General features: G+C 40.1%; 10 protein-coding genes and 1 long non-coding RNA gene across 14 annotated transcripts; 7 read left to right on the top strand and 4 right to left on the bottom strand.

Annotated features, from left to right (window-relative positions):
* The first annotated feature begins 487 nt into the window (after positions 1-487).
* Positions 488-2,068, top strand: LOC124223710 (uncharacterized). 3 transcript variants are annotated; one of them, XM_046635944.2, is made up of 4 exons: positions 488-817; positions 1,106-1,289; positions 1,387-1,549; positions 1,655-2,068. In XM_046635944.2, exons 1-4 carry the CDS (start codon positions 663-665, stop codon positions 1,825-1,827), a joined length of 675 nt encoding a protein of 224 aa, XP_046491900.1. In that variant the 5' UTR covers positions 488-662; the 3' UTR covers positions 1,828-2,068. The 3 variants fall into 3 exon arrangements, with proteins under 3 accessions (XP_046491900.1, XP_046491904.1, XP_046491910.1); XM_046635948.2 differs by having other exon boundaries at positions 488-812; XM_046635954.2 differs by having other exon boundaries at positions 491-812; positions 1,176-1,289.
* Positions 2,069-2,472: 404 nt separating this feature from the next.
* Positions 2,473-8,590, top strand: LOC124223769 (arrestin domain-containing protein 3-like). Its single transcript, XM_046636015.2, has 7 exons — positions 2,473-3,413; positions 3,899-4,021; positions 4,131-4,357; positions 4,591-4,770; positions 4,876-5,073; positions 5,247-5,361; positions 5,524-8,590. The coding sequence occupies exons 1-7, from the start codon at positions 3,302-3,304 to the stop codon at positions 5,682-5,684; spliced, it is 1,116 nt and encodes a 371-aa protein (XP_046491971.1). The 5' UTR covers positions 2,473-3,301; the 3' UTR covers positions 5,685-8,590.
* LOC124223752 (uncharacterized) lies at positions 6,741-8,573 on the bottom strand. The gene is made up of 3 exons (XM_046635991.2): positions 8,393-8,573; positions 7,564-7,731; positions 6,741-7,364 (listed from the first exon to the last, which is right to left on the bottom strand). The coding sequence occupies exons 1-3, from the start codon at positions 8,571-8,573 to the stop codon at positions 7,171-7,173; spliced, it is 543 nt and encodes a 180-aa protein (XP_046491947.1). The 3' UTR covers positions 6,741-7,170.
* Positions 8,591-10,876: 2,286 nt separating the features above from the next.
* LOC124223702 (enoyl-CoA hydratase domain-containing protein 3, mitochondrial) lies at positions 10,877-14,302 on the bottom strand. The gene is made up of 5 exons (XM_046635938.2): positions 14,144-14,302; positions 13,633-13,896; positions 12,086-12,276; positions 11,750-11,913; positions 10,877-11,294 (listed from the first exon to the last, which is right to left on the bottom strand). Exons 1-5 carry the CDS (start codon positions 14,204-14,206, stop codon positions 11,062-11,064), a joined length of 915 nt encoding a protein of 304 aa, XP_046491894.1. The 5' UTR covers positions 14,207-14,302; the 3' UTR covers positions 10,877-11,061.
* A 267-nt stretch (positions 14,303-14,569) lies between these two features.
* On the top strand, positions 14,570-26,019 carry LOC124224824 (uncharacterized). Its single transcript, XM_046637028.2, has 8 exons — positions 14,570-15,057; positions 17,053-17,333; positions 18,328-18,725; positions 18,919-18,996; positions 19,326-22,298; positions 22,349-22,429; positions 22,744-23,691; positions 23,939-26,019. Exons 1-8 carry the CDS (start codon positions 14,901-14,903, stop codon positions 24,141-24,143), a joined length of 5,121 nt encoding a protein of 1,706 aa, XP_046492984.1. The 5' UTR covers positions 14,570-14,900; the 3' UTR covers positions 24,144-26,019.
* Positions 26,020-27,694: 1,675 nt separating this feature from the next.
* Positions 27,695-30,327, top strand: LOC138190830 (tetra-peptide repeat homeobox protein 1-like). The gene is made up of 4 exons (XM_069135353.1): positions 27,695-28,794; positions 29,286-29,424; positions 29,665-29,795; positions 30,036-30,327. The coding sequence occupies exon 1, from the start codon at positions 27,726-27,728 to the stop codon at positions 28,635-28,637; it is 912 nt and encodes a 303-aa protein (XP_068991454.1). The 5' UTR covers positions 27,695-27,725; the 3' UTR covers positions 28,638-28,794; positions 29,286-29,424; positions 29,665-29,795; positions 30,036-30,327.
* An 11,576-nt stretch (positions 30,328-41,903) lies between these two features.
* On the top strand, positions 41,904-47,844 carry LOC124224825 (succinate dehydrogenase [ubiquinone] flavoprotein subunit, mitochondrial). Its single transcript, XM_046637029.2, has 10 exons — positions 41,904-42,204; positions 42,273-42,559; positions 42,624-42,762; positions 42,929-43,097; positions 44,441-44,636; positions 44,909-45,106; positions 45,544-45,738; positions 45,878-46,021; positions 46,603-46,713; positions 46,783-47,844. The coding sequence occupies exons 1-10, from the start codon at positions 41,904-41,906 to the stop codon at positions 46,867-46,869; spliced, it is 1,827 nt and encodes a 608-aa protein (XP_046492985.2). The 3' UTR covers positions 46,870-47,844.
* Positions 47,845-47,965: 121 nt separating this feature from the next.
* On the top strand, positions 47,966-56,245 carry SdhA (succinate dehydrogenase, subunit A (flavoprotein)). The gene is made up of 9 exons (XM_046635932.2): positions 47,966-48,163; positions 50,843-51,269; positions 53,061-53,459; positions 53,556-53,724; positions 53,814-53,980; positions 54,053-54,279; positions 54,473-54,617; positions 54,742-55,046; positions 55,157-56,245. The coding sequence occupies exons 1-9, from the start codon at positions 48,104-48,106 to the stop codon at positions 55,241-55,243; spliced, it is 1,986 nt and encodes a 661-aa protein (XP_046491888.1). The 5' UTR covers positions 47,966-48,103; the 3' UTR covers positions 55,244-56,245.
* On the bottom strand, positions 51,090-52,722 carry LOC124223763 (uncharacterized). Its single transcript, XM_069135072.1, has 4 exons — positions 52,562-52,722; positions 52,159-52,276; positions 51,823-52,074; positions 51,090-51,639 (listed from the first exon to the last, which is right to left on the bottom strand). Exons 1-4 carry the CDS (start codon positions 52,720-52,722, stop codon positions 51,493-51,495), a joined length of 678 nt encoding a protein of 225 aa, XP_068991173.1. The 3' UTR covers positions 51,090-51,492.
* Pino (Pinocchio) lies at positions 55,968-116,368 on the bottom strand. 2 transcript variants are annotated; one of them, XM_046635972.2, is made up of 6 exons: positions 115,890-116,368; positions 110,442-110,640; positions 61,887-61,950; positions 59,705-59,836; positions 58,427-58,556; positions 55,968-58,044 (listed from the first exon to the last, which is right to left on the bottom strand). In XM_046635972.2, the coding sequence occupies exons 2-6, from the start codon at positions 110,563-110,565 to the stop codon at positions 57,934-57,936; spliced, it is 561 nt and encodes a 186-aa protein (XP_046491928.1). In that variant the 5' UTR covers positions 110,566-110,640; positions 115,890-116,368; the 3' UTR covers positions 55,968-57,933. The 2 variants fall into 2 exon arrangements, with proteins under 2 accessions (XP_046491928.1, XP_046491936.1); XM_046635980.2 differs by lacking the exons at positions 110,442-110,640; positions 115,890-116,368 and adding an exon at positions 68,237-68,515.
* On the top strand, positions 74,478-85,740 carry LOC124223781 (uncharacterized). The gene is made up of 2 exons (XR_006884357.2): positions 74,478-75,011; positions 85,584-85,740. It is a non-coding gene; the product is annotated as an uncharacterized lncRNA (long non-coding RNA).
* Positions 116,369-130,852: the final 14,484 nt, after the last annotated feature.

The following is a 130,852-nucleotide window of genomic DNA, read 5'->3' on the forward strand; positions in this document are numbered from 1 at the left end:
ACCATATGCGTTCGGACTCCTTCACTCTAGTCTCCATGCTTGAAGCTTTCAACTAGGTCAGGAATAGCTTGAAATTGCTGTCGGATAGACTTTCGACTAATCGAAACGATAATATGGCGAGAAAATAGATTGCAAAAACAGATTTCAATTAACGCAATAAATAACAATCGAATCATTTGTTTCCAATGCTTTGTTTAATAATTACGAATCTTGAATTTCTCATCCGGTTTCTAGATACGAAATCGTTAATAATTTTCTCGGATTATTCTCTGGAATTTCTCCATACATGTGGAGAATAGCAACGTTGTTTAAACAGTCCTGTAACATTATCGACCATGACATGAAATCTGATGTGACTGATATGCTCTGTAATATCTACCATTCTGATAATGGTAAGGACAGGCTAGTTACCGACATGCATGCTGTCGCTATCAAAAGCTAGTTCCAAAATTTGATTCTATTACGATGAGGGAGCGCTAACATTCTGAGGCACATGTTTTGTAGAGACTACCACGGCAAAAATTCAGCGTGACGCCCCTTTTTAGGTGTAAAGTCGCGTTCAAGTCTTATTATTCCTCACGTCACCTAGAGATAACCAACAAATAGAAGAAGAAGTATCTGATTCTCAATTGCATATCGTTTCTAAAAGTATCCACGAATCAATGGCATCAGCACAATTTAAAGAGACCGAATCTACACGTGATGTGACTGATGTCGATACGGACGGGACTGCAGAAAGTGAAATTGAAAAAAAAGATGATCACATTCGAATTTCTGGAGTGCAAGAAATTTTCAAACCGAGGCCATCAAATGTATGGTAAATTATACAGATTTAAAATCCTAACGACTTTAGTGGCAGTCATCTAAAATTAATTAAGTCTGTACTTCAATAGTTAAATACGTTAGGTTTAATGAATTCTTGTAGCTGCATAGACTTATAGAGATAGATTGCGCGGTCTGTGCATCGAGCTGAAGCCGTAATTAGAAAGAGCGAGCAATAGCTGGAGCCAAACCTGTCACTCTAATCGGTGACCTGGCTGAGGAAACGTATGGACTCGTACAAGTATACCTTCCTGCTTGCCTTATTTGTTTCCCCATCTGGCAGCTGCTTCCCACTCTTTCGATCGTGCAACAGGGAGGTCCAGCTCCAAGCACATAACGTGTTTATTTTACAGCTAGAAGATTTATTCCACAATGAAAATTTGACCTACGATACTACTGAGGCTAATTTGAACCTAGGAGACATTTCTGAAGATGAAGAAATTTGGGTATTCGATATTCCCAAAACGGTGAGAAGTAACCTGCAGCTATATTAAAGGTATCAATATTTTGCCTTTCATTCTTAAATCGTTATTCATATTACGTTTCACTGCTTCGCATCAACAGATCAATCCCAAGAACTTTAAAGGACAATCGATAAAGCTTGGGAAAAAAAACAATTTTCAAGTTGGGAACGAATTGTATGAAACATGTTCAAGTGCAAGTGACAGCAAGCAGCATTTGTCTTTAGTCTTTAATACTGGTAGACGAAAGCGACCTTACAAAACAAGTAATTAATTTTGTCATCACTGATTCGTTTTTTAATATTCTCTGTTGCAAAAAATAGCTAGCTATTCTAATGGATTCTTGATATGTCTTTATATTATTCTTGCAGTTAATGTGAAACCTGCAGGCTGTGTACAAGTTCGCCAGAAACTTTCCAGCATAGTGGATATAGATTTGGTATCTCCAAAAAAGGCAAGCGTACCCTTTCCAAAGAATCTTAAACTTAGGCACCCTCTATTTGGCCATGATTATCGCGACAAAGTTATATCTGTTGAGAAATAAATTTGGCTGACTGGTAATTGAATGGTTTGTACCTGAAACTTAGGTTACATGGAATTCTTCAGCAAGTGAAATTATTTGTACATATTTGGCGAGATAAAACTCGCATAAATATTGTGAGCACGAAGTGGTACATGCGTAAATAACAATAAAGTTCTGTAGATTGAATAAATAAATAAACTATTGGTGTATTTAATTTCAATAAAGTGGTGAAAATTATACTAGGAGCATCCTTACTGTATAATCGATTTTTTGTCACTTTTCATTGTACCAATACTTTATCATTTTCACCCAAAAGTCATTTGTGTTTAATCTATCATCTAAACTAATACGATGTATTAAAAATATGGCAATGCAACATGATAAATTGTAATATCTATACGTTTAACCTTCACAGGACTTTGACATTTTTTCGACTTTTTAGTTTGAAAGTCCTAGAACTTTGCTGTCTTTTTCATCGGGTTGAATGGTGAAAAAGATGAAACTACTTTCGAGCCGATCTATCGGCTTCCGGTCCTGCAGGGGTTAAGTATGTGCTTCATAACACTGCCAATTGTAATTCAAGCTATTTGAATCTCCCGCCATTTTCATGTCTCCTATAGGGGTGGTTCCCTGTCACGAATATACAGTATTGATAAGAAGAGACGTGAAAAGGTGGAAGGTTTTCTGGAAACGCGTAAATCCCGTGTTGAACAGAAGATCCAACAGTGTAGCAAATTTCAACAATTATTTTACAGTGACAGTCTATTGAATGAATGGTATTTTATTTACATTGTTCCGTTCAAGAGTGAAATAAATATTTGGATTAGAGTGGTCCACTGATTGGCTAGAGGGTGAATACAAATAATCATATACCGGGATGCTGGATGTTATAATATCGCACAGATAACTTTTTATTTTCTTATGCCAAGAAATTGAGATAGGCTGAAGAGAATATCACATGAATTGTGGACGAATATGTCAAAACTAATGAGACTAAACCTAATTTTTAAATATTTTTCGTTAAGATTGTTTTCAAACGCGGAGGTGCAATAAACCACGAATCATTATTGTCCACACCCTTCGCTATAAGCTACGCGCAGTAAGGATATTTGACGAGAAAAAACTACCACAAATCGATTTATTTATCTCTCTAAGAACCTTATAGTATTGACAGTCGTCATGTAAGTGTGACAAAACTGTTCCAAGACTTTATGCAGACGTTAATCAGAAGCCAGGAACTTCCGACGAACGAATAAATATATCAAAATAAACAAGTGGTAAAGGGTTTGCGCGTTAATTAGTATAATTAACAATAACAGTCTCTGAAGAATTTATTACGTATATTTGTTTCATTGTTTTTTCCCTGGATGCAGGTTTTTTCTGAAATATTTTTAAGAATTATATTATCTATGTACACATGTACACTTAATATCGATCGTGAGGACAATAATATTGGTAAAGTGCGGGAAAATATTGTACGGCAGTTTTAGTTACAATGGACCACATAAGTGAGTTCGATATTAGACTTGAAAAAGAGGCGTATTATGCTGGAGAAACGATACACGGCCACGTCATTTTACATACAACCGAAAATTTCAAATTGAGATGTGAGTATCGTACCTGCATGTGTTTGCACTGTTTGTGAATAGCGTTTATTTCGCGCGTTCATCCGTCGTCGGCATAAGTAAACGAATCATTGTAAGTAAATTGAAATGTTTCAATTAATTCCAAATTAACAAGATTCCGGATTAAAGTGGATTTATTTCGAAGAAAATCAAATCAAAAATTTTGCGCCATTTAGGGTTGATTACCTTGGGTCTAAAAATGTTAAAATCTGGAATCAGTTTATTTTGCATAAGTTCCACGCGAATTCCATTTTTCCACAATAATGATTTTTAAAGGGTTATAATGGCGAAAGGTGAAAACGAAACGTGCAATCTGAATTATTACTATTTGTGTATTATGACTTCATAAAATTTTGATACTGTCTTACTCTTACATAGAATATTATGCATTTTATTTTTGTTGGAATAATTCATAGTAGAAAGTCATATCGTGCTTTAATCATTAATATTCAACATGATAATTACAGCTATTAGGGTATCATTGCGGGGTCAGGCACACGCAGAATGGAAAGTACTCGTTAGCGGGGATCGGCGAAGCGTTAAAGATGATCAATATTTTGTTGACGAGAGGCTGGTCATATGGGGCCAAGGTATTTCATCAACTCAATGTACATACTATCTAACGATCTTGAATATCGTGGTCAATGAAAATATTGCAGTTGCTTCAATTGAACACTTGAAAGATCTGTAAATTTACAGATTCATCGGAAGGTCCTGTGCCAATATTACCTCGTGGGAAACATCAGTTTCCATTTAGATTCAATTTACCTGAAAGTGCCCTGCCCTGCAGTTTTGAATCTCGTACTGGCTGCATTAGATACTACATAAAAGCAACAGTTGATAGACCTTACGCCAGTCCGCCACAGGGTTTTAAATACTTCACCTTGATCGGGCCTCACATAGACTGTATGGATGAACAATATCTGGTACTTACTGATCTTCGTTCGTTCATCGTTACATTAATAATATGAAATATTTGTTGGGATTGTACAGTTTGTCTTGAGTTTGTATCTCCAAAAACTGACTCCATAACATATCACAAAGAACTGACAGGTGTTTCAAAAAGCCGCATGCAACATTTTTACTCTAGTTTATTTGTAATGAGCACGCTTGAATTTTTTAATCAGTGAAAATAATCTTCATATATTTATTCATTTAGAAACCAATGGTTGGAAATGAAATATATGCTTCCTGCTGTTTCTGCTGCACGCGTTATCCAGTAGAATTAAGTGCCCAGTTAGAAAGAAGCGCTTATGTTTGTGGAGAGAGCATCAAGTTACGCGCCGCAATGGACAACAGAGGATTAGAAAAAGCTTGGCTGAAAGTTAAATTGACACAGGTGAAGTTACATTTATTTTCCTATAATCAATATATGTTACAGCTGTTTTATTATTATAATTCTTGAAATAGCTTACTAACTTGATAATCAAATGACACTCTATAGTACGTGGAATTTTTCATCGATCGTGGTGTTCTTGGAGCGAGTAGGGAGCAACAGAAAATGGTTTTAGAGTACAAGGGCGACCCAGTGCAACCTGGTTCAGCTATGAAATGGGACTCTGCCAAAACGATGGTTTTACCAGTATGTCCCCCAACGTTACTAGGTGTCTGCCGGCTCATTCAAATCTATTACGTTTTGAAGGTACGGTACACTATTCCTTCTGGTATTAGAATGACAAGTCTTTTTTATCTCAAAATTCAAATCTACAAATTATAGTTAAATAAATAACTGTATTGTCAAACTACTTGTAAGTAGAACTTTATTATTTTTACTCTGAACTACGATTAATTTCAAGTTCAATTAAACTGTTATAGGTCAGTGTGGAATTTGAAAAGGCAGGGGAAGATCTTCAGATGCATTTTCCTATAACTGTTGCAACTGTTCCATTCCGGATACCAAACAGCGTTCATCAACCACAAATAAAATATGGTACGTACCATCGAAATTTAACAATGTTACTGACAGTATGTGGAGATAATTTACACAGTGGGAAGATATCAAAAGAGATTACCAAGCCAGAGCCATGTGCCTTCAAATTAATATACTTGTACGTGTATAAAATAAACCTAAACATGGCTGGTATTATTGTAGAAGTTGCAGCTGAGCACGTAGAAGGAGGTTGTTACATAGGACCAGAATTTTTACTTGGCCAGGTCTACGACGGATCGGATGTAACGCAACCTTCAGCCCTTGTTTTGTACAGACCCGTGTACGTATGCACCACAAACGACTGTAGAGGTCACGAACATTAATAAGAGGAAACTTTTCATATATTGAAAATTTCAGGGTAATATTATGTAAATGTCGCGCAATTAAGAACTTCAAATTTTGTATTAAATCCAAAGTTCTGGACTGACTGATTTCTTATGTTTCTAGTATTGCTTTTAATAGTACTAAACTGACGAAACGACGTTTAATGTTGAAATTAAAAATACGGTAGTAAAAAATTACAAGAACAACAACAACAACAATAAAATTAATAATAATAATAATAATAATAATAATAATAATAATAATAATAATAATATCGAAAATAATAATAGTAATTACACGAACAACAATAATAGTACTAATAGTAATAAACATAATAATAATAATCGAAGGTAAATGTTACAGATTTAAATAGGAATTTGAGCTAAAACGTCTCCTGTGATTAAATAAAAAAAAAAAAATCGGATCGTTAACAAATAAGTACGATAAATATAAATCACAGAATGTTGAAAAAAATTAGCGGTACTCCGTATCTGAAACTTGTGTTTTGTAATTGACGCACACATATCTATATATGTGTGTAAAAATTTGGAAGCACAAGTTTTAATTAGATATTACGAAGAAACTTACCAATACTTGAGAGATAAGTACGAGATTTTTCTATACTTTGTGTTGCGATTGCATTTTTTTTTTTTTGTATTGTAAAGAGAAAGATAATCCATTGACCTCATATTCAAATGTTCGGCTGAGATTAGCACCGCTTTTCAAGGAAATGCAATTCCCGAAGACGAAATTGGCCATTTTGAAGTCCTCGTTATACTTCGTTTGCCGGAGCAGAGCCATCGCTTATATGATCGAAAGGTACTTATGTAAAACTTAACTAGTGTTCATGCAATCGATCTGTTCACGTCAGACTTAAAAATCACAGTTTCTTACATGCGATTGCTATATTGTTCAGCTGGTGGATAAGCGTGGACGTACTTTCCAGCCAGACATTCGTAAACGAATATATTTTGTTGTAGAAGGATTATTAATGTTGAATCGTCAAAGAAATGTATAAGGCATACATCAATGTCTGTATCTTGTAAAAACGTATCTATATAGAAAATATGTGTATTTTTTGGTGTAATTGTATACAATTCGTTATGGTATCGGAGTGAGACTCCGGTACTGATCACTTTGGTATAATCACAATATCGTTTGAACGGAGATGTACGAACGGTTATTATACATGAAATTCTACTTAAAGAGCTCCTCCCCGTTACATATATTTGAATAATCTGCGTACTTCTATTGCACAGGCTCAGTTCTACGTAGTAATTTGTTCATCAAATAATAATTGTAGTATCGCTGAGATTCAATTATTTCCTACAAATCCGATTATGTTATCGCGTATGATTCGTTGGAATATTTGAATTGAAAATAATTACGACACTTTTATATGCGATACTTCGAACGAGCCTGTGCAAAGTGAATTCGCGGATAACTGGGAGTTACCGAATAAAATGAAGCCCTAGGGCACTACAACTAGCAGCCATTCATACGGGGTGTGACGGGATTCTGGGGAGCTAAAGGGCCTAAGGGTGCTCGCCAGCCCGTCGAAGAGAGTCCATCCTTAGAATCGGTATTTTTTTTGAAATTGTGCACCGAATAGCGATTGTACAAGCCCCATATGCTGTTCATCAATTTGCTATTGTACTTGAGCGGTGTTAACTCGGTGCCTGAAAAAAAATATATAAATAGTTGCCAATGTCTGTGAAACACGAGAGATAGTTCAAAATACGAAGTGGTGCAGGAAGATTAAATAGCGAAGCGTATAAAGTTCTCTCATACACTTAGGCAACTCAAATTAATGTACGGATTTTTCTACACGAGGCGAGTGACGATAATTTCTGTAACAATCGTGTAGTTTATACTCACTTTGATTGATCGGCTTGGCATTAGTGTACGAGTGATAGTTCCCCTTATTCTCGTTTCCACCTTCCGTAGCGTTCATCTCTGAAATCAACCAGATTCTTTCCTTGTTTTCGCGGATTTTTCGCGCCGCAAATACTCCCTGTGGTACAGCAGACATAATTCTCTTGCACTCTGTAAAAAATTGTATGATCAACTCATGAGATAAGGTCAACGAAATGACAGCCGAAAATGCTTGTCCGCACATTCTCGTAATTCACTTTTTCTTCCTTTTCTTTTCTTTCTCGTATATTGTAGCAAAAGTTTAGAGATCACTGATCAGTGGGAAATTTGAATCGTTCGGATACGGTTAGCTGTGCGACGGGCATATAATACCTCTACACAAAGCAAAACAAATCATCGAAAGTTTATTTGCACGGAGACAAGACATGTGAAGCTTGGACTGAATCAGTCGGCAGTATACTGTCTGCAATGTTTTATCAGAATGACCTGGACCCCACTGGAAGGTCGGAAGGCAACCGTTATTCTTCCCCGCAAGCTCTTTCGCCCATTATATGATGTGGTCAACAACGTAATCTCCAAATTCATAATTCACAATCGCTAAATAAGGCGGGCTATTATCGTCGTGATAAATACTTGAACTTACTGTCGACTCGTATATTTCTCACATCACATTAAATATCTCGGCGTAATATTTTATTTCTCGTTATATACTTAGTTATAATTCTATGCACACATCAGCTATAACGTGCAAGAGACAATAAATGAACACAAATCCATAGATACGGTATTTTTATACATCATATAATATAATATAATACAATATTATACTGACCAGTACAGTTTTCGAAAAGCAGTTCAGCGACTTGATCTTTTGGAGTCGTGATTTTCACGCTGACCGATTTTCGACCCACAGGAATGAGTTCAGTCTTCCTTTTCTTATCTCCTTGAAAACTCAGTTTAATCGCTTTCAAATTCATACAGAATGACTGCAGAGGTTTCGTAGACAATATCATTAACTAGCCGAGATGTACATATATTGAAAAATTGATGAAAACGTGTAGCTATAGTGTCGTAATTCCACAATCACTGTATTGTACATGTATGAAAAGTTTTAGAGCTTAACGCATGAGAATCGGTACGTTCGAATAGCGCAGATATCAAACTGGCTCGGGGTAACTCGACGCTAGCTGTTTTATAAGTTTGCGAAGACCCGGGCATAGGAGGGATTAATCTGTGACGTTAACGTATCAACAGTCCGTGTTGCTATCATCTTGTGGATGAGGGACACTTAAGTCTTTGAAAATTGCGTACCCGTAATATGATTAACGCGGCGAGTGAAATGCACATTGTCAACATCTCGGACGTTTGTTGCGCGATGTTAAAACTGTACGTTTTTATTTCATTCTTTTTTTTTTTTTTGGTCTAAAGAAAAAGAAAAACAAAAAGGTTCCCAGTGCGTCACTTCGATTTATGCGAAACTCTTACGCGGAACGACGTATTTAGTTTTTATTACACCGTTCCGAGCGTCATAGTTACATGTGCGTTATTATCATTGCAAATTTTCATTCGGACTCACTATCAATTCGAACGCATCCCTGGACCACTTGTGGCGAGTTCACGGAAAGTCAAGTGATAAATGTATTTTATCTTCGACGAGATAATGTACGTGTCTACAATTTCGTGAACTCACAATATTATATTATTATATGTTGTTGGGATAATTCTTTGCACCGTAAAATAATTCCCTTCGGTTTCGTGAGTGTAATTCGAGTAATTTGTATTCAAGTGCTATAATTATTTAAGTGTATACGTAAGAATAATCTAGTACGATGCAATTGCTATCTACCATGAATTGCCACTTTAAGAAATATACACATATTTCATTTTTATCTTTGATTCTGCCTGTTATAACTGCAATTTACAACGCTCACTCTTTGGAACGGTGCCAATCCTTGTGATCATTTGTAATAAACTGATAATAGGTGAATGCAGTCCTTGAGGTGAATTAATGTTTCATCTGTCGTGTCATTTTCGGGTAAATCTCCGGAATAACAAATTCAAGGAATAAATATGTTGATATGATACACGATACGTATGCTACAAAAAACGTTGATACTACAGTGTTTATCATATGTTCGTGGAACCTCTTTGGAGCAGAATATATCTACGTGAATGTTGCGTACATACCTATTGAGTAAAAATAATTGACACGTCTTTGTAATTTGCAATCGTCAGAACTGACGTGTAAGATCTGGAATTAGCCGCATTCATAAACAAGAGACTAGTTCAACGCGTTACTATATCAGTCAGTAATTATTATATTGATATCACCGCGTGATCATCATCTGTGAATGTGCAGATTGCATAATATCGGGGTCACCAAAACCTCATTATCTATCGAGTCAAGGGTTGCTCGAAGAAAAGTAGAATCTTTGACGAATAGTGGAATACTGTGAAAAAAAAGTCCGTTCATTTTTTCAACAAAATTTCTTCGAAAGCTTTTCCCGATGTACAGTATGATAAATTTATGTATATTCGTGAAGTGCGGAATCTGCGCGACTCATTGTCAGATTGCCCTGAATAGGCAAGTTCACGCTTTTTATCAGTAAACAACATAACGCGTGTGTCCAGTCTGCTCATTTACGTTCGAATCATTTACCCCACTGCGAGGTTTTAATTAATATCTGCAAATTCGCGTTACTGACGATAACTTCGCCGATATCGCCCGAGTATCGGTGGGATGGTGACACAACAGTTATTACGAATCTAATTCTCGTAAACATATTTCTTTAGGGTAGTCGGAATATCGGGAATGTCACGTACGTCATAATAATGGAGTCCAAAATGGATTACGTGACTAACTGCATGTAATTCTAGCGTAATTCCTTCTGGAAAGTCTCACTAGATTCACAAATAATTTGACGTACACTCATTTCGATCAAGTCTACAAACTTTATTCCTCTGAGATTAACTGTCGGTTTTCCGTGAAACTTCTTGCTCCGTCTCGGTTATTAATCGCTATGGCATTATCGTGACCTCCGGAAGTGAGTGTCTTAGACTCAATTAGCTCTGACAAGCATCACTGTAACTATTTCCGCTTTCACAGATCTGAATCTAAACTATTTCCAGATGACTGTCGCGGACGCTTCCGCAGCGATAAATATTTCCCTCTTGGATAATTGGCCGACGCTCTGATTACCTGCTTTAAACTTATGGTTTAGAAATGTCGACAGATATTATTATCGTCACTCGCTACGTATATGGAGCAATAAACTTGTATGATGTTAAAAACAGCGTCGGTTTTTCGTAGACCCAATTGATTGTACGATAAACCGATTGAATTTAAAAGTGGTAAAAAATAAATAGATACAGCGATTTGTTAACGTTTGTATACATATATGTATATATGTTTATTAATTCAACAAAGTTTAACAATAATAAAGTTCAAGTACAAAACCATTTCATCACAGAAGTCAACAGTTGTAAATGTTTTTTTTTCTTTCAATGATTCGTTTCGTAGTCATGTGTCCAAACTGGTTTCCGTTTTTCCCGGAAACCTTGGACACCCTCTTGTCCGTCCTTTAGCCTCAGATTCCCAACCATCATTTCACTCGCCATAGAACTAGCCGTCAAAGTGTCGACCTCCAGTTGCTCGTAAAGAAATCTTTTCCCTAGACGTACCACCGAGCGACTTTTCGCGTTGATAGCGCTGGTAATCGTTGTGATTTCTTCATCTATAAATTGAAAATGTTATGAAATGCAGAAAAACCTTTTATTAGCATATATTTGGTTACGTTACAGTAGCAGCCGTCACTTTCTTGCCAATTAGTAACATAAGAACTAGATAGATCACGCTAGATATTTAAGAAGACTAGATTCTATGACATAGTTATACTCAAGTAAAAGTCATCCCCCCCCCCCCCCCCCCCGTTACCGTTACAGCTTATTGTTAGACACCGCCTCCGTTCTCGATCACCTTTTATAATTATAACTCATCTAGCTTTTTTCTCCCTTATTGCGACCGAATCGCAAACGTGAAAAATTTCCACCACTCACGATCGTTAATTCTGAAAGTTCCAAAGTGGACATTGATGCATGGCACACGTGTGTGCTATGAAACATTTTATCGACTAAAATAAAGTGGGCTACTACTCTGCTGCGTCTGATCTGACTGGATTCAATTAATTACCGAGTTTACTGGCATCGGTTACTACTTTGCTAACTAGGCCAGCTCTGAGTGCTTCCTGAGCGGAAATTGGTATCCCGGTGAAAAGCATGTGGGCCGCAACTTTCCTCGGAACATTTCGGGCCAAGAATACTCCGGGTGTGGAGCAAAATATTCCAAAGTTCGCCCTAAAATAATGGACGTTGGATCATTGATATTAAAGTAATTTTCTTTGGCGCGATTATTTATGATTATTTCGTTTGTTTTAAACTTGTGGAAATTTAATAGCATTTCCATGCACTTTTTTTTTATGTGTAGTATTCCAGAGACAATTAATTTTCACATGTAATTCCACTCTACCCAGGTGTAGAGAAGCTGCTATTTTCCGTGCATACTGCCATGTCACATGCAGCGACCAATTGACAGCCGGCTGCGGCGGCTAATCCATCTACTGCTGCTATCACGGGTACCGGACTTTGCATCAGTGCTTTCATAAGATTCCCGGCTGTAGCAAAGACCTCCTTGTGGTGTTGCACACCATCGTTTGTTGTCTAATGACGAAGGAATCTTAGGTGAGCCCGGTAGACATATTGACACCAGAGAAAAGATCGAAATTTTTGTTAAGTTATTTTCCATACTTGTGTAATGTTTATTTGAAGGAAATAAATGTTTATACGTTTAAGAGAAATGTTTATTCCAATTGTAAACATTTGTTTTCATTTAGATAAACTAATCTGTTCCTCAGAACCAAACACACCTACCATTCATTTATTTCCGAAGATAAACGATTACTCATTTTTTATTCATTGTTTATGTGTGATAGTTTTCATAAATGCATTTTTTCTCTGTACCAATTAATTCCTGGATTCATTACGAATAAGATATATTTTTTCGACGAAAATGCAATACGCAAGTTGTTATAAACTTTCGAGCGACAAGTAATGTCGAATACATTTATTACCGCGGTGTGGTAGGTATTATACGTTACATGTACATGTTATTTCGATAACTGATGGTCAGTGATCTAAGGTGAAAAAGAAAGACACTATATGTAGGTAACTATTTATGAAAGCGCGTGGAGATTCATGTCGTGCTTGAATTTCAACGCAGCATTACACGATACATTTTTTAATGCTGTAATTCGTATTTTTGTTTACACCAAAAAAAATGTATGTGTAATGTATAACGAAAACAGCGTAATGAACAGACAGACGTCACGGCAGATAATAATGTTACGCGTACCTACCCGCATTGAAAATTTGTTCCACTGAACCAGATCGCTTACTGAACCCGGATAAAAAACATTATTCAGCCATCTAAATAAATTCTTTCTTCACATTAAGTAAACAGTTCTTATGTGGAAACGGTCAATAAGAAACAAATAACATATTGATTAAAAACAAAAGAATTAATTAAATGTTACATTCAGAATGAACGCCTTAGGATTTATTGCGATGATTTACTTGATTCAAATGAAGTTCTTTATTTTACGTTAATAAATTCGAAACAATTAGTATGATATTGGGGATATCCGAATAACAACTCTATACCTTTGAGAGTTAAAGTTACTTCAAATTGACGTCGATTACGTGGATCACCGTGTATAGTATTATACATTCGTTAACCTATATCAAGTCAAGCGATGGATATTCCTTGACACGCTGCAAGGTGGTATAACTAATTATGTATTATAATTTATACAGTTTTGAGTGCGTGGGCACCGTTCTTCCACTGCGGTGGCTAAAAGTCGCAAGACCTCGATATGTCATATCGAATAATAGAACGAAACGTATCGTCGCTATTATTGTAATTATATCGTGGTCCACGTTCCAAGAAAAACGTATCAAAAGATGCAACAACGTGCTATTGCATGCAATCTGATTATTGCATGGCTGTTATATACCCACCAATTCCTTGAGATTATGACCGGCTGAGAAAACTTTGCCGGGAGTAGCGCGTATGACGATAGATCTAAGAGACAGACTGTCCTGTTCTTTGGTCACATCGTCGATGAGAATTTTCATGGTATGCAGCGAGAGTGAATTTCTAGATTGTGAGTGACAGAGTGTAATCGTTCGTACGCCGTCATCGCTTTGCGTAGTTTCCACGTATCTCTCTGGACCGAGAAGTCTGTTGTTTGTGGAAAATGTCCTTGTAATAGATCGTCCCACCTGAAACGCATGGAAGAGATGAAGGTGTGTTATACATATACGTATACGTGCGTTTGAACGTGGAACGCACGTTCAAAACAATCCCGCTCGACGTTCGGCCGGCGTCGGATAAGTTCGGAAAAAATGGCGGGCGCGCAGAGCCGATTCTCGGAAGTGGAATAAGCCGATGTTTGTTTACCTACTGCCAATTGCGCAGATAATAAAATAAAAATTGAGTACGCGGCGTAACGTTTAATACTTTTCATACCCTCGATCCGAATTCCACCTGCTGTCTCAGCTGCCCTAACATTTCAGCAAACTGTCTGAACATCTTCACTCTATTGACAATCCGAAACAACCGACGGTTAATAACTGAATTGATCGAAGCTGGTATGCTGCTATCTTGTTCTCGCTTATACGCATGACGAAGCGAGCGCCTCGAGTCCGTCTGTCGGTGTTAACGTTGTCATGGAAACATTTATTTTCCGTAACAACTAACATGGCAGACGCTGAGGGTGAGTTTTTAGCTGTCAAATAGTCAATTGTGTGTTAGCTAAATTTTGTCGTCAGGTGATCGCGTCCGAAATAAATTCGAAAGTGCCGATGTATATTTCCGTGAGAAAAAAACCGGCGCACCGTCTACCGCGTCTCCTATTCCACATGTACGTTCTAGTTGCCGGTAGCATTTTCTAATTATATATGCAGATGTTCCTGCACCGGCTCGAATGCGCTCCCGACTCCTCGCGTATACGAAATAAAAACTCGCCTCCGGCTCTCTTCCCGTTGACGAAAATAACCTTCTTTATGAATTAACGCTAGAGCCTCGACTCTTTACGCCGAAGTTAAACCGTACACAACAGGGAAGAGGAGTGTAGGAGTGGGCACTCTTCGCTTTATACCTTACACCTATCCGCGCTGCACAGTCTCTTCAGATCTCAAGAGTGAGTCGCGCCTCTTTCTAAAACGCGGTCCACAGTACAGTATATATTAGTTTTGTACAAGTTATTATCGCATCATTATACTCCATGCTCTGTTGCGTGTCCAAACAGTCCGCTGCCACGGTGGACTCGTTATCGGAATCGTTGCGGGAGGAGGGTATAAGGCCGAGAGGTCAGAGGCCCGGTTCTGAGATCCGTCGTTTGCAGGTTGATTCTTTAGCCGCGAAATTATCACGGGAAGAAGGTACGGCATACGCCAAAATAAAGACATAAGGCATTGGAGATTGGAATAATTAGGGGAAAAATCGGCAACGTCCACGATGTTCGTCAAGAATATTCTCCTAAGGATGTCCGCGCATATTCCTTTAATGGAAAGTTGCTCCCGTGTAGGCGATACGGATGCGGGGGCGAGAACGCGTCCGATGAATCGAGCCGTAAACTCGCGCCGCGCACTCTGAAAATTGCTGCAGGTGTCAGCCGACTCTCGACAGTTTCTAGTAGCGAACGTGCCGTGCGCGATATCCGTAAACCGATCCTAAACTATTGTAGAAAAATACACCGTCTCAGCAAGTGTCCGTTACCGTTTTATACTGTCTGTCTCGAGGTTTTTGTACGCTGGTGTATTTTTATTTCTCAATTTATAATTAACCGGGTCTTACGATGTCGTAAACAGTTAGGATAATAGTTGATCCACTACTTTTTTGCCCAGATTTTTTTAATTGCACGTTATGAGTGAGTTTCTTATGTCATTATTATCGCAATTTTTGACCTCGTTCGTTCGTGATAAGTACTCTAATCGGTTATAACGCTGTCTGCAACAGTCGCGGTGTTATTTCATATATCTTGGATGTTTAATCGATGATGATTCATACGTGCCACCCTCTAATTTCTTCACAAATTCCCAGTCGGGAGTTTATAGGCAGACACGTGTATGCACGCGAGAAAGCTTTAAGAGATTCAGCCAACTTCGTAACCAATTCTTACATGGCAAATTCGGAATCGATGTGGTTTTAATTTCGTTTCTCTGAAGACATGTTATAACAAGCGAATTCAGCACAACATAATTAGTTATTCAGAACATAATTGAGCTACTCTAAATAAGATTCATGCCCGTAATTAATATTACACAAATTCAAAAGTATTTGTACTACATTTCCTACGTTTAATGATTAATCAAATAAGATTCTCTAAAAATCTGCTTCAAGGAGTTGCTTGTACAGATATGCCTAAGCCTATTACTGTGCTGTTATGCATGTAAATAATTAGCTGTCGCTAATAACGTTAACTACTGCCTTATACTTACTTCTAGCTGTATCGTTTGGGTAAAGTCAATAAGCTGTATAGTAGAAAATTTTGGGTGTACAATTCCGCCGGTGTTATTTCTCGCAGTTACGCGATGAAAAAGTTTACAAACAGGCGTTATTTTTTCCAAAATCAGAACAAATGTCACCCTCACAGTCCACTCGAGAGATTTATTTAGCAAAATCTCGTCAGTTATTTTTGTTCAAGTGTCAAGTCTGCTTTCATGCCCATTGCGAGAGATAATCTACCTTACATTAGTCACACTCAACTTGCATTTCAGTATTCTCTCGGACCCCATTTATGGTGCAGTGGTTGTACAGCCGTCAAATTCGTCATCCTTGGTCATGCTAAGTGTGTCTTGTACATAAGTCAAGCTAAAACATCACCGCATTAACACCGTTTATTGATCGGTGAATACTTTAAATATTATCGCAAGAGTTTATTAAGCCAGAAAAGCCCAACTTCCGGTACTTTGCGGGTATAGAGGGGTTGGAAACTTTTTCACAGCCTAGATCTAAGCCAATGATAAAATTGCGGTTAAAAGTTTCACTTGCGGTGAGGTAGAATGAAAAAAATACTCAACAGTTTTATGTACTAACCCTAAATACTTGGCAGTCGAGCGGACACGCTTCTGAGGCAAATGAACATTTATTGATCGGTAAAGAAGGCGAAAATTTTAGAAATTCTAATTAACTTTGAACAGTGTTTCGCGAGAGCGAGGAAACACCCAACTTCCGGAACTTTAGTGGCTTGTAGCTTCTGTGTACACAGTTTGGCCTGATTTGTTCCACGTGTAGTCAGTGTAGCCGTGTGCAGTACTAAAACCCTATGCATTAAAACAGTGATAACTTTAGCGTAAGACGCATCTGTGTGATAAACAAAGACGTAAGAAAGTATAATAAAGGAGGAAAAAATAAAAATTGGTAAATGGCCACAGATGCGCCGCCGGTCCTTCTACCATGCTCAATCTGCTCGCGGACGTTCAAGCCGCAATCATTGGAAAAGCACACAAAGATCTGCGAGCGAGCAGCCGCCAAAAAAAGAAAACCCTTCGACTCCGCCAAACAGCGTATCCAGGGCACCGATCTAGCCGAGTTTCTGCCTAAGCAGGGAAAGCGGCGGCCCATCCACGAGGACAAATCTTCCAAGCCCAAGACCACCTGGAAACAGACGCACGATGAATTTCTGCGTGCCATACGAGCTGCCCGTGGCGAAGCCGTAAGCTCAACTTATATTACATTATAAATATATCTGTAAGTTATTCTTAGTAGTGTTATATGGTGGGTTTCTCTAGTCGCTGAAAATATATTTTGATTTCCGGAATAGAAAGTCTCCTATAAAGTTACAATCGAGACACGAAGCAGTTCAAAGGGATTCGTTATTTAAAACCGAAGCGATATCGGTGTGTTTGGTTTATTTTCACGAGATTATCGCCTGAGTTGAATTTCCCCACCGTGATCTCATTCGCTTCTTTCGAAATCGTTGGACATCTTAATCACTATAGTATATTTCTAGATCAGGTAACGTTTTTTAAGATTTCATACGTATGTTTCCGGGTTTATAATAGATTCTGACCAAATGTAGAGGCACGAACTTTTCGAATTTTATGATTCTATCATACGCAGGAACATCGTCGTGGGCTCGGCTGTAATATATTATTACTATGTTTTTGCGAATTACAGTAATTGACGCCTTCTCGCACCAAAATCTCAAACTCGTTCCACCCACGTTGACAAACTTCGAGAAAGACTATATTGTGCGTCTTTTTAATCTACCCACTGCAATATTTGTATCTGTATACCTATGTATGCATAATAGAGAAAAAAAATGGTCCCAGTAACGAGTACCGTCGTGTTATGAGTCATTTATGTCTTCGACCTCGACATGAAGACCCTTTCGATGCAATCCCCATATACTTATTACTGCATAGATGAGCAAGATATTGCACAACCTGCTTATCACCTGATAACCTTCACTTATTCATTATCCTTCCGTATGTGCGCAGTCCTGCGCTGGCCTCGATCGCGATTTCGTGATCGATTCACCCACGCAAGGTTTTGTGTTTATGTATAGTAGAGAATCATATTCATCAGCCTTTTACGCCCACTTAAGACCTACCCACGCGATGAAACGTAACAACACCGGGTGTATCAAATTGTGTAAATGCCGTTAGCCTTTACAGAACTTTAAAGGGATAAATTTGTTTGCAAAGGATGACGTATCGGCACCGCGGCAGGTGGCCGCTGTCGCCCCTACGACGGCTCCAACTCGTGCCAACGAGAAGGGTACATGTCCCACGTGCAATCGGCAATTCGGCATCAAAGCCTACGACCGGCACGTGGCTTGGTGCAAAGAACGTGCAACTCGTCTTCCGGTAAGCCCAGCGACAAACATTGCGAAGGAGCGTCTAGAAGCTCGGATAAACTACCGAGCACCGACACTGAGAAACCGCCGGTTGACCAACCGAGAGAAGTATTCCCCTGGTTCGACAGTGAACATATCTACGGCAAGCAAAATGTCACCACCTGGATCAAAGCCTAAGGAAAGCGCATCTGTACCCAGCTGCGCTAAAGCTAGCGACAGTCTTGTGAAATCGAAGCCAGCAGCCGCGTGAGTATTCTTAATCCGTTCCTCAACTAGATCCTTCGTTCCATTTGTCGCATACCTAGCCTAAAGATCTCCCACAGACTCAACTGTCAGTAGCTAGACCACTGGCTTTGCAACTTATTTACAGCCGGCCCTCGTGTAGTCTGTATCGTTCCTTGTTGTTTGACATGACCATTTTAATGAGTTCCTTTTGCAGCAGACGTTTGGGGCATACCAAAGAAATACCGAATATACCTGGGCCGATGAAATCACGCTTGGTGGATCGGACTAACAGGTGAGAGGGAGTATTAGAACTGTGGTAGGACGAACTAGATTCAAGTGAATAGTATAACATTAGTAGTACTTGAAGTAGAAGGGTGCATGAGGAGAAGGGAAAGGGCTGAGGTATTAAAACCGAGAAAATATTTAACTCGAAGACTGGTAACTTATCAACTGATTTTGCAATTGTTAGAAGTAGAAAATTGTTTTTTATTTTTCTTCACGACCAAATTGATTTGTTCACACGACTTCAACTCCTTTGGTAATATTTAAAGTATCTTACTAAAGCATGTAGGAGCTAACTGCCTTCTCCTGATGACCTTGACCCTGTTTCCTCCTCCTCAGGCCGGCCGAAGAATACGAGTCCGGACCCATGTCTACTCGAACCTCTTCCTCAAATCCTCGACGTCCCCTATTGCCTAACGCCTCCCCAAAACCTGTCAAAACCACCATTAAGAATACGTCGCCACCCCCAAAGTCAGCGCGTCGGTCAGAAATCAGGTCCAGTCTGTCACCGCATCTTTGTAAGATACACGAGTCCACTAGCAGCGAGCCTGTGAAATTAAAAATAAATTTGCTTTCGGTAAGAGGTTACAATAACCCAAAAGTAAATGACATCGATGTAAATCAGGACGTTATCGGCATGTCAGTCCAACCGTGCAACATTCATAGAGAACATAGCATGACCAGTTGGAAACGGATCAGCGAGGAGAAAACAGATTCACAGATCATGACAGGCAATACGGATACTTCAAAAATGAAAAATATTAGTGTTGAAGAGCAGGATAGTGAGAAGTGCAGGGGTGGGGTATCAGAGATCGTTTGTAGTGAAAAATGTGGTGAAGATGATGAGTTTGAGAAAGCTGCTGAACGCCATCGCCAAAGTTCGTTGATAGTGTCCCCAAAAGTCATGGAATGCATTCGGCCATCCGAAGTCGCGAATACCGCTGATACCTCAAAACTGTCCTGGGTTAAGAATATAGAAGAACTTGATAAGACTTATTTGATTAAGGAGTCACGTGATTCAGATCCCGATTCACTATGCTTATTAATCCCGCCGAGGAAATGGAAACCAATAAAAAATAGCCCCCGGGTGGAATTTTACGTAAAAGATGGAATGATGACGACTGTCTCAGAGTCCACAATCAACTTCTATGAAGACCATGGTAACTTGGACTGCTCTGCAAGTCCCATGAATTTCAATGGACACGTTAACTTCACTAGCACACCTGTTCTAGATAATCTTGATGTTGATCATGCTGATGATATGACTGATACAGTACAGAATCTAGAAGCTGGGAAGGACATTATTGCTCAAGAAGATGTTGTATTGTCAACAGAGCCAGGAATTGCATGGCTAGCTGATACCACGCTGCAGCAAGAGGCGTCAATGGCATTAGAACTAGAATTAATCCATTCTACAGCGAATGATCCTGCACTTCAGGAAACAACGGTGATTATTACGCCAATTGAAACACCCGTGCAGCCTTCACCGGAGACATTTTGCAAGATAACTGTTCAGAACGACTCGCCGAAAGTTAAATCAACCAGGATGAGTCGTAGGAAAAAGAAAAAGAAAAATGCCGTTGTAAAACTCACTCCCCGTTTAAAACCTCTCGATCAAACAGCTCTGGTCACAGAACAGCCTTTGAGTTATACTGATTTTAATAAGATTTATGAATTACCATCGAACCCGCAAATTGATGCAAAGCAAACTTGTGCTCACGTTGTTAGTCCGATTCCGAGAAGCTCTATTAAAACCAAGTCTCCTTTAAAACATCGGAAGCAGCGGGCTTTGACGGATTGCAGTGAGTCGCAGTCACAAGAAATCGAGGTCTGCCAAAGAGGTAATAAAAGTGCACCTCGTAATCCAACGCAAGTGGATTCAGAATTTGATTCGTCGTTCGAATTAAAGGCTTCTCCATTTCCATCTCCAAGAAGTTCTGTGAACTTGATGGCGAGTCCTCCAAGTAAAAATTGCAACTATAGAAAATGTTCGTTAAAACCATCAAAGAATCGTCTACAAGCTTCAGTGGAAGAGGTTGGAACCGTTATTCAGGAACAAGAGGGTGAAAATTCAAGAAAGGATTGGTTTAGCGATCACTGTACAGCTAGATTAGGTAGACGTGGTCAAAAACTAGAAGCAACGAAAAAACAGTTAAAGCATTTGGATCTTCAGAAAAAAGAAAATCGCTCCTTTAAATCGTTGGATGGTTTTCACGACGGGTCAGCTCCTGATCCAAGCGCTATCGACGACGAAATTTCCAGGGTCACGACGCCCCAACTATCATCAACACGATCTATTGACACAGTGTCTTCGTCATCGCATCAATACAGTGGCGTGAACCCTTTGAGCGGGTCTCTAAAGCCAGAGTGTGGTGATAGACGAAGATGCGGGACTTACGTAATAGAGAAAAGATCAGTTCATGGTACTTCCCAGAATTACAACCCCGCGTCGGACGAGTCCCTCGAGGATAAGCCAATAGAGAAGCGACGTAAAACGGACCCAATGCAACAAGATTTGCATGAGACGGATGTTGGAAAAGGTGATCCAGTGATTGGTCATGAACCTGGGGATGGTTACAGTCTGAATGCAACGCTCACCGATTCAAGAAATTTCTTGGAGACAACGCTCGAAGATGACGTCTCGGTAGACGTCGATGTGCGGAAAATATATGACAAATATATAAACAACAACTTTGACTATGACAGCGAAAATACTGTCGGCGGAAGTTACTCAAACGAAGTTGATTTTGGTAAGGAACAAATTGTGATGGGCGATAAGGATGATCGAGGCTTTCAAAAGATTACGAAAGTTGCTTCGGATTCGAATGTGATTCAGGTTAAGACTCCGCGGTCTCCGGAGAGAGTAATTTCAAAATCAAGTTGCCAAGAGGCTTTTGATACGCAACGACGGATTCGTAGGAACATGAATATCTTAAGAGGGAGTACTGACAGTCTGGTGTCAATGGTGGATATAGCATCGAGGAGCATTCAGTTGATTTCTTCTTCAGGCTGCTATGACAGAGAAATTTGCAGAATACAGCCGATCAGGAGTGCCATTAACACGGAAAGATTGCCAAAGTTTTTACCGGAGATCAACCAGGCAGAAGATGTCGCCGTAGCTTCAGAGAGCGTGGAAAAGAAAAAAAAATCATCGGACTCAACGTATTGGGAAAAAGCATCTAGAGTGTCCCAACACAGACTTATAAATCTCTACCCTCCGAAAGAAAAGTTTCGATTTATCAAGAAAAATCCCAAAAGCCAATTCCTTCCACCTATCCAACCTGGAAGTCCTCTCTCCATCGAACGTCCAAGGTAGGACTAACCGTCAAACGTCACATACTAACCCTCCTTAATATTCGTAGGAGTGAACTGTCGTTTCGAGTCGTCCGCCGTAGTTATTCAAGAAGTCCACCAAACTTTAATCTCATGCTTAGACGTAGAATGTAAGTCTATGTGGTTTCAATGGCACGTACATGCAGTAACTAGTTAAAAAACTTTAGCTGCGCAGTGCACAAAACACATTGACACGTTAGTGAAAACTCGTACTGATTAGACATTGATTAAACTTCTAACTAGAATATTAATGCATGCAAAAATTTCAGCTATACACGTGCATGCGATGTAGGCTATATATTTGGATACGTAAGCATTGTGGTCCTCAATTCTTAATTGATGACTCGCTGCACCGATTGGTCAGTAGTGACCATGTCTCACCATCACAGTAGCGATCGGAGTATAAGGCGATGGCTGTTTTCAGCGGAGCCAACCAGGACTACGACCCGTTCGTGACTGCTGAAAGGCAAATCAACGAGTTGTTCGCGGATACTAATGATCAGTTCCTGACGGAGGGTCTGCCGCTGGAGGGCAATCGCTCTCCACCCAGTGATACAAAAGTCACGCAATTCCCGCTTTCGCATTCCTCAGCTTTTGTCAAATATCCCTCTTCACCGCGGGCTAATAAACGCGCTTCCGTTATCGCGCCACCGTCAGAATTTGACGATTTTATATCTGACTTCTCTAGCGACTCGACCGAGACGAATTCCACGTCTCAGGATTTTTTTATAAACAATTTGCAGATGCAAACGCGGGACGCAAACGACTTCGACAAACTGACAGAAGACTGTACCAGACGCGTGGTTATCGACAAGTCAAAGGTCGCGTTAGACGCAGATGTTAACGAGAACTCTTGTCGTGGCAAGACGTTTGTTAGCTCGATAGAAAGGTCACGTAAAATTCTTGAAAAGGTTTCGCCGAAAGTTGTTCGGCCTGCCATGAACAGGTCGCATTCAGTTCGCTCTACAAGGGCTACATCGGCACCTAGAGCACCGGAGCGCAAGAGTTCACTTAAGAAATCGATATCACATACGAATGATTACTCGGGTGTTTCGAACGCGTCGAATAACAATGGCTACGGGGCTTTGTCCGGGAGTAATTTGAGCCTTAGTTCAATGCTGTCCTCGGAGGCAGACATAAAAAGATCAAATTCGGTGTTCGACGAACTCTTGAGCTCCTTCGAAGACGACGGCTCTTCCTTTCCGTCCCTGAAATCCTTCCTAAAGAGTGATTCCGTCTCTACCTCAATGTCCAGCCAGGTTCCGGATAGCAGGCTGCGCAACGGGATGATCAGCGACGAGGAATTATCATCGCCGGATAGCTACAAACGCCAGAACCACAGCAAGCTGAGTGCCGACTCTGCCTACAGCAGGTTATTTTTTTCTTTACGCTACACAATCGTGTATTTCGACCTCGGACACTTTTGCAACTTGGAATATAATGCCTTCAAATATTTGCACCGGGTTTATCATTACATTTTATTATTATAGATGTTTTTTGTCACCGCTCGTGATAATTTAGACATTTTTTTCAAAGCTATATTCTTATACGTTGTAACAATAGGAGTTGTTATGAGAAGATTGCGCATGCCTAAATCACCATAAACTTTGTCCTTGTAGTCTAAATCGCAAATGTTCCAACCATGGACGCAGCACGAACGATGTAGGATCCAGAATCGAGCAGGAACCATTGCTAAAGCACGGGGATGCTGAAGTTACACCGGGAAAATTGAAGATGTCTAAGTTTTGCCACGAGTGCGGATCTAGATTTCCCGAACCAGCGAAATTCTGTTGTGAATGTGGTGTCAAGAGGCTTGTTCTCTGAGCAAGCGGTCAGAGTTTTGAACTTGAAAATACAACCCATCTTCTCTTCCTGAGAAACCTGCTGGATATCTCCAACGGTTTCTCACCTGGCCTTGTCACCCTCTTGGTGCCGAAGCTACACACATACATAGAGCATGCATGGTAAACTAGAAGGTATACCGATCACGCATGGAATATATGTAATAATAAATCCGTTCTCTTCAACACACAATCGGGCGTGCCTCCCCACAGTTTTTCTCAAATAATTTTTATCACGGGTCAAGAGAGTAAAAAATACTAATTTCCAAGCCTGCGTCAATCGCTTGTGATAAAACGAGATAACCATTCACTACACGTGTTACTTATACGTAACGGTTGTTAGTGTATCTAAATTTTGCTAGTCGGCCTTAAAACATTTGACATTTTGCTATAATAATCATTATGCCAGATGGGCAATTGAGGATATGGACCACATCCAATTCGAGGCATGTGCGATTAGAAATTTTTATATCTTTTCGCACGTAATATAGTAATTTAAAAGTTCCGATTTGTATTTTTATACTTAACTACTTACTGTCAGTCGTTATTCTGAAATCATGTGGAAATGTGTTGAGCAAATTCTGTTGTTCGAGTAAATAATACGTCGTAACTTAGATATTTCCTTAAAAATTAAGGAAAGAATGCATCGATCACATAACATCATGTGTATTACTGTTGGTTTTCAGTTGGCGTTTATTTGATTGGAAAACGATATTCCAATTTATGATAACGCAAATTCTAACTCACACCTCCGTGTGTGGATTTTATTGATATTGAGTTTTCCCCCTTGCAATAACATTATTGAGCGATTGAGACAATCATTTATGCACCGCACGTCATGTAAGTCGAACGGTATCACTAGTTTGTTGAAATGTCACCATTTTTGGTTTTTGTTAAAAATGTATGTCGCTAAGTTTATCATATTTTATGTGAACATTTTTTTTAAATAATTTATTTAGCGCGTGAAGGGTGACTGTTGTGTAATACTTATTTATGCAAATTAGTCGTGTTATTTTCGATTAATTTTTTTGTTGATTTTAATCGTTTAATTATATAGTTTACATATTAATCACCCATATACTCACACTTTATTGTTGAAATGATTTCATAAACCAGCTAGATTTATCGTAATCATAATAATAATTTTTCTGTACTTATAGGTAAAATAAATTATTATTCCATGCGAATACGAGTCACATCGTTATGATTGAATATCCAGATGGCAGTTTCAAGTTTTAATCATAATTTTCAAAATATAAATATTGCTAGCCATTGATTATTCAGAGATTATTCATGTATAAAACAAATAAAATAACTACTTTCTCTGTCATTCGAGCAATATGTGCTTGACTGCGACATAACATTATTATAAAATAGGTTTAGAGCTTCAAACTGAAATTGTTGAATCATGAAAGAGAACGAACAAGCTGCTTCAATTTCTGTTTACGTTGTTCTCGAACTACCAAGGTTCAAAGAGTATGCCCGATGTTTCAAGAATAATATTTATCATGAAACATCCTCTATAATTTACTAAAAATATTGAAATATTTATACTATTTATAAATTGCATGATTATCATTCCTATAGTTCATAACAAGACTGACTTTGCACATATGTAACCAAATTTATTACTAGTATGTACTGTAACTGAGAATGGGCAGCAAATCGTCGCGCCTGAGGTACGAGTTATGCAGATAGAAAAATCCTTGAACTTAAATCAAGTTACTGAATTTCGATTTAGACACTAGGATATATATCTGTGTAGTTGTACAAATACTAAAACACTGATACAACTGTAACGAATTACACCTAACCCGTGAGTTGTATTTTTTCAAGTGCAATAAAGTAATATGCTTATACATTATTCGAGCTTTCGATTATTCGTTGCGAAGCATATCTACGAGTGTGATATTATAATGACGATCTGGTAATTTATATCTTGTTATTGATAAAGTATCATCTTAAAATTATTTCATTTGTACTACCAGTCATCCGTGTGTTTCGTTTCTGTAACAAGCGCAACTGTGATTGCTGTGAGGACATTGCGATCAATGATTCAAAAGATACGACGGAAAATGAAGGAATCGTGATGTATTCGACGATGTATTCCAAGATTCTCTATACACAGTTTTGGTTTAGTTCCTAAGGGGCCGATTGATAACGAAGGCTTTTCAAAATAACTTCTGGGACATGAATTTTGAGCAGCGGAAGACCACATGAAAATTAGACTAACCCCTTTGCAATCTTGTCGCTGAATATTGGCGATATCAGGAGCATCTTGAGTTGACTATATTCAACAGCAACGGGTCAAAGATTACGGCCGAAAAACGAGAAATTTTCTTCGTACCTTCTCAGCTGTTGCTCCAACGAGGTTTTGAATGTCTTTTCTGGTTTCCTTGGGGTGCAATTAGTCTAGAAAGGGTCATTTAAATCAATTCCGAGACGAAAAATTTTTGGCGTCAAAATCATCGAAAAAGCCAGTACTTAACCTGTGTGGACTTACCGACTTGTCGGTGATACAAGAAATTAATAATGAGGATAAATTTCTTCGAAAATTCGTGGCAAAACAGTCATTTCATTAAAGTATAGGTACCCGAGAGAAGAATGTATACATAGATCATAAATAATAATAGATCAGATGTAATGATGATGCAGAGACCAAAAAGTATATATGTATATGCGGTCCATGTACGATATTAACATATATGACCCATTTACGTGATGCATACTATAAATTTTATAATTTTCCAACAGACAAACTAGATTATCTATAATAATCGGCTATGATATGAAAGTAGAAGAATTATTCATTTGGAAATGGGATTCGATTCGACAGGCGCTCGATGTATTCCATAACATTAATATTCATAATAATTCCAACAACTTTTCATTTGCTCTCTCGATCTTGAATTTTCGTAGGCATAGAATCGAAACAATATTTTAGCTAGTCGCAAGCAAAGTATCTACGTTGAGTAGAGAAGCAGAATTGTTTCTCGAAAAGAGTTCGTATGGCAAAAATTTCAGAGTAACTGTAATACATCACGGATGCGCTAATTTTGATAGAGATGAAATGAATACTCAGTATATGAGACAGTATTTAACGCAGTGTCCTGATTTAAAGACCTAAAAAGGTGATTGTCGGCGATTTTTTTTTCTTTGATAGGGAGAGATAGAACGAAGCTTCTTAAAACTTCGAGTGTATTTTAACACACATTTGAAAGGTACGAGCAGCGTTATTAGCTAACCCGTTAACTGAAGAATATATCATTAGTCAACAGCTGACCATCAAAGGGCCTAGTCGCTTGAATGTGGAATCGGCAGGAAAGATAAAGTGCGTATTTCTTGTCTGAAATGAGAGAACTAAAATCATTATACATCATATCATATCATCATACATCATACATCATACATAGTAGTGAAGTTGGAAACCAAAGTTTGAATGTCGGATGTTCAGAAAGTGACGTCACCCAAAATTTTTTTTGTCTTGACGTCATCGATCTATATATACGAAAATCAGCTAGCCGAATTCCTCAGTCTGGAAACAACCGCGCAGTAGAGCGGACGTATGAAAATCGCGCTCCGTAGATTTCGAGTACCGGGTTCTGTACCTCTTAGACCCTGCGCTCCGGGTCCGCTTCTTGGTGGAACTCGAATTCCAGGACAAGCGCTCCGTAGTTTCTATGCTCGAGGTCCACTACCGGGTGAAACTCGACTTCCAGGACAAGCGCTCCATAGTTCCTGCGCTCCAGGTCCGCTACCTGGTGAAACTCGACTTCCAGGACAAGCGCTCCATATTTCCTGCGCTCCAGGTCCGCTACCTGGTGAAACTCGACTTCCAGGACGAGCGCTCCGTGGTTCTTGCGCTCCAGGTCCGCTACCTGGTGAAACTCGACTTCCAGGACGAGCGCTCCGTGGTTCTTGCGCTCCAGGTTCGCTACCTGGTGAAACTCGACTTCTAGGACAAGCACTACGTGGTTCCTGCGCTCCAGGTCCGCTACCTGGTGGAACTCGACTTCTAGGACAAGCACTCCGTGGTTCCTGCGCTCCAGGTCCGCTACCTGGTGGAACTCGATTTCTAGGACAAGCGCTCCATAGTTCCTCCGCTCCAGGTCCACTACCTGGTGAAACTGGACTTCCAGGACGAGCGCTCCGCGGTTCTTGCGCTCCAGGTCCACTACCTGGGGAAACTCGACTTCTAGGACAAGCGCTCCATAGTTCCTGCGCTCCAGGTCCACTACCTGGTGAAATTCGACTTCTAGGACAAGCACTCCGTGGTTCCTGCGCTCCAGGTCCGCTACTTGGTGGAACTCGACTTCTAGGACAAGCACTCCGTGGTTCCTGCGCTCCAGGTCCACTACCTGGTGGAACTCGATTTCTAGGACAAGCGCTCCATAGTTCCTGCGCTCCAGGTCCGCTACCTGGTGGAACTCGACTTCTAGGACAAGCGCTCCGTAGTTCTGGCTGGCCAGGTCCGTGACCTGATGACTTTTGACCTTCCGGACTAATTTTCAAGTTTACAAGTTTGATTATTGAAAACGTCATGTTTTGTACTATCAAACCAATATGCATGCTTCAGATAACATTTTACATTAGAAAAAAAAAATCGAACGACCAGGATCAACAAATTGCAATTGGTGAGTGGTTGGCATTGTATACATATGAATACATGTCAATAATGTCGTTCAATTAGAGCTAATATTGCTGTGCGTAGTGTTTCGAATCTATCACCACTTAGCTGATTGTTCTGTGGTATTTTTTGACGGAATTTCTTGTCATAAAATCACAATACGTTATACTTACATGCATGTCTAAACGTGATTTGTAACATTATATAGGAAAAATCTTACGGGCAGATTCGATTTGCGTCACATGCACAAAGACAGTGTTCATTCTGTATACTGTGAAGCAAATACCAGAATTTTTTAAACCTGACATGTTAACAATGAATTATTTCAATTCTTTTTTCGCGCAAGCCCAAATTTAGTCGGTATCAATGCGGTAATAAAATTTCTATAATTTTTTAGAATTTTCTCATGATCTTCTTGATGAAATGTGTCGATAGAAAAATTATATTAATACTTACACAATATTTTTGATGTGTTCTAATACTGAAAATATTTATTAGTATTCGAGGTATAACCCGAGGTGGTTAGGAGTGGTCGTTGGAGGTGGTTGGCGGTGGTTGGAGATGGTCGTGGGTGGACAAGGAGGACGAGAAAGACGAGGAGAACAAGGTGGACGAGGAGGACAAAGATTTGTGATCGGTGAGTATAACACTTTTATAATATTTAATGGCAATTGTAATTATATTTCATCGAAAATTTTTAAAACTTGTCATATTTACAATAATTTATTTCAATTAATTTTTCGCGCGAGCACAAATTCAATAGCTATAAATGCGCTAATGAAATTTATTATATTATCAATTAATTAATTAATTAAATTAATCCTTACACAATAGTTTTGATGTTTTCTTATACTGAAATTATTTATTACTACTCCAGGTATAACCCGAGGTGGTTAGGAGTGGTCGTTGGAGGTGGTTGGCGGTGGTTGGAGATGGTCGTGGGTGGACAAGGAGGACGAGAAAGACGAGGAGAACAAGGTGGACGAGGAGGACAAGGATTTGTGATCGGTGAGTATAACACTTTTATAATATTTAATGGCAATTGTAATTATATTTCATCGAAAATTTTTAAAACTTGTCATATTTACCATAATTTATTTCAATTGATTTTTCGCGCGAGCACAAATTCAACAGCTATAAATGCGCTAATGAAATTTATTATATTATCAATTAATTAATTAATTACATTAATCCTCACACAATAGTTTTGATGTTTTCTTATACTGAAATTATTTATTACTACTCCAGGTATAACCCGAGGTGGTTAGCAGTGGTCGTTGGACGTGGTTGGCGGTGGTTGGAGGTGATCAAGCTGGATGAGATGGATGAGGTGGACGAGGAGAACAGAGGTGGTCGGAGGTAGTAGGGGGTGTTAGGGTGTGGTAAGGGGTGGTAGGCAGGAGTAGTAGAAGTTGGATTAGGAGTAGGAGTAAGATTTGGAGTAGGAGTAGGAGTAGGAGAAAGAGTAGGAATAGGAGTAGAAGTAGTAGGAGGACTAGTAGTACCTACCCTACCCTATCCTACACCCTACCCTACCCTACCCTACCCTACCCTACCCTACCCTACACCCTACCCTACCCTACCCTACCCTACCCCACCCCACCCTACCCGTTTTTTTTTTTTTTTTAGCGGCGAAGGGGAAATCTTCAAAAAGACATCCGGTTGTTCTAGTGGATGTCATCGGATAGTGCCGGATTCTTACCGGCTAAAACCCCTCCGCCGCTCGTCACCCAAAGTGACTTCTACTCCTGATCCTACTTCTTCTCCTACTCCTACTTCTACTTCAATCTCACTCCTACTCCTGACCTTACTCCTACTCCTACTCCTGATCCTACTCCTACTCCGACTCTTACTTCTACTCCAATCTTACTCCTACTCCAGACCCTATTCCTACTCCTACTCCTACTTCTACTTCAATCCTACTACTACTTCTACTCCAATCTTACTCCAACTTCTGATCCCACTCCTATTCCTACTCCTAATTCTGAATATTAATGTTATAGAATATATAGACTGCGTGTCGAATTGAATCCCATATCGAAACGAACAATTCTTTTATTGTAATATTATAGCCGATTGTTGTAGATAATCTAGTATGTTTCCTAGAAAATTATAAGATTTAAAGTATGCATTACGTATTAATCATATATGAATCATATATATGAATGTGGTAGATGGACCGCATATACATGTATACTTTTTGGTCTCTGTATCATTATTACATCTGATCTATTTTTATTCAACATCTATGTATATATTCTTCTCTTGGGTACCTATACTTCAAATAAATCACTGTTTTGCTATGACTTTTGAAAGTGATTTATTGACATTATTAATTTCTTGTATCGCCGACAAGTTGGTGAGTACACACAGGCCAAGTACTGGCTTATGCTTACCATTGCAAAGACTTACTCAGAACTCAGTTACTCAGAGGATGAATGCAGTCAGCATCATCTGAAGATCGGAAACTCTCTGAGGTTCTGCAATAAGTTCTCAACTCTACCGTTGGAACATCTCACGGGGCAATTTTCGGTTGTCACATCAAAGCCTATTAGGGCGACTGTCTTCATATTCTTCAACCAATGGTAAAGCTAACCCCTTGGAATTTTTGGCGAAAAATTTTGCGATTTTCAAAAGTGCTGAAATCAAATCTTTGGCGCACTATATCGACGTGATTTTGCGAGAGAAATCGATTGGGCGCAGTCCGAATACGCTGCGATCAACGCATAGAAAGTAACGGCCAAGAAACGAGAACCTGTGTTTTCGACATTTTTCAGCAGGTGCTTTTTCGCTCGCCGTTTCTCTCCTGTTGGTCCTACGCTCTTTTCGCTGCGATTTCTGAGTTCCTGAGAGTCCAATTGGTCAGATAAGGGTCATTTAAATCGAATCTGAGACCAAAAGTTTTTTGCTCAAAAAAAAAGTAAGGCTTACCTCTTTGTATTTTTGGCGAAAATTTTCGCGATTTTCAAAAGTGCTGGAATCAAATCTTTGGCTCACTATATCGACGTAATTTTGCGAGAGAAATCGATTGGGCGCAATTCCAATACGCTGCGATCAACGCATCAAAAGTTACAGCCAAAAAACGAGAACCTGTGTTTTCGACATTTTTCAGCAGGTGCTTTTTCGCTCGCCGTTTCTCTCCTGTTGGTCCTACGCTCTTTTTGCTGCGATTTCTGAGTTCCTGAGGGTCCAATTGGTCAGATAAGGGTCATTCAAATCGAATCTGAGACCAAAAGTTTTTTGCTCAAAAAAAAAGTAAGGCTTACCTCTTTGTATTTTTGGCGAAAATTTTCGCGATTTTCAAGAGTGCTCGAATCAAATCTTTGGCGCACTATATCGACGTAATTTTGCGAGAGAAATCGATTGGGCGCAATTCCAATACGCTGCGATCAACGCATCAAAAGTTACAGCCAAAAAACGAGAGCCTGTGTTTTCGACATTTTTCAGCAGGTGCTTTTTCGCTCGCCGTTTCTCTCCTGTTGGTCCTACGCTCTTTTCGCTGCGATTTCTGAGTTCCTGAGGGTCCAATTGGTCAGATAAGGGTCATTTAAATCGAATCTGAGACCAAAAGTTTTTTGCTCAAAAAAAAAGTAAGGCTAACCCCTTTGTATTTTTGGCGAAAATTTTCGCGATTTTCAAAAGTGCTCGAATCAAATCTTTGGCGCACTATGTCGACGTAATTTTGCGAGAGAAATCGATTATGCGCAATTCCAATACGCTGCGATCAACGCATCAAAAGTTACAGCCAAAAAACGAGAACCTGTGTTTTCGACATTTTTCAGCAGGTGCTTTTTCGCTCGCCGTTTCTGTCCTGTTGGTCCTACGCTCTTTTCGCTGCGATTTCTGAGTTCCTGAGGGTCCAATTGGTCAGATAAGGGTCATTCAAATCGAATCTGAGACCAAAAGTTTTTTGCTCAAAAAAAAAGTAAGGCTAACCCCTTTGTATTTTTGGCGAAAATTTTCGCGATTTTCAAAAGTGCTGAAATCAAATCTTTGGCGCACTATATCGACGTAATTTTGCGAGAGAAATCGATTGGGCGCAATTCCAATACGCTGCGATCAACGCATAAAAAGTTACGGCCAAGAAACGAGAACCTGTGTTTTCGACATTTTTCAGCAGGTGCTTTTTCGCTCGCCGTTTCTCTCCTGTTGGTCCTACGCTCTTTTCGCTGCGATTTCTGAGTTCCTGAGGGTCCAATTGGTCAGATAAGGGTCATTCAAATCGAATCTGAGACCAAAAGTTTTTTGCTCAAAAAAAAAGTAAGGCTAACCCCTTTGTATTTTTGGCGAAAATTTTCGCGATTTTCAAAAGTGCTGGAATCAAATCTTTGGCGCACTATATCGACGTAATTTTGCGAGAGAAATCGATTGGGCGCAATTCCAATACGCTGCGATCAACGCATCAAAAGTTACAGCCAAAAAACGAGAACCTGTGTTTTCGACATTTTTCAGCAGGTGCTTTTTCGCTCGCCGTTTCTGTCCTGTTGGTCCTACGCTCTTTTCGCTGCGATTTCTGAGTTCCTGAGGGTCCAATTGGTCAGATAAGGGGCATTCAAATCGAATCTGAGACCAAAAGTTTTTTGCTCAAAAAAAAAGTAAGGCTAACCCCTTTGTATTTTTGGCGAAAATTTTCGCGATTTTCAAAAGTGCTGGAATCAAATCTTTGGCGCACTATATCGACGTAATTTTGCGAGAGAAATCGATTGGGCGCAATTCCAATACGCTGCGATCAACGCATCAAAAGTTACAGCCAAAAAACGAGAACCTGTGTTTTCGACATTTTTCAGCAGGTGCTTTTTCGCTCGCCGTTTCTCTCCTGTTGGTCCTACGCTCTTTTCGCTGCGATTTCTGAGTTCCTGAGGGTCCAATTGGTCAGATAAGGGTCATTCAAATCGAATCTGAGACCAAAAGTTTTTTGCTCAAAAAAAAAGTAAGGCTAACCCCTTTGTATTTTTGGCGAAAATTTTCGCGATTTTCAAAAGTGCTGGAATCAAATCTTTGGCGCACTATATCGACGTAATTTTGCGAGAGAAATCGATTGGGCGCAATTCCAATACGCTGCGATCAACGCATCAAAAGTTACAGCCAAAAAACGAGAACCTGTGTTTTCGACATTTTTCAGCAGGTGCTTTTTCGCTCGCCGTTTCTGTCCTGTTGGTCCTACGCTCTTTTCGCTGCGATTTCTGAGTTCCTGAGGGTCCAATTGGTCAGATAAGGGGCATTCAAATCGAATCTGAGACCAAAAGTTTTTTGCTCAAAAAAAAAGTAAGGCTAACCCCTTTGTATTTTTGGCGAAAATTTTCGCGATTTTCAAAAGTGCTGGAATCAAATCTTTGGCGCACTATATCGACGTAATTTTGCGAGAGAAATCGATTGGGCGCAATTCCAATACGCTGCGATCAACGCATCAAAAGTTACAGCCAAAAAACGAGAACCTGTGTTTTCGACATTTTTCAGCAGGTGCTTTTTCGCTCGCCGTTTCTGTCCTGTTGGTCCTACGCTCTTTTCGCTGCGATTTCTGAGTTCCTGAGGGTCCAATTGGTCAGATAAGGGTCATTCTAATCGAATCTGAGACCAAAAGTTTTTTGCTCAAAAAAAAAGTAAGGCTAACCCCATTGTATTTTTGGCGAAAATTTTCGCGATTTTCAAAAGTGCTGGAATCAAATCTTTGGCGCACTATATCGACGTAATATTGCGAGAGAAATCGATTGGGCGCAATTCCAATACGCTGCGATCAACGCATCAAAAGTTACAGCCAAAAAACGAGAACCTGTGTTTTCGACATTTTTCAGCAGGTGCTTTTTCGCTCGCCGTTTCTCTCCTGTTGGTCCTACGCTCTTTTCGCTGCGATTTCTGAGTTCCTGAGGGTCCAATTGGTCAGATAAGGGTCATTCAAATCGAATCTGAGACCAAAAGTTTTTTGCTAAAAAAAAAAGTAAGGCTAACCCCTTTGTATTTTTGGCGAAAATTTTCGCGATTTTCAAAAGTGCTGGAATCAAATCTTTGGCGCACTATATCGACGTAATATTGCGAGAGAAATCGATTGGGCGGAATTACAATACGCTGCGATCAACGCATCAAAAGTTACAGCCAAAAAACGAGAACCTGTGTTTTCGACATTTTTCAGCAGGTGCTTTTTCGCTCGCCGTTTCTCTCCTGTTGGTCCTACGCTCTTTTCGCTGCGATTTCTGAGTTCCTGAGGGTCCAATTGGTCAGATAAGGGTCATTCAAATCGAATCTGAGACCAAAAGTTTTTTGCTAAAAAAAAAAGTAAGGCTAACCCCTTTGTATTTTTGGCGAAAATTTTCGCGATTTTCAAAAGTGCTGGAATCAAATCTTTGGCGCACTATATCGACGTAATATTGCGAGAGAAATCGATTGGGCGGAATTACAATACGCTGCGATCAACGCATCAAAAGTTACAGCCAAAAAACGAGAACCTGTGTTTTCGACATTTTTCAGCAGGTGCTTTTTCGCTCGCCGTTTCTGTCCTGTTGGCCCTACGCTCTTTTCGCTGCGATTTCTGAGTTCCTGAGGGTCCAATTGGTCAGATAAGGGTCATTTAAATCGAATCTGAGACCAAAAGTTTTTTGCTCAAAAAAAAAGTAAGGCTAACCCCTTTGTATTTTTGGCGAAAATTTTCGCGATTTTCAAAAGTGCTCGAATGAAATCTTTGGCGCACTATGTCGACGTAATTTTGCGAGAGAAATCGATTGGGCGCATCTCCAATACGCTGCGATCAACGCATCAAAAGTTACAGCCAAAAAATGAGAACCTGTATTTTCGACATTTTTCAGCAGGTGCTTTTTCGCTCGCCGTTTCTGTCCTGTTGGTCCTACGCTCTTTTCGCTGCGATTTCTGAGTTCCTGAGGGTCCAATTGGTCAGATAAGGGTCATTCAAATCGAATCTGAGACCAAAAGTTTTTTGCTCAAAAAAAAAGTAAGGCTAACCCCTTTGTATTTTTGGCGAAAATTTTCGCGATTTTCAAAAGCGCTGGAATCAAATCTTTGGCGCACTATATCGACGTAATTTTGCGAGAGAAATCGATTGGGCGCAATTCCAATACGCTGCGATCAACGCATCAAAAGTTACAGCCAAAAAACGAGAGCCTGTGTTTTCGACATTTTTCAGCAGGTGCTTTTTCGCTCGCCGTTTCTCTCCTGTTGGTCCTACGCTCTTTTTGCTGCGATTTCTGAGTTCCTGAGGGTCCAATTGGTCAGATAAGGGTCATTTAAATCGAATCTGAGACCAAAAGTTTTTTGCTCAAAAAAAAAGTAAGGCTTACCTCTTTGTATTTTTGGCGAAAATTTTCGCGATTTTCAAAAGTGCTCGAATCAAATCTTTGGCGCACTATATCGACGTAATTTTGCGAGAGAAATCGATTGGGCGGAATTACAATACGCTGCGATCAACGCATCAAAAGTTACAGCCAAAAAACGAGAACCTGTGTTTTCGACATTTTTCAGCAGGTGCTTTTTCGCTCGCCGTTTCTCTCCTGTTGGTCCTACGCTCTTTTCGCTGCGATTTCTGAGTTCCTGAGGGTCCAATTGGTCAGATAAGGGTCATTCAAATCGAATCTGAGACCAAAAGTTTTTTGCTAAAAAAAAAAGTAAGGCTAACCCCTTTGTATTTTTGGCGAAAATTTTCGCGATTTTCAAAAGTGCTGGAATCAAATCTTTGGCGCACTATATCGACGTAATATTGCGAGAGAAATCGATTGGGCGGAATTACAATACGCTGCGATCAACGCATCAAAAGTTACAGCCAAAAAACGAGAACCTGTGTTTTCGACATTTTTCAGCAGGTGCTTTTTCGCTCGCCGTTTCTGTCCTGTTGGCCCTACGCTCTTTTCGCTGCGATTTCTGAGTTCCTGAGGGTCCAATTGGTCAGATAAGGGTCATTTAACTCGAATCTGAGACCAAAAGTTTTTTGCTCAAAAAAAAAGTAAGGCTAACCCCTTTGTATTTTTGGCGAAAATTTTCGCGATTTTCAAAAGTGCTCGAATGAAATCTTTGGCGCACTATGTCGACGTAATTTTGCGAGAGAAATCGATTGGGCGCATCTCCAATACGCTGCGATCAACGCATCAAAAGTTACAGCCAAAAAATGAGAACCTGTATTTTCGACATTTTTCAGCAGGTGCTTTTTCGCTCGCCGTTTCTGTCCTGTTGGTCCTACGCTCTTTTCGCTGCGATTTCTGAGTTCCTGAGGGTCCAATTGGTCAGATAAGGGTCATTCAAATCGAATCTGAGACCAAAAGTTTTTTGCTCAAAAAAAAAGTAAGGCTAACCCCTTTGTATTTTTGGCGAAAATTTTCGCGATTTTCAAAAGCGCTGGAATCAAATCTTTGGCGCACTATATCGACGTAATTTTGCGAGAGAAATCGATTGGGCGCAATTCCAATACGCTGCGATCAACGCATCAAAAGTTACAGCCAAAAAACGAGAACCTGTGTTTTCGACATTTTTCAGCAGGTGCTTTTTCGCTCGCCGTTTCTCTCCTGTTGGTCCTACGCTCTTTTCGCTGCGATTTCTGAGTTCCTGAGGGTCCAATTGGTCAGATAAGGGTCATTTAAATCGAATCTGAGACCAAAAGTTTTTTGCTCAAAAAAAAAGTAAGGCTTACCTCTTTGTATTTTTGGCGAAAATTTTCGCGATTTTCAAAAGTGCTCGAATCAAATCTTTGGCGCACTATATCGACGTAATTTTGCGAGAGAAATCGATTGGGCGGAATTACAATACGCTGCGATCAACGCATCAAAAGTTACAGCCAAAAAACGAGAACCTGTGTTTTCGACATTTTTCAGCAGGTGCTTTTTCGCTCGCCGTTTCTGTCCTGTTGGCCCTACGCTCTTTTCGCTGCGATTTCTGAGTTCCTGACGGTCCAATTGGTCAGATAAGGGTCATTTAAATCGAATCTGAGACCAAAAGTTTTTTGCTCAAAAAAAAAGTAAGGCTAACCCCTTTGTATTTTTGGCGAAAATTTTCGCGATTTTCAAAAGTGCTCGAATGAAATCTTTGGCGCACTATGTCGACGTAATTTTGCGAGAGAAATCGATTGGGCGCATCTCCAATACGCTGCGATCAACGCATCAAAAGTTACAGCCAAAAAATGAGAACCTGTATTTTCGACATTTTTCAGCAGGTGCTTTTTCGCTCGCCGTTTCTGTCCTGTTGGTCCTACGCTCTTTTTGCTGCGATTTCTGAGTTCCTGAGGGTCCAATTGGTCAGATAAGGGTCATTCAAATCGAATCTGAGACCAAAAGTTTTTTGCTCAAAAAAAAAGTAAGGCTAACCCCTTTGTATTTTTGGCGAAAATTTTCGCGATTTTCAAAAGCGCTGGAATCAAATCTTTGGCGCACTATATCGACGTAATTTTGCGAGAGAAATCGATTGGGCGCAATTCCAATACGCTGCGATCAACGCATCAAAAGTTACAGCCAAAAAACGAGAGCCTGTGTTTTCGACATTTTTCAGCAGGTGCTTTTTCGCTCGCCGTTTCTCTCCTGTTGGTCCTACGCTCTTTTTGCTGCGATTTCTGAGTTCCTGAGGGTCCAATTGGTCAGATAAGGGTCATTTAAATCGAATCTGAGACCAAAAGTTTTTTGCTCAAAAAAAAAGTAAGGCTTACCTCTTTGTATTTTTGGCGAAAATTTTCGCGATTTTCAAAAGTGCTCGAATCAAATCTTTGGCGCACTATATCGACGTAATTTTGCGAGAGAAATCGATTGGGCGGAATTACAATACGCTGCGATCAACGCATCAAAAGTTACAGCCAAAAAACGAGAACCTGTGTTTTCGACATTTTTCAGCAGGTGCTTTTTCGCTCGCCGTTTCTCTCCTGTTGGTCCTACGCTCTTTTCGCTGCGATTTCTGAGTTCCTGAGGGTCCAATTGGTCAGATAAGGGTCATTCAAATCGAATCTGAGACCAAAAGTTTTTTGCTAAAAAAAAAAGTAAGGCTAACCCCTTTGTATTTTTGGCGAAAATTTTCGCGATTTTCAAAAGTGCTGGAATCAAATCTTTGGCGCACTATATCGACGTAATATTGCGAGAGAAATCGATTGGGCGGAATTACAATACGCTGCGATCAACGCATCAAAAGTTACAGCCAAAAAACGAGAACCTGTGTTTTCGACATTTTTCAGCAGGTGCTTTTTCGCTCGCCGTTTCTGTCCTGTTGGCCCTACGCTCTTTTCGCTGCGATTTCTGAGTTCCTGAGGGTCCAATTGGTCAGATAAGGGTCATTTAACTCGAATCTGAGACCAAAAGTTTTTTGCTCAAAAAAAAAGTAAGGCTAACCCCTTTGTATTTTTGGCGAAAATTTTCGCGATTTTCAAAAGTGCTCGAATGAAATCTTTGGCGCACTATGTCGACGTAATTTTGCGAGAGAAATCGATTGGGCGCATCTCCAATACGCTGCGATCAACGCATCAAAAGTTACAGCCAAAAAATGAGAACCTGTATTTTCGACATTTTTCAGCAGGTGCTTTTTCGCTCGCCGTTTCTGTCCTGTTGGTCCTACGCTCTTTTCGCTGCGATTTCTGAGTTCCTGAGGGTCCAATTGGTCAGATAAGGGTCATTCAAATCGAATCTGAGACCAAAAGTTTTTTGCTCAAAAAAAAAGTAAGGCTAACCCCTTTGTATTTTTGGCGAAAATTTTCGCGATTTTCAAAAGCGCTGGAATCAAATCTTTGGCGCACTATATCGACGTAATTTTGCGAGAGAAATCGATTGGGCGCAATTCCAATACGCTGCGATCAACGCATCAAAAGTTACAGCCAAAAAACGAGAACCTGTGTTTTCGACATTTTTCAGCAGGTGCTTTTTCGCTCGCCGTTTCTCTCCTGTTGGTCCTACGCTCTTTTCGCTGCGATTTCTGAGTTCCTGAGGGTCCAATTGGTCAGATAAGGGTCATTTAAATCGAATCTGAGACCAAAAGTTTTTTGCTCAAAAAAAAAGTAAGGCTTACCTCTTTGTATTTTTGGCGAAAATTTTCGCGATTTTCAAAAGTGCTCGAATCAAATCTTTGGCGCACTATATCGACGTAATTTTGCGAGAGAAATCGATTGGGCGGAATTACAATACGCTGCGATCAACGCATCAAAAGTTACAGCCAAAAAACGAGAACCTGTGTTTTCGACATTTTTCAGCAGGTGCTTTTTCGCTCGCCGTTTCTGTCCTGTTGGCCCTACGCTCTTTTCGCTGCGATTTCTGAGTTCCTGACGGTCCAATTGGTCAGATAAGGGTCATTTAAATCGAATCTGAGACCAAAAGTTTTTTGCTCAAAAAAAAAGTAAGGCTAACCCCTTTGTATTTTTGGCGAAAATTTTCGCGATTTTCAAAAGTGCTCGAATGAAATCTTTGGCGCACTATGTCGACGTAATTTTGCGAGAGAAATCGATTGGGCGCATCTCCAATACGCTGCGATCAACGCATCAAAAGTTACAGCCAAAAAATGAGAACCTGTATTTTCGACATTTTTCAGCAGGTGCTTTTTCGCTCGCCGTTTCTGTCCTGTTGGTCCTACGCTCTTTTTGCTGCGATTTCTGAGTTCCTGAGGGTCCAATTGGTCAGATAAGGGTCATTCAAATCGAATCTGAGACCAAAAGTTTTTTGCTCAAAAAAAAAGTAAGGCTAACCCCTTTGTATTTTTGGCGAAAATTTTCGCGATTTTCAAAAGCGCTGGAATCAAATCTTTGGCGCACTATATCGACGTAATTTTGCGAGAGAAATCGATTGGGCGCAATTCCAATACGCTGCGATCAACGCATCAAAAGTTACAGCCAAAAAACGAGAACCTGTGTTTTCGACATTTTTCAGCAGGTGCTTTTTCGCTCGCCGTTTCTCTCCTGTTGGTCCTACGCTCTTTTCGCTGCGATTTCTGAGTTCTTGAGGGTCCAATTGGTCAGATAAGGGTCATTCAAATCGAATCTGAGACCAAAAGTTTTTTGCTCAAAAAAAAAGTAAGGCTAACCCCTTTGTATTTTTGGCGAAAATTTTCGCGATTTTCAAAAGTGCTGGAATCAAATCTTTGGCGCACTATATCGACGTAATTTTGCGAGAGAAATCGATTGGGCGCAATTCCAATACGCTGCGATCAACGCATCAAAAGTTACAGCCAAAAAACGAGACCCTGTGTTTTCGACATTTTTCAGCAGGTGCTTTTTCGCTCGCCATTTCTCTCCTGTTGATCCTACGCTCTCTTTGCTGTGTTCCCTGAGTTTCTGAGGGTCCAATCGATCGGGTAAGGGTCATTCAAATCGAATTTGAGACCAAAAATTTTCGGCTCCAAAAATGAAGAAAAAGTAAGGTTAACCCCTCTTTATTTTTGACGAAAATTTTCGCGATTTTGAAAAGTGCTGGGGGAAATTCTTTTATGCACTATTCCGACGTAATTTTGCGAGAGAAATCGGCTGAGCGCAGTCCCAAATTGCTGCTAAGTATTAGTCTTTTTATCCAAAGTGTCACAGATAGGCTCTCCAATAGTTCACCGTTTCCCCGATCAGTCGTTCGGGGTCAAAATTGATCTTAGATATGACGACAAGTAATAGTCTAGAAAGTCTATTTCTTCACTTTTTTTCTGTCACCCTACAACTTTCATTACTACCATATGGAAAGACGTAATTCCTGCCGTGATCACCATATCCGCGACTTACTTGATGCTTGTTTATCTTTCCCTCGATTGACAATGTTGATGAGAAATTTCACATTTTCAATTCCCAAGGCTCTATCCAGTTGAGTTTAGATTATTTCTATAAAGTAAATAACAGTGTTGTATCGGAATGAACCGATTGATAGCTCAGAGTTTAAAGCGTCTGAGTAGTTCCTGGGTATGTTTAGCTTACTATTGATCTATCTGTCACTGATTCACTAATCTTGCTTGGTTATAGGTATCGATATCAACCTTTCGCAATGCCCGTTGGTTGCATGTCAATATCAGCGCCGGGGAGAGAGGCAAGTGTGAAAAATCCGAAAAAGACAGTGTAAGTGGAAATATTTCTTTGTATATATCAGTATTGCTTGTAAGTTACCCAAGGAGTATTTCACCAAGTTCGCCACCTTGACCATCGTTCGGAACTTGACGTAAGTTCAAATGTTTCAATAGAGTTACCCGATGATCGACCATTGCTACGACTGTGTGGTTGTCGGGGCTGGTGGCACCGGTCTTCGTACTGCTTTCGGTCTTGGCTCAAAAGGTTATCGCGTAGCAGTTATTACTAAACTCTTTCCTACACGATCACATACCGTGGCTGCCCAGGGTGGCATAAACGCAGCTATCGGCAATCACGAGCCAGACAACTGGCTCTGGCACATGTATGACACTGTCAAAGGCTCCGACTGGCTTGGGGACCAAGATGCGATCCACTTCCTGTCCCGAGAGGCACCCAAGGCTGTCTTTGAACTCGAAAACTATGGTAACTGCGAAAAAATATGTCCGATTGATTCATGGTCTAATGATATGTCGGATCTTACTCTGCCGCAGGATGTGCGTTTAGTCGTACGAAGGAAGGAAAGATTTACCAACGAGCATTCGGTGGTCAGTCATTGAAGTTCGGTAAAGGTGGTCAAGCTCACCGTACTTGCGCTGTGGCAGATCGTACCGGTCACGCCGTCCTCCATACTCTCTATGGTCAGAGCCTCCGCTTCGACGTGCATTACTTCGTTGAATATTTTGCTCTCGACTTACTGATGCACGGTGACTGCTGCTTGGGAGTCTTGGCCTATGAGCTGGAGACGGGTCAGATGCATCGGTTCAGAGGCCACCAAACTGTGGGTTGCCAACTCAGTTCCACATACCTTATGTTAGGTATCGTTTAACCCAGTATTGCTGTAGATCATCGCTACGGGGGGTACTGAAAGATGTTACTTCTCATGTACGGCGGCACACTCTTGCACCGGTGACGGAATGGCAATGGTTTCACGAGCTGGGATACCTCTTCAAGACATGGAATTCGTGCAGTTCCATCCAACCGGTTAGTTGCACTTTAAAATGGGTACGTGTATGTCATTGAGTGACGCAGCAATGTGATTAAAACCGTAAATGGTTAAGAGGTGAATTGACCCTGTACGAATGAGTTAGGGAAAAGAGTCGGTATGCGCGTTACGTAAAAGTTGTTTTTATGACGTTGATTACTTCAGGAATCTATGGAAGTGGAGTCCTTGTCACCGAGGGTGTAAGGGGTGAAGGTGGATACTTGATAAACTCATCAGGAAAGCGTTTTATGGCTGAGTACGCGCCTGTCGCCAAGGACCTGGCATCGAGGGATGTCGTTTCCAGAGCGATGACACTCGAAATACTTGACGGAAGGTACAGCAATTCCTTAGCGATAACAATATTGCCCCAAGTGGATACTTGTTTGGTACATTAAACATTGTTTATCCATTACTAATAGATGATATGCTTTGAAAACGAATACAACGGGGAGTGGGACGTAAATTCATTATCTTAATCAGTGTCTGTAAAATTAAAGATAGACGTATTATCAACACATACTCAACGAAGCGTATGAAAATTGTTTTGAATAGCTTTACATTATAAAGTATCACGTCTCATGACTTCGGTCATTAGACGTTGATTCCGTTGAGTCATTTGATAGTAAAATAACTTCCAACTAGTACGCCGGTCACGTGTCAGGAGTGATACGACACGTGCTTCCGTTTGAAAATGCCTCTACTTTGTGGTCGTCCTAAGTATTGAAACCCTGCCTTGGATCCTGTGGCGGTAGTATATTTAAAACTCAAATGAATATTCGAGTGTTGCTTATTGCGAAAAGTACTTCAATTTTCGAGTTTTATATTAAGAAACGAGTAACAATCATACAGCTCATAACAAACTTTGAAGTCGATGTACTTGTGAATGGTGCATATTTCGGATTTCAATTTGAAACGGTTCTTTAATCTGATCGTAAAATATTTTCGGTCCGTCTATCGGGTCTTCAGTTAGTTTAATACACGACCATTTTTGAATCGCTTTCTCTCGCCTAGTAAAAGTTGAGAATCCAACTGGGCCTTTACTGATATTTATTACCTCGTTAGATAAAGTTCCTTTATGAAGGAAACTTCATAAAATATGTTAAATATTGCTTGTTTGAGGTTTCATAAAATACGTCCTCCTCGTTCAGGGAAGAACTTTGTAACTTGAAGATTTCAAAAACTGTTGAATTACTAGCTATCATAGGCCTGAAATTTCACGACCTGAAGTGTATTCTAGGAAATTGCGTATCGTTTAATCATAACAAACTAAGCTTGTGTGATGAATGCATACACATGTAAGTCTCACAAAACTAGTACCGTGTGTGAATGGTACACAACGAAGGTATAGCCAATAATACTTGTATGAAAAAGATTTGGCGATCCCAAAATGTAAATAGTTAATAGTCATACTAATTCTATGTACATTACAAAATCATATTTACCTTTCGATCATATATTCAAATAGGTAGTCTTTGTCGGGTCACGTCACATCTCCGAGAACCGGACCGGTCCGATCATTACGTAGGACATATAACGAGTATTTTATACTTCACGAGTCGAAGTTTTGCCGGTGTTTACTCTATTATGTCTTAACTATTCGAGCTCCATGACTCATTATATTCCGTTATGCACCGTTCGTTTATTGACCGGTTTTGAGTTGTTCTAATTGCAACGCAGAGGTGTGGGGCCCCAGAAAGATCACCTTTACCTGCAGCTCTCGCATCTACCTCGAGAAGTAATCGAAAAACAGCTACCGGGCATTTCCCATCTGTCCTGGGTTTTCGCTGGCGTTGATGTAACGAAGGAACCAATACCGGTTATACCTACAGTGCATTATAACATGGGAGGGATCCCGGGTAACTACAGGGCCCAGGTATCGATCCAATGGGCTCAAATGAGAGAGAAAGAAAGAGAGAGTTGAGACAAAAGACTCAAGAATCTATAAAGCATGGGAACGGAAACGTGCTTTTAGTATTTTTGACTCACTGCATTTCTAACATCAGATACCTCAACACAGATAACTTAATAAAGCCCTTTTTACGCGGTCGTCTTTTGTTTCAAGTCTTGCACTCCGATTTCCTACCTACACTAGTATAGATATACTGGAAGGATTATCATGGCAATTGAACAAATTATTCTGTTGAGGTTCTCACGCGAGAAAACGAGCATGACAGAGTATTGGACCGTTTGTGGGCCGCTGGTGAAACCGCATGCGTATCCGTTCACGGTGCTAATCGTCTCGGAGCCAACAGCCTCATCGAAACGTTGGTCTTTGGAAAAGCCATCGCGGATAATATAGACTGCATGATGCGCCCGGGTGAACGTCATATGGATCTTGCTCCCGTGAGTAACCGATGATCAAGATCCTCGACGTACAATAGTTGATGTTATTATTGAGAATAATGGTACTTGTCGCCGTCGCACAAGACGTTTAGTCCCTAAGATTTCCGATGTACCCGAATTGCCTTTTTCACAAGTAATCATTGTCATGCCATTAACCCATGCACTTGTGACTCTTTGCAATTACAGAATTCGAAATAGCATACAGGAAGACCATTGTCAGGCATAATGCGCGTAAGATGAATTCGGATTATATTCAATTCTATGGTTCATTCCAGAACATCCATTGTTATTCGAAACCGTATTTACCATATTCTCTTTGCTTGTCAGTCAATTGTGAAGGTCTGCAGTATTGCATTGAATTGTTGAGGAGTGTTATGTTTGTTGGTATTATATTGTAATGTTTCGCCTCTCAATCAGCCAGCAAAACATTATTTTAGGATATTGGACAGCAGTCCATTTGTCGCTTCGACGCGACCCGTTACAGCCAGGGCAACATCACCGTGGCAACTTTGCGGGAAGAAATGCAACGCACTATGCATAAATACGCCTCCGTATTCCGTACTTGCGATATCCTTCAGCGTGGCTGTCGAGAAATGACTCGATTGTATACGTGTGATCTGCCGAACCTTTGCGTGAGTCATGTTCAGTTTATTTTTCGTTTAATACCTGCGCCAATAATCAGCACATAGGTATAAGTTAATTACACAGTATCTAAGACTCAAAACAAATGATCAATTAACGGTTGTTTTTATTTTGTGGATTGCGTGACAGGTGCAAGATACCTCCTTGATATGGAATACCGAACTGGTAGAAGCCTTGGAGTTGCAAAATATGATGCTTAACTGCATGCACATTATCTACGCTGCAGAAAATCGGAAAGAATCGCGAGGAGCTCACGCGAGAGAAGATTTCAAGGTTTCGTTGATTAATCTGTTGCTTAAATTAGTTTAATTTAGTTAAGTCTTTCATCATTCGCAACTGATTCCATTGGATCTGCGATCTATTTCAAAAGATACCTTGGAATCAGAGGTGTTGGTCAGTAATTATAATGGATCACATTTTTCACACGGACTGTACCGACGCGACTGTTTACTATCTCGTCAGATCTTAAATGTTCCGGCTTTTCAAACAGCTCTTAGGAAAGTTCCACACCGGTGAAGAGTTCACGCCCAAGTTCGTTCCTCTCTTGAGAATGAAATTTCGACGTTTATTTTTCCTTAACCTTGAGAGGGTTAAACGGGTGTATAGCATGGCTACATATCAACACATCTAAATATATATATATATATATAATGTTCGTAAATGTTGAACATATCTACAATACAAATCGATCGTCATTATTAAGTCAATTAATTTTTGTAGGCCGATGAAATAACTTGAATTTCACAGGTGATTCTAGGATTTTCAATCCGCGCACGATGAACGAAGCAAAAGCTGTATTTCCAACAGTGAATGTTTACAACGCCTTACAAGTAAAATTCATTGATTTATTGCAGGAACGAATCGACGAGTACGATTACTCCAAGCCCTTGGAGGGGCAGAAAAAACTTCCTATTGAGAAACATTGGCGCAAACATACTCTGACTTGGGCCCAGGACGACGGTTCTGTGAGTGCACTGCATCGTCCGAGTAATTAACAAGATGAAGCCAGATATTTACGTATATTTACGTTTCAGATATGCATTACCTACCGGCCGGTAATTGACACCACTCTGGACGAGAGTGAAGCGGAACATGTGCCACCAGCAGTACGTAGTTACTAACAAGGTTGGCGTTAACCCGGCATAAGGTCTAGATATGCATATACATAGTTGCATAAACCGGTTCAGATTAACTGATGATAAATCAAAAAAGTGCAACTGATAATCAACTCGTTCCAAGATTCTAAGGAGTATACGTGTGAATGCAGGTTGATAAACTATTTACGAGTAAATAATTTCCAGTTGTACCTATACCGCGTTTTAGTTTGTCCTTGGTACGTATTGTACCTGCTATGCTTTTTCCCCGTGTTGACTTTACGGTCATAATTCGTGGTGTAACAAAATGAATTCCTTTCACAATTCGATAGTTTATTCTTGTCGCTTACTTACGTTTCGTAGAATTTCACCTATACCTACTTTTTATATAAATAAAAACATGCACGTATATCTCGAGTGTCGTATCAGGAAAGTGGTATAAGCGTGAGTAAACAGCTGCAACTTGTACCGGATGGAAAAATATTATTCACAGACATCATGTTTACACGTATTTATTTTATTCATACGATTGTTTAAATCGATCGAGCTTATGAATATTCAAATAAAATTCGTTGGTTTATACTGTCTTTAAACTTAACTCCCTGGATTTTACGGTAATGCGAGAAGTTAGTAAGACAAAAGCGTAAGTAAAATACACAACCCAAACTATATTATGTTCGCTTCAAATTCGACACATTGAATACCGAGTCGGCGCTATTTTTAACCCGTGTTGGCGTGTGCCGTCCGAAAATGAAACGCTGTGGTACGAACCGAAAAGAAGACGAGAATTCGATTCCCTGTTAGGTTTTAGTCGAATACCATGTTTCCTCAACATTTATCACAGCAGGTCGTTCTCGGTGATTGTATTTTCCTGTAACTGGCTGGCGCGTACGGCGCTGGCGCGAACGTCGGTTATAAGTTTGCGGTATGGGGCTTGGAACGAAGGACGTAACGTTAGATCTTTGCTGCAATAATGCTTCGACGAATTACAAAGCATCGATATCTAGCTGCGGTAAATCAGCGTTTGGAAAAAGAGAGGAAAATTGCAACAAACAGTGAACTACCCCGATATATAATATATTGCAATGCGTATTTTTCCCCTCTGTAACGTTGGCCCCACTGGCCTGACCGACGTCGCCGACTCAGGTTCAGTGTTCACGACGCCGTACGAGAGGTGCGCGAGTGTACTGCTCGTGCGTTAATATTTTGGTAGTAAAAAAGGGGATCGAAATTTGGATTAACACCCCCTGGCAGGTCCAAGATGAGCATAATGTTGAAAGTACCGGGAATTATCGCGAGGAATCTGCCCTCGGCGACTCTAGTAAGTATTTCTTTAAGTTATATAATTTTCGTCGAAGCGTATCGTCGAACCGCTAATTCATCGCACCTTTAGTGTACGATGAGATCTGCTTTCCATTACGTAAGTGTCGACCCTGTCGTCATTTGTTTTTCCCAAAGTGAGTGAAATTGGGTATTTTCTCCAAGTGTCGCAACTATTGTGCAATTTCAAGTTATCTGTACAGATTGCTTTTCGACTAGCGAAACGGTCTAAAAATACACCCCATTTTTGCCAGTTTCCTTGCTTGTCGGTTTTTTTTCATACGAACATCATATCAATTAGAGTTAATTATCAACTTATTTTCTTCGCGGCACATGATCATCTGTCTTGTTTTTTTGTCCTGGTATATCCCCCAAAATGCGATAACACTCACGACGCTTGACAGCTGCCAGAGCACATATAGCCCAGATTCCTACACGCGATCAGGCTGCATCTGCTCATTAGCAATGTAGTCGGGTTTATTCTATCTCCGGGATTAATTGCTTAGCGTAAACAACTAATTCTGTATCAAGTCAACAACAGTTTTCACGGAAAGTTCCACCGTTTTAAATTGTTTTTACCGTAATAACGTATAGGCACGATACGGCTTACACTGCTCACAATGATTTTCTGATTACGTCGAAACAGGACGTAACCAATTCGCATATTTGTGTGTTGGACGGTTTAACCTATTCGCAAATTTACAAGGTGCAGGGAATATCGACCTAAATAGAACTATGATGGAAGCGAAATCGCCAGCGGCAAACTGCTCAGCTTTTAGTTAAGATATTCTCACAAGCTTTGCTAAATTAGTTTTAACGTCTTATTCAATGAAGCGTGCGAATATTTTTCTTTGTACTTGTATGACTACCGCATGATCAAAAATAATGGCCAATTTACACCGTATGTCACGGCCGGTGAACAAAGCTTTAGATGTAGCTTTCCGTTCTCTTAACCGCTACAGGTGGCAGCACTGGTCGGCTGGAAAAGTGGGTGGAATTGAAAACAAATCAATTTCACGAGCATCGTAAAATTGATAGAAGAGTGCATGTTCTTATCTCATTTTTACTTTTATTTCTACTGTCATATGTATACATGAATCTGACGTACCTTGCGTGTGTGCTCTTGCTCATTATTATATAAGTTTAATTCTTCAATTCTGATAGGTGATTTCCGGTAACCACCCAATTCGTTTGTCACGCTATCCCCCTCTTCAATTTCATTTGATTGTTAGAACATTCCAGATAGAAAAAAGCCGAGACGTAGGAAGTAGATTATAAATAAGTACAAATTATATACAAGTATTGTATATTATATGGGATATTAGATAATTAATTCTGGGTTGTTGCAAGCAAATCGCAAAGATCGACAGAGGCGAGGTCTATCAATATTTTGATCTAATGAATACTATGAGCAGTTCTATTCTACTCGTCTCTGGTTGTATTCTGCTGGCAAAACGTAACGACACTTGTCACCTAACCTAACTTAATTTAACAAACTGATATCGCATCCTTAGTTTAGATAAGGTTGAAGGTACTTATAAGCTAAATATAAATCACAGCTAGACTTCTTGAATTGTGATCGCTTAGTTTCGGACGAACCATGAATAATCTTTTAATTTGTTCTTTTCAGCTTATAACTGCTTTTGTGAAATTCCAGCAATGCTTACAATTCAAAGTAGAAGCTATTTTTGGGATGGCTATCTAGTAATTGCATCACGAAATCGACGATAACTCGTGCAAATATATTATCAATTAGCAAGAAATGATTTTAGTATTGTTTCATTAATTGCACTAGAAAATTGTAATTGAACTGCATGAATCATTATAGCTATGAGGAAATTGAGAAAATTATAGAATGTATATTAAAACAGAATTCGATCGGCAAAGTTTTGGAGAACGAAGTATAAGATTAAATCTTTTCAACACATTTAAATATTTAAACTTGACGCTAAATCTGAAATACTAAGAACTGTATTTTTTGTTACATTGTGAAAAGTATGTTATGTATCATCACTATGAATAAAGATGTGCTGAAAATTTTAATTTTTTTATCTCTCTCTCTCTCTGTTTTTCTCAAATCAAAGTTGTAAACATGGAGAAAAGTATTTACTGATCCAGCAAAAAAATTTAACACGTTTCATTTAGAATACCTCAAATTTTACACTTTTAGTAACTTTTTCATTGACGAATCTACTTTTATGCTGAATCGGAGTGGTCGTTAAATATTTCACTATCAATTCATTATATATCAGCTATACTTGGGCAAGGTTTCCTGTAGTTTTCATTGTTTCTTGTGTGAATGCGGGTGTTTCTATTGAACATCTTAAGACAACTGTAGACACATAACGACGGTCACTAATCCATCACTTTCCTTACCCCATATAAGTTTAGCGACTCCTGGAGACATATCCTATTGGGTATGTCTGCTGTAGGTAGCAATTATTATTATTAATCATCATAGTTTTCATTGTGTCAGTGAACATGATGTAGTTGAATTTTCCAGGAAGACTAATCTATATAAATATTCACTGTGACACCTTATTCTGTTTCTATTAATTCTGATGTCATGTTATATCAAAGTTCTCCAAATTCTTGAACGATCAAGTAATAAGTTGAATAAAAAATTAGTAATTACATAAATGTTACACCCTCCATAATCATTAAGAATGCAATATTTCAGAGAAAGATCGGCCTGCCTTCACTTTCGAGCCGCAAATTTCATTACACACCTGATGGTAAAGCGGCCAAAGTATCTGATGCCATTTCCAAGCAGTATCCGATAGTGGACCATACTTATGATGCTGTTGTGGTTGGTGCTGGTGGTGCTGGGCTTCGTGCTGCTTTCGGTCTGGTTGCCGAAGGTTTTAAGACCGCTGTCATTACAAAACTATTCCCCACAAGGTCACATACTGTCGCTGCTCAGGGCGGCATCAATGCGGCACTTGGTAACATGGAATCTGACAACTGGCAATGGCATATGTATGACACAGTCAAGGGCTCCGATTGGCTGGGCGATCAGGATGCTATTCATTACATGACCAGGGAAGCTCCTAAAGCTGTCATTGAACTTGAAAATTACGGCATGCCATTCAGTCGCACACCTGACGGTGAGTTTTTTGTGTATAATGTAAATGAGAATCAATCATTATTAAAAGTATAATATTAAAAGTAAAAACAGCACATCTACTAATGAAACACTGATCCAGGTCAAGTATAATATGGTATAACTAGACGAATCACCAACATAACATACAACAAATAAATTAAAACACACAATAGTAGTTTTTCTGTTAGTTTCTCGCACTCTCTTACTATAGCAGCCTCTGTAGTTTATGAACTTTGGTATGAATCTTCGGAGGGACAATCGGTTGTAGCAGTATGTATTGATCTAGATGTATCATCTGTATCACTGTCCGACTCAATGTCACTCTTCGTGCGTTTCTTTTTCAAATCTATTTCAGTTTTTTGTTGCTGTCCCTGTGAAAAATTATTTCAGTACACCATTACTGTAACTTGAACTGTATCTTTATATACATCTGAAATCAATGTCTACAGCATCCAGCTAAAATATTTTTGGTCGTTTTAGAATTCCCTTTTCGTGGTTTAAGTTCAATTTTTAAATCGACACGTGCACGTTATCCTGCCTGAAAAAACTTTCACCTTGCGTTTCTTGGGAGTAGAAACTTGTTGTGATGAGTCCTTCTTTGTTGGCACATTGTCATCATGAGCTCGTTTCTTGGATTGTTGTTGATCCAGATTATTTGATTTCTGTTCTCGGCTCGTTTGCTTTTGCTTCAGTTTCTTATTTTGATTTGCCGCATCAATAAATGGCTGTTTGTCATCTTTTGTCATGTTGCGCCAGCATTCTCCACCAAGTCGAAAAATGTTCTTACTGTTTTCTCCTGTCTGTGTCTGTGCAAAATAATATGTTACAATATATTACTTCGTAACTAGTGAGGTACTTAGTATATCACTGCTACCTGAAATAGAACCTACTTTACGGAAACCATACATGAAATTGATGAAGGGATTGATGCTGGTCCACGTCCTGCTAGTTTGGGCATTAGAGCGTGATCGTGATCGCTGCTGTGTTGACGCTGCTTTTGAATTTGGCCTATTGAGTAGAAGTTGGTTGATTTAAGTTCTGCAGAAACACAATATTTCTAAAGAATCCTACTAATTGCATTGCTTCGATGGTCTAAAATCATTGTTTTATATAGCAAAAATGAATACATCGTTAAGCCTGACCATCAGTTTGATATTATTCTGCTTTCAGTTTACATAATTTCAATCGTATGTTGCATCAAAAATTTCTCTTCTAATTACTCCATTGCAAAACGCATCACAGCTGTATGATGATGAATATTTTCAAGGCATTAATAGTATTTTTAAGACACACCTGGATTGGCTTTTGTAACTTGATTCAGATCGTTTTGAAGTGTTTTGGGCCCGAGGAAATTCATCTTCACTGTGCTGATCATTAAATTCATTATTTCCTTCGTCAGGGTTGTCAGGATTGTCAGGCTGATCATGTAGTCCACGATTTTTATTTGAATCCATTATTTGTGTGTACAAAGTTAAAGCAATAGAAAGTACCGTTGAATACTGATCAGTTGAGCATTATCAATTACAAGGAAACCTACCAATATGTCTGTCAAAAATTAATATGAAATGAAAACACTGTTTCAAATTTTTTAGACTTTTAAAAGTAATCAGTTGATAAATAACACGTCAGCGTTGCTACGTGACATGCTATTGTCATAGCTCTCACCAAATTGAAATTAGGACAATATGATTTTATTGCCGTTTGATACATATGCTGCAAGCTTCATTAGTTACAGGCAAAGAATCAATGTTTGATTTAAAAATAATGTGACTTAACATTTTTATTGAATCAGGTAAAATTTACCAGCGAGCCTTTGGAGGTCAATCTCTAAAGTTTGGTAAAGGAGGTCAAGCACACAGATGCTGTTGCGTCGCAGATCGTACCGGTCATTCATTGTTGCATACTCTTTATGGCCAGTCTTTGAGTTATGATTGTAACTACTTTGTTGAATATTTCGCCTTGGACCTGTTGATGGAAGATGGTGAATGCCGAGGAGTAATTGCACTATGTTTGGAGGATGGAACCCTTCATAGATTTCACTCCAAGAACACTATATTGGCCACCGGAGGCTATGGCAGAGCATATTTCTCATGTACATCCGCGCACACTTGTACTGGCGACGGAACCGCCATGATCTCCCGAGCAAATTTACCTAACCAGGATCTTGAGTTTGTTCAATTCCACCCAACAGGTATTACATACATGTATTGTAACATTTCAGAAATTTGCTGCATAATGCCCTTAATTTGTAATATTTTCATCTGTCACTGTCACAAAATATTCACAGGAATCTACGGAGCTGGATGTCTAATCACAGAAGGCTGTCGAGGTGAAGGTGGTTACCTGATTAATAGCGAGGGTGAAAGATTCATGGAACGTTATGCTCCAGTTGCAAAAGACCTCGCCTCTCGCGACGTTGTATCTAGATCTATGACAATCGAAATCAGAGAAGGCCGGTAAGTGTCTTTCTTATAGTAACAGTTTACAGAATTCCAATTTTGATTTGAAGCTGTTTACATAAATATATACTTTATACTTTTATTAGGGGATGTGGACCGGAAAAAGATCACGTTTACCTTCAACTACATCATCTGCCGCCAGAGCAACTGGCTACTCGCCTACCCGGTATCTCTGAAACTGCTATGATATTTGCTGGCGTCGATGTCACACGTGAACCTATCCCTGTATTACCTACGGTACATTACAACATGGGTACGTTATTCAAATTTGTATAGTCTTTTCAGTGACTGCAGATGTAATAATGAAACTGCGTCGTGTTTGTAGGTGGTATCCCAACAAACTACAAGGGCCAGGTTCTGACGACAGTAAACAATGAAGACAAGGTAGTCGGAGGATTGTATGCGTGTGGTGAAGCTGCTTCAAGTTCAGTCCATGGTGCAAATCGACTTGGGGCTAATTCTTTGTTGGATTTAGTGGTGTTTGGACGTGCCTGTGCAAAGACAATTTCCGAGGAGAATAAGCCTGGAGAAAAAATCGGAAGTCTTAGGCCTGTTAGTATTATTTCATTTGAAACGCTTACCTATGAAATATTTCAATACGCTTCCACACAAGTTGAATAAGTTGAAAGATTCGTAGTACAGTATGGTTTCATCTATAATACGTCATATACGTGACAGTGACTTGATGGAACTTTAGGTATATATTTTATGATTCTGATTTATTTCTTTGTTTCACTGCTTATAGAATGCTGGCGAGGAATCTGTTGCTAATTTGGATTGGGTTAGGAATGCCAATGGTTCTGTTACTACTGCTGAATTAAGGTTGAACATGCAGAAAACTATGCAAACACATGCAGCTGTGTTTAGAACTGCAGAAACTTTGCAGGAGGGTCAGTATTGTTCTTACATTGTGAAACTCTGTACTAAATATGGCATTTCAATGTTTCAAACAATTTAGACTCTGAATTGTAAAATATGATTTAAAAATCTTACGTGATGGGTTTTTCTTTGTAGGATGTCGCAAGATGTCTGACATTTACAAGGGTATGAGCGATCTCAAAGTTTTGGACAAGTCGATGATTTGGAACTCAGACCTGGTGGAGAGTTTGGAGTTGCAAAACTTGATGGTGAATGCTATGCAGACCATTTACGCTGCTGAAAACCGAAAGGAGAGCAGGGGAGCTCATGCTCGTGAAGATTTCAAAGATAGAGTCGATGAGTACGATTATAGCAAATCTTTGGAGGGACAGAAGCCCGTACCGATTGAGCAGCATTGGAGGAAGCATACCCTCACCTCTGTCAACATTCAAACAGGCGATGTTAGTACCGCTTATCTGCGACAAAGATAGCTTATTAATACACATCATTTTTTAAGTTTACAACAGTCAAAAAATACAATCTTAATTTTGTATTTTCCCAATCTTTTCAGGTGAAAATCGATTACAGACCAGTAATTGACGAGACGTTGGATGCTCAGGAGTGTGCGACAGTACCTCCTGCAATTCGATCATACTAAATTAATAACAAATAATCACTCTGATTTTTCTTTATGACCTAATTTATTCTGGATACATACTTTGTCAAGTGTTCCAAGATCTCAGGTCTCTCAATTGTGTCTTGACGAGCTCATTAGTCAGAGTATTAACGATCATCTTTTCAGTTTGTTATACTGACTTAATTTATTATTGTCAACCCAATCGTGCACCAAAGTTGATTCTTGTCACTGCTTAGGCGCTTCGCAAGCATTAATATTAGCATTCTTCGAGGATGCTGGTGCTGAAAAATTATTTTCAAATGTTTCAGCAAAAGAGATTTTATCTTTCTCTTGGAGATGCAATACGATTAAATATTATTTGTAATTAATGTATAGTAAGATATGGTAATGATGGAAACGTTTGTAGCAACCGTAACCTATTATTAGAATGAGCTCAGAATTTTACTCATTCTTTTGTTTCGGAAGCACAACCTGCCTACATTTTATTTCGGATCATTTCAGTTGAGGTGCATCACGCAGCCCACGAATGAATTAAAAGTACAAATTAATGAAATTTGCAATACAATATTAACTTAATACTCGACAGAAATTTACGCAATACGAATGGGCCACTCTACCAGACGCGGCTATTTACTTACCGTTGTTATCGAAACAACTGTTTCGCAAGGCTGTAGATAAATTCGTTACCCTCCTAAAAGTATTAAAAATCAAGTGCAAAGAATTAATTATTATTTTTTCTCAACAGTATTTCAGTGATCTTTCCCGTGATACTCAAATTGAATTGAATTCGAATTTCACATCAAGGATTGATACGTATTATCGAACGTATTGGCTATTGAAAAAAAGAAATTGATGATCATACTAATAAGATTATTGTAATTTTAGTCGAGTGCTTAAATAACTGCACAAATTTAGAGAAGATAGCCTGATATTGGCATTAATAATGAAGGCATGTTCTAAGAGGCCGGTCAACAACATTGTACATACTAAAAAGTTGTAAATAAAATGTTACAACTTATTTTACACAGATGCCATTTAATTCCTGCACCATTACAGCCCAACTTACCGATTTTAAATAAGAAATTGTTAATTGATCATTTGTTTTAGGCTCTCAAATTCTCGTACATTGAACTCCACGTATTTAGTACTCTTTTAATGTTTGACGACGTTCTCTGTTGAAAATCTACTGACAGGATATTATTTCGAGTTATTTAATTACCCAAAGTTATATGAATACCGCTCTAGATTTACCGAGCGAAATAAGAATACACGGATGCTAAGATTTGATATCTTTTTATTTACTAATCCCATACTTTTTGAACGTTATGGACATAAATAACTTCCAAGATTATAAATAAAAATTACATCTGATCATATTTTCCAAAGCAGTTGACTTCATTTTTGTCAATATCAATAGGTAGGTACTTTAGAAAACTTTCTTAACATAATTTAAGTCTAATGTAGGTGAAATATGAGCATGGATTCACATACAGAAACGGATACACATTAATTCTGACTTCAAATTTGTTTTTCGAAAATCGCAACCTTGTCTTAGGTTAGCATAATTAATTGCTGCGCTCATGTACACAGAGAATAAAGAAATACATCGACCCATACAGATATTGATGCTCGAATAGTTGAGTGGTTACATAGAATATAAATATACATTCGTCAAATTTTGGCCGAAGGATTTTCCAAATCATAATTAAGAACCTTATTCTGGTCTTAAAAGTGCTACACTATAACCGAAGTACAGTGATATTTATCTAAATTTAGGTCCTAATTAATTATGATTAGCCTAGTGAAATTTACTATCTGTCTATCTATCACGTAACACATATTTCTAACACAACCAGACTTCTGGAAGGGGACAGTTTTAATACGTTTGGCAGTCCCGTTTGCTAGGTATGAGATATCGTATATCCGTCGGGGTTTGATTTTGTTTGATATAAGGAGAAAGGAATATATCTCTTGCACTTTCTTAGTCACACGTTCTATATTATTCGAGATCACGTACAATTGCTATTTCTTGCTAAGCTCGTTCTTCGTAAGGTGAAAAAGTACTTCTCATTTTCAAACTGAATTACACATTTTCGGCGCTGCGACGCTGCGACGTTATTGTTAATACGTTTTTCTTTTTTAAATCCGTAGATGTCAAAATGTGTAATAATACAGTTTCTGGCGTATGTTGTCTATTCATTATGATCTCTAATGCAATTTCATCATCTTCGTTTAGAGCAAATAAGTCAAATAAGTCGCAGCTGAAGACCGTATAATCTATAGCTACGGTACACTTGCCGCGTCTAAATATGTATATTACAAATATATTTTCCTTTTGGCTCTCATTTTATATAGAATTTCGTAACAAAAGTGATGACACATTTAAAAAAAACAACCAAACACGATGTTTTTATACGATTAGGATGGATGTATAATAGTAGAAATAATAATAATAATACACATTTTTTCGTGTTCTTCGACGAATTTTTATCACGACAGACGACGAACGAGCGATGCTTGTACTCGCTAATCACAGACGGCCATCGTTTTACAGTTTTTTATAGACATTGTCCGAGTGAACCCACTCGTGGAACATCAATTCCTCCTCATTCATTCGTCCTTAATTCGCTCTCGATGGTGGATGCGTGACGCTATGGATGGTGGTGGTTAAGTCTTGTGCAAGATTGTGGCTGCGCCTCGGAACTTTCCGTTCAGGAAGTAGCTCGCAGCTTTTCTAACGCAGGAACCAAAGACTCCTCGAGGGAGGGACCACAGCTCAAGGCGCACTCACCGATCCATCTTGCCTTTCCACTGGCATGTGACTAAAACAAAAATAAAGGATTCCTTTATAAATAATTGCGCTGTATTCGAGAAGATAGTTAAAGAGAAACACACATTTGTGTTGCCTACAGTGAATAAATTCTTCGAACACGTGAACCCAAGTGTGCAAATCAGTGCAAGAATATAAGTCTACTTTTAATGCTAGATAATGATTTACTGCCATCGTTATCGCGAGCGAAACTCTATTGCGATTCGCCTCGACTTTGCGTTACACGATATGTTATACACGTACACACTTGAGTATACACTTTCTGCAAAATGATTGCTACCTTCTCTTCGAGAGTAGGTCAAATACGTATGGTTAAACGAACGAAACGCAAAATGAAAAAGCAAAGGAAATTAAAAAAAAAAATGGTCTCTCACCATGGTGAGGTCGCGCTTCCAAATGGCGTGGCAACGTCCGTCGCATAACGGGCAGGGACGTTCCAACGAGTAACCACCACATTCACTGCAATCGAGGGAAACGTGTTCCGCACTCCACGATACTCCGCATCTGCAAGAAAAAGAAGAATAAGAAATAAGATTTCGCTAGATTGCTGGCAGCTTGGCTGTAGAGTGAGTCTATAGGGGATAGCAAACGAATATTTAACTTGAAAATAAAACACGTTATAGGAGGCAGAAAATCGTGCGTCACATATTATCAGCAGTATAGGGTATAATTTATGTTGAGTAAATTGGTGTATAAATCCATTAAAATTTATACCGACAAACGTTTACACATGCATACGATTGACGTTTTAAATTGACGTATAATAGATGGTACAGAAAATCAATTCACTTTGCGAAATACATCATGGCATGTAGTCCGAGCTCTTTATGCAATATACGATTCGAGTAAATCCCCGATATGCGTAGATTATTTGTATAATATTGAGTACGCAGATATAAATGTGTTGTGCAAAATCTCTTTTGTGCGTTGCTTTAGCAATTGTAACCCGTCGCGTCGTGTGCAGATTCGTTTTATTTATTTATTTTTTTTTGTGTTTCCAACCGGTGTGCAATTGTTGAAATTATCATGCTCTGGTTTGTACCGGATTCTATTGACAGTGAGATATGTTGTATATTCGAAGTTTGCATCGACGCTACGACTATGCCACCGGTTATACGTATCGCAAATATCGAGATAATACGCGACAATCTTTGACACCGACTGAGATTCTTTTACGCGATTTCCGCGAGTCGACGACAATCGAACAAGCCTATTGAATTTCAACAATAATTGCTAGATAGATAGATAGTTACACGTATTCGCGAGGTGATACTACAACCGTTACTTGATACGTATAAATATTTCATACGGAAAAAATACTGTTCCGTGTTTCTACTGCATTGTCAGCTCGCTACGACCCGAATACAATAAACCGTCCAGAATCTATCACACTATGCAATTCCGAATAGGATCGATAAATGACTGAATTTTTGACATTCTATACCTGCACCTATAATGTCAGCGACGAGTATAACGTGGTTTATCCGAAACAGTGCTATCATCGTTTTTTATTATTCCAATTTTTGTTCAGTAAATAGGCAAGTTAGCGAGCGATGAGGCAAGATTTTCATTCCCTTGTAATTTTCTTTCTATTGCCAATTAATGTCTGGAAGTGCCGGGTTCTTTGGATATGCGTATAAATTGAAACTCACGTGAAGCAGGAGTTTAGCTGGGCACGAAGTTCCTCGATGGTGAGGATAGTGTCCTGGTACTGCGGATGAGAGTCCTGAAGACCGTCATCGACGCTACCGCATAAACTGTGGCATGACAGCGAAATGTTGCTTCTGTAAACAAAATAAAAGAGAATTCACTTTAGTTTATCAATTTATTTTACAGTATACGTAAATATAAATTTTCGATTTTATTCAGACGTTGATCCAAACATTATTCATCAGCCGAATAACGAACGGCACATTTTTTTTTAGCCTGTCTCGAATTTGAATATAATTATAGTTCGGGACATCAGCTGCCTTTGACACACAACATTGCGTGATATTGCGCTGTTACACACGGTTCTGAAATTCCCAGCTTCCGAAGAGAGAGGTGGTAATAAGAAGAGTAATCGTCACGTGACGCAAAATCGGACCAATATCGTGGGCGTTAATATCTTCCTCATTACAAATAGACACGCTCACTCTATTACACACGCTATACCTTATATACTATTATATGCGCTATACACCGATTCACCGTGCTAAAGTTATACTCGCGAATTAGTTGTTTTACGTAGGCTATAATACAAACATGCAGCATCAAGGCGGAAGAGGTAGTGGAATATAAAAAAAATTGGCAAATTCCTAACGCGTCCGTAAATTTCCCCGACAAACGGATTTCCTCGCACGTATATTGAAACGTGTATGCGGTGTGCGTGCATCACCTACGTAATTCCACAATTGCCGTTCGCTAAATTTAGTATGTATAATTAAACATTGGGCATACAAAGTACAAAGGGCACCGTGCTTGTACACGTGCCTTTTTGTCCTATACGTGCTAGCAGTACACATGTTCCCGTTTTAAATACGTGTGTACGTAACAATCACGCGTATTCCTCTTACGTAATTATTATTATACATATTTAAACCCATGAAACGAATTTTCGGTGTGAATTTTTTTTCATCTCGACACGACCCGAGCACGATCGAAAACGCGATCATGTGTATGGTTAACAGAGCCAATTAATACACCATGGAAGACGTTGATTGGCGGACAGGTGTACTTGTGATAATATACGTCGAGATGAGGCATACACACAACGGAGTTGGGTGCAAAGAAACGCAAGTTTCATCTCGTCACCGTGTTACAACGTTATAATTCAAGGTTACACTGTAGCCACATTCACACACGCGCACGCGAATTGAGTTATGTAAAATAAAAAGCAGCATCGATTGTGTATATATACAACGTCAGCGTAAAACTCGCGCGAGATTGCAGCTGCATTGAAACTCGCTACTTTCAATTGAACATCATATTTACAATAACAATATGCACCGACGTCATCGGAAAGTGGAGTTATTGAAAATTATTTACGTATAAGTAGGGGACTAACAGGAAAAATACACTTTATATTCCATTATCATGCACTCATTGTCAATACTGAGATTAAGCCGTCACAATTTGTATCAAAACAAAATACGAACAGACAAAAATTGAATAGCGGTTTAGAAAAATATTCCACATTAGGGATTTATGGAAACCTATCAGTGTCGACCGCTCAATGACTCACGAGTTTGAAATTTGTCCATATACTACGTATACCTATAATCTGTACGTATTTTATCACGGGGCCTGGCGCTGAAGCATTCGATTGTTTCGAATTATCATGGCGAAATGGTGAATTTGCATAATTATATTCTAAGCGCACTTTTCCTGGTACATATCTCTATGTGCGATCAAAAGAATTTTGTTACGTATCAATAGTAACAGCGTAGAAATCGTTTCGCCTCGACATTTCCACGAAATTTCATTGACACATTATTCGACCGTAAATACAATCATATTCGAATGATATCATATTTGTTTGAGCAGTCGACGTATCATCCTTATAAGCTATCTCAAAACGTGCGACAATAAATCAGCTTAAAACAGGAGCGAAATTGACCGGAGAGTGAGTACGGCGAAAAAAATGTCGGCAAAGCTTATTTAGCGATCAGGTATGAGTGTTGTTTGAATACCTACACCTATAAGTGATTGCAAGAAGACACGTTGCTCGGATAACGAAAGGATTGGCTTGTTATATGAGTCATCCAAGAATGCAGCAGGATACACAGTCAGACTATTGTTTATTAACACACGTTTAAGAACAATTATTATGTATTTCAATTCATTGACACTTACCCATGGCGGGAAAGGCTTTCGGGGGCAGTCTGAACTGAGGTGATGGACATCTTGGATTTAGATACTGAAACAGAAAGAAAAATTTCCTATAAGTTTCGGTGCAGGAAGGAAATCAAATATTGTAATCATAACAATGATTATAATTATTAATGATATCGTTGTAGCGATGAAAGTAGGCGGTGTATAAAAATTCGGAAATGTCATATGCTGCAGTTCTCGCTTCGTCATTCATCTTTCGTCATTTGTACCTACATTAGCTGCATGCACAAGACAAACTGCGACGCAGAGTCTATCTATACATGATACTTTCTCTAATAGAAAGCTGGTAAAGCGTAAAGAGGAATTGAATTTCAACACAACGTGCATGTGTCCAGGTCTCATTGCTCAACAGTCAAGGATATGACCCGACCGATCGAACCGGATGACATTCTCGGTACGTATATTACAAATTTTTTACTTCTAATGTAAAAATCGATGCGTTTATTGCCGACGGCATTCGCTTGATCGCTTTAATGCCTGCATATCCGCTTGGATGAATATATAATACCAACTATAACGCAGTTCGGCGAATAATTACAGTATAAGAACGTTAAAGTAACGGTTAAACCGAGTATCGGAGACAAGGTAACGGAGCAGCCTAAGAGTCGAGTGGAATTTGTGGCTCTTCGAATCAACGATAAAAAACATTACTCCATTTGTGACTATATTTTTTAGTTTTAAATTTAAGAACATGACGCGGGTGTTTTTGCGCCAATTTTTTTCTCGCATACTTGGTCACCCGGTTGTTGAAAAGAAAAATTCTATTCTCGTATACGTAGAATTGAATGGTTATGTAAAAGATACGTGCATGCATGTACCGCGCACGAAACATACACATCAGGGATTCTCCAAAGACTCGAATCAATTATCTGTTTTAACCCAGTTACACATTTCTTGAATAGCTTTAAAGATTAGTTATCATATCTATGCATGCACCATTATTTCTTTCTTCGGTTTTTTTTTTTTTTATCAATTAGCAAACCAGGCCAATCAATAAGCCGCACACTTCATCGCGTTTCAGAAGTGCAGCGAGCGCTGCAGAGCGGTGGTAAAAGAATGAGGTCAACCTGTTGAATAGGTCGCGACGCACATACCTGTATATTTATATATTCACTACTATGCTCCTCTTACTCGGCAAAGTGGTAAATTTGCTTTTTACAAGAATTAGCGAAACTTGGACCAGCTCGTCCTACGGTTCGACGATATTTGGAAATCATTGCATATGTTTGTAAATAATCACTGTATTATCAAGATGGATGCAAGAATCCGATGATGATGCGATGAAAATTCTATACTACAACACGGTGAGATTAGGTCGTGCGTAAAAAATAAATCCGATGAAAAAATAACAAAGGAATGAAAAATAATTAGTTCCGATTGCTTGACGGTAGCCGCAAAAATTTTATATCAGTTTCGTGCAGCGGTTAACCTTCATTTTTTTTTTGCCCGGGCTTCGTGTTTCGCGTAGTGAACGGTGCAGCATTGATAAATTTAAAAAAATAATCGATTGAAACGGCACATAACGGTCCGTCGAAGAACTAAATACGTATAACGGATTACGTAGGCACACTTCACGCGTACGTCGTTTGTAAGGGAAAGGGAGAACCCTGTATCCGATAACATGCTACAAGCTTTATCTACGTCAGAATCGGATTCTTATCACTCGCACTGGTAGGTGTAATAGGTATAGGCATAATAGTTGGCTTTCGTGTGTGTTGCAGGCGCAGGTTAATAACAATCCGAGAATATTGTTATCGGGCGTTTCTCGTAACAAGAATGCATTCAATCCGTTCTTACATCATTTAAAAAAATTCTTTTCATATTCCGACAAAAATGACGAGTAACGCGCGTCTGAGCATTGCGCCGATTGACGATTCAACTCGAAAATATTACTATATTTCGCGTGAGGCGAAGTTAACTTTCCAAGTTTCAATAATACTGCACGCGCTCCTTGTATGTACCTTATGCATTCAGGTTTTACTCATATGTAGGCCGCGCGCAATGAGTATAAACAACATTGAGGTGAAAGTAAACTGTTCAAATCTTTTCGATTATACATTTTCATATGTCCATGTACATTGTACATAAGTGTAATGAATTCCGCCTACAATCTCTTTGCAATATATTACGCGTCATTGCCGTAGCGATATTAATTAACGAAAAAAACTGCGGCCCACATCTACTTTGCTAACAACAAACAATTGGGGTGCTTGAATCAAATCTTATCTATCCCTGTTTCAAGTGTTCATATGGAACAAGATATATTACGTGTAATATAATACACGTACTTTCGATGACCAGAACTATACATAACAGTAGATCTCTAAAATTCAAACAAATGCAGTATACGTGTATATTAAATATTGCTTCCTCCATAGCGTAATCAGAGGTGCTTGCATCTTGAACAGCCTTCGTACAAATGTGGGTCAGCAAACTGCCTGCGGAGCAGCCCAGTTTCATTTATTTTCGAAACTCTCTGCGCAGTTGCATCGGCAAAGAAGTCAACGGCTCGACCGCTTTGGTAAAAGATCAAAGTACCGATTCGCTTCTTTCTCTCTCTCTCTCTCTCTCTCTATTTTTCTCACGCCTCGAGTTTTCCTTTTAACAATACGTTTCAAACTTACAGCAGATTATAATTCTGACCGTGAAAATGAAATCAGACGTAAAACCAGAGTGATAGTTTAATTATAACCGCATACGTTCTCTCAATCAACGATCCTATCGTCTAGGTTTTATTTCCGAGAAAATGCAGATAATAACGGTCCAAAATTAAATCGATGTATCTTATAAATAGCCACAGTTTCTGGTTGCTAGTCTCTCGAGCTGCGAGTGTGACGTGACGATCAAGTTACGCAATATACGCGGGTGTTGGACGACATACGTATGTATTCTTACGCACACTGCAAGCTCGCAGTAAGATTGTGGCAGAGTCGATGACGGTGAAACGAAAAGAGTGACGAAGGACGTGAACGCGTCTATTTTCGTGCAGCGGTTTCAAAGTGGATAAGGACCAGCGTGAATCGTTAACGAACTCGGTGTGTATACAAAGACGAGTAAAAAAAAAAAAAAAAGTAAATGGCGCGAGACGGAGGGTGCAAAACGGAAGGGGCGAGCCGCAGGAAACGCTCTTGATGAATGACAAAAGCGCTGTTAGTGCGGTACATACCTATAATGTGTTGTACATATGTGAACATAAATTCAGTGACGCCATGACGGCTAGTTTTTCAGCCGAGAGGCTTACGTTGGCAATGCAAATTCAGCCCGAAGCGGCTGGCTGACGGTGAGACTGCAGGCTGAATCAGCGTTACCAACGCAATTATCTACACGTATGAAAAACTAGCAGTCTCCGAATTAATGTCCACGTCTGTACGTACAATGCAAGTAAACAGAGTTCCCGGTGCTGAACTAGCGGCAAAAATTAGACAAACTACCGGACGAGAAACAATTGGAGGGGCGGAGGATAAAATTTTTAAAATTACGCGAGCACGGTGGTAAACATCGATATTCGTATTCTCTTATGCATTATACACATATACGGGATTGCTCAACGAGTGTGTTTGGTTACGCTGATTAAGCAACGCGATCGCGGTTTCACCTCGACGGAATCGGAACAAGGATCGCTGGAGGAAAATGTTTAATAATTCGATAACGATTGCACGCGGTTTTACGACCGACAATCGTTAAGAGGCTTAAGCGTGCAGCAAAACGCGCATGGTCAAACTTTTCCAGTCTGACTCGAGGCTAATGGAGAAAGAAGTAACGCGTTGCGACGTAAAAGCCAAGTACGCAAAGGTACGCATTACACATGATACGCAAAAGATGATAAATCTGGCCTGCCGTGTTTGTATTGGATATCGATTTTTCAACGGAGTCATTACCGGAATACGTACCTCAAATGACTCGGCAACCGTTAATTGACCAACGAAGTCAGCAGTTCCGGTTACAGAATATTCGTAAGTACGATTATAGGTACAATGTACGTATACATATCCCACAATGTACAGAAAAGTTAAGCGTAAGAAAAAATGCGCGCGATCATCAAAACACTCGAATTACCTTCAAGAGTATTTCTGCAAAGTCACGCGCCCAACCAGCGATCAATCGTCATGATTTCGGTAATTATCGTCAACTACGTGCATTTATCAATTTAAACAATTATCCGTATCGTCGTAATTACGAAAAAGAATTTCGGGAAAACCTCAATATTTTCCGATCATCTTACAGAGATCTCTGCCTTACCGACCTATTTGTGCAGCACCCATCGCCGGGTTATTCACCGGAGTATGCGGAGGCTGCAAGTTGTAAACTACCCCAAAGGGGTCATAAAACTGGGGCGAAGACCCGGCGGTCTAAGAATCCCGGTGCATCCAGGTCAACAACCCGCTCTGCCTTTAGCCGGTGATTCGAAGTTGCAACGAGCAGATATTGATCGTTGGCTGCAGGCGGACCGGATGGGACGAAACTCATATCTGCCTCTCGACGATGCGAGAGATTATCGCGTGTTACGGTAATAATCGGATTTGATTAAGAGAGGGCGGATAGAAAAAGGGAGCGAAAATTGTCCGGATCGATGCGTCTCGCCTGGGCGTTTTTGGCTCCTCCTCGTCTGCGTGAAACTGGTTAAAATCCGTCCATTTCATGTCGAACAACCGAAAGCTTTTTACACCAGTCGTATTATCGCTTGTCAGCGCACAGATTAAATGACGTTCAAAGTTTGCCGATAAGACTACGCTTTAATATCCGGCGCGTCATTTACGCGTGTATTTGAACGAGCACGACTCGTGCAAGCAGTTCGTAAAAATTATATAACTCTAAAAAGAATGAGGGAGAAAAAAAATAAATGAAGAGATGAAATTCGTATCTTTTCAGTAATTCGGAGACGGGGAAATTAAATTCTGCGTTTTTATATCGACGACGAACTCGTAGCAAAGATAAAAAAAAAACGTGTAATTCATATAGCCTTTGGAAATTCGATCTCTATCTCTAGTTTCATTATACTATACGAACTCATTACCTCGCGTGAATGGCCTCTAATACGTTTCATGTTCAAAGTTTCAAACTATAACGCGCATATCGACGTTCTCGGCCATCAGTCATATTATCTCAACTCCCAGATAATTGCGAGGAACAGGCTGACACTGACAATGAGATAAAATTTGTGAATTTCCTATCATCCAGGTTTTTCCTGCAATTGAGTGCAAACGAGTATCGAATACAGGTTTTTATAACTCGTGGTTGGACTCCGTCATTCTTTGCCACTGCAAAATTAGAAGAAAAAAATAATACCCAAGTTAACATGTGAATATCGATTTGCATTTGTACTGCTCCCAGGTACTTCTTTGAAATCTAGAATCATAAGTAAGAATCGTGCAAGCTACAAGTGTTGCAATACTAATTGTCTGAAACTGATCAGATAAGTTATTAACTTGATTGTTTTGTAACTTTAACATTGTTTCGGAAATTGAGTAAACTAATACAATAAAACAAAAGAACCTCAGACTTTGAATACGTATTCGATATCTGCGGTCATTCTAAAATAGCAAAATAGTGATTTTTTCACCAATGTTTCGAATTAGTTGAAATTGCGCGTACCTCGGTTCGCGTGACGAATGAAACTGACACTTAAGTCTGACACGAGAATCGTACGTAGATCGGATTTTGAGCCGTATACAGAAATTGAATATCGGTATCGTATGGCCGGCAACGAGCTGCTCGGAGTATTGATCTCTTCGCCAGTGTTACCGCCTGCACGACCATGCCTCACTGTTTGTGTTGTTACACCGAAGGCTAGCCTCGTCGAATTTATCGATTATATTACCACCAGCGAGGTGAAATGCAGGAAAAACTGGGAATGCAGCAATTAGACTAAACAATTTCAACCGCGAATTTGGACCTATTCGTGCAGTGTGACATTTCCATCTACGTTTATTCGAGAGCGCGGGATAATTTGAAAAATTGTCGGTAATTTGACGCGGAGGCAAATTGTTGAATGAATTATGTATAGGTATGTTAACAAGCGCGAGTTGAGAGCGACGCGTTTATTAACTGCCTCGTGAAATTAGTCGCAAGTGCTATTGAGGCACGAGCGTGTATTCACGGTGCGAAATTTTACTACCAAAAACACGGTAGCTATTGATTTTCGTGACGTCAAACGAAACGCACGCATTGCGTTCTCGTCGTGCGTCAGGGTCTCGTTTCAGTTGGAAAATCGCAATGCAGAAGCGCCGACGGTTTTTTTGAAAATCTTATGAAAAATAAGGAAGGAAATTTGAGTTGTAAGAAATGTACATATAAATTGTTTTACAACTTACGTCGAAGTAATCCTCAAAAAAGAAGTGGGCGCACTGAAAACGCACTTGACAGCAAACGCGAACACTGAGTAATGTGAACGTTTACAGTTGTCGAAAAACGAAAATATCGTTTGTTTATTTATTTATTTACTTCAACGATTATCTGTCTTCTCTCTGTTTTCCGTGTGTTTTTAACCTTTGCTTTACCGTTAGTTTTATTTGGTTTGCGCTCGAGAGCGAAAGTGGCTTATGAATCCGATGCTTCGCAACTGAAATCTCGAGCTGAACTGACGCTTCGCCGTGAGGCGCGTCAGTTAAATAACCCTGTGCCCAGATGGCGGTACCGTCGCGGGATTCACCGATCCCTGACTCCCGAGGCTCGACGCCCACATCCACGTTCGCATTTCTCTCTCCGCCCCGTCGTTCTCTCTCACTCTCCCTCTCTCGCTTGTACATCGGGACGCGCGTTAGGCGCGTGTGCGTCTCCACCAACCGACGAGTCATTGGTTCGCGGGCATTCATCTGTTATTTATTTACACTTTCAAGGGGATATAATTCGAACGGTGGCGGTTTGAGCCAGACGCGACGTGACATCGCCGCTCGACGACCGTTCCGATCGTTCCTTGTTTTCGAACATTTGAAATTTCGAATCCTGCGCAAAACCTTAAACCGCTTTGATGTTGATGCACTCTCTTTTCAACCGCGATAACAATTACGACGGGATTTTATACGCTGCGTATAATAACATGAATTTCGGTTTACGCTGCAGGTGTATGTATTCTACGTACGGATTGTACGAATAAGTACTGATACTTGTTTATTCCACAGATTCCGAGGAAATATACGGAAGTTATAATAATTGAGTCGAATTCTCGTGTAAGCCGGTTGAATTCCGAGGGGATCGAGCAACTTTGCTCGGCCCAATTACCTACTTGCATAAACAATTATAAGCGCAGCGGGTGGCGTACCGCAAATTCCGAACAAGGTGGACGAAAATGATTCAGCGGTTGGTAAACCGATTGCGTAACGTTCGTGTAGCGCTTCCAGGAATGGCAAGGATCCGCGCTTACAAGGACTTGTATTTTTCACGTTCAATAATTTATCTCGCGGAATCGTTGGATTATTCATTTACAACGCTGTGCAGTTGCATGTACGACGCACCGCGTCCAATATACCGACATACCTACATGACGATTTCAATAACTGACATTTGTTGTTTGAATAAAAAAACACGATCGATTACATTGGCAAGACATCAACTGTTTTCCCGACGTTCTCTTTGTCTGAATAATGTTGTCCAATTTTTAAACGTTCTGCCACGCATCGCTCGGAGAGAGTTGTAAATAATAAAAACAAAAGCACCCACGGTGTTTATTTCGCTTTCGCAGTGGATTAACGAGCTTCTTTTTCACACCCTCGAAACCTGGCGCATGCAGCAGCTTTAATCCGTGCTATGCTTATATTGCTATCTATTACAAGCAAATTATTGACCCAATCTTTCGGAATTAGTTATCAATGACAGAACCTGTCGATAGATCTTAATCAGCAGACTTTCCTCCTCGAGATTCGTATATCGCTGATATATGATACACGACCCGGCATAAAACAAACGCTGGCAACTTGAGCCAACATTTTTGGGTTATTAATCCGTGCTGGTTTCGGAATTTGGATAGAGCCTTCACGTGACGCTCGCATAAACTGTAAGTGTTCTCGACTTGTCTACCTCCTTAGGGAGGAATAAAGTAGAAATTCAATAAAAGGTTTCAATTACGCTACTATAAGATCCACAGGTTCATTCGTTTCACCCCTGGAAAGCATTGTACCGTCCGCGATGTTGTCGTGCAGTTATTCCAACTATTGTTCGCAAATTTTGCATTTTTCAGGCAAATCATTTCCAGTAAATAATATGAGGTTTGCATTCGTGAGGAGTCGCTTCGCGCGTAGAAGTGAGAATTCTCGTTAAACCCTGGCGGGTCAAACGTACGGATCAAACACATATTTGGTCTTTACGATTCGTCGGTCCATTGGGGTCAATAACGTGCAAATATCACCGCGTGTGCTGCTCGTGCTGCGAAATAATCGTTTCTCAAGTTACGATTTACAGGAGTTTACGCGGTGGGATTATTATAAACGTATTACATATTGATACGCATAAACGAAGCTGTTCCGAGTGTTCCATCTTTCTTATAGCAAATGCGTTTCATTTTTCACTCTAATAAAGCAACCTCGCCAATTAATGTGTAAGTAGCGGGTTTTATATTTACTGTATTTCTCAACTTCGTTGCACGAGGCGCCAAGTTTCGTACGAGAATTTAGCTAATTGGGTTCCCTTATCGAAATTGATATTTCACAATCAACTGCGGTTACAGCTGGATAAAACAGGCCAAAAATTATTTCTTTCTGATGTAAATCGCGTTACCTATTACGTATACATGAAAGGAACATCCTTCCTGTACATACCCATCGTAATGCGTACGTGAAATGGCAGAGCATTAGATTTTGGTATGAATTCTTGCTGCCTACATACATGGCATAAATGAAGTGGGGTCGACGAAGATGTGAATTCATGCGTGTATTCACTCGTCTCGAAATTGATTCGGTGGTTGCAGCGTGTGTAATTTGTGTTCGCAAATTCTCCAAACCATCACGGAAATTTCGTGAACGAGGCTGTTGGGTCAGGTTAGACATATTTAATGAATATTCACAGGTTTTTTTCAAAATTTAAAATCACTCGTGTAAACTGTAAATTCATAGACACACAAATGCGTACACACGTAAAGTTTTTTCAACATTTTTTTTTCCATATTATTTATTTATTCCGTATTATATCCACGATCGGCGGATGGAAAATATTTTGAACGCACGTTATAATATACGTAATATGATAAACGAGGCAAGGTTACTCTCACGATCGTTTGGCGTTTTTCTCGTGCACTGGCACAAGGTTGAAAACACGCCTGAAAGGTTGCCTCGTGAGTCGGCGATTCTCTCCCTTGTTTGGTATATGGAAAAGGGATGAGATATCAAGGGAGTGTTATTGGAATTCCACGAGGACGATAAAAGCGCCCCGCGAAGGCCTTCGCGACCGATTCTATTCCTGACACGTGGCACTTTCTTATGCCTAAAAGCACATGCACACAACCTTACGTATGCCCACCGTCACAAGAGTTATTTGCGATGCGTAAGTAAAGGACATCTGCTTTTTTCTGCGCACTCATACATACATGTAACCGCGTGCAACCGATTCTCGCGCTCAAATTTACCTGGTTCTCATTCAGAAAAATAAGTTTCACGTGGCAGTCTTAATGGTTGTAAAATTCTTCAGCAAAAACAAACGTGTATAATGATGAAATTGTTCTAAGATATCGTTATCGACATCGAATCGATGGTATTTTCAGATTCTTCGTTGTCTCTAATCGTAAGGCTATAATTGATCTAGACTCAAAAATCTATTCAAGAAATCGGAGGGAAAGTATGTTCTACGCTCTATTAAGCTTCATTATTTGATTTATGAAAATTCTATAGTTTGGCCGTATTTTGCAACGTCATAAGCTTAAGCGTACCGAGTTACATGAAGTGAATTTCTCGATTATTACACCGAGAGCCGACTTAACACGCGTTATTACCATTATTAATAATGAAATTACCAGGATCCGTCTTCCGGGTTTCTAATGCGTTCCACGAGACACAATCTATTGAGAAAGACTCCACGCTTTGTCGCAATTACAGCAGAACGCGCAGTGCAATTGCTCATCTCGGTCACTTTGTAATTGTAATAATTCAGTAAAAATTATTGCCACATAAACAGCAAGTGGGTAGAGCTATCGAAAATGTTTGCGGCACGATTTGATCGAGCAAAGATATAAAAACCGCAGTCATCCGGGAGTTAAAATAGTTAAACCGGTCTTGAGGTTTTGACTGTTCCGTTTTCCTCAATGAAAACCGAACAAATGGCTACAACAAATAGCGATAATCCAGTAATAGATTGAGATAGGGAAGTAGCGCGATATACCGAGACGATAAGATATAATTAAATGAAAAAGCGTCATATATGTAGCTTAAAAATATTCGTAAAGCTTGTTCAATATACACACACTTTGTTGATAATTGCGACGATCGAGGTTGTCCGGCACCAATGGCACACACAAGTGGAAATTTACGTAAAATCTTGGCTTACAATAATTATCTGCAGTTGAGGGCGATAAGACGGAAGTTAATAATATGGTAAGAGAATTGTAAAAAAAAAAAATAAAAATGATTATGTTTACCGTAACGGTTCATGCAATCAGAACAACAAGGGGTAAAGTTGTAACGTAGGCGCCAGCCGTTATTATCTATTAGGTACGTAAACAATAAGTACGCGATCATGATGCGTGCGTGATGAAGTAAACATTTCTTCGATTTCGTAATAAAAGCTTGCAATGTATCTATATTGTTTATCGACAAACGGATAGCGAAAATTGGGCCATTTCTTAATCTGCGCATTCATAATTTCCCAGCTTCTAACCGCCACTGCAGCAACATGCAGACGTGTTGCGTACACCTACATGTGTGATTTACGTCGTGAAACGTGTAGCGAACGAGCAAATAGCAGCGTGGACGTAAACAATTTGCATTAGGTATTATTGTCTTGTGTCCATTGGGTACAAACCACTATCAGATCTTCGTTCGCTGCAGCTGAACAACACTTTTTTTCGAAATTTCGAGTGTACGCGTACAAAGTGAATGTTTAAGCACCGGATGGTGACCGTTTCCTTATCGACACGCCACGATGAGACAGCGATGAAAGTCAAATTTAGACCATGAACTTACTGAGCGTATTTATTGTGGGTAAATGTAATAATTTGAACACTTCCAAGATAATGTGTCATCGAATAATCACCTAATCATGCTCCCAGCAATCGACGACATATAAAAGTGAAGAACTTTCGAGATTTTAAACCGAGGGCAAACAGAGTCTGATCGTGACTGTTGACTTTATTCAATTACAGATCAAAAAAAACTTATTAGCACAGTTGTTCAAAGATTGAAACTCTGATTTTTTTTTCTCATCTACAGTTACTTTGCTCTTCAATTAACCGTGCAGGCTTAATTTTCTCGGAATGGTATTAAAATTTTGCGAGAATTTGACGCTCATACTTTTTCGCATTTACATAATTATGTTAGAAACATTAATTTACACAGTAAATTAATAATATGTACCGTACTGTTTACGTCTGGAATTATTTCTCATTACTCTCTACGTTTCAGGTATTGTATATATTTATAACTTTCACAGGTGCGGCATTATTATCAAGTGAAGCGTGCATGGCATTTTCACATCGCGGCAGAAATAGATCACGGATTAATATTAATTTCGGTATAATACACGTGGGTGTAATATAAAATAACGAAGCTTAACATGCCAAAAATAGATTCTGTTGTATTTTCCCGAGTGTGATTTAATCGATTTTTAATTACGGACCATCATTGCATCGTAATCTTCCCAAAGATCATCGATCACCTCGCGTCCTTAAAACTTTCGGTTTTCGTGTAATAAAATCGTTAACATCTCAAAGTGGGTTCCGCGACTTGTAAAAGAGAAAAAAAAAAAACCCATTGCACACGTATCACTTTATCCCCACTTCCGTTGAAAATTCCGACGGGAATAAAAAATTTAGCACATAAATCAGGCCGCGGCATCGACGAGTTTAACATCTTCCAGCCGATGTTTATATAATACATCGGACCCAAAAACTTGACCCGGTTGTGTAATTTTATCTTCCGTAGGTTTAATACGAGACGGATGCTATTCCGATCTTGACCCAAAAAAAAAATGTATACTTGCGATTTATGTATATCATAATTGGTATTGTATACATTTAAGACTGTAAACTGTAAATGCGTGTTCGTATCGAACCTCTCGATCCGAATGATTAGTAATGGATCGATGGAGCTTTCGATACCTCCTCTGAATGCTGGTCTATCCTTATTGTTAAAGACACACTCCGCAGCGTCGGGGACAGATAATCCGACATCGAATGATAACACGCGTATTAAATTCATATAGGAAACAATATTTTTGTCCCGTATCGGCGGTTTGTTTATAGAAAAAATATGCCGGCTCTGTCGTTGTTATACCCCCTGCAGTGAGGAAAACATAACCAGCAACATCTGCAGAGGCGTGATCTACTTTGAATATTAGTTTAACTCGTGCGTAGCTGCTATCAGATATATTATTCTTGCGTGTGCAAAGTTAGTTGTACACTAGTACGAGTAGGTACGCTAATAGTACCGTACGTTCGCCTTTTGTCAAGTACAAAAACTTGTGTCACCTGTTTCAATACGCATTGCAATAACGCGCATACGGAGACTTTAGCACTTGGCTGTGAATTGGTGGTTGAAAGTATAGCGCCAGAGGGCCATTCGGTTAAAAATGTGTTTCAGGATGCATATTCTGGGTATAGATATTGTACACTCTCTTACAGGCCCGAAATTATGGATTACTGTTATGTATATTACGCGTGAAAAGGTGCAGAAAAATAAATAAAAAATATTTAGTTGAGTTACTGATGCTAAGTGGGAATTTTTTCGTGCTTATACACAGCGTGACACATAAGTTTTTTCTTGCATATAATTCGGCGTTATATTTTTTTTTAATACTTATGGTGTACAGGAATTGCTTGATCCGTCAATCTTCTCTCAACGAAATATTGTGGAATATTGCAATAGTTATTTGTTCTGAGAAATTAGACGCAAGAAAGTTTAAAATCCGTGAACGTGCAAGCTTCGACTTAATTCATCATGAAAAACGAACGTGAGTACCGTTTTGTACATAAGTTTAAAAATGCAAGAATGCATAAATTATACGGTCGAGATGAATTCAAGCTCTTGGAATCATATAAATACAACATAAATGGAAGTAACAGGAAAAGTAAAAAATTCCAAGTATTCTTTATCTTATCCTCGAGGTTTATATACTATATTTATATATTTGAACTCTTCTTGAAAGAAATATTTATTAAGCACGAGCCTCACTCTTATCGCTCGTTTCGCCATGCTGCAACTCGACGCGGTTAGAAAGTCTTACGTAAATTAAATAAAATTTCAAAACTACTCAGTCGTGCGCCACGTTTCTTATTAAAATCAACCGAATTCATTATTAAAAATTTAAAGTTAGGACCGTAAGTACTGGGCAAACATTCATTCACGCGGACGGCGAGACTTTGTTGGGTTTCGTACATAACGCATAGCGAACAGGTGTATAGTGTCGGTTAGATCATAGCCCAAGGGCTATTGTTAACTTTGTCCGGTGCCTGAGTAGTCGAGACGAGTGGTTCGGTTGTAAGAATCCGAACTGTTTAGAGCCGTCATTCAAACCCACGACTCTGCTTCTATTCGTCCCGTTTGCGTTTTTAACGCAAAGAGTTTGGAAACTTTTTGAAAACGCGATACGTCAAACCCGAAATTTCCCGTCCGACACGGCAGTTTCTCTTACGCAATATAGCTTATTGCACTGTCGTAACTTGCTGTATGTATACAATAACTCGTGCATGATTGGCACGTTTCGTATATTTTTGCTTTACGTATCTGCTTCGTAAAAACAACAAAGTTTGGTAATCCTCGAGTGACTCGAGTGGGATAAAAAGAACGGTCACTGTTATTGTACCCATGCAGGCATGCATTTTGAGGAAAGGAATTTTCGAATTACTGAATAATTTTTAAAATGACTGGACAAACCAGGCACTTAGACATCACTCAAGTCATTAGCCATATTTTTATGCATCGTCATGTTGAAGGAAATTTTTTTTTTCTTCTTCACAATTTGAAATTTCACGCGACATGGGAATTAACTTCGGATATGAAATATTAAGAGTAAGAAATTGTGCATCGTTTTTCTGCATCCTTTTACGTGTTTGGAAAACCCGGTATATTTTATCGTACGATAATGTGATAACGATTCAACCGATTGCTTTATTGACTCAACGGTACCAGACAAATTTATAAAACGATGTTGTAACAATTAGCCCGGGCTGATACATTTCCGAAATTACTGGGTCACCGATTGTCCGACTGCACCGGGCGTCGAAAGGTTAAGGAAGGTTTAATACGTTCGTTTATACTAATTTCTCTCATTGCCAGTTCAATTACCCGGGCACCTTATGCAAACCCGCTTAATCACCCGCACAATAAGTCTATACGAATGAAAATTAAGGAGAGAATCAATCGCACTAAAGCCGATCGGTATGACACAAAGGGTTGATAAAAATCTTTGATCGAAACTAAACTAGGCGTAAGAACTTGATGAGTTACGCAACGAGCAGAAGCAAATTCCGATATTCAAGCAGGAGCACAATTAAAAACATCACATTCCGAAACGTAAATAAAAAAGGAATTCCGGATAAGAATTTTTTTATTCCTCGTTCAATCGGCATCGTGTGTACATTACGTATATTTCTTTGTTGTACCTACGATAGGTGGTTAAAACTACCGCTGTGGTATTGATTGCCGGCGCCAAGATGCCGAGCACATGGCGGTTATTCTTCGCCAGCAATTATCTGTCGCGTCTCAAGTACCGCGAAGCGAGTTTGTGTCATAACCGGTAGAAACCAGATCGAACTTGATTGCCGTTTAAGGGTTTCTCGGATGGACCGAGAATGTTTTTTACCCAAACTGCTGCATATTGCGTAGGAAAACCCGAAGTATGTCGGTGAATTACTGCCTGTATTGTAGTGAATTTAGACAAAGAGAGCGTAAAAGAAACGGCGAGATTCCGTAACAGATAGACGACGCATCGAGTGACGTCGAGGCCTCGTGACGGCTTCGTATCGACGCCCACAATCGGTAGCGGTGAAAAGTTATATATACGTGAAGAAGATATAGGTCCTGTATGAGAGTTTGCAAGCAGCAACAACGGACAACGATGAATGCCTGATTTCAATCAACGTGGACAGTTATCTCTGGGACGGATTAAGACTTCACGGTATAAAAATTTTCCGCGGTGAATTACGTTGTCCGTTGCTACAGCGAATGGTTTCTTTTATTTTTTTTTTGCTTTCATGTAAAAATCGAGAAGCGGGGAGAATTTCTTCAGCCGCTTGTACACACCAACGACGATATCGCGATGCTTCGGAATAATGACGCATCAAAACGAGTGCGTTGCAATATTGTTATAATAATAATTTCTTTTCCTCCTCGTCTCCGGTTATATCGGTGTAATGACATTTCAACGACGTAACGCTCACGGGTTTTCCGCGCTTGTGGGGAAAGGAAAAGAAAGCATTCCAACTACGCCACTGGTTTACAGGTACAACAAAACGAACGAAATCAAACACACCGTATTATCGCTGTTGTATTAATTAACTCAATTACGCGATATCGAAGCACATAATGGGTACGACAGAAGCTCTGTAACACGCTCGTTATACGCTGCAATCCGTAGTTATTTTATATGTACGTGGGTACCAGGCACGAGGAGCGCCTGATATGGCCGATTAAGGTTCCTCCACTTCTTCTGCTTCATCTTCTATTCGACTCTGGAACGCAGTACAGCGTAATTGGACCGTTGGATCGCTGCGGTCGATTATAACGTAAATTATCCATAGGTACATACCTATCTGTAGGTATACAAACATGAGATACACCCGATGCAAATCACCGTGTAAGTGCACCACGGGCAAAAAACTTAATCTGGAATTAATTGATTAATAATTAATTGGGAATGAAATGAATCGCGCGGAAATTGTATTTAAGAGGATGCTCGAAATGAGAGAAAAAACCATAACGATCGTTTCGCTAATTCATATTTAATAACGTTGAGCTATCAGTCGACGAATCGCACGATGTGGACTTTGCTCAATATTATTACTTGGGGACGTAATTCTTTATCTCGTTTCCTGCACGTTCGTATTCGTACAACGCATGCACGCGAAATACGTAAAAATATGTAACAAGACAATATTGTATGTTTGCCTGTCACAGTCATCTGACTTGCCGAAAAAACGAGGCTGTATAACGGGTGTTTTTTTACACGGTAAAGTACCGGCGTTCCTGAGACGTACCGAAATTATCTGAATCTCGTTATACGTTTGCGATAATGTAATCAGAAAGACGTTAACATCGCTCGCGGTGAAATGATTATCACGTGGCGTGGCAACGCCGATGGTAAGAAGTTGACGAACGGTAGGAGATAGCGTACCGAGCATCTCGACGTTCATGCTCGTGACAAAATGTATAATTGCACCGATCTGAGCGTTAAACTTTATACGTGCCCAGGAGTGTGCGACACATTCTCGCATGTGTAAGTCCGCCTGCGTGAATTACGCGGTATCTGAGTTTGCATGCGTGACGCGTGGGCGTAACATGATAAGAGGGAGAGACACAAGCGTCTCGTGACTTTAGGCAGCGTTATTCCCTTCTGTGTGTACCGTAAACAGTGATACTGATCTGAGCCGAGGTTTGCAATAATGGAGCTTGCGAATCGGGGTTTGAAAGTATAAGGAAATCGCTGTTTCACGCTTTTGTACACGGATCCTCGGGTATATGCTGATATCTACTTGCGTAGGTATTTCAAGTAGCGAAATAACGACAGTTGGTTTCGACCACCTGTCGTTTGTGTTTCAAATCAGCCGTAACATGTAACCGCGTTTCATTCGGTACAGACGGATAAACAAATACTTGAGCGGAGACGAGAGGGGTTTCATTTTATTTTTTTACTTTACCTCCGTCGGCCAGAATGGCCCTGAATACTCGATACCTCTGGATGCTCGGCTAAATGGTCTGACTCACAAAATTCTAGTGCCAACAAGATGACCCCGAGATAATTGACGCGGAGGGAGAGGGGGTTTCTTATTTTTGCTAATGATCCTAACGACGGCTTGTAGCTCCTGACTTCTTTTAACACCCCTCGGTGAATTGATCTACATTACAGGGTGGAACTCTCGCTGTTATGTTCCATCTTTGGTCTCTGTATCCGGTATTCGAATTTGGTGTGAAATGAAAGACGAGTCATGAGCGTAAGGGAATGAGAAATTATCCGCTTAGATCGATCCATGAGTTGTAATTACAAGGGCTGTTTTGGACAAGTCAAATTATTTAACCGAACACCAGCTGCGGTTGTCAGAGAGAATCAAAAACTTTTTCCAACAAATATTCCTGCGGTTGTTCGAAGCAACTGTAATTTGTACATGCGAGATTTAGATGCGTAAAATTACGACGAGTTTCAACGAAAAGCATGGGTGAAAACATTTCCATTCTGCTACTAGTGAATAAAATGATACCGGTTTGATCCGGGAGTCGATGAGAACGTTGATGAAGACCGCGTTTACTTGTCACTCGCTAAATGATTTCACCCGATGACCCCGAGCTTGGGATATTCTCAGGAAAATATTAAAGACACGATACGTCAAAACCCGGCACTTTATTCACTGGCGCTAACGACGAGTTCATGATTTATTGATAAGTGCACGGAGGAAATAATTCCAATTCGCATTCTTGTGGAAAGTAACTGGCACAATGTACGTATTAATATATTATCGAAGTTGTTGCAGGGATTCGATGACGATATTTTACCGTTTTGCATTTAAACTCCGTCGCAAGAAATTTCCTGTTTGTCGACCGCGCGTCGTTTTTTTTTTTCGGTCATCTACCCGAAAAATTATCGCACATGCTAATTCGGCGGTTTCATCGTGCACGCATGCCGTGGTCTAAATATATCCAGAATACGCAAATCCTGCGGGGTGTTTACCTGCGGTTTACCATGCAATCATGCATGGCAATACGGATTAACTGCGGAAATTAATGCGACGATTGCATTCGATTCGCGGTACAGCTTGTGCATAATATTCCGCCGCCGTTGATTAAACCCGGAAAATTTATCGTTTTCCGAATGTAAAATTCAAACAACGTGATATCGTTGCGCTACGCATTTTTGACACGATAGAAAAGTGTTATAATATAGCTTATCTCGATAGCCCTGAATTCAGGGTCTCTCGTTCACCATGTTCATCGTTCAAAGTAAATAAACGATACGCACGTACAGAGAAGGGTAAAGTTTATTGCCATACTCTGTTATATATTTTGCTTTTAATAGTCGTGAAAAAGAAAATATCGACGAGGCTATGAAACTTCTAGGTATGTACCTACACCGCTAGTCTTTTGTAGATGTAACGTTCGGAGTTCTCGTTACGAATTTCTTGGTGTGAGGCAATCCGGAAAGAGGAGGAAACTTTACCGATATTTGTTCACGTGCTCATCGAGTGTCTGTCCCCATGGCCAGTCCGTTCGTTTTCGCGCTCGTTTTCTCTATTCCTCGCTTGCTCGATGCTTCCACGAATTTTCTAGTCGTAGGCAGATCGAGAAGTATAAAAATCAGCAGTGATTTACAGACAGTCTTCTCGGAGACTCGTATCTGCAGCAAATACTGGAAATAATTATACAGTCTTTTCGGAATTTGAGGCAAATATTGTCGATGGGAAATCGTATGCTGAACGAAGAAACTTAAGGATGTAAAAACGTGTATATCCAAATGGTGCTAGGATAATGAAAATTGTACAAATTATTCTTACTTTTATTATAAACACTTTTGTAAAATTTGAAAACGAGTGTCCGAAGCAAACCGGTCGCGGTAATTATTTTACTTTTAACTTTTCGTGATTTGACATCGATCCCGACAGTTTCCCATAAATACGACAACGCAAAATTAATAATTAGAAGTAAAATAACTCCGGTATGATTCAGAAAATCGATTTAAAATTTCACACAGGCATTTCAAATATAAGTGAGAACAATATGTATAATTTTGGTTGGCTTGGAACGATTTCGACCCACATACCTGTGCATCCATAAACCGTTTAACGCCTCATTTCTTCCAATTTAGAGGATAATTATCCGCAAATTGTCGAAGACAATTGAATCCTGGAATTTATTGGGGCCAGTTTTAAAAGCCTTTTGAATAGCAATGACAGGATAGGCGAGATAGCCAATGAGTGGTACAAAACTACCCATATTACTAATCCCCGTATCGACGTAAAATGTGCTCGAAGGATTTTTCTCACTTTCAAATTACAAGGACAGAGCCATACCCATCCCGGGATTACCGAAATGTAGGTGTTCGGTATACGAATTTATGATAGTTGTATGGTAGACCGATCAAATTATTGAATAGCTTCAAAGAAAAACGTCTCAATAATTGTCACCCACGATTAATACCGTTATATCCATTTGAAAACGTCACGAGACTCGAAAGGGGAAAACCGTTAGCAACCTTACGAATTTCCCCAACACCTGGATATTGTACTATATAAGTTCTACTAGATATGAACTACAATGATTTTTCCGACGGTGAATAAGATCCGAAGGACCGCGATTAATTATCTGTTATTCCTCAAGACAATTGTTTTCGAATTGCGAAAATAGCGTAACCGTGAGACCAGTGATTGCTGCAATAAAACTATGACGCGTTATCAATGAAATTTCCTTGAGACACTCGAAAAATAAGATACGAATACAATACTGAACAGCTGTGAAGTGACTAAAGTTGTTTTACATTTTCCGGACGAATTAGTTGGGCTGCTTTTGATCGATGCTCGAGCCGGTGATAACAAAGAGTTGTAGTTAACCCGGACATTGATCATGTATGCATGAACGTAAGACGCATGCATCTAATGAACGGTGAACAGATTTGTTAATTGCGGAAACAAGCCGATGATTGACAGTCTCCTTCGTGGCATTTCATGCAGGGATTTCCGTTTCTGTACGAAGTTTCTTAATTTTCTTGCGATTTCCTGGTGCAGTAAGAGTAGCGAAAAGGAAGAGGGGAAATGAAATTGCAAACACAACACGGTAAGAATGAGTAGAATAATATGCGTCGCACATTACTGCCTTGACAGTGACTAATTTGAACCTGTTCACGCGGTTATTCCCATCTCAATGTCGAAACGTTTAAATCACCGATCTGGCTTTTTCCCTTTCACCGAATTTATTCTCGCACCAAAGAAATTACCGGCAGCAAAACAAAACTTTCCAAGCGATTATCTGTTCCGGATGAAATTTTGCCAAATGTTCGATCGTCGAAGTAAGGCGTCGACGTTCGTTAAATTTTTTGGGGAAAAATATGTGAACTTCCGTACCATTTTGCATAAACCATTATGCGCAAAGACGCTCGTCACATTTAACACCCAAGTTCAAAGTGCGGTACCTAAAGTTGGCCTATTGCGACGGGGGTCGTGAACCGAGTTCGTAAATCGTGCTTTCGGTGAAACGAAAAGGCACTTTTATACTTTGACTCCACTCGACGGCTGCGTTGCGTGCGGTTATAGAGTAGAGAAATAAATCTGCGTGGAATATATATTCCTCGGTGTGAATTGACATTTATCGTTCACGCATGAAATTGGTGATTGACGGCGTTTTAAATTAGCCCACCAATTTCACGCGCCTAGAATATATATGTATATCATGTGTGCGTATATCTTATATATATGCTGACGATGCGAGGCTCGTGCCGCCATGAACTGATAAGACGTATTTCACCACCATCGGCTATCATGTAATTGGGTAATTGGGTCACAGAACATCTTCGCGACGCGTGACATGTCACGAAATATATCATACCCAAGAAACTGTATTGCGGAGGTTCGATTGCTTCTCATTGATTTTATTCAACCGACACTTGTATGTATTATTCTACTCCTCGCTATTTTTATACCCTGAATTACGACGTACCGTATTGTAATTACCAGTCCGCTATACGCGGATGATAATAATAATAATAGCGAGGACGCTGCATAATTTCAGCACTTCCGGATTGACAAAAAAAAAAAAAGAAAAGAGAGAAGAAATCCGCAAAGTATTTCACCGCAAATGGAAAATTATCCCCGTCTTGTGGGATTGAAAAAACTGATTTATTACCGAATTGAGAATAATTATACCTATAAAGGAATGTAATCGTTTTGGTATCAATTTTAGCCAGGACTCTGGAGCGAATATCGTCCCTCTATGTAATACGTAGATAGATTATAATCAACGAATCGATTGCTCTATACACAGCTGCCGTAATTAGCAAGTAATTACACATTACGTGCGGTTACTCCGTGATTGATAATAGGAAATCGTATTTCACCGCCTAACCGATATTCCATTTCTGTATTATTCTAACTCGAAGCATTCTGCGACTTGTCCATTTACCGAGTATGTAGGTACGATTACGTAAGTATGGACGATGTATACAATATGCATGCAAAATTCTGTTACGCGACAAGCAGGTATTCATAATGCGGAAGTCGGTTTCTGGATCGTCGCTGTTCAGTCGGCACAGCTGATATATCGTTTCGAAGATTTATGCGCATAAAGACACACCCACGTAATGCGTTATGCAGTTCTTTTTCCAATTATCTTTTTTTTTCTCGCTCGTTGCCGGTGCAGATTTTAATCTCTTTGCCTACACTTCTACGTAAATGTATAGGAATTTCGCAATACTATTAGATTTTCTTTACGGAGTTATAATTACTCTTCGTAGATGAAGGAAAAGACAATCAGACAAAATATGTATACGTAACTGCATCGTTCCGTGTAATTGCGTTTTGCACGATTTGAGCTGCTCACAAAATTTGCTTTCAATTCCATCTGCTCTTTTTGCCTTCATTTCCCGCTGTAACTAGGTATATACCTGCAGTGATGATTACGGTTACAAATATTTCCTTATTTAACCATTTTATTTTTCAGCTTAACGCGGCAAGTGCAGCGATAATTTCGAAGGCTTGAAAACTCAGCGAAATCGTATCATTGAATTGGCGATACTGAAAGTTGAAATTTATAGGATTCAGTATTGTATCGATAGTTTTCTCCACCGAACGAAACTTATCAACTAACGTACCGTGACTCGAAACAAATTTAAATCAATATCATTCGACTCGTAATTTGATGAATTTAATACATTCTGTGATGACTGGGACTCGAAGTGTCCGGCCAATAAGAATAGGTGTCGCATTTACGTAACATATTTCGCACGATGTGACGTATTATCTGATTTATTTTACTAATGCGAGTCGGCGCCGTCGACGTCTGTAGTTGAGACAAAGAGCAGCCAGTTACACACACGTACTTGTAAATCGTGCCTTAAGTACACAGAAGTCAGACCAGAACCTGTCAATAATATAATTAATTTTGATTTAAATTCTCAAATCATCACCTCGCTCTTCCGCTTAATACCCTGCACCGTTCAAACATGATTGACACACACGTATACGTTACATATATATTTTTTAAAATTGCCATTCGAACATCTCTTAAATCGGTTCGCCATTCCTCGTGCAAGTTGTGATGCATGACACGATCCACTTGTCTGTACGACGGTCTTATTCATAGACTGACGAAGTTTCACGATGTGTAAACAATAAATTGACAAACGGTGCCAACGGCCTCGCGTTTACACGCTCAAACACTGCTCATAGCATTCGGGCTACGCAACACTCGCTCTTCGGACTTGAAAGTAATCACGGACGCATGTACGAAACTGTGAGAAACGCGTGAAATGGTCGGAAAAAAGTCGACGATGGATGGCAAACGTTGGATTTATTTGTCAGAAAAAGGTCTGAAAAAATTGTAAAAGCTTGTGCCGTTTTTTAGGTGCGGCTTAACGGTCGCAGAGTCAGCGTATTTGTAATAAGTGTAGGTTTACACACATGTATAATTGTGACCCCGACAAGGCAAAAGTATAGACGACACGCGGCCTTGGCGGCCTTGACAGCGAAGGATCCAATTTGCAAAGTAGGAGATCGGCACGTGCGACGCACGTTTATTGCTACAGGAAGTATCAGAAGGACAGTTTTATGGTTTTGTACGGCATCGCGGCAGTTCACGACTTTAGGTGACTCTGGAACTTAGGTAGGTAGGTACTTGAGACTAGTGGTTGGATTGGTTTTGTCTCGAATTTTGAAGTAGTGTTTCGCACGCGAAATCAAGAGGAAGTATAGGTATAGACTCGTTAAATTATTCGCGATCTGTTTGTTCTACTAGATCTATTATACGCATTGTATAACTGCGTCTGCGTGTATATAAACGACTCTGTACAGTATATATACGGCTTTGACATACTTTCGTTAAAACGTTTAACAATAAAAATAGAATTTGGATAGATGTAGTATAGTTAAAGAAATAACCGAATATGAACCCGGGAATAAGAACCGTATAGATTTATTGCAATATACATGCAGTTGTGATAACACAACGCGATAATAACACATTTTTCAGTATAAATTGTGGGAAGAGATTAGCACTGACAGAAACACGGTCTAACGTCCAAAAGCATATCTTGTACGCTTTTGTTGGCAGTGAGAAATTGTATCGACTATACGGATTATACACGACTTTACGCTTTCTGTTTCTAATACAGGAACAACTCGCACAGTTTGGACTGCAGACTTTTATCCGAGGCCAGGAAAAAGTTTCTGTACACCTTGAAGACTAGCCTGGAGGCTGTGATGAGTAATGTGCTCGGATTATGTACACAATCGCCTCAAGGTTTCTAACAATAAAAGTTTATATCAATATGTTCGTTGCATTTCTTCCCTTTCCTTGAACACAGAATGAATCCATTCACCTCGTAACTCGTTAGCTTCGCTTCAGCTTTGTTCTAACGATCTGGTTCACAGAGCCATTTCACACATAATTTTATTCAGGGTCAATGATTAGGAAAAACGAATAACTTGAGGCTAATCGCTGTCGATTAGCAGCGATGCAGCTGAACTCTGCACCGTTTGATCTCCGGGCCCGAGAAAGGACGATAGCGATGAACATCTGCTTGGGCTAATCAGACAATAAGTCGAGGCTTAAAACCAGTATGTCAATAGGTTAACCGTTAACCATTGCTTAACGGGTCTTTCAACTTTCGTTTCAAAGACCTCGTTCCGTTTCCAACTTGAAGAGAATCGCAAGTTTTTAAATGATAACGAGCTGAATGTCAAAATATGCCGTGTGTCTCTTGAACCGATGGCCTGGCATCGATATCGTTGACAATGTTGCGGTTAAAAAAATGTATGTACATACATATACACGATTTTTGTATACGGATAAAGATCTGTGGGTATGGACAATTCAATGTCAAACTATGATAAATTTCCAAAGAAGTTCACCAGACCAGACTAAATTGTTCGTAATTGTTATCGTCGGGACGGCTGTTAGTCCCAGGCCTAATGTGAGATTACACGCTCGCCTTTTGCGCCGGTGGTTTAGTCATGGACTGTCTGGATGTTGTATCTGTGAAAAACATAAGGTCAGTATTAACACGGCTTTTAGAATTAGTCGAGTATCCAGTAAGTCGGATTTCGTAGATTTACGATATAGCCGTACTGAAAAGGGTAACGCACAAAGTATCAAAGAAGCCGAGATAAATTCCACAGCAAAGAATTTGCACAATGCTGAAATGACGCGTTTAGAAATGTCGGAAAGTTAAATTGAAGTTTAAAAAAGCGAGTGTTCCTGGATGCCGTAGGGATGAGAGGGCAAAAAATTCACTCAAGGAGGAAAATGCGCCTCGAAAAACGTTATCGGGATTGAATCGCACGAGAAACGGCGACGCGGAGACGTCGAGACGAGTTCGCGTCTAGCAACGTAGTTTTTCTTCGTCATCTACTTTATGCGTTTTTCTCTTCTATTGTTACCTACCTATACGACGCCAAATGTGCGTCCGGATATAGACACCAAGGTGTCCCCCCCCCCCCCCCCCCCTCTTTGTTACCGAAATAACTTGGAACAACGTGTCGCTGCAGAATTGCGATCAAAGTCGAACAAACGCTGCTGCCCGTTTTTATAACGCCTGCACAACAATACGCGAATCCAATATATCTATTGTTAGAACATCGGAACACCTTGCGTCCCTCGTTCGCTGCGCGATTCGCAATGCTCGGACGTAACAGAGCTCAATGGCCGCGGCGCCAAGACCGTGTTTTTTTTTTCATTATTTTTTGGCACGGACAATATCGTCTAGCTGGTATATACAATATTTTCATCCGGCCGGTTTTATAACGCGGAACGAAACGAGTTCGACTAAGAAATCGAGACGTGTCTCTCCGGATGATTGTGCAAAGACTTCGCCATTATACGCTTTCGCTATATAAATCTCAGGAAACTTAACACCCAAGTGCGCATGCGTCAAGTTTTTCATCCGTAGTTTACGACAGGCTGGCCAACTCTAGTTTTTCCCCCGATGTGCGCAAACGATTCGAGGTTATGTTGACTCAAATGTACAGGCTGGTCACAATTTGGCTGTCTCAAAATCCGGATTCAACATAACCTCGAAACGCTTGCGAATTCTGGTGATTATAACGTCTGGCCACAACTGACAGTTGGTCAACCTGACAAACGGACGAAAAATTCGTTGAGAATAACTTGTTTGATCTACCATTGAAATCGCGTGATTTAGCGCGTGCGCATTTGGGTGGTCAGTTTCCTGAGAGACTGTGAGAGTCACGTGATGCTTATTTTCAGCGAAACGTTTCGGCGGATCTAAAGGTTGAAGCCAAGAGTTCCTTTTCATCATGCTCGGCTCTCTGAAACGCCGCATGGGGATGCGTTGAATGAGAAAAAAGGTAAAGGAAGAGAAGCAAAGGAAGGAGTAAAGGAAGGAGAAACGACCGGAGGCCGACTGCGACGCGCCGTTTCGAGTTTTTGCAAGTCTCTCCTCCCGGCTGCATTCCTCCAGGAAGCCAACCACCTCCGAGAGTTCGTTAAAACGGCTTAGCTACTAGCGAAAGGCGAGGCAAGGTGATGAGAGGAGAGGAGAAGAGAAGAGAGGACGGAGATGTTCGTTGAGAATCGCCTTCTGCGGATTTAAAATTATACCCGTCGGACAATGGACTGCGGGATAGAGTTTTTGAGAATCTGGTGTTCTCAGATCTAGTTTCAAGGTCCGAAATATATCCAACCGAACAAAGGAACAAGACAGGGTCTTACTCGTGAAAAGGATCCTTTTCACTAAACGATTAATTTGTCAAGCCTCATTTTTTTCTAACTTGTTTCTTATACACCGTTCCTCTAACCTGGAACGATTATCCACGCATATTTATCTTACAGCTCGTTATACCGGCCCCAAAAGGAAATATCCTATCTAACCGATTTGGCGTTTTTCTAATTTGTTTTCTTTTCTTTTATACATGTATGTTTACGTACATAACTCCGTAACGATCAAAGAACTGGATTGAACAAAAACAGAAACTGGAGTTGACCAGTCCAAAGATTGTTTTTGACGCGATTTAGTCTTACGACGGTTGTATAACCAGGTTTTCTGGACATTCCACGCTAAGTGGCGTACCATGCAAAATGAATCTGTTTTGAAAATACACTTCATTCGCGTTCAAATAATAACGTCATCGACACAACGGATCGACTTGAATCTACGCGACACTCCGTTTCTTTCGTCAAAGCGGTATTCCTAATACACGAGTTTTTTTTTTGGCTACGAACATTGAATGAAACTTGATTGGCTCAAGAACCTCTTTGCTCATCGTTAGTCTCCTTTTCTCTTTCAAGGTAGCACCAAGTTCGACACGACTCGACTAGGTTCCGAAATATTTCATAAAGTATATACATATACGTAATGTAGTCATTAAATATGAGCAAACGTTTTTCTATACAAGTCGAGAGTCTCGGACGAGAACCTCGAGTTCATAGCTCTTTTCCCAGAATGACATACGAAGCAGACGTACGTTACTTACTGCGCCACAAAATCAATTTCAACAGCAAAAAAAGCACTTATTTGTTCGCCTGCGGTCGGCAGGTACAATCCTAGTTTTATCCATTGCGTAATATTGGATACTCCCCGCCGTTTCTCGCGTCATATAGCAGTCATTTTTACGCAATGCGGACGATGAAAGACGCGTTTTTTCTCTCCCCTCCGAACGATTTCCAAAGTATATTAATCACCCAGCAAACCGTTACAGAGAGACATGCCTAGTTCTTTTGTAACAAGGTCGACCACGGCATAGCGATATGTCATAAAAATGCAGGTCCGACTGCGCGAGAAGAAACCCAAACATCAGAGACTGAAGTTTTCGTGCCGATTAATTTACCGTCGCACGAAAAACTTGAACTACGTCGCAATTTTGTGTCAAAAAGTACTGCGGCGGGGTGTAGTCAAGAGCTAAGGCGCTTTAATATTTTCCATGCTTTCGTTTCAAAGTCTCTCTAATTTTTTTTTCTCCTCCCAGTTTTAACGAACGATATCAAAAGAGAACTACGTCTCACGTTACTAAGCTTTAAGCTGCAAGGCATCGCGGTGTTCTCTGGTTTGGCCTGTTTGCTGCCTCTCGGCGTTGCGCAGCCACTGCAATAAAATAGCTTCAGCGATTCCTCCAGAGCTTAACCGAACTACATATTGCAGCGGTGCCGTCTTTCTGCGCAGCAGGGCGTTTACGACCTTTGAAGGTTGTGCAGCCTCAAGAGAATGCGGACCGCGACGTAGGTACACCGTTTTTGCAACCACTGCCGCAAGGTTATTCGGTGTCATCCTCTGCAGGACGGTGCGTGCACCGCGTAATAATCGTTTCTTACCTACGACGTTGCTCTCGTGATTCTGCAAAGGGGCGCAGCGAGGCGAAATTCCGAAGCATCGGAACTCCGATCGACCGTTACCACGGAATTTCCGATGGTCTGTTTGATGCGAACGAGCTCTGAATGTCTCAATTTTTCTATAACCTCCGGGGTCGTTCGTCTCGGTGTCTTAACCCTTTCGTTCATACATTTTTCAACTCAATATTTTTGCCTAAAATTTGTTACCCGATGGTTTTTGGGGTCGTTGTTCAAAACTCTGAAGTCGAAAATTGATAATTTCTAAATTCAAGATGGCGGATCCGATATGGCGGACGTAAAATCTAAAAAACTATCGAAACTCGACGATTCTGGCCGAAACTTGTTACTCGGGGGTTTTTGGGGTTATACAAAGTAACAAAGACCCTTTTAAGTTGTAAATAAACTGTGATAAGGCTAGCAGATGAAAATTTTAGAGGTGTAACGTTGAGCATCCCACTGTAACTGAAAGGGTTAAGAAAAATCTTCCTGGTTCGAGAGAACGATTTGGACCTTTCAGGAATTTGACTTGTCGCAGGTTTGACTATTTGAAGTCTTGAACGCAAGGCACGCGGCGTTTACGGTCACACAGCCGGAGACAAGCTTCAATTGGCGACAGACGCCGGAGCGCCGATAGAATGGCCGCAATGAATCATGATTGTTTCTCAGATTGGACCTTGGGCCTGGAATAAGATCGCTGCATCCATGAATGATTTCAAGATCAGATTTATGTAGGTAATTGCTCGGTACTTCCGAAGCCGAATTTTGCGGTTAGATTGAGCCTTCGATATTCGGATACGGTGCAACTGTCGAACTCTCTGGAACACCATTGTTTTGATGGGGGACAAAGAGTCATATAAACAATGATGCAGAAAATATGGTTGTCCTCAAGCTAGTCCGAAAATATTTTCAAACTTATAGAGATTATCAGTTGTGGTACACAAGTTGTATTATTCGTTTGCAAATGCTGCAGGCTGTAGGCACGAGCCACTAGGCCACTAATATCACATTTTTAATGGCACTGAAAATAACACCGTTTCACAAATACGCCAACTCTGCATTCCACGGCCCGATTTCCGTATGTTTATAATTGTTTTCTTTCTTCCCAAAGTAGCTCGTAAAAGGAACATCGTTTTAGCTTGGTGAATTACCGTCGAGTTGTAAGACTTTGGGTGATATTAATCAGTTTGGAAGGAAAAGTATGCGTGAAAAAATATTGGAACAAGAACCGCGACCTGTGACAACGTCTCGGAGTAGAAACAAAGCGGGAAACCATGCTCGAACGTGTCTTTTATAATTCGATACGAGCTGGTGACCATGAAACGTTTACGGATAAATAGCGATTAGGCGTGAAGCTGGGTAGGTACTCCGTGAGCAAAGCGAAGTCTACGAGGCTGCAAAAAATAGTCTCGACTCGTTGTCGGTGAGCCGATTGTTAATCGGCGTGCGATTAATCTCGGATCATGGCAAAAGCCATGAGCCGTAAAGACTCTCGCGTCAATTGACACCACGCTGTGATACGCCCGGTAGTGTTATAAATGAAAACCCGTGAATCCGTCAAGAACGGTGCAAAAAGAGTGGAGAGGAAAAAAAGAAACAAACCAATCATGCTTCGCTTGAATTATAACAATCCGTGTAAAGAAAACGCGTAATTGAATAATTAGAGCTGCAAGCAAAAACGGAGGGCGGGTAAAATAGCTCTGATCAACGAGGCAAGAAATTATCGTACGTCGAGCATATTTGTAATACATGCAGATTATACTTGCGGATTATAACGAATTGAGCAGATGTCGATTCTTCACGTGTCAGATAATGTCACGTTATCTGACGTATCGTTGCTGTGCACGTGATTTGGGATTTACGATCTCAGCCGTGCAATATTATACTCTGTATCAGACGGATGATATTTTTTATCTTTTTATTTCAGTCCGAAGTTTGTGAAGAACATGATATACTAAAAATTCGTTCGAGACGGTTGAATTGGCGATATCATGTATAAATTTATATTCACCAGACCTATTGTGAAATCAAAGTTTATCTGCGAGTATAATATTTCAGTCTGCAGGTATTGCTGAAAATACGCTAATTGAAAAATCCTAAATCGTTAAAGTATACTGACAAATAAAAGCTGGAGCGATGAGCGAACAATCACCATAACGAATTACAAACGTAACATCGGAGAATAAAGCGTCTTCACATTTGTCCACGTTTCAACGCAGAAAGTTGACGAAATCTATTTATGAACAGAAATGGATAACGAAGCGTATGATATTCCAGTATATGTCGGTCTTCAGAGACTGGTACGAATCGAAGCATGAATTTTGACTTTGACAGGTTGTCATTCGGCCTGCCTGGTACCGAAGGTTCGAGGGCTTTGTCATCGTTCTCCAATTGCCGTGCACCAACCGTCTATATTAACTTTACAATCAGAAGCACGCAATTATGGTTATTAGCTGAAAAATTTTCCTACGACCTTCCGTATACCGGATGTAGTATAGGTACAAGTATCCGAAGAGTGTATAAAATATTCGTCACGTATAACATCAATTTGTAAAATATCGTATCGACCTTCTTCTTACATATACCTGCACACCTATACTATTCGTGACTAGAAAATCCGAAGCAATCGCGTTAGACGTTGATATCGTTCGAAGCCATTCGTCCGTCGAGCTGAGAAGTTCAAGGTCACGCCGAGTTTTGTAATCGCGTGCAAAAAACAGCAGCTGCTGTCGGAGGAAATCGTACGATCGTTATAACATCGGGGTAACGTAAAAATAACTAAATTGTACAAATAAACGAGCGGCTGAAAAATAAATTCGCGCACTGCGTGGAGATGAGAGTAATTGCACCATGCAACGATGAGCGATCCGAAGGCCTTTGCTGCACTCGGGTCATAAGGTCGAGGGTCTCGCCATAATCGATAGCCTGACGTGTTGTCGGGAAAATTCCGCTCGGAGGCAACGTTCCATATTTTCCACCTCCGCGCTCCGGTTCCCAAAGTTTCTGGAAGATGCACACGTGCCACGTTGATTATGCGCCCCGGGAATCCGAAATAATCCGCAAATTCGGAACGCCGTCCCTTGCGACCTGGAAACGACCTTTGGAAGAAGAGCGAGGCTTGATTTCGGGGACGAGATTCTCTCGACTCGACGGTTCTTTGACCCCGTACTTGGAGGGAATGAAATCTCTGTTATCAGCGCGAATTGATGTGATTCTAGTCAATTTGCGGTAGAGAGAGAGAAAAAAAAAGAAAGAAAATAAATAAATAAACAAGTAACGACTTGCTTTTTATAAACACTTAATTTTGCCGAACGCAGAAATATCCGGTTTTAGCATTTATTGTACAAATACACGTGCTCGAAGGCATGAATGAATCACGCGGTTACATTCATTCTACGCGATATTTTGTAAACACGCAACAATCACGTGGAACGATATTTCTTATCTGGCCTGACTGCACTACCAAATTTCTCATTGTCAATAATAATTCGCTTACGTATTATACGTATAGGCTTCGATTCCCGGAATAAAACAATCGTATTTTCAATTCACACGGCGTTATAGAGTTATAATTGTTTGTTGAGAGTGTACGAAACCGACTTCGATAGATTGATATCAATGAAGTAATAACGCCTCCGGCGGCATTGCGATAGTCGATTGCTTATCTTGTAGAAAACGGTAATTGATGGGAGAATTTTACAAAAATTTCTTGGTAACCGTCAGAGAATAATAGATAACGATATCCTATTGCTTCCTGTGTGACTCAATCGATTTACAGTAAGTGCTTGAAAACCTCATCTTTGAAGGTATAACCGACAGTTTTGACCGATCGGTCTAATTTAATAAGAACAACGAAGTTGCTCGTTTGTTATTTTATATTAACGGCGAGTACAAAAACGTCGGGATGCGTTACGATATCTTTGTAGACTAAGTCGCATGATACAAAGCCCTCCCCCCCCCAAAAAAAAAAAAAAACGTATATCGAGGCTTAGTTTTCGTAACAATTGGCGTCTGAGTGAGAATGCGAAGACATGCATATGACATCTGTAAGTTTACAAATGTAAGAATAATCGGTATATCGATAACCGCGTCAAGAATGTCACGAAAAAGTACACGAAAACTTGTAACGGAATGTTTCGCAATCATTTCCAAACGCGACAAAAAACACTGAAAGCAAAGTTGGACCAACGTTGGGCAAGAATTGCACCATGATGATAATAATCCTCACTCCGTCGCGCTCGAAATTTATGCATTTGGGGTGTGAATCGTTTAGGCCTGAAGATGCAGAGGCCACGCATGCAACGAGCGATTCCGAGTAAGGAAATATCGAAACATCGCGCATACCGGTCGAAAAGACGGTGTAATTACTGATCAAACAATGTCTAGCCATTTAACGTTCCGAGTTAAATACCGATGCAGATATGCAGTCGCGTCTTAATTTGTCTCTGATTATGTTATATGGAAGTTCCGATAAACGATACGGCTGCGCTTTGTAAAGTGCATTATATATATGTATATACTGAGCGCGACTAAATTTGGAAATCACAATGTTTACAAGGAAGTATCAATTAGCATACAGTCCGGAACAAAAATCGAGCTAAACATAGAAATAATGTAAATAGTGAGTTTAATTAACGAAGAAAGTTTCTCCTAGACTACAGAGAAAAAAGAAATCAAAAAAAAAAAAAAACCGCGGTGTAACGAATTCGAGTAAAGAAAATTCAATTCCAAGTTACACCGTCTATACACGAATAATGACATTATTGTCCCGTTTTTCGGATTGTAAAAATAGTGCGATTCTTCAACTGTTGTTCTACGATACACATCGTACACACTTTTTGTTCTTTGTGTTCGGGCAAAATAACGAGGCAAGAAATCTGGGAGGGGGAATTATCGAGTTCGAGATGTTGTTCGGTGTCAACGCGGCTTAATTGTTAAAGCCAACCAGATGCGAAGCGCGGTGTTATGTGCGTATAAATTAAGATGGGACTGAGAGAGCAGAGAAGGCCTCGTGCAGCATTGGCACGTGGTTGAATGCACAAAAATAAACTCTGTGAAACCAGAAATAGAGATCGTAGCTGTTGCATCTCGCGCGGAGGAGCGACGCAACGTGCCGCCGTTGGAAGAACTCATCGCGCTAATTACCCGCTACCAGCTTCTGCTAATGACGGCGGGACAAAGAGCAACATTTCCACGTTACACAATAAGGCGGAATTTTTGCGACCGATACGATACGCGTGACTTAATTTCAAATATAAATGCACTGTACGATACGATATTCGCAAATTGAATGATTACATAAATTGTGCGAAAGTACCTGGCTATGTGGTGGATAATTTTCGCGCTAAACGGTGTTGAGAAACGGATTCGAATCTGCGAGCATTGCGGTAAGTCGACGTTGTTGAAATTAACGCCGTATCGAGAAAGAGTTTAGTTATCACAAGCGGGTTATAGTTGGACGATAAGTGAACGTAGTTATTATGGGTAATAAAAATTTAGCAAACCCGGCTAACGAGTTAATCGCTGGATAACGAGCACGACATTACTTACTTAGTTTCGTGTATTGCACTTATTCCAATCAACACGCGCGCAATTTTTACATGTTAGGTATTTGAAATGTTCCGAAAGCGCCAAATTTCGAATTGTTTTGCGGCGAAACTTGAAGTAAAGAATTCAAACTTTGACGAAACATCCAATTTTGACGAAGTTTTCAATTTCTCCATTTCTTTAGCTCGCTGGAAATATAAAGAAACCGTGTGACTTTTATCGCACGTTATACATTATATGTGTAGGCAGAAACTTTTAGAACCGGCTCTTTGCGGTCTTTCCCAAGCTTTCATTCCGCATAGGAGGAAAATATCACCGAGATAAATATAATCAGTTATACAGTAATATCCCGCAAGCTTATATCAGCAGATAATATTAAACAACTCTTTCACGTATGATGAACAGTTTACTCAAGTTTCACAATTTTTTCTCCCGCTTTAGGTACAACACTGCGAATTTATTATACGAGTCGTTATACTAAATGATTTTCCAGCATCAGATCGTATATCGTGTTGAACACGCATATCTGTCATGGGTACAATATCAAATAAATTTTTCATCGCAATCTATAGCGTGGGTTATAAATATTTACTACCAGTAGTTTGTAATTAATTCTTTTTTCTTCTTTCTTTCTTAGCTGTTAAAATTTTGACGCATGATCGTTTTCTTCTTTTCGCAGGCTTATTATACACAGAGGCGTCTGTAGCCAGGATATGTCTAAATGCTTTAATCCGATGGAATGTGATAATTTCAGTTTAATCTTTCGATAAATCCTCGCTAGCCCGTCTCTGGTAATGAATATTCAGAATTAGGGGTGCCCAAAATATTCTTACAGCTATCTGATTTATTCATATCTTCTCCGCCAAGATCCGGCTCAATTAGCCTGTGACGACTGAAACAATTTTGCCTGCAGTTTAACCGCTGCTTCTTTCTTCGGGTAAAGAATTCAAGAGCCAAGTTTTTATCCGCACAACGTTTGCTCCGGAGAACAATGAATTATAAGTCTTTATCACCGCGATAATTTCGATGATTTATCTGGGCTTAGTTGTCTGATGGAGTGTCAAGCTTTTTGACATTCGACCGCAAAAGACGCGCGATAAGGAATCTATGAATTGGCGCACCGTAAACTCATTTTAAAACTTGTGAATGATTCAGTGAGAAATATTTATCGATGTGACGTTTATCGAAACGGCAATTCTGAATGGTTATAAACCTCTTTCCATCTGTGCGCGCATATCGCACTATATTTCATAATTAAAACATTGATCAGATTTCAGAATCGATTTCGAATAGATCTGGCTGATTGGTGTAAAATTTGAGGAGGATACAACATCGATTGATAAGCTATCGAAAAGGCGATCTCCTTTCTTCTCGACCGGATTTAAAAATCTCCAGTCTCGAATATAGGTAAATCATGGATAAAAAAGATATTCGATCCTCTCGCATTAACCCAAAGTTCATTGCATGGCATTTGTGTAAAGATGATTCTTATGTACACAGCGATCTTAAATTATTCACGTTTGTTACGCGCGAATGTTGACGGGTGAACTCATTCATCACGGTAGATAAAATCGCGAGTATATTTTAAAAAACGTCCGAGAATAATTCAAGAAAATTACGATCTCATAAACCAGTCGACAAAATCGTGGAAACTTTTCGCTCCTTCGTCCAAAAAAATATAATACAAGAAAAGAAAAACAATTTTCCTCCGCATCTAATTTCCACTTTGCGGATAATTTTGCGCCTGCGTTGCAGATGCTTACTTACAACGGAAATGGACAGACAACTCCGTCCGAAGCGAAAGGACGTTGACCACTTGCGTCCGGAGTTTCGAGATGCGTGCGTTTCTTGCCTGATGCGCAAAAGCGCGTAATGACTGCTTATCAACCATGAGAAATGATTAACAAATTTATCCTCGCTGTGCGCAGTGCGCGAGTTTTTAAAGATTTTACTCAATTGATGTAGGACGAATTCCTTCTCAAAGTCAACGCTAGGTCAACGACTCGCAAAGTGTGTGTACAAAATACGCGATGATACTGTTTCTGTATGAATGATTGATTGACCGGATGTATTGTCGAATAATGAATTCCTCTGATTCCACTATCGGACGAGTATTATGTATATATATATATATACAAATTATATATATATTTAATTGTTTCGTTGGAGAGATTATTATCGCTGCCCTGCGAACGAGATAAACATTGTTGTTATACGCGCTTATTTATATGTTACGTAATGGTACGGTAGGTTTTTTGATAGATTTTGTTTCCCACAATCATAACTCGCAACGCTTCAAGATATTCGCGAATTAAATTTTGCGAGGGAATTAAGAATTTTAAATCTGCGAAGATCGATTGCTTTGTTCGCTCTCGTCGTTCGATAACTACTTTTATATAATCCCATGTGGGGAATCCACTTACGCAAGTATGTAATTGCTTGAAATTGATGGCAAAACAGTTTAACAATAATAAAATAAACAGATTTGCCAGAGGTATATAAGTGTATATAATTAAGCACGAAATTTGGACATCGTTCTTAATTATTACAGGCAGGGCTTGATCCTGGTCTTGTTCAAAACAATTCTCCTGGACTTTGAGCTCGTCGTCAGAACAGTCAGAAGCGTTGCGAAATATTTAGGTTGAACGACACCGCGTCGCCTTGTTTCAAAATTCGTTTCCTGATTCCTCGATACTTTTGTACACTCGTCGTCAGGCGTAGATTCGATCAAATTCCATGAACTCGCTTCGGAATCCAAATTTCGACCTCAATTAAGATGCGATCGATACTTTGAAATCCGATCTACGACGAGGACTGTATTAAACGTTAAGTACAGGCTGTTTCTTTTACGCAAAGGATTCACTAGCAAAAATAGACTAGTAGAAAAACTTTTGAAAAAAAATTCGCCGTCAGTTCGCAGGCATGTTTTTTTTTTACCGCGCATCATAAAAGGAAGTCCGGACACATTAATGCGTTTGATTAAGAATAATTGCGGACGAGTAAAGTAATTCTTGTTATAAGGGGACTTGCAAGGTTAACGGATTTCATAGCTAAATTCAGCATTCATCTGTCGGCACGCGATCCAGCGCTTACGATCTTGGAAGTTGATCGTTTGTGTTTTGGACTTGAAATTCACGATGTTATATAAGTTCAAAAATTCGAACCGCCAAAATTACACGCTGGTTGTTTATTGCCCGATCAAAAGTTCGCTTGTCGATATTTTGTAACGAAATTCGCGAGGACTGTGATCCGTTAATTAAATATTATTTTCCTCCAACTCAGGTACACGGTTCGCCCTCCGGCTAATATACGGTACGTCATTCAGCGTTAAACTCGACGCCGTCAACGCAATAATTATACCGTCAACTAAAATAATCGCAAATAGGTTGACGGTCACGTGCTGGCTGTGCGTAACGTCGTGTTACAAATGCGTCTACATAATTCAGAGAGACGCGTGGATAATTAATACGTCACGACCTGTAGGTACTTCGCGAGAAAGTAAACATGATTAATAAACGCGTTTACATCTTACCGACGATACAAATGCGCGTACGTACAATGCGGCAAATTTCCGTCTCGAATGGCGAAAATTTGCGTCGATGAAAAATGGATTAAAATCCGATGCAAGGGATTTCTTTTTCATCGGTCGGATAATTTAATTTCAGGCCGATTCCGCGCTCGTATTAATATTAATTAAGTATTCAATTTCTGAGTCGGACAGCGTTGATTTTATGCGTGATACGTAGACGGATGACGTAGCTAGACGGCTTGACCGCGTGTCAAACCTTCGAAACGATCACGTGGACGCGTTTATTACACACATGCACAAGTTTTTCTTATATTTATTTCATCATTATTATATTGACTTTTTTTTAGCGTTTATTTATCCTCTTTTTTTCAAGTACGTTTTCTTTTCTCTCTTTTCGTCACTCGTACCTTCAATTCAGAATCTCTGGGAATTTGCGAGGTGATTACCATCTACGTAAGCGCGCTATGTGTGGTCTACCTTCCGTGAATAATAATCGATGGAAAATTATGTCGGGACATCCGTGTGTACCGGCATGCATATTTATGTATTTAGGTACGTACCTATATAATATTCCCCTAGGTACTTGTTTCGAATAAACCGACGATAGATAATTGTCTTGCAATTATTTTTAGCATGAAAAGTTGCTCAAATCAACGGAAAACTACCGCAGAGAAATTATTGTGAGATGAGAGAACTGACATTGTAGTTATAATTGCAACGATTTTCAAATTATCTGACAATGAGGTTAAAGACGAACTCGTAAACAACTTGTTTTTACAGCATTTGAAATTTCTTAAAGATCGGATGCAGTGCGTTGGAAACTATCCTAACAAGTCCCACTTTCTCACTCCTATATATAATATTCTCGGTTTCACATTTTTCTTTTTCCGGTTCTCGCACTTGGAGAGTGATTGATATTTTTCTCACAACTGAATAAATATTATACGTACCTACTTCCACACTGCGGATGAACGTGATATTTTTTTCCAGGAAAAACATCTCACGATTCACCGCGATTAATTTAGGACAACGAATAAAGATGGAAAAATTCGTAGAAATGCGTCTCCAACAGCGAGAGGTGTGAAGTCATCGGTCAAGCGTATTAATATTACAGATTTCTGACGATCTGAGCCGTTTCCCACGAAAAGAATTTTCCTATGGACGATTTTTCCACCACAGAAATTATTCATGCCTGCGGAGAGTTTTAATTTATTGCATATATCAACTGCCGATCAATAAATTGGGAGATTAAGACTATCTCGAATTTAATTTGAATGTCCGATGCATGGAAATACGAGATTTAAGCTAATCAGGAGATTGACTGGTTCTGCAAAAAAAAATAAAAAAAAATAAACGGTATTCATGACAGTAACGTCAACGAAACGAAACCTTGAGAAAATCGGTATTTAGAAATTTAATAATGATTTGGCAGGTGTGGTTAAGTTTGCAAAATGCGACTGTTTTATATTGTTGCTGTTTAGTAAAGATCAGACAATTCAAAGACCGCAAATAAACGATGTTTTTCTTCTAAAAATGCATCGTCACATCAATGCCACGAGCTTGAACATGAGATTCGTGAAAATTCTTCGACTCGACGAGCAGCTGAAATATGCCCAAAACGTGCAACAAGAAAGAGGGTGAGTTTAATTCCGGTATACGGACGTTAACTCGTCGGTACGAATGTGCAGAAAAACAGATTCGCAAATCTGGAGATGCATTATTTACGCCGCGTTCACGTCCCCTTCACATTTTTGCGCATCTTGTAAAATTTCATAAGCAAAAACGACCGTCTAGCCGACCTGGTCTCTGGACTTGAAAGCTGACGTCGAAGTTTCGAGGAGAAATACTTGAGAGTATTCACTGTGTTCAAGGCCGAAGACGACTCTGTATTACAGTAATTGAACTTTAAGAGAGGCATGAAAAAAGTCTAACTTTTCTACAGACCCGCAGGTTCCTTGGGCCGATTCGACGAGTCCGTATTAAGGTCATACAGTATTCCTGCCTTTACCGACCGAGCAGACTCACCCTTTTTCTTTCTATATTTTCAGGGTTCAAATTTCGACGGCGCATCGTGTTTTTTGCAGCAGAATTCAGGAAAGTTGGAGTATTAAATGAGCTTAAATATGTGTATATCTGTATTCGCAGAAACCACAACGCATATTATGAGCCCTGGTCATGTAATTGCCGGGTCGTCATAGTTCATTTATTATTACTTCGTCGAAAAATACGGTTTCACGTACTTTTAGTACCGCAGCTGTTTTTCCCCACCGGCTGTAAACTTGAATATTATACTTGCACCAGTTTAAAACGAGTTCTTAAATTTGCGAGAAGATAATATAATATATCTTGGAGAGTTAATACGTTTCGTGAATTCGTTTAAAAATCTATTAGGCTTCGCGTTATTTCTTGAAACCGTTGATCGAAATATGGGGCATTAAGAATTTTTTTACGCCGTTGTTTTGCTGCTCCGAAACGCAATTACATTTTCTTTCAAGTCTTTTTATGATTAATGTTTGTTTCACGATCTTCAAAAGCGTTCGGTCAAACGATTATACTTCATTTTCAAAATTTTGACAAAAATCTCGACAAATTCCGTGCGGAAAAATTCTCATTGATTTTTAATTTTTAAATTTCACTTCAGGATACCGTTTTATATTACCAACAAAGGAAAAAGAAAATCTGAGTGCATTCCAGAGCTCGACATCGATCAAGTTGGCACGGAATGGCCCATAACTTGAACTTGTACTTAAAACAACGGTCGATTGCAATAATATTTCCTTGCATACGAATGTCCTCGTAGGATCGATCGAGGTAATTTGACTAAACGAATGAGATAAAATGATGGTAAAGGTGTATCGACGCATCGTTTGCTGCGCAATTTCAATGTTTCGAGCCAACGGTAAGCAAACCGCGACGTTCGCACGATCGTCATCGGGTTAAACTCGAACGTTTACAAACGTCGTCGTTTCTTTTCGTCAATATTGTATCCCGACGTCATAATCTTCCGCGACGACTCGCGCTTGCGTAAGTTGGTAGATACACGGTACATACGAGCCGACAATATGCATGCCGAGTCTGCAAATCTAACGCCTCTGCAAACGATCATGATAATAACAAACCACCGTTTGTTTTCCCTCGGTTTTTTTGCACGCTGCTTTTTTTTTCTTATCCTTTCTCAAATTATCCCATCTGCACGAGCCCGTCTTTAAATGCGCGCGTAAATCTCGAACCGTAGTGATGTAGAGGCAATAAATTTTCAATTTCCCCGAAAGACGATCCTGATTCGCGTCGTTTGTCTTCGTTTGATGTCTGCTTTTTTCATGTGGTTCGTTCGCGTCAGGTGTTGATTACGAAGTCGTGCATGCACACATATACCTATATATATAAACATAAATAGCCTCGTTGTAAAATTACTCCCGATCGTGACGATTTTTTGACGAAATCAGTTTACCGACATCTCTTTATCATTGCTCGGTTTATTGATCAGAGGAAGCTTCCGAAAGTTGATGGATATCTCTTGACGCCGTTTGTCACTAACATATAGGCCTGTTCGATAAGGTCCTTGTACACAATGTATACGTACGTGCGGTGGTTTTATCTTTTATTACGTTGCTTCGCTACCCTGGCTGGTAATTTTCCTCGTACATTTTTTTACTGCGCGATATTTATACCGGAGGATAAATTTTTTTATTTCAAAAGACCAACGTTACATGCGTGCTGTGCACTTACTTACGTTACATGTTTATACGATGTATATATTTATCCTATAGTTGCAGAAGTCTGTTTCAACGAGAAATATTATTATCGGTATAACGTACAGGCGTGGATGTGCAAACGTCGAGTGAAAGTAAGTTGTCACTTCGGAATATAGACGGCGATACGGACGAGCAAAATAAAAAGACGAGGAGAAGGAAATAAATCTATGAAAACAGAACATGGCACTCGGGTGTTGCAATTTTATAGGTCGGATATTATACGCGATTTCGTAATGCCTGAACGAACAACCGACGGGTCACGTCGTTTGAAATTTCCAACGTTATCATTTACAGGATGCGGTATATAATTCATAGTTATATCTTCCACATCAAATGAGGAAATTTTTTCTTTTCCTTGTCTTTTTTTCTCGCCAATCTTTATACACGTGTAAACAGATAAATTTTTTCGCACGTAATGTAACGATGGTTTTGAACCCGAAGGCCACGCACTCAAGGCTGGGAATATTTTTGACTACTGTTTAGAGAGAGAGCGTGAAAAATTAAAAAAAAAAAACAACAACTATTTACAGAACCTGCATTTTTGCAGTTCAACACTGTGTAATACCTGCACGATGCAACGCATCCATGTAACAATAATTTCAAGATGTTTAGCTTGTTGCGAGATCTTCAACGGAGATAACCGGATGATTCATAGGTAACAGGGTGCAAGGTCGTACCTATTATAATGAGATGAATAAGAATAACTAATTATCCCGTGCTAATTTTGTATTTATTGTTTACTTCAAGATTGAATTTATGCATTAATTATACATTTGTTAATATTCTTGCGCGACATTTTGCAGATCGTCTGCTGCACGCTTGAAATTTGCCACAGTCGAAACTTTCCTCTTTTAGATAACTAAGCGTGTATAAATAATATAGGTACACAAGTATATGTACCAAGAAGTTATTTTACATGTTTTATTTTTTTCTATTTCTCACCTCCACGTGACTCGTGACGCGAAGGTCACTCCTCGCGGAATATCGCGGAACATAGATCTCGCGAATTTAAAAATACTCGACAGAGCTCGTCAAAAGGGTAAGGTCAGTGCTATTTTCGATCGTTCTAAACCGAATAACTACCGTCGCCACCGACGTTGACAATTACTTACTAGAAACACGTATCAAAGAACCGCTTGTGCTTCTATCATACGTACAAACAAGAATTTCCATTGCTCTTACAAGGTCTCATTGTCGATAGTTTATTATTATTATCAGTAGTGGGCGAATGCGCAATTGATCTCATAACCGATCGGATTTACAAGCTATAAGACACGCAGATTTTACAGTAACTTCGATACATCTTTATACAACGTAAAATAAATACTCTCACGAAGTTAAAAAAAAAACAAAAAAAAAACAAAGAAAAACAATACGGAGAAAATAATTTTACCACTGAAATACGAATGCAAGTATTGCACGTTTTGAAACCCTATTTCCGTGGGACAAACCGCAATAGCTGCCGGTTGCGGGACTCGGGTACCAAATGCAAGGAGAAGAGCAGTTTGTGTAAGTGCCATGTTCTAGGTGCGCAAGAATAGCCGAGAGGCATTTTCGAGGCGTGCAGTTTCACTCCTGTAATGTGCTCCTGGTGCACAAACATAGCCTGCTCGAGATGTGCAGCTGCAACGGTAGAGAAGTGTGACGTGTGATAAGCGTGCACTAAAATAGCCTGCACCGTACGTTGCAGTGTCACAAACGTAGCGGCGTGGCGTGTAAACCGATAACAGAGGGAACCGTTGGACCGTATACGTTCGGTTGAGACTAATTTTATCATCGACTCCACTGCACTCGGTGCACTATATTTTTTACTGGAGAGAGAGAGAGAGAGAGATAGAGAGAGCCGTTTCACGACACGATGTAGCGTTGCTGGTGCATTTGCAGTTGTCCAAACGATCCCCTGCGGCAACTCGATGCACGTCAATAATCTCTGTTTGTTATTGCACGTGTGTATTTTATACTTTGCGCAATGATTTTACTAACGAATAACAAGGCGATGATACGCAAGTTATTTTTATGATCTTGAAGAAGATTAGTCTTTTTTGATGAAAACGATGTAAAAGTTTAAAATTTGAGGGTAATAATTCTTTCTTTTACTGGTTTTCTATATTCTTTGTACACATTCACTTATCTAATGACTTTTTAATACGAGGCTAACCGCGAGTAATGTGATTTTCATTTTAGAATTTTTGTAAAATTGTCAAGTAATTTATTATTTATTATTATTCCATTAGTTTAATCGATTTCGTCGACTGGAAAATATTCACTCGTTGTTTTTCGAAAATTTCGTCACGTGGTCGGATTAAATTTTCCTTTAAAAAAAATATCGCGCTTTGATCGAGCTAAGACGGCTTGAAGAATCCTTAGCGTTAAAGCAGGGAGGATGGAATTTTTTTTTCATCCATCCTACTTTTATTGACATTTTAGTGCGTCACGCACTCGGCGTCGTAAGAATTCCTTACGTAACGAAAGATTACTCAACCTGTCCTAGTCGTCTAAATGAGTTTCGGTTACGGATGTGTTTCTAACAGGCTTCTGGATCATTTAATCTCCTTTTATGATTTTCCCTCTAAGCCGCAGCGACCGGGTCTCATAAAAACGCGATTTTCGCCATATTTTATCTACAAAGCATCAATGACGTGGCACATCATGCATGCCGTTACTGTGCGCACAATAAAATGCTCGTACTGTACGATATGGACGCCTCGCAATCTCTGACTGTGATCTCACTTCTGCGGAACGATATTTGAGGCAATTTTGCGGGCACCCGCTGATGGTTCGCCGGATGAATCACATGGAATTTATATTCAATCTCAGACAGTGTTCTCGGGATACCGATTCGTGCCCCCCTTCTTCCAGTATAAGAAACTATGAAATCATCTGGATTATTTCTCACTAGCTAATAGTATAAATAAAAGCCGACGATTAATCTTTTCTAAAAACGATGGAGAGAAGAAAAAAAAAAATTTCCCGTTGCACGTTATCGGTAACGGAAAAAAAGAAAACGGCATATCATTTTAAAATGGTTACCTACACAGGTTTTATGCAAAAAAAAATGAGGTACCGGTTTTACGCATACTCCATAATCCGTAGGATCATACACTTTGAAACGCGAGCGTCGATTATTGTTGGAGTGTTGTTGTTTTTGCATATTTTAATTATTCAAGATCACGTTTAAGTCGTGCGCGGATTATCAGTTCACGATGGTTCATAAGATCACGTTCCTCTGCGCTGGGGGTCTGATAACCTCATTGCGTTAATGTTTTTCGTGGAAAATTTTCGCGACTTGTCTTATTTGCGTATAATATAATATGTACCCCACGGGTCGTAATAGCTGTATTGATCTATATTTAGACGTACGATTGCAAACGTAACGATAAATAATTTGCACACAATCGGCGGCGTTCTGCGATTGCTAACCGGGTATATGCGGCAAGGAGCGAGCGTATAACATAACGATTTCAGGTCAAATTTAAAATTCGTGTTTCTCTAATCAGGGGTCAAGATATACATTAGATGGCACTGCGACTCGATTCCATTCCGTCGACATCCAGTTCAGAGGAGCTTTGAAAATCTTTTAGCACATTGATCGCTGCAGTGGATGTTGAAATTTTCGAAGAAATGAAAATGAATAATTATTATACTTGTATGTTGAGGTAAAGGTAGAGGTGCAGTTGCGTTTAAGCTTAAAATTGTGTATAACTTGACTTCGAGGAATTTTCAGTCGCCTTTTTGTACCTGCGTTTAATGCGAAATGCATGTCTCGTGCGAATAGCGCGAATCGCGCGTGACAACGCACAACGGACAATAGCGAGAGAAAAGGACGAGGACATGAAAATAAAGAGGGCAAATGATCGCGCGTGCGGATTATGCTGTTGCACATATTCGCAATTTCTTTTCCGCGCGTGGGTCGCGGAATGACGTGTAAAGTAATGTTGCATACTTCAAGCATGTACGTTTAACGAGGCGCAAGGATGATTACAACTTACTTTTTTCGCTTCCGCGTTGGAACAATGCGTTTTAATAATGATTACGAAGACAAAATGAACGGCGTGATTACGCCTAACTCTGCTTGTATTTGTATTTGTATTTGTATTTGTATTTGTATTTGTATTTGTATTTGTATTTGTACCTGTACCTGCACCTACCTACTTAGTTATGCTGTTTCTGATTATTGCGAAACGTACACAAGCCTGACCAGTAAATAATTAATTAAGGTCGAACGGAATTGAATCAATGACGAGGAAAAATCTAATCACGATTGTTACATAAGCTCAGCATTGTCGCAAAGTAGACACGGATCACGTTACGCCGAGTGTGCGTATGTGCGCAGGTATGCACGTATCTAGAGTTCACCATTCAAATATCGTATCGCAATATTTGACTGTGAAATTATGGAAACGTACCCGGAATACACGGTAGGTGTGCATGGACATTGATATCTTCTTTTGTGTTCTCGCTTTGTCTACCATCTACCGTCGGATCGGAACACTCCTGTGTCGATAACGTAGCGATTGAACAGTGAAAATAGATCGGTCGGTAAAGACGAGACAACGGTGCTCAATTGTGTGCAACGATGTTACGTAAAAGAGTTTAAGTTGGTGTGAGCTCGGATTTCGTAAAATTCCCCAAACTTCTACCGACAACAATTGTATTAGAATAGTGATTGATGAACGATTATTCAGATGGATAAATTTTGAAGTCGAATGAAGTAAAAGTAGAAAATCACCGACGTTTCATTCAAAAATCGCATCGAAGGGGTCATTTAAACGCTTATGTAAAGTCTCGCATTGAGTGATTGGAACTTAATCTACACGGTACACTGTCAAAACAAAACTGAAAAGACGATTCAAGTGCAATTAAAATCAGGGAGCTTTCTTTTTGAACATTTTTTGCCTGATTGGTATTCGCTGAAAACTGCGATTTGAATCGATATTAATAAGCAGGAAATTATCCAGCATCGAAAGAAATCAATTCGTGCTTCCGACAGTGTCGTTTAGTCCAGCTTCGATTCGATGCAGAGTTAAATCTCGATTTCCAAGACGACCTTTGATGGTCCAACGATATACAAACCGAAGATGAACAACGGCATTACATGTATGCCACGTTCTCAACATATGCTTATCAAATAAGCAGCTGCACCGCCACATATTGCAACTCGGTTAGAGTTTTATCGTCAGTCTGGATGGATTTTACGATAGCAAGTTGCTAGTCTGCGGGGCGGTAAGACGATCTGTGAACCGTGGCTGTGATACCATTACCGTATGACTAGTCGTTTGCGGATCAGGTTCGCCAGCTCTGGGAACTCCGTGATCAACTCCCATACCCACCGCATACATGTGCGATTTTTCATGCGAGTGTCACACGTGGCAAACCCATACATCCGAAGACAAGCAAGCTTTCCAGTTCTCCATCTACCGCCCTCTTTGTCTCTACGCACTCGAGCTAAACGCGATTTCTTCGTCTCTCTCTCTCTCTCTCTTTCTCTCTCCATCTCTCTCCCATCCTTTTTCAGTTGTCATCTAAAAGATCTTTCTAAACTTGGTTGCTACGACAGCGTGTGTTCGCCTGCGTATGCGTCGGGTGTAACGATCGTTTCGAAGGCCGTACTTTGGTTTGTGGAGCGATTTGAATGTGTAATAGACACTAAGTAGATACACGGGAGGATGAATCACGGGGCAGGAGATAGATCCGATCCTCGTGGGTTTGACTCTATGGATAAAACGGTCATCAAGGTCGGTCACGTTTCGCCACATGCTGAAACTGTTGGCTCGCGTTTGGTACAAGCTCAACAGGTTCTGCACCCTCGTTTCGTTGGGGGGGGCTATTCTTGAGGCTGTTCAACGGCTTTGTACCGTATAACTTCGGCGCATAATCTATTCGCGCGAAGAAGAAGAGCCACCGAACGGAGACTTGGAAGACGTGCGAAACGTGGCGTAATCACGCCTCGGCCTCGTGTCATAAATATGGAGTTCAGGAACGTAAGTCTAAACGTTAAACGGTAATTTAATTACATAGTTGGCCCGACATTCGAAGCCTGAATCAGGACCACTCGTTCGGGTAGTTGACCGTTCATAATTGAACACCCGTTGTTACAGGTGGTGGAATAATACAAGGTTTGTCAGGATGTATCGCTTCCGAAATATCGACGTTTAGAGAGATTAAAAACGTGTGGTTATTCCCGAAGGCGATTGATGCAGCACCGCAAAATGGTTACTCCAATTTGCCAAATGGTCGTGGTTTACGATCGGAGGACGAAACCGTTTCATCCCATAAATCAATGAACCGTGCGAATGTAAAAGATCACAGTAATACATAAATTTTTATATCGAACGAGACGCTGGGCGTTTGTATACAAAACGCTTGGGAGTGTACGTAGCGCGACTTTCCTTTTGAAAAACGTATCACATCTAAACAAAAACTACTTTTGCAAAGAGACTGAACATTGTTTCACCAGCTCCAAATTCCGTTTCCATCCTTTATCAAAACTACCTCCATGGTATAGTCCGGAAGCGAATATCGTTCCGAGCTCTATAACAGCATGTATACCAAATCAGAGATGTTTAACGAGCAGTTGCATCCTGCAACTAGGAATTCCGAGTGCAGCATGTAATCGTGCAAAACCCGTGATGATTGTGTAAAATCGGGCGTAACGAGAGGTCAGATTCGCGGACTGAGGCCACCCAGCGAGAGTAGAACAGAAGGTAGCAACATAAGAGATTGAATCCGATCCAGTCGGTACACACAGCAATTAGTTGCCGGTGGTCTATCATCCGAGAAGAGGTAGGTGTGGGTAATGTACGAGGGTACATGAGATAATATCCGAGCGCAAAGGTGCAGACTATCGCTGTGCTCTGATGTCGTCTCTGCTTCCCTGCTTCAGACGCAACATCAGCAAAAAGGAGGTTGATTTATCCCGGCGTTCTCTTTCCGTTGTTCCTTTTATCCCTCCTTCGCCATGGATATATACATGCACCGTGTATCTACTGTTACACAATATTATAAACACTCGACGACGCAACTCAAGTGCATTGCAGCATGTCGTTTTCGACCCGGATATAACGTCGAGTGTTTGACATCCGAGTAGCACGCGCGTTTATTATAGATACGAAGTGCGAATAGATGTAAATTATATGTATAGAGTTTTTGGTTTCAAGAAAGTGGGTCTCAGGTATACGCACACCGCAGATTCCTCCAATCTTTTTACGAAATTTTATACCACAGGTCACTTCGCCTAAGAGGATGTATGAGATCATGATATACTCTGCGTGGAAAAGAGGACCAACCCTGCGACAGCTGGTGGATTTCCCAGGCATGGGTTAGAGTGGTTCAGGGTTCGAGAAGGGGTGGAGAATAGCGGGGGCGATGATTCCCGTTTCGAACCGTAAGTCCTGGGGGTGGATAACTAAATCCTGCAAAATAATACTCCCCCTTCGTCCTTAGGCGAAGAGGTATAACGCTGAACCGATGGAACCGTAGGGTAGAAGAGAGAAGTTGGAGTTGTTGTGTCTGGCCTTCCTGACCATTCTACATGTACCTTGTGCGGACTATAATAGCTTAAGTAAATGTGTAAACACACCCCTGCGATTGGACAAAAGTGCAGACCGTCTGTCATAAGGTATGGATTAGGGTCCACCGGCATTGTCGTAAACTCGGAGGCAAAGCCCTTACGTCACGTCCCCGAAGACAGCTTGACAATGTTACACCCTCGCCGTGGAATAATTCATGTGAAACGTTAGCATCACACGTACACGCTTTCCATGATGGAAAGTGTTCGAGAGGAGAACAGGAAATTGTACGATGTCAAACGTTGTATAATATGAAATTTGAATATGCATATTAAAGTGGAAAAACTTACAGGCTGTGATGCTGAGAGTGACGCTCCGATCGGCGGACGTGTCGATGGATGGAAAGTCCGGGTCATCCAAGTCGAAGGAGACGCTCTCTTCGAATTCGGTCATCTCGCTGCTCGAGGAAGTCATTTTTTTCCGATTCCGGTTGGCGACGAGTGGGACGAAGTGCTCGAGGTCTTCTTATAGCGCGGCGTGGGATTATCTCTGCGACAATATAAAAGCATTCGTCACGTTGAATGAAACGTGATGGATAAAAAGAGGAAGAAGAGAGGCATAAAGAGCGAAAGAACAACCTTGCCGGGGAGGGACAACACTGGAATGAAGCATGATGTAACTGTATACAGTGACACTGCAACGACGATATATGAACATCCTGCTGAGTCTCTTAGAGTCTGGATGTCGTCTGCCACTGCCAGACTGAGTAACTCTGACTCCACTATTTGTTTACCGGTGTACGAAACGATGCACTTTGACATCGTCTGGTAGAGGTTCGCAACCGAAAAGAGGGCGGTTTCATGATTTTTGCCCCGAAAAAACAAAAGTTTTTCTCACTTTGTCATGAACTTTTGATAATAAAAATGAAATTCAAAAGGGAGAAAAACAATCTAAGTTTGTCGAGACTAGAATCACCTTTTAAATGCCTTTAAGTTAGTTTTACAGTTAGATAGTTAGCGGTACAGTTTTCAACTCTTGCGGCTCGTTCGAATGTAAATAAAAACGTCACACGGATGTCGACTTTTCTTTCTTTTTCTTTTTCTACAGTAGTGGTGCGTTATAGCTGATCACATATCATTTGAGACAACATAGTGCCTGCTGATCCAATTCAAGTGTGCGCGCGTATATCAAACATGTTGGTATCATCGAAGTATTCAACTGTAAAAGTTTTAAAAATCACTTTTAAATCGTGCCACGAATGCTTCGAATGCTGGCGTATCGCTAAGGAGATTATCGGGAAATCGCGAAACTCGAATGGTTGAAACCGGATTTTCTTGGTTAGGAAGAACAAACCCACTCACAGGTGTATTATGTGGGATTTATCTGGGCCGCAGAGATGAACTTGTGCCGACCCTACCGCAGATACCGAGAGTATAATATGATGTATATTGGTGGAATATTGGTTTTCTCCATCGATTCGGCAAAGTGAAAGAAAGAAGGAAAGAAGGAAGGAAGGAAGGAAGGTAAGAATTGCAATTATTTACTTTCTACCGCCGGCTGTCACAAATATCTTGTTTCTACTTTTTCTTGACTCTCTCTTCACCCGCTGTCAAGTTTCGGTTAAAATTGGACTCGTTCTTATGGTCGACGCCTTGCTAGAATAACCAATTATATGCCACGTTCGTATGCATAGGATTCAATTAAATATCTACTTTCGATTTACAGATGGCACCAGAAATCATTCGCCTGCCAGTGTGTAACATCTCGATGTCTAAATTAATTTGGTTGTTAGAGAAGCGAAGAAACCGAGTAAATAAAAAATTCTAACGCAAAGACTAAAAGTATTTGAGCTTCCTGTTCCGACTCGCTCAGATGTCAATGTACCATATCTTACACAAACACACGGACGAGTAGAAAGTGAGCGATCGTCGATTTTTATCAGTCTAATGCTAAAATAAGCCTCGACTTCCTGTATACCTGCCCGTATCTGTATAATGTTACACATATGTGCTGTCTGTAGCCGTAAATGAAAATGTAAACATAACGTGCCTGCACGATCGCTAAATGGCAAAATGCATGTGTTAATTTTATGTACATTCGGTTGAACCTTGACTAGGTAAGAATGACTCGCTAAATCTCATACATAGAATGCCGAACGGCAGCAGGAAGTAAACCGATAATGCGCTCACATGCGAAATTGAATAATAAGTGCGATAAAAATTACCCTTTCATGAATGCAAATATGGATATATTACACGTGCCTATCACGATCGCATACATTTATTACCATAAAAGCAATGCTCGGGTAAATTCAGTCGCTAAATTGAATTCACAGACCATGAATACAACTTCGTTTTTTTTTTTTTGTACCAAATGATATTGGAATTTTACTGATTTTCATTCGATCATTTAATTTTCCGTTTGAAAGTACATCACGTCACTTTTTCCCCCTAGCGAATTGCAGCCGGTTGAAATGAATTCAAATGTGACATTGACAGAATCATATTGCACAGAACGCAATTTGTAATTTTGTCGGAAAATCTAATAATTAAAAGATCCCGCAGAACTAAAAACGCAGTAATTATAGCTGCTGCCGATTCCGTTCCGCAGAAATGTCAAACGTAATTAACTCTAGAAATTCGTTTCTTTTCTATTTTTTTTTCATAAAACGAAATGTCGGTTACATAACTCGCAGTTTAAAGGAAGATTTATCTTATACTTTTTCTTTTCGAAAGACATTCGAAACTCTATTCCGCACTTATATAAATGACATAAGCAAACGTGGAACTAAGATGCGTATGCATAAGAAACGAATACACCGAGGTATTCGGTATTTTCAACTTTGCATGCAAAATCGTTTTGTTCATACAGTATATCACATCGTCTACCTGACGGTAAATTTACTACGTTTCTTACTTCTATACCTGCAACATGGCTCGGAATCATACCTTTGCATACGACACACATACACAGACACACGAAGTTCAGAAGAAAGGATATATCCTGTTATGGACACAGGCCGTGTTCGTAAATTGACTGCCAGTACTAAAAATTCCCTAGGACAGAGACAGATCTGTCCATGAACTTGGCAGCGCAAAAGAGATGAAAGATTGCTGACAGTACTGTCAGTCAATTTTCGAACACGGCCACCTCGACGCACTTCGGCACTTCGGCACTTCGGCACACGCGGTTACATTTTACTTTCAATTTTCCGGCGCGTTTATAAACGAGACTCTAGCTGCATGGGGATAAAATGATGGAACCTGAGGAGCTGCTGGCACGCATCTACACTTCATGGGATCGACTGACGTTGGTGCAGCAGCAGTCGTGTACTTTTTTTCCAAAGGTTTGGCCTACGCCTCGTTTCACACGTAGACAAGCCCACTCACCCGAAAAACCGCGGGGAAAAAGAACGAGAGAACCTCCATCTGGTCCGGAGAGCGGTAGATGCTATATCCGCATAATCATCGTCAGCGTCCGATAAGCGGAGGGTAAGTAACTACACGGATGTTTCCGATACTTGTATTCTTTCCTGCGTAACATCCTCGAGGGTGGGGGTAAAAATACAGAATAATCAAAAAATCGAAGGGCCACAATATCGAATTTTTAAAAGAGGGAAAATTTGATATATAAAACTTTAAAATGGTCGAAGTCCAAGTATGGAGATGTAAAAGATTAGAAAGGTCAGAACGTAGAATACCAAACTGAATTCCTCTCGATAATATAAAATCGTATACAGATTCTTGATTTTGCTGTGCCATGTTTTGACCTTTCTATATTTCGTCTTTCTACGCATTGACTTACTACGTGTCTAATTTTCAGTACTCGAGCTTTCCAAATTTTTAAATTCTACGAATAAGATTTTCGCGTCCATGAAAATTTGATATTCTGGGCCGTCTATCGATTAGCAATTCTATTTTTTTATTCCTACCCATTTTCGAATATTATCGAATGCAGATTGACTCCGGTGGTGAAAGAAAATTCACGACACCGTGTACATTGAAGCGAGAGAGGAAGCCGCGGCGAAACACTTGTTGGCTTATTTTCCCTCGCCTCTATGTTGGATTCTCCCATTTCTATTTCCTGTTATTCCTGTATGCAGGTATAAGGTGCGGTGTATCGTTGTCAGATCCGATTAATGCACCTTCGAGGACTCGCATCGACAGTTGTTGAACCGGGTACGTTTTTACAAATGGTTAACTCAAGGCTCGTTCCGATGGAATAATGTCACGCCGAGTTCCTTGAGCTGTATTGAATGCCAGTTGCACATGTATTATACATCGATTTTATCGAAACTTTGAATATGTATTATATTTCACCATCCGTATAAATGCAATATAACGTCTCTCTCTCTCTCTATATGCGTTTGTCCTTCGAGTCAGATCCGGACACAATACGAAGTGAAATACATGGGTATGAATATCTTGCGCAATATCCGCTGTATCGTAAAATTCTTTGTCAATGCTCACTGATAAATACGGGAGATTGAAATGTCGTTTATCAAATTCCTTGAGCTCGGCGAGAATGTGATAGGAATTATCTTGTATCTTAGTATCAGTGCTGTTAAACACGTTATGTAGGTATTTGTACCTAACTACCGAAAAATATTCACTTCTACTTAAATTACAAGTTACAACTCAATTAGACGGTACATTTAACATTTTCTCAAGAATTATTTTCCAAAAACAGTCTATTTTTACTGAAGCAACGAGCGATATTTTCTTCCCATTTTCTGTCATTTGCACTCCGCGTCAATAACCTTCGTATTTTCTTTGTCGACTATCGTACCGTTAATTTCGCGGTGATAATTATTCCCACCCTTTCACCTCCTCCGCTGCGTTGTTTAACGGTAAATGAGACAAAACTATTCTCGGGTTCTCATCCCGAGGTCGAACGAGAACTCGTTACTTCGGAAAGCTTGAAAGTAAAACGAAACGGTGCAGGGCTGTCGGGTCAACGTCATTCATCGCCTTATTTCGTGAATGAAAACCCTTGTGAAGAGGTTCTTCTTCTTTACTGACAACTAGCATGAGCGCCCCGAAGTTTGGAAGGGAGAAGATAAACTAAACAAACAATGTACATATGTATACCTATAAGGTACAACTACGCACCAAAACCACGTGTAGAAAGAACATAAGACATAACACGTTAATGCAGTACCACACTTGCATTTACGGATGTGATACATACTTAGAAATGCTGCTGCGTCTCTATGCATGAGAATACATTTTATACAGGGTGATTCGTCCAAAAGGGACAAGTTTCGGAGGGTAGCCTAACAGCAATGTTGTTAGTCGAAATTTGATACATGCATTAAGCTCTTCCTAAAGGACGAAACGAACATTTGTGTCATACTTGTTACGCAGTGTAAAACAATCAAATTTATTGCGATTCGAAGATTCTGGCGCCTTGAAATCTGGTAAAAAGATTCTTTATCCTTTCGCGTCTATTATTCATGTACACATCGGGAATTTATGGAAATGGAAGAAAGCTAGAAACTCGGAGTTACACGAAATCTTGTATAAAGAAATTCGCAAACAACCGCATCTCCAGATCAGATGTTTAATCTCAAGTTTCGTTCGATAATCAAGCTTGATCAAAAACACGATTGTTTTCTTATCCGTAGTTATATTCTGATAACAACCGAATACAAATCAGTGAAACATTCGTCCTTAGCAAGTATTTTCGGCTGGCTCACCAAACATCGCCCACTCTTCAAGCACCCTGACCATCGTCGTAGTCTCCGATCAAGCTCGATGTACCGAAACGTCAGATAGTAAAGAAAAAAGTGCAAATACCTGACGGCAAGGGCGCGACGTCGCTGTTCGATTTCCGTAGTGAAACAGCGAGTCTTTGTGCTTGTCGGGGAGTCCTGCGGGCGGTCGTTAATCCCTCGAAAGTTCGGTGTACCCTGTTATAGGTACGTTGTATGTTGCTGTCGGGAGCGGGAGGCTATAAACGCAAACGAGGGAGAGACACACGTGGGTCTCGGTTAGCTGCTGTTGCTGCTGCTGCTGCTGCCGTTGCGAAGCTCGCTCGTCTCGTTCGCGTAAACTGATTGCCGAATAAACCCCTCAGCGATCCGTTTCTGGACGCAGGTCGACAGTGTCACCCCTTCGACGTCTACTACGTGGCCTAGCGGTGACAACCGAGTGCTGTAGCCAAGGAGAAATACGTCGAGACGTTGCGTTGTCGGGGGGAATAGACACGCGTACTTCGACTGACAGATGCCCGCGGCTCGCGTCGTGCGGAGCCGGATAGCAGCCGACGCAAAACACCGACTGAGCACAACTGAGTGAGTGCCGGTTACACTCGGCACTCGGAACCACCTCGGAACTATCGGTTTAATCAAACCAGCCGAGAGGCTTTCAAGCATCGGTGGATACGGCATCGGAACGCAGATGCGCGATGATGTCTCCGGTTGCATATTCCTGGTGAAAATTACTTTTACGTTTCTTTTTTTTCTTTATAAATTCTCAGAGCAATTGGAAGATTTCATAAAATATTGTACAAAAAATTGTTTTCCTACAAAATTGTAATTACTCGTACACACTTACAGATTTTCATAAAAATTTGTATTTCTTTCAGTTAAAAATCTACGATACGTTACAATTTTGTACGAAATAAGACGAGATGTTTCAATTTCTTTGAAAATTTTTAGTAGTTGAAATATTTACCAGGGATGTTTCGAAGAATGGATCGTTCAGACGTTGACATATCCACGATGTGTCTGCGATACAAGGTCCACCTTGGCGACGTTCGTCTGTTTCTTGTGTACCTTGCATCGCATGTTCCTTCCTCTTTTCCTCGTCGCTACACGTTTAGCACCTATGAACGAGATGTTTCGTTTTCAAAGGCTCGTCAATGATATATCACGTCCTTGAAACCGCCTTTGTGTCGTTGGTGTTTATCATTATTAAACGCCATTTCGACACGAATTTTATCGCAGAAATTTGCGATGGAGCAAATCGCGTCGTTGTTTAATGCTGCTGCAGGCTGTGACCGTTTGAGGGCGGCACATGCGCGCAACTCTCGTGAGATTTCACAGCTGTGTTTTCATTGATGCAATACAACTCGCTCGGGGAACTGCAGTTTGTATCTCAAGATCACCTTAATACCCACGAGTCTAACGTTGAATCGTATTGAAAATCCTTTCGTGCATCGGAAGCTTAATTTCCAACATTTGCCAAAGATCCTTGTCCTTAATCTTCGATTCCTAGAATCGTGTATTATCAACAGTATAAAATCTTTCATCTAAAGCATCGATCACATTCGTTGAAAATTCACATTCCCGAAAATCACGACGTATCTACTATAAACTTTTAAATTTAGGACCAAACAGATTCACAGAAATGAATTTATTGTCCTGAACCAGCATACACGACGTGCATTAAGTTATAAAACCTTCACGTGTTCCTCATACTTACCAGTTGGAAAATGAAACGAAAGCTGGTATAAAACTGGTAGCCGTCCACATCTTGACACAAGTCGTTATTCCACTTGTCAAAGGTGAATGTAGCGCTTTCAAATAGACAAACTTGAGAGCCACGCATCGGCGAGAATTTACCCACTGTAATTTCTGCCTCGATATACTGTAAAATATTTCTGTAACGGTATTCTGATAGATCTCATCGCTCAGAGATTGCATCGCAGCTGATACTGAATACAGTATAATTCGTCAAAAAATACGAAACAGATTGCACCGATTAACGATCTAAATCTGATTGGGTCTAGCGGTATTGTTAGCTGTCTAACTACACTGTGCAACGTGATTATATACGCAGGTATGTCACATGTGCTGGTACATCTTACTTTCCTATAAATACCAAAGTCCGGATTAGCCTGATCAGTGATCTATAGTTTGCTGTTGCTGTAATTAGCTGTACGGATCCAACTGCAGACGCGTTGTCGATGCTCTCTCTTTGCAGAACTCATTGCAGGTAGGTATCTATGTGTGCATATGATATTCTCAGCGGTATTAGAAAATAGAAGGCAGTGCTTCTTTCGGGTAAAAAACATTCTCGCAGCTAGGTCAGGCTCTCCTCAGTCGTTGGAACAGGCTTTCATCATATACTTATATAAATACTTATTTTCCATTTTCAATTTCCTCATTCTTTCCAGCAATTCGAAGAATCTATGAAATTTAACATCGTCACACGATTGCATACGTCGATATTGTTCGATCCGTATACACGGCACAGCCCCAGGCCAACGGAGCATCGATCTTCGAATTCATTAATTCTGTTAATCTTGTTCGGAATTTTCATTCTACATCCTACTGACCTCGAGGATATGGAAAGTAAAAGTTTACTTGGAATTTTTATATTCCCAAGTACATCCGGAATGTTTTAAAATAATAGATTGTATGGTGTGTGTTAAACGCGGTTGTATAACGTCTCGAAACTGTTGGCATGCACAGCCGGCGTGATTCTCGGCCAGTATATGGCCATAATCAATGTTTTTTGATAGTGAGCGGCGAACCCGTTCGCACGACGGTTCGTCTCGCGTACTTTGCATTCCACGAGATGTCGACTTCTTTTGCGCTGACTAACGCCTCTTCGGTAATGAAAAACTCAGCTCTCATTGATTCGCTCTGGTTGATACTAACAAAGCGGGGATTAGAGTACTAGTACTGCCCGTGGGCGGTGAGAACTGAGAACAAAGGTATATAAGCCTCAATTTGTTGATGGATTTTCGCGCAAGATTCACAATGATTTCGCTTTTTCTTATCGCTGTGATTCTGAACGTTCAGCTACTTCTAAATTGCCAAGAGATAAGAATTCGCCGTGGAGATTACGCGCTTTTGTCGTTATAAGGATGACAGAATTTTGCACTCGATAACGCTCAGTCAAAACCAGACGCATCATGGTCCAACCTTGCTGATGAATTTTACCTCAGTGCCATATAACAAAACTCATATTGAAATGGAACAACATTTCCGCCCTTTTCACCGCGTTTTTCCAATGCTGCCGGTACGTTTTCCGGTTTGGAGAAACTGCGAGAATTTCATCTGCAGGAGGAAGAGATTTACAGCTTACCAGCCTTATGGTTCTTGATCTGTAATCGGACTCATTAAGGAAAATTCTTTCTGGAACTTTCGTCGCACTCTCCAAATTGCTGGCCCTGGATTTGAATGGGATCAAAACCACCACTTTTTCTCCCGGCTTGTTCCACGGTCTGGATGACCTGCAAAGTGTACAATTGGCTATGAATCGATTGACACAAATCTTCAATCCTGTAGTCAAAGCCGAGCGACTGTTACCGGGCAAAAGTAAGCTTGCAAGTCGGAGCGGGGCTTTTTAACGGGTTGGTAAGATTGAGGGAACTTGACCTCGGTAGAAACAAGATTAGCGACTTCCCTGCGGGCTCCTTTTTCGGACTTCGAAACCTCGGAAAACTTTCGGTGGCTTGTAATCTTCTTCGAGAGTTGCCCTCTGGGATTGTTCAGGGATTAAGCATTTTGAGAAACTTGCGTTGTACGGTAACCGTATCGAAATATTACCACTCGAAACATTCGATGCTTTGGTCTTTATAAAGAACGTCGATTTGGAGAATGACATAATGAGGGAAATTTCTGTTTTCAGCGTCGTTCCGAATTCGAGTTATACCAACCTCGTCGATTTCCCCGAAGGTACGTTTCACGGACTGACCAATCTGCGATGTAACCATTTCGATGTTTTCCGGCATAACGAGCCTTAAGTCTTCGAAGCTGAAGCGCAACGTCGTCACTTCCGTATCCGTGAATGCATTCAACGTCTTGATCTCGATGTAGACGTTGTATCTGCAAGAAAATAAACTGACTGTTTTGAACATCGCGTGTTTGGCGGAATGACTAATCTCAGGATTTTGTACTTGGACAGGGACCACGTCAGCTCCTGAGAAGTCGGAAAATTCGATAATCTTATAGCATCGGTGCAGTTTTTGTTGAGTAGCAATGACTTGACAGTTTTACAAGCAGAGGGTCTGGCGGATCTTCCGAAGTTTGGAGAACTTGACTTGGCTGACAATTCACTCGCAAAAAAATCGACCGTAAAAAAGTCACGACTTTATTGGACAATAATGCAATTTAAAAAGGTGCTATTATTCTCAAGACTGTTATGCAATAAGTTTATCATTCATGATTTTTGAGTGAAAATTAGTGTGAATATAGTTTTTTTCCAGGACAAAGACTTATTTTCAAAATACGTAGATCGTTTCCTACTATAATAAGGCAGAAGAAAGACATAATTTTAATTGAAATGAAGTTGTCTGAATCTCGTGGATTTATATTTAGTAACGTGTAATCAGGCATTGTAAACGTATGATCCGCGATTCGTTTCTTCGTGTAATCGGAAACTGGTGAACACTTGACTCGATCTAGGACTTCTAAATTTGAGACGCACGGTGATCTGTGCGTTTAATATACGTTCGTCATTCTCTATTTAACGTTTATTAAATTGATCTTATAGTAACTTCCTGGAAGATCTACGCCACAGACTTGCAGCTTGTTAAGCTGTGATCATAGGTTACCCGGAAACTGAGCTTTGCGTGAAATTGTAACAACCATATCTCGAGCTTAATTATCATGCCAATTAGCGTTGCCATGGATTAAATGAAACTTTGAATGCAACTAGCGTCGAGCTGAAATGCGTAATTAGCATTATGAATCGAAGGCTAATTTCAGTTAAATCAAGAGAGCCCGATTTCAGCGTTTCTCGCTGCAATGGGCAAATCCTAATTCCACGAACTGGAAAGTGCATGAAGGTTTCAAATTCTGCTGTGCAGCTTTTCTTATGCAACGTGTTTGCATACTGTCGAAAATTACAAGTAATTATAACTGCTTATTTACTATTTTCATATTCACAATCAGATCTGTTGCTTCGATTGAATTTCATTTTCAACACTCTGTCAATCACTCTTAAAATTATCCTGCTTTCACACCATCTGCGAACAACCAGTTATGAAATTGATATTTTTGCGAATCCCTACATGAAGCTAACAAAAAGTAAACGAGTTAAGTCACACTTCAGGCATTGTGAGTACCCATCGATTTAACATGACTTGTTTGCTTAAACTATGCTTTCGGAAAAAATATATATTATGTATAATAATTGACATGGAATACGCGTTAACTGGAATGTATCGAGGAATTTTCCTTCAAAATCTTCATTTATCACGTGTTCTGCTCACAGTCAAGAGTCAAAATATGCGGTTACTCGCATGCTGTGCGTTATTGTTTTTGGTGTCAAATCGATGTTCACATGGGTCGATGATACTGTATGAAAATGAAACGATAGATGATAATCAGATTGGTATTAAATGCTTGGAGAGCTTGCTGGATACCACGATTTGGGACAGTAACAGTTTCGTTATAATTTTCGATCACAACGAAGCGGTAACCGATGCATTCTTTCAACGAAACTCAAACTTCTCTTGGAGATTGATAAAATCAACAAGTAGAACTGTCCTGTCGGGATTTTCTAACGTGATACTTGACACAAACAACTTTGAAAGCTTGAACGAAACTTTAAGCTCAATTGATATCCATCGAGTGGATAACGACGCCAAGCTCGTAGTCAGATTGAGAAAAAGATTCACGGACGTCGATGAAATAAGAAGGTCCTCGACTGGGACTGGAGACGTAATGTGGAATTTGGACAAAACGCGAGTCGTTTACCTGGTGCCTTGCGGAGCGGAAATTCTCGTCATGAGGTCTTTTCCGTTTGCAAAAAACTGTCGAGCTGGCGAACTTGAGGTCTTGGACGCTTGGACTGAAAACGGTTTTCAGAAGAACGCTGAATTGTTCTCAGAGAAGATATTGGACATAAACGGGTGCGTGCAGAACTATTCGCTCCTCATGAACGACTCTAGCCTGCTTCAGGGTCGCATAGAGATCACGGAAACGGGAGAAACGGTGGCTGGTGGTGTCGGAGGAAGACTGGCGTCCATTATTGCTGAAAAAATGAACATGGTGCTGCATTTATTGCCGGAAGCACCGCAAACTCGTGAAGAGCTTCACGATCAGGTGAGAAAATGATGTGGATTTGTCTTCAGTCAGGTGTGGTTCTTTTACCTTTGCCGCAATTGTTATTGCAGATTAAACAAGGCGAGTCGTTGTTCTCGATATCAGGGAATATTCCCGTCGCCATGCTAACAGAAGATTTGCAATACATATCGGGATACATGGAAGAGTCGCTCGGTTTCGGCTATATCAATGGCGATTCGGAAGTTTCCTGGAAGAATTTGATCTGGCCCTTAACCAGCCAAGTGTGGGCGTACACGGGCTGCACTTTTATACTCTTTTCCGGCCTAGTCGTTGTGGCAAACCGATACCACAGACGGAAGGTGAAGTCTGATAAATTCGGGATTATCGATTCCCTCGGCATGCTTTTTGGAAACACTAGAAGCCTGCCGCGCACCGGCTTTATGAGATATTTGGCTGCGATCTGGATCTGCTACTCGTATCTGATGGACGCATCGTATTCCTGTGGATTGGTCAGTTTCCTGACAAAGCCAAAGCAGAAGCGCGTTATAAATACCCTCGAAGAGCTGCTTACTGCCGGTATTGAATTCGGCGGCGGGAATGTGGGGCGAGAATTTTACAACGATCCTTCAGATCCCATCATGAAAAAAATTTACGATCAATACAAAGTCTGGTCAAGCACCGAAATGTACGATCGTCTCATCGAAGGGCACTCTGTCGTTCATATTTTCACCTCTACTCTCTACATGTATAACACGGATTACAGTGGTGTAGTATTCACTTGCGGCTATAAGAAATACTGAGAATAAGCCTTTTTATTTCATCAATTTATGAAAAAAAATTACTTTTGTCTTCAGACAAGCTTAACCACCAACTCCGCATGTTGAAAGAGAAAGCCTGTACCTTCCATGCTCCAATCCTCATGAGGAAGGGATCGCCGTTTGCAACCGGGGTGCGTCGGTACGCTCTACACGCAGTTGAAAGTGGACTGCTCCTGTATTGGTTGCATCAATACACGCGTAAGCCAGTTGCGGACGAAAGGTTCGGTGACGCGGGGCCAATGACAATTTCAATGATGCACGTCCGAGGAATATTCTGCCTCCATGGTCTCCTGCTAACTTGCAGCACGGTAGTTTTTCTGGTCGAACTTATTTTTCACAAGTACTTTTCTAGTCCAGTGTCTAGATCAAAGGATTCTGCACGTTAATGAAGTATTTTTTATTTATTTGTCAACCACTGACGTCAACTTAATTTATATGCAAATGACGTATGGAACTATAAGCTTGGTTGTATTGAATTATTAATCCCTAACACTGTCGGTAGCTGGTTAAACGAGCTTAGTAGCTCGGATGAGTTTTACTTTGACTATACATTCATCGGGTAAAAGCAATGTAATCGATTTCGCGATGGCTTTCAATACACTTTCAGACGATAATAAATTCATGGAATGAAAACAAATGAGGAACGATAGATAAATGAGATATCCTGAACAAATAATGATTCTGAGTATTAACCTTTTGCTGCACTGCGTCTCACATATGAAAGACCTTTTTTGAATCGGTTATTCAAGATGTACATGCAATTTTTGAGTTGCCGTTGTCATGTTTTTTGCATAATTGGACTTCGAAGATGTCCATGTTGATGTTTTTAGAGGGATTATGATAATTACGCGAATGTAGTGAGCGCTATAAATAAACAAAGCGCTGAACAGCCTGCCTTTATAGAAGAAAATGTAATTGTGGGAATGCATCTCGGTACTTAACTCTGGTCAAAGTTACTAAATTACTTAACTTGAACGATCCGACAGTATTATTCAGTATGCATTAAGCGCGAATGAAAAGCCAGGTGTTTTCCTTAAGGGACTATATTTGCCGGCATTCGATTAGGAACATATTGCTAAGACGGTTCACTTTTTTCTCGTATTCCACCGAGTACGAAAGTTCGTTGGTATAATTTAGCAAGAGTCCCTATGCGGTTTATATTCGCGAGTTATAAATTACTCTCTTTATTCGTAATCCGGTGTTCCGGTGATTCTGAGCTAGCGGTGAAAACATTTAACAAAAGTGGCGATGACAATATATTGGAATGCTTCGAAGCGTTGATATCTACTACGCGCTGGGTAGGACAAGATTCCTTAATAATATCCAACGCGATGGATATAGCGGGAAATGATTTATTCAAACGACATCTCAACGTTGCGTGAAAGTTATACTCTGCACAAAGAAAGATCACCTTGCCAGGTTTTTCGGATTTGATGCTGTTTACTAACAGTTCTGATAGTCTGGACGAAAATTTACGTCTAATTGACAACTAAGGAATCCACTGTTGTACCAAGTACGTGATTATCGTGGCGGAGAACTTTGCAAATTTAGATGACATCAGGAAGGCTTGAGTGGGAATCCCGGCAGCGATGTGGAGCTTGGATGAAAGTCGCGGTGTTAACTGGTGTCTTGCAAAGAAGACGTTATATTCATTCTCATTTATGTTCCTGATATAATTGTTCCCAGAGAAATTATTGGCCATTCAGGATTGCGTCCAAAGTTTTTCAGCTATTCTCGAAAACGTCGCACAACGTCAGCTTCGCATCGAATTTGCTGGAACAGGAAAAATGTTATTGGGTGGCGCCGGTGGTCGACATCATGACCATTATTGCTGAAAAAATTAACATGAAACTAAATTTGTTACCGTGTGAACCGGACACTTGGGTTTTGCCCGCGGATGAGGTAATTTAGTGAATACTCACAATCAGTCCAAATAGCTTTATCCGCAGAAAGTAAAAGCGAATCTGTATAAATGTCCCAGTACCTTGTTAACCAAAAATTCTTGACGCGACCTCCGCGTACATGGAGGCGTGGCTCGGTTTTGGCTATATTACTGGTGGTCTCGAACTTTCCTAGAAGACTTTCGCGTGGCCATTATCCATTACAGTGAGGATATTTGCGCAATGGACATTTGTTCTATTCTGCATTTTAGTCATCGTTGCGATCCGATGTTGCCGGCAAAAAATCGTCTCTGATAAAATGGCAATAGTCGACTTCTTTAGCATTTTGCTGGGCATCGCCAGAATGTTTTGTTGAGCTGAGAGCAAAGTTTGCTCGGAAACTAAGCTTTGAGCGGATTAATAACATGATAAACATATTTCGAGCTTAATTATCATGCCAATTAGCGTTGCCATGGATTAAATGAAACTTTGAATGCAGTTAGCGTCGAGCTGAAGTGCGTAATTAGCGTTATGAATCGAAGGCTAATTTCAATTAAATCAAGAGCGCTCGATTTCAGCGTTTCTCGCTGCAATGGGCAAATCCTAATTCCACGAACTGGAAAGTGCATCAAGGTTTTAAATTCTGCTGTGCAGCTTTTCTTATGCAACGTGTTTGCATACTGTCGAAAATTACAAGTAATTATAACTGCTTATTTACTATTTTCATATTCACAATCAGATCTGTTGCTTCGATTGAATTTCATCCTCAACACTTTGTCAATCACTCGTAAAATTATCCTGCTTTCACACCATCTGCGAACAACTAGTTATGAAATTGATATTTTTGCGAATCCCTACATGAAGCTAACAAAAAGTAAACGAGTCAAGTCACACTTCAGGCATTGTGAGTACCCATCGATTTAACATGACTTGTTTGCTTAAACTATGCTTTCGGAAAAAATATATATTATGTATAATAATTGACATGGAATACGCGTTAACTGGAATGTATCGAGGAATTTTCCTTCAAAATCTTCATTTATCACGTGTTCTGCTCACAGTCAAGAGTAAAAATATGCGGTTACTCGCATGCTGTGCGTTATTGTTTTTGGTGTCAAATCGATGTTCACATGGGTCGATGATACTGTATGAAAATGAAACGATAGATGATAATCAGATTGGTATTAAATGCTTGGAGAGCTTGCTGGATACCACGATTTGGGACAGTCACAGTTTCGTTATAATTTTCGATCACGACGAAGCGGTAACAGATACATTCTTTCAAGGAAATTTAAATTTCTCTTGGAGATTCGTAAAATCAACAAGTAAAACTGTCCTGTCGGGTTTTACTAACGTGATACTTCACATGAACAACTTTGAAAGCTTGAACGAAACTTTAAGCTCAATTGATATCCATCGAGTGGATACCTACGCCAAGCTCGTAGTCAGATTGAGAAAAAGATTCACGGATGTCGATGAAATAAGAAGGTCCTCGACTGGGACTGCAGACGTAATGTGGAATTTGGATAGAACGCGAGTCGTTTATCTGGTGCCTTGCGGAACGGAAATTCTCGTCATGAGGTCTCTTCCGTTTGCAAAAAACTGTCGACCTGGCGAACTTGAGGTCTTGGACGTTTGGACTGAAAACGGTTTTCAGAAGAACGCTGAATTGTTCCCAGACAAGATATTGGAGGTAAACGGGTGCGTGCAGAACTATTCGCTCCTCTTGAACGACTCTAGCCTACTTCAGGGTCGCATAGAGATCACGGAAACGGGAGAAACGGTGGCTGGTGGTGTCGGAGCAAGACTGGCGTCCATTATTGCTGAAAAAATGAACATGGTGATACATTTATTGCCGGAAGCACCGCAAAGTCTTGAAGAGCTTCACGATCAGGTGAGAAAAAGATGTGGATTTGTCTTCAGTCAGGTGTGGTTCTTTTACCTTTGCCGCAATTGTTATTGCAGATTAAACAAGGCGAGTCGTTGTTCTCGATATCAGGGAATATTCCCGTCGCCATGCTAACAGAAGATTTGCAATATATATCGGGATACATGGAAGAGTCGCTCGGTTTCGGCTATATCAATGGCGATTCGGAAGTTTCCTGGAAGAATTTGATCTGGCCCTTAACTAGCCAAGTGTGGGCGTACACGGGCTGCACTCTTATACTCTTTTCCGGCCTAGTCGTTGTGGCAAACCGATACCACAGACGGAAGGTGAAGTCTGATAAATTCGGGATAATCGATTCCCTCGGCATGCTTTTTGGAAACCCCAGAAGCCTGCCGCGCACCGGCTTTATGAGATATTTGGCTGCGATCTGGATCTGCTACTCGTATCTGATGGACGCATCGTATTCCTGTGGCTTGGTCAGTTTCCTGACAAAGCCAAAGGAGAAGCGCGTTTTAAATACCCTCGAAGAGCTGCTTGCTGCCGGTATTGAAATCGGTGGCGGGAATGTGGGGCAAGAATTTTACAATGATCCTTCAGATCCCATCATGAAGAAAATTTACGATCAATACCAAGTCTGGTCAAGCACCGAAATCAACGAGCGTCTCATCGAAGGGCACTCTGCCGTTCATATTTTCACCTCTACTCTCTACATATATAACACGGATTACAGTGGTGTAGTATTCACTTGCGACTATAAGAAATACTGAGAATAAGCCTTTTTATTTCATAAATTCATGAAAAAAAAATTACTTTTGTCTTCAGACAAGCTTAACCACCAACTCCGCATGTTGAAAGAGAAAGCCTGTACCTTCCATGCTCCAATCCTCATGAGGAAGGGATCGCCGTTGGAAGACGAGGTGTTTTTCTACGCTTTACAAGCAGTTGAAAGTGGACTGCCCCTGTATTGGTTGCATCAATACACGCGTAAGCCAGTTGCGGACGAAAGGTTCGGTGATGCGGGGCCAATGACAATTTCAATGATGCACGTCCGAGGAATATTCTGCCTCCATGGTCTCCTGCTAACTTGCAGTTTTGTAGTTTTTCTGGCTGAACTCATTTTTCACAAGCACTTTTCCAGTCCGGTATCTAAATCAAAGGATTCTGTACATTAATGAAGTATTTTCTATTTACTGTTCAACTAGTAACGTCGACTTCGTTTATATGTAAATGACGCTTGGAACTTCATGCTTGCTTGCATTAAATTAATAATTCGTAAATATTCGCACTCGGCTGATGGAGCTTTTTAGCCTCGATGAGTTTTTTTGCATTATACATTCATCGAGCAACACCAGTATAATCGATTTTACGATTGTTTGTAATACATTTTCAGTTAATAAAAAATTTATGCAATGACAAGTGAGGGCTGATATGAAGCTGAGATACCCTGAAGAAATAATAACTCCGAATATCGAGGTACGCTGTCACGTTCTTATCTACTCTTGATCACTCGGAATTTATTGGTGACAAAAAAAATGTTTCTTACCTAGAAAGTATAATATCAGTTACAAAATTAAAAAGAAAGTCAAAGCCCAGCGACTTCATTTCTCAGTAGGGAGGATGAAACCCTTGATTTCTTGTACCACGGTATGACTTGTCATACTTTATCAATACTTTTATGCGTAGAATAACCCAACGGTATTAGGCACATTTTGATAAATTTGGCGAGTTGACAGGATCGTTCATTATGCATTACGCGCAAATGAACAGCCGTACGTTTTCCTTAAGAGATTACATTTCCCGGCATGGCGGCATTTAATTAGGAATACATTGTCGAAACGGTACAGTTGTTTTTCATACTGTGTCGAGTACGAAGCTGCGTAAGTACAATTCGGCAAGAGTCGATATGCAGTTCATACTTGCGTGCTATACGTTACTCCTTTTATTTCCAAACCGATGTTTCTGTGATTCTGAAATAGCGATGAGAACATTTAACGAAAATGGCATTGTTGTTTCCGAATGTTTCGAGGCATTGATGTCTATTACGGAATGGGCGGGTCAAGATTTGGTAATAATATCCGACGAGATGGATAAACTGGCAAATGATTTCTTCAATCGAGATCTAAACGTTGGCTGGAAGCTGTACTTTGGAAATAAAAGGATTACCTTGACAGGTTTTTCGGACGTGATTCTGTTCACGAACAGCTTTGATAGCCTGACCGAAACTTTGGAAATAATCGACATCCGAGGAATGGACTGTCGTGCAAAGTACGTGATTGTCGTGGCGGAGAACTTTGCAAATTTGGATGACATTAGAAAGGCTTCGGTGGAAATCCCGGCAGCGATGTGGAGCTTGGATAAGACTCGCGTCGTTTATCTGGTGCCTTGCAAGGAAGACGTTATGGTCATGACATACTTTCCGTTTGTCAGAAACTGCGAAGTGGGAGATCTCCAAGTTTTAGATATCTGGAGGCAAAATGGCTTCGCATACGGAGCTGAATTATTTCCAGAGAAGATGTTGGACATTCACGATTGCGTCCAGAATTTTTCAGCCATTGTAGAAAACGCCACGCAGCTTCATCTTCGAATCGAATTTACTAGAACAGGAAAAATGGTATTAGGTGGCGTTGGCGGTCAACTCATGACCATCATTGCCGAAAAAATGAACATGAAGCTAAATTTATTACGGTACGAAGTGGACACTTGGATTTTGCTTGTGGATGAGGTAATTTAACGAATACTTACTCCAATTACGTTTGCCCGCAGAAAGTAAAAAGAAATCTGTACTAGTTTTCGTCTATAGATAGGAGAGGGCAAGTCACTTTTCTGGTTCTCCGGAAACATTCCAGTACTTTGTCAACTGCAAATTCTTGATCCGACTTCCGCGTACATGCAAGAGTCGCTCGCTTTTGGCTATATTAGTGGTGGTTTCGAGCTTCCCTGGAAGAATTTCGTTTGGCCATTATCTATCCCAGTGTGGAAATTTGCACAATGGACCTTTTTGCTATTTTGCGTTTTAATCATAGTGGCGAACCGATGTTGCGGGCGAAAAATCGCCTCAGATAAACTGGGAATACTCGACGTCTTTGGAATATTTTTGGGCACCGCTAGACCATCGCCACGAAGCAATTACGGCAGAAGTTTATTTGGAATGTGGATGTTTTACTCTTACTTGATAACCGTGTCGTACAACAGCGGGTTGGTCAGTTTTCTCACCACTCCGAACGAAATAGGCATTATTAACACTTTCGAAGAGTTACTTGCCAACGGCATGCGTTTTGGTGGTGGGAAATTTCATCGGGAGTCCTACCACGACGAATCGGACCCTGTAATGATGGAGATTTACAATAAATTTGAGATCTGGTCGACAAGCGAGGCCAGGACTATCTTTTTAAAAAAACAAGGAGCTACCGGGGTTTTCACCTCATCAGTCTACGCATACAACAGTAATTTTGCCAGTATGTACGTCGTTTAATAGTTATAAAAATTACCGGTTTATGTTGTCCGGAGTAAACCTAGTCATCGAATTCGTCCAAACAAATTCCTTTCATCTTCGCAGGTTATCGCAAGGAACCGCTTCGTTTGTTGACGGAAAAAGCCTTCACATTTCACGTTCCAATCTTCACGAGACGTGGATCACCTTTTGCAATTCCTTTGCGGCGTTATGCGTGGCAAGCAATTCAGGGGGGCCTGAACAACTACTGGCTCTCTTGGTACACTCGTAATTCGAGTTATACAAGAATCTACGACAAAATTGTATCTCCTATCACCATACCGCATCTGCGAGGGATTTTCTATTTTCATATTACCGGACTAAGTTTGAGCTGCGTCGTTTTTTTCGGAGAACTTGTTGTTCACAAGCGTTACTCGGGGCGAGCTGCTCTTTGATTCTCGACTCTCAGTTCAATTTTTTTCAGTCACATTGACTTATAAGTTACAAACATGGTCAATTAAATGGGTAATGTACGTTTGCGGTTCAAAGTTTGCATTATAAATCTAAGGTGGATGTTCTAATTATTGAGTACCTCAATAATTCATAATCATGGAAAATGAGATGCCGAATAATGAGGGCCTAAGGCGGCAATGATTAGGAAATATACATTATTACAATTTACACAGTAACTACATACCATGTATTTACTACTAAAATTTTGGTTCCCGTTGTGAAGCGTATATTTGAGTTAAGCGTGTTACATTTGACTTGTACAATAAT

Source organism: Neodiprion pinetum, chromosome 1, assembly GCF_021155775.2.
Source record: "Neodiprion pinetum isolate iyNeoPine1 chromosome 1, iyNeoPine1.2, whole genome shotgun sequence".
NCBI classification, from domain to species: domain Eukaryota; kingdom Metazoa; phylum Arthropoda; class Insecta; order Hymenoptera; family Diprionidae; genus Neodiprion; species Neodiprion pinetum.

Coding starts and splice junctions, on each gene's coding strand:
- LOC138190830 (XM_069135353.1), top strand. CDS start 27,726: ATGAAAATCGCGCTCCGTAGATTTCGAGTACCGGGTTCTGTACCTCTT.
- LOC124224824 (XM_046637028.2), top strand. CDS start 14,901: ATGCTCTGTTGCGTGTCCAAACAGTCCGCTGCCACGGTGGACTCGTTA. Junction 22,430..22,743: donor CTCATGCTTAGACGTAGAAT/GTAAGTCTATGT, acceptor GGCTGTTTTCAG/CGGAGCCAACCAGGACTACG. Junction 23,692..23,938: donor GCCGACTCTGCCTACAGCAG/GTTATTTTTTTC, acceptor TTGTCCTTGTAG/TCTAAATCGCAAATGTTCCA.
- LOC124223763 (XM_069135072.1), bottom strand. CDS start 52,722: ATGGATTCAAATAAAAATCGTGGACTACATGATCAGCCTGACAATCCT. Junction 52,075..52,158: donor TCATGTATGGTTTCCGTAAA/GTAGGTTCTATT, acceptor TATTTTGCACAG/ACACAGACAGGAGAAAACAG. Junction 51,640..51,822: donor CTACTCCCAAGAAACGCAAG/GTGAAAGTTTTT, acceptor AATTTTTCACAG/GGACAGCAACAAAAAACTGA.
- LOC124223710 (XM_046635944.2), top strand. CDS start 663: ATGGCATCAGCACAATTTAAAGAGACCGAATCTACACGTGATGTGACT. Junction 818..1,105: donor CCGAGGCCATCAAATGTATG/GTAAATTATACA, acceptor CCCATCTGGCAG/CTGCTTCCCACTCTTTCGAT. Junction 1,290..1,386: donor TATTCGATATTCCCAAAACG/GTGAGAAGTAAC, acceptor TCGCATCAACAG/ATCAATCCCAAGAACTTTAA.
- SdhA (XM_046635932.2), top strand. CDS start 48,104: ATGAGCATAATGTTGAAAGTACCGGGAATTATCGCGAGGAATCTGCCC. Junction 53,981..54,052: donor TACGGTACATTACAACATGG/GTACGTTATTCA, acceptor TCGTGTTTGTAG/GTGGTATCCCAACAAACTAC. Junction 54,280..54,472: donor AAATCGGAAGTCTTAGGCCT/GTTAGTATTATT, acceptor CACTGCTTATAG/AATGCTGGCGAGGAATCTGT.
- Pino (XM_046635972.2), bottom strand. CDS start 110,565: ATGACTTCCTCGAGCAGCGAGATGACCGAATTCGAAGAGAGCGTCTCC. Junction 59,837..61,886: donor GAAAGCCTTTCCCGCCATGG/GTAAGTGTCAAT, acceptor TTTTGTTTACAG/AAGCAACATTTCGCTGTCAT. Junction 58,045..58,426: donor GGAAGCGCGACCTCACCATG/GTGAGAGACCAT, acceptor TTTTTGTTTTAG/TCACATGCCAGTGGAAAGGC.
- LOC124223752 (XM_046635991.2), bottom strand. CDS start 8,573: ATGATATTGTCTACGAAACCTCTGCAGTCATTCTGTATGAATTTGAAA. Junction 7,732..8,392: donor GCTTTTCGAAAACTGTACTG/GTCAGTATAATA, acceptor AATTTTTTACAG/AGTGCAAGAGAATTATGTCT. Junction 7,365..7,563: donor TGCCAAGCCGATCAATCAAA/GTGAGTATAAAC, acceptor ATTTTTTTTCAG/GCACCGAGTTAACACCGCTC.
- LOC124223769 (XM_046636015.2), top strand. CDS start 3,302: ATGGACCACATAAGTGAGTTCGATATTAGACTTGAAAAAGAGGCGTAT. Junction 4,358..4,590: donor GTATGGATGAACAATATCTG/GTACTTACTGAT, acceptor TTATTCATTTAG/AAACCAATGGTTGGAAATGA. Junction 5,074..5,246: donor AAATCTATTACGTTTTGAAG/GTACGGTACACT, acceptor AAACTGTTATAG/GTCAGTGTGGAATTTGAAAA.
- LOC124224825 (XM_046637029.2), top strand. CDS start 41,904: ATGATCGACCATTGCTACGACTGTGTGGTTGTCGGGGCTGGTGGCACC. Junction 45,107..45,543: donor GTCATATGGATCTTGCTCCC/GTGAGTAACCGA, acceptor ACATTATTTTAG/GATATTGGACAGCAGTCCAT. Junction 46,022..46,602: donor ACGCGAGAGAAGATTTCAAG/GTTTCGTTGATT, acceptor GATTTATTGCAG/GAACGAATCGACGAGTACGA.
- LOC124223702 (XM_046635938.2), bottom strand. CDS start 14,206: ATGTTCAGACAGTTTGCTGAAATGTTAGGGCAGCTGAGACAGCAGGTG. Junction 13,897..14,143: donor AGGTGGAATTCGGATCGAGG/GTATGAAAAGTA, acceptor CATGCGTTTCAG/GTGGGACGATCTATTACAAG. Junction 12,277..13,632: donor GTCATAATCTCAAGGAATTG/GTGGGTATATAA, acceptor CTTCGTCATTAG/ACAACAAACGATGGTGTGCA.